The 144,179-nt window shown below is 38.8% G+C and overlaps 4 protein-coding genes and 1 long non-coding RNA gene across 5 annotated transcripts in view; 3 read left to right on the forward strand and 2 right to left on the reverse strand.

Annotated features, from left to right (window-relative positions):
• Positions 1-16,937: 16,937 nt before the first annotated feature.
• LOC128243752 (uncharacterized) lies at positions 16,938-20,176 on the forward strand. Its single transcript, XR_008262892.1, has 4 exons — positions 16,938-16,992; positions 17,345-17,440; positions 18,038-18,186; positions 18,419-20,176. It is a non-coding gene; the product is annotated as an uncharacterized LOC128243752 (long non-coding RNA).
• Positions 20,177-20,381: 205 nt separating this feature from the next.
• On the forward strand, positions 20,382-35,592 carry LOC128244169 (uncharacterized). Its single transcript, XM_052962186.1, has 2 exons — positions 20,382-20,495; positions 34,749-35,592. Exons 1-2 carry the CDS (start codon positions 20,382-20,384, stop codon positions 35,514-35,516), a joined length of 882 nt encoding a protein of 293 aa, XP_052818146.1. The 3' UTR covers positions 35,517-35,592.
• A 12,608-nt stretch (positions 35,593-48,200) lies between these two features.
• LOC128244170 (atrial natriuretic peptide receptor 1-like) lies at positions 48,201-86,144 on the reverse strand. The gene is made up of 22 exons (XM_052962187.1): positions 85,688-86,144; positions 83,826-84,044; positions 82,532-82,678; positions 81,888-82,042; positions 79,443-79,578; positions 79,024-79,118; positions 68,758-68,890; positions 68,007-68,091; positions 67,695-67,821; positions 66,310-66,429; positions 63,822-63,926; positions 63,471-63,542; positions 55,868-56,051; positions 54,350-54,499; positions 53,917-54,088; positions 53,454-53,600; positions 52,915-53,038; positions 52,529-52,597; positions 51,709-51,883; positions 51,396-51,494; positions 50,354-50,445; positions 48,201-48,908 (listed from the first exon to the last, which is right to left on the reverse strand). The coding sequence occupies exons 1-22, from the start codon at positions 86,142-86,144 to the stop codon at positions 48,819-48,821; spliced, it is 3,153 nt and encodes a 1,050-aa protein (XP_052818147.1). The 3' UTR covers positions 48,201-48,818.
• Positions 86,145-132,893: 46,749 nt separating this feature from the next.
• Positions 132,894-134,877, reverse strand: LOC128243130 (CCAAT/enhancer-binding protein delta-like). Its single transcript, XM_052960689.1, has 2 exons — positions 134,429-134,877; positions 132,894-134,018 (listed from the first exon to the last, which is right to left on the reverse strand). The coding sequence occupies exons 1-2, from the start codon at positions 134,702-134,704 to the stop codon at positions 133,470-133,472; spliced, it is 825 nt and encodes a 274-aa protein (XP_052816649.1). The 5' UTR covers positions 134,705-134,877; the 3' UTR covers positions 132,894-133,469.
• A 7,895-nt stretch (positions 134,878-142,772) lies between these two features.
• LOC128243135 (CCAAT/enhancer-binding protein gamma-like) overlaps positions 142,773-144,179 on the forward strand; it is a 1,476-nt gene continuing 69 nt past the window's right edge. The window contains exons 1-2 of the mRNA XM_052960697.1: positions 142,773-142,902; positions 143,365-144,179. The exon at positions 143,365-144,179 is cut by the window's right edge and continues 69 nt beyond it. Coding sequence (XP_052816657.1) covers positions 143,410-143,820 — 411 coding nt within the window. The 5' untranslated portion in view covers positions 142,773-142,902; positions 143,365-143,409 and the 3' untranslated portion in view covers positions 143,821-144,179. The remainder of the gene's footprint in view (positions 142,903-143,364) is intronic.

Below are 144,179 nucleotides of genomic sequence, written 5' to 3' on the forward strand. Positions count from 1 at the left end.
CCTCATTTCCTAGTGGTTCAGGTGTTGAGAAGTCTTTTTTTCTTGATTTTACCGGCATGGTTTCGCACTCCTCTAAAACCATAATATTTTTTATACTATCACCTATTTTTGTTCTGCAATTTCGGTATCATAGAGTAAAATAATGATAAAATAAGTGTTAACGGGAAAAATATTTAAACCAAAAACTTCTTATTTACAAATGCTAATCATAAGTATATTAAACATAAAATTTTAGGTATTGAGAAAGTCATCTGATAAGCAAATTTCGTTATGACGTTGTGAGCTAAATTTAAATTATAAAATTTCAGTTTTGTTGAATTTTGTAATTGGAATAATTGCACTTTTTTTATCATTCTGAGGGTAAAAAAAAAATAATAAAAAAAATGTAAAGTCATTTAGATTTACATAAAAAATATATGTTTACATCACTAAAACATAATGAGACTTTACCCAAGGTGTGATGCTGACGCTTGGGTGAGCAGTAACTGTTCAGCTCTCCTTATTCATTGAATAGTCCTGCTAAAAACCGCCTATACAATTTATACTTACATTCACAGAAACAGTATGATAGTGACAATGACATTACTTCAAGCTCCTGCTTTTATCGGCTAAACAAATCAAACAAAAATCATCAATGCTATAAATATTCTATTTTAATAACATCTCTGAGACATGACAGAGCTATAAACAGACTGTAAACTAGCATGAGACATGCCTAATATAAACTGACAGAACGCCTACTTTCTTGGGTCAAGTTTGGTTATTTCTAGAATTGAACTGTTGTATTTCTCTGTCTGATGATACAGTATTAAATTTATCATGTTTCTGTTTTAAGAGACATACCATTCATTTTTATAAAAAATGCTTACTCAACATTTATTTTGACACCTCTTGAAGTCAACAATGAATATCTCCTAAATATATACAGGAACAAAATCATTTTCATCCAGCAGATAGTTTGTTTACAGTAATTTTTCAGCTGTTTAACCTCAGTTTTGACCTAGATGTTAAGACAAATGTCTTAGATTGTAAACCAATCAAATGTTGTGATTAATGAAAAATGTAGAAGAAATAAAGGACATCAACCATTTTGATTGGTATATAGAAAGTCTGCGATCCTACGAGGGGCACTAATAAGATGTTTTGAAATGAAATTTTCTAGATACTGACTTCTATTTTTTTTTCTACATAGGATGTTTACATTAAAAAGCAACAAAATTTTGTAAACATTTCAATGCTGAAACATTTTACAAAACACACACACACGCACACACACCCACGCAAACGCGGTTTCTTTTTTCATGAAAATTATTTTTTGAATTTATATAAAAAGTTCTTTTTGACTGTTATTGTTGTGGTTAGTCATGTCATTTGTTTTTTAATTAATCATATAAGATATCAAGTACTCTCCATTTTCGTTTGTGGGTTTCAGATTTGTCATGATTAAATGCTATTTGTTCTTCTAATTTTATTCTTAGCTTTAGGTACATCAAGTATGCATATTTATTGTCGTTTATGCAATCATTATTTACACAATTTGTTCCATAATTGTTGTACTTCACTACATTCCAAATATAAATGTTCAATTGACTCTACATTCGAGAAACAGTATGTGCACAGACTTGGACAAGTTTTAATTTATAGAGTAATTTGTTTGTGGATATTATTCTCACAAGAAATTTATAATGAAAACTATGCAAGGTTGTATCTATTGTTGATTTGGATATATTACCGTACATTTTGTTCCAACCTAATTGTTCATTTTCGATTTCCATGTGTTCGGTCCATTTCATTTCTGAGGTTGGATGGAAAGATTTTTTGGTCCGTATTGAGTAAAGAAATTTGTTTGTTTGTACTGATTTTTTAACTTTTTCTTTTAGTGTCATGTTTTCTGTAAGGGTGATGCCGTCTTTGATTAATTGCATCTTTATATGTTGTGGCAGAGTTTGATATTTTATGAAATCATTACCATTAAAAAAAATATATCGTAAAGGTACCTCATATGATTGTAGTCATAAAATGTGTTTGTTCTATAGTCAAATATATGGTAGTTGATATTTAATGCCGGGGCTTTTCAAACCATTCATTATAGAATAAGGTTAGGTTTCTGCTACAAATATTTTTATTGTTCCATAAAACTTGTTTTGCATGTAAATTTGTATTTATATCATACATTTTTTTTAATATTACTCCAAGCTTTAAGGACGTTGTTTAAAAATAAACAATTCTTAGAAATTATATTTATAAGTGTTTGATCTATTTCACAATCAAAGATTAATTCATTTTAAGGCATCAGCTTCTTAATATGAAAGAATATTTTCCATTGACTTTTGTTTCTGTCGTCTAAATATCTTTTCACCCAAACAGCTTTTAATGACTCAAGTAAATTTTCAATATTTGTTAATTTTTGTCCACCATTTTCAAATTTTTGGTATAATATTTCTCTTTTGATCTTGTCTGTTTTCCATCCCAAAGAAAATTGAATATGTCTCTTTTTAAACTATCAACTGTTTTTACTTGGATTTGTTAAGACTTAAAATGAATATATAAGTTTTAGTAATGCATATGTTTTCACCACAGTTACTTTACCCATGAGAGTAAGTTTTCTGCGGTCCCATTGTTATAGTGTTTTATTGAATTCTTCGATTTTTTTATGAATATTCTCGTCTATTGTTTTTTGTTTATTATTATAAAAGGTTATATCTAACCCTGTGGCACATTCTGAAGTCCAAATTAAAGATTTATTTTTGCAAAATTTCAATGTTGCGTTTTTTAAGGTACCCACTCTCATAATAATTGACCTGTTTGTGTTGAGGTTTAGACCAGAACATTTTGAAAAAGAGTCTAATGTGTTTAAAGATTCAAGAGATTTTTTTGAACCATTATTAAAGTACGTTGCGTCATCAGTAAACAGTGATTGTTTGATTTCTGTGTTGCCACCCTTTATCCCTTTTATATCTGAGTTTTTATTTATATGGCCTGATAGTATTTGTAGGCAAATGATAAATAATATCGAAGACAACCCTGTCAGACTCCCTTTTCAATGGCAAATGCATCTAATAAGTGCCCATTGTTTATGATTAAACTTTGCATATCAGTATAAAAGAGTTAAGTCCATTGCGTGATATCCGAGTCGAAGTTAAACGTTTTCAAACCATCTTTTAAAACATGTTATGTTTTCATTTATTTATCCTCAATAGAGACTTATTATCCCCTTGCAAGCCTCTTGTTATCTCCAGTTATGTGACATATGCCTCTAATCGGAAGACTTTAAGAAAATCATTTATAGAAAACGAGAACCCTGTTTATTCTTCCCTAAAGAAGCAACTGGAATTCTCTAAATTCAGGAAAAAAAAATTAATAAGAAGCAATATTATTTTTCTCTCAAATCCGAAACAAAATTGAATAATTTCAAATACACTGTGTAAACAAAGATATATCGACAAGATATATCTAAGAGAGGGGTATATGATTGTCAATAATCCGCACTACCTCGCTGAGTCACTCTGAGATTGACCTATCTAAACTTTAAAAAAAGAAAAACAAGTTCAGGAACTAGCACTAATTGTTTGCTGTTGACAAAATTGTTTAGTAATTATCACTGACCTGTTCATGAGTCCGTGATATTATTAACAATTATTTAAATTATTGACAATTTATCCGTTTTTCTGATTGGAATCAGTTACTTCTGCTGAATCCTAATCTTCTAAAAAATTAAACAGTTAAAAGAACATAAATTAGCTGTTGTTGATCCTTAACATATCATTTCTGACACTCTAGAGACTAAACATCATAGAGTCGATCCCCATTGGCGCAAACTCGCTTGGCTCGAATTCCTCGTTGGCTCGAACTAGATGTAAACGGCCGATTTCCTTTTACTGAAGGTTGTCAATCCCACTTGGTTCGAATTTTCTCGAGACTCGAGGTACTTCCGCTGGTCCCTGGGAGTTCATGCCAATGGGGTTCGACTGTACAGTCAAAATGAGATCGATCAAGGAGCACGAGCTTAACCCTCGAGTGATCCAATGTTTTGAACTACCCAAGTTTCCATTTTAGTCTGTTATGAAATGTCTAACAATGTATTTTCAAAGTTTGATGTCATCATACTGATTGTTTACTTCGGCACCGATTATATTTTGCATTTTGGAAATCGCTCATTTGTTTAAAGGCTGTCGTTAACAAAATGTGAAAATGGTAAAGAAAAATCAATAAATGAATAAATTGCAAAGCACTTTTTCTAAACAAGCAACATTGGAATATGACAGTACATATGAGGGATGATCAATAATTATGTAGACTGCCTCTATATCATTAATAGTATAACACATGCATTAATAAAAAATATATCAACAAAACGTCGTTCTTTCCTCAACTGCGGATGTAAATATCAGAAATGTCTGTCTCTCCTACATCATATCATGGCGACTTGGAGATGTACATTATCGCGCTGTTGGCCGGCGTCGTGATCGAGTCAACGATGTCGCATATCCTGTAGGTGCTCGAGATACGTCTGGTGTGATCTTACTTCTTCTCAAAGTAGGCACCGGGCCATTGCAAACAGCCTTCGTGTCTCTTTGGCCATTTGTTAAAGATGATAGTACTCTGACAAGTACTGGTGTATCAATGCGCTTGCATCCGTCTGTAGCTCCCGTAAACTTTAAAATCAGTGACTTTTGAGGTGGGACTTCAACTCTGGGAAAATAGCAAAGTCGAACGGGGCCAGGTCAGGTGAGTACGGCGGATGCTAATCTCAAGCTGAGTGGTCGCCGCAGTATGAGGTGGGGCATTATCCTGATGGAGGATGAAATGATCAACCGGGATGTCACCCCTCTTCTTTCTAAGCGCTCGGATGAGATCACAGCCAAGTACCTGTTCACAATGTTTAAAACGTTTTATGAATCATACTGTCACATTATAGTTAGAAGCGTGATAATTACTTTGCGTTTATATTCCTGACAGGTGTTTGGCAACTACAAGTAAAAACTTATCCGACTCCTTCATTGCCCCTGTCGTGGCACCCAGCATGCGTGCACCTGCAAATGCATGTACATTGGCTATCAGAATAATAAAGAATAAAGAATGATGAATGTGATTTTAAAAAATGATAAAAATAACTGTTTGCGGTTTCCTAACTTGGAACAATATATAACATTTTAGTGTTTATCACAATAATTTGCAACTATTTGAATATTCCCCAATCGATCCAACCTTAAGGCATTATTATACTACTGTAAACAAGAGCTGTCACAGTATGTGACGAATGCCCCCGAATGTGACATTGACCTATGAACAAGGTCAGTACATGATCTTGCCTTTACATGTCAAATACAAATGGCAAGTTATTTTAAATTGCCTCTGAACATAAAAAATACCACCCATATTTGACAACCTACACTTTTATGACCATATATTCAGCATTCCATTGTGAATAAACACTAAGTGTATACTTCACCTTAGAGGTAGGGACATGGGTCTTGCATGCGACACGTCGTCTTGGTATGTCGAACACATGTGGCAAGTTATTTTAAAATCTGTCCATACAAGAAAAAGTAACAGCCCGGACAAGACAACCTATACTCTATGTCCTTATATGCAGCATTGTGAACAAACACCTTAGTGTGACCTTGACCTTAGAGGTAAGGACACGGGTCTTGCATGCGACACATCGTCTTGGTATGTCGAACACATGTGGCAATCATTTTAAAATCTGTCCATACAAGAGAAAGTATCAGCCTGGACACAACAACTTATACTCTATGTCCTTATATTTTCCATTGTGAATAACACAAAATGTGACCTTAGAGGTAGGGACACGGGTCATGCACGCGACACGTCCTCTTGATATGTCGAACACATGTGGCAAGTTATTTTAAAATATGACAATACAAGAGAAAGTTACAGCCCGGACACGACAACCTATGCTTTATGTCCATATACCCAGCATTTCATTGTGACTAAATAACTAAGTGTGAGCTTGACCTTAGAGGGAGGGACACGGGTCTTGCATGCGACACGTCGTCTTGGTATGTGGAACACATGTGGCAAGTTATTTTAAGATCTGTCCATACAAGGGAAAGTTACAGCCCGGACACGACCACCTATGCTCTATGTCCTTATATATGCAGCACTCCATTGTGAATAAACACTAAGTGTGACCTTGACCTTAGAGGTAGGAACACAGGTATTGCACCCGACACGTCGTCTTGGTATGTGTAACACATGTGGCAAGTTATTTTAAAATCTGTCCATACAAGGGAAAGTTACAGCCCGGACACGACAACCTATGCTCTAAGTCCTTATATGCAGCACTCCATTGTGAATAAACACTAAGTGTGACCTTGACCTTAGAGGTAGGAACACGGGTCTTGCACGCGACACGTCGTCTTGGTATGTGGAACACATGTGGAAAGTTATTTAAAAATCTGTCAATACAAGGGAAAGTTACAGCCCGGACACGAGTTATTGAGCCGGACACACGGACGGACGGGATTTTAATATGCCCACCTTCGGGGCATAATAAAAAATCTTTATACAAGAGAAGTGAATACTGCTAAATACTTTCCGCATGTTTAATTCGGTGGTCAGAATGCTGTGTGCGGTTCCATTGCTGACATTGGCAGCCTCTGACAGCTCCCGTACAGTCATTCTGCAGTCCGCTTTCACTTTCTCTTCAATTGACGTCACAGCTGACGGTACGATTGTTGATTTCCGTCCACGACCTGCATCATCTTCAAGGGACTGTTGGTCATCAGAAAAGCGTCGATGCCACTTGAAAACCAGTGAACGGCAAACGCAGTTGTCTCCCCGTGTCAGCTTTAGTAGCTTAGTAGATTATTTCTTTGCAAAATTTAATGTTTGCCCGAATTTCCAAACGTTCTTGTGACGACATATTGATATTCACAGCATGCGTGAATGTCATAGAGCAAACGTTGTTTATTTCAAAATGCAACGGCCGATTGACATCATATTTTCAGATGACGTCGCACAAACGTTGTCAAACAGAATCGCGGATTTTTTAAGAATTTCTGCAGCTGATATTTATTTTATTAAGTTTTTAATTCAGCATACGTACGACAAAACATCACCTGGCCTGGCCTGGTAGCGCGTTACTCTGGTTGCATTATATCATGTTGTTTTGCACTATGCCAGGTCATGCTATTCTAATCAAGGCAGTAAATAGAAAAAGGTTTACTCTTTCAAATGGTACCAATTTTAATATGTTGCAAGTAGTATGAAAAAAATATGGGACAAGTCTACGTTATTATTGATCATCCCTCGCATTATGGCATTAGTCAGATTTAAATTTCACAAAATCAAAGATGGAAAATATACGCATAATTTGTCTGTCTCGCGGAACTGTTAAGAAGGAATTAAATTCAGAGATAATGATGTTGGACCGTCATGGTAGTTCTTTATTCCTATGTTTATTACTCATTTATATTTCTCACTATTAAAGTCTCGTCACCAACTTGTAACAATTATTTTCTTAAATGCCTTTATCATGTAATAGATGTCATGCTTAAATGTTGATAATAAATTTTTCACACCTTATCAAATTTTTTCAACTGCCATTGCAATTTTTACGATTTCGAGAGTTTTACACTTCGCAATTGTTTGTTTAGGCCTTTTTTATTTGATTCTATGTTTTACGAACACCGCCGCTAAAAAAACTCATTTTTGAAACAAAAATAAAATTGTGATTTCGTTTTTGTTTTATTTCCACCGATAAACTTTATCGCGGCAAATCATTAAAAGCAGAGGACATCGCAATAGCTGTAAAAATATTGGTGTAAACATTTCTGAAAAAGTTTAAGCCAATGAAAAACATTAATCGGATTTGCAGGCTGGTGCTAAAAACCTGGTATCCGGTAGATGGTATCCCCCGGTATCCGGTTTCACTTTCTGATACCGAATTATGTTGATATCAGGGTGTAATATCAGATGATAAATCCAAGTATCCACGGTCCGTTATTAATTGCTTTTTGACAACCAATGCATACTTTAAATAACACGGTATCAACATAAACCGGTATCATAAACTGTGATAACGGCTTTTCTCGATATCGATACCTGGTACCGGGTTTTAGCTCACCCAGATAATCCTTTGCGACAGGATGACTTCCGGTTTATAACGAAGTATAATAACAGCTATAAATATGGACTAATTATCGTTCCAGGTTTGTTATTATTTATTTATTTTTATTAGATTTGTCATTTAAATGAGTTTATATTACATTTTTGTGATATAATTTGAATGTCATGAGCTATAAAGTACAGTTTAGTTCTGGTGGGTGGGGTAGATGGTTCAGAAAAGACTGCGGTTACTATTCTTATTGAGAATATGAGTATTATTAATAACAAAAAAATATTATCTATTCTAAAACATTTGTTTTACAAATTAACACAAATAATACATTAGGCTGTTTTACTATCTGACAGTGATAATCTATAATGAGGAATCTGTATGTACATTACCAGGTACAGTATAACTATGTAATAGTCTTATGAATGAACATAATACAATTATATAAATCATATCTTAGAAAGAGTAATTATGTTATGCTGTCACCTTTGTACTGTTCTCAGCTTCTGAATGATTTGTTACTAGTTAGTTATGTTTAAACGTTATGATGGCCACCGGACTAGTCACATACACCCAGGCCTGGAATTAAATCGGGGTCCGGATTGTCTTTAAACCCATCTATAAATAAGTCTGAGAGTAACTTATTTTTTTATATGAAAAAAATACTTTCAATGTTCCATTCCTTTCTTTACAGATATGATTCAAATATGCTGATGTTATCTCCTAAGACCATCACTTTCAATGAAGTACATCACTACAATCGGTTGGGCTGCTAGATTGGTAGCAACATGATGTAAGCTAGTGCCTGTTGAAACTCTATTGTTGGTTGGGCATCTATTGCTTACTGGACCGCTAAATTGGATGGACCATACGTGTTGGTTGAACAACAGTTACTATTAATGGTTGGACCGGAAGTGTTGGTTGGACCACCAGTGTTGTTTGGACTGCTTGTTGGACAGAATGTGTGATGGACAACTAGTATTATTTGAATCACTGTTGGATAGACAGCTTTTGTTTTATCAGACAGCTATAATCAGTTGATATAAAAGTTCCTGGATCGCTAGTTCCTGGCGGATAAATATTCCCTGTGTAGAAGGAAACAAAAAAGCTCTTTTGCTAACTGTAACAATGACATGGTCGGTGAATTAGTATCAGACAATTTGCAGCCAAGACAACACAGTGAAGTGATAGCTGATTCCTTAAACTCTCAAGGCCAGAGTTTTTTTGTTTTTTTTTACGATAATTTTTTTCAAAAAATAAGCACCAGGAGGAGGGAATAAAAATAAGAAAAAGATGTCGAAAAATGAGCGTCAAGAAAAAAGAATAAAAATAAGATGGATTTTCCATATTTTTTCTTTTTTTTTATAATTTTTTTATACAATGCATGTTTTGAAGTTGTGCACACTTGTTTTGTACTCCATACTGTCTGTTGTATAATAGTGTTGCACCACAGCTGTTAGAGGGCATCATTTTAAAAATTACAACTTCTTCAAATATATTTGTAGTGTCCATACTTTCAAAAAGTCCAAAATTTCTTAAGTTAAATACAATCTAAGTTATGTGTTTCTTAACAAGAATAAATGCCAAAATATTCCAAATTCGTAGAAAATAAAATGACAGCCGCAGCATAAATGTTAATCATTTTTAATCTTTGTAAAATTATCAAACATTTCGCCAAAAATCCAAAGTTATTAAAATAATTATAGAAAACTAAAAATGCGGCTACTCTCAATGAAAACTTAAACAAGAATGCCATCTCCCAGCAATTTCCATGGATTTGGCCATAAAATGGCTGAAAATTGGCCGGGTCATTTTCTGGCCGATGACTAAACAGAGCGGCCCATATTTAGCCAAGAAACGGCCAGAAAACAGCCAACTTTCGACCTAACATTTGGCCGGTGGCCGAGAAATAGCCAACCCAGCGGAAGCAGAAACAGTGACAGCCATATTGGATATATAAGGAAAAAAACGTTTAGTGAAAAAAATCCAGACTTCCTAACGCAGATTTAACATATAAATATAAACAATTCTCACTCAGGACCTAAATATTTGCAAATAACTGGTAATCGATTAAATGATGCAACAATAATGTTAGGTCGAAAACACTTCATGTAACTTAATTACAAGACATTTCATTCAATACAGATAAAACAGTCGTAACAATTCGGCCAGGCGAACTGTTAAAGCAATCTAAGCCGGGCAAACATTTAAAACAAATTGTTTTAAAAGAATTCACACCAAAGAGCATTTGTATCGTGGACACACTGCTTCAATATATTGAAAGAACGGAACCGCTGCGCAATAGTGACTGTTTGATAATAACAACAGTAAAACCACACAATGCAGCAGCACGTGCTACAATCAATCGCTGGATTAAACAAATTTTACAAAGTGCCGGTGTTGACAATATGTTTAAAACACATAGTATCAGGTCAGCTTCCACGTCTAAGATACAATATGAAGGAATCTTTGGAAACGGCCGGCTGGTCTAATGCGAAAACTTTTGCAAAGTTTTATTCTAAGGAGATAAAGGAACATGTTTCGGTTAAGTTCCAATCAGCTGTTCTTAGTCAGTAAAATGAGAACAAATATGGTATTATAAAATAAAATTAAAACTGTTCCAAATTTTTTTTTATTTACTTTTTCTTCATCGCAAAACAATTGTCGAAAAAACTCTAAAAACTCGTGAGGGGCTCTTTTAGGGGATACGCAAGAGATGAAATCGAATAATTAACCGAGACTTACCTTCGTAGATGGGAAGGTGAAGTTTGATTGTAATTTCATCTTCTGCAATCCCCAAAAGAGCTCATCACGCCCAACCCATTTCTATTCCCACACGTTTGAATTATAATTTTCGAAAAAAATTATTGGCACTCCTAAAAACCTGCTATTACCGGCTGCGGTAGCTGCGTTATCCCTCGTGATGAGCTCTTTTGGGGATTGCAGAAGATGAAATTACAATCAACCTTCACCTTCCCATCTATGAAGGTAAGTCTCGGTTAATTATTCAATTATTCAGGACCAGGTTTTTCCCCCTTATATTACAGAAGACAATATTCAGTGTCTCCCCCTCTCCGAGGAGGCATGTTATTCCCTTTTTTTCTTAGAAAAAAATCCCCTTTAAATCAATTTTCCTCCAAAAAACAGAAGGCTCGCACAAGAAATTATGATGTAAACAATTGTTTAAATTTTACAACATAATTATTTATTGCAACACTGGTCACAGCCACTTCGACAGTTCCTGATTCAATGCTACCCCAATAGGGTACAGTAGTACTGGTAATACTATGAAACCTTTTTAATCGTACACATCAGCTCTTCATGATTAGTTCCGCATCTGCAATTTAATCAATCAAGCACTCTTAACGACATCTATCTCAGACCATTTTACTTAATAAACATATCTCACAATTGGAAGTTTTACAAACACAAATGGAAAAAATATCCCAAACAAGCCAACTTAAAAGTATTTTTTTGCAGCCCCAAAAGTACCTCCCCTGACATAAATAGATCTAAAATGTAAGTTTCTCTGAAAAAAATCATTGAGTTAAATCTGATAGTCTGTCGATGTTGATAAAACTGCAGATCAATCTGGCAATTCACTTTTTTAATGTTTAATAGATGGATCATCAAATATGTGGAGATGTTGAATGTTGTACTTTTTGTCATACTATACCTAAGGCCAGATTTTTTTTGATTTTTTGTTTTACGGGAGCGCCGTACCTAAATATTGTAAAACCCAAATAAGAAAAGATTCAAATTCCTAACTTTATTTTTATTTTTTCCGCCGCCCGTTTTTTTCGATCTCCGATAGATAATAAAATTTAGTGTTTTTAAACCTATTGCTAATTTCACAACAACAAAAAACAAGAGCCGTCGTAAGACAGCGCGCTCGACTACGCCGCTTTGACTTAGAATACAATAACGATGTAATAATACCAAGTTTGGTCTCTTTATGTCAAACCTAACTAAAATTATTCGATACATAAGGTGACTTTGATGATGCCCTCCCACAAGCCCGCCCAAACAATGACGCAAGTCATTCAAATAACTTGATTTCCCATTATGAAAATGTGGTTAAGAATATACAAATACGCCTTTCAAAGGAAATTAAAAAAAAAGAAAAAAATCAAGGGCCATAATTTGTATTTAGGCTTAAAACGGAGTTATGTTTCTTGTTGTAAGATGGTCGTAAATAATTTTGAATTTTATTAAGTGCATTTAATGAACAGTATAGAAGTTTTTTTTTATTAAAATCCCAACTTGCCCCTAACTTTTACTTGCCTAAAACTTTAACCTTAGTCAATCAAGGGCCATAACTTGTATTTAGGATAATATGGAGTTGTGTAACCTCATTGTGTGATGGCCCTGAACAACTGTGTGAAGTATTAAGTCAATTGGACGAAGGATATAGAAGTTGTTAAACAATATTCCAACTTGCCCTTAAACTTTTACCTATGTTCCATAGTCAATCAGGGGCCATAATTTGTATAAAAGATAATATGGAGTTATCTAACCTCATTATGTGATGGCTCTGAACAACTGTGTGAAGTATTAAGTCAATTGAATGAATGGTATTGGAGTTTTAAGTGAAAATCCCAACTCGCCCTAAAACTTTAACCTGCTCTTAAACTTTAACCTAAGTCAATCAGGGGCCATTACTTGTATTTAGGGTAATATGGAGTTATGTAACCTCATTGTGTGATGGTCCTGAACAACTGTGTGAAGTATTAAGTCAATTGAACAAAGAATATAGAAGTTATTAATAAATATTCCAACTTGCTCTAAAACTTTAACCTAAGTTCCATAGTCAATCAGGGGCCATAATCTGTGTAAAGAACACTATGGAGTTATCTAACCTCATCATGTGATGGCCCTGAACAACTGCGTGAAATATTAAGTCAACTGAATGTAGGGTATTGGACTTATAAGTGAAAATCCCAACTTGCCCTAAAACTTTAACCGGACGCCGACGCCGACGCTGGGGCGAGTAGTATAGCCCACCTTTTCTTCGAATAGTCGAGCTAAAAATATATATTCAAATCAGGTGAAGATGAACAAAACAATTATAATTGTAAATCAATATTAAAAGTTGATCTTCTAATACTCAGAGCTTGTTTGACAAATAAAGATAATTTTATAAGTTCTTGTTTATTTCTTGTGTTTAACAGTTCAATGATCTTAAAAAAAGACGGACATAAATAATAATATGGTTTTATGTATTTCTTTCTTATAGTTTTCTTCTTCTATATCTCTTGAGTTACAGCATAAACAATATCTTTCTTCACGTTGTATACGATTACGAATATATCTAACCGTTTGGATCCTTAACGGGTGTGCAGAAAGTATAAGTCTACAGAAAAATAGTCGTAAACTTTTAGGTAATAAATCCAAGTAATCTTCATACACAAAAGTAGTCTTAAATTCCTTATACAAAAATAAAACTGGGCTATCAGTGGATCTATACCATTCTTGCTTAAAACAATCAATTATTCTTGTTTTAAATTCAGATAAAAATAACTTTTCATTTATCATATTAGGATTATATAATACGTATGCAAAACCATACTGGCCAAAACCTTTTTAACATTTGATACCCAGTTAATTTTTCTATTATTACAGTCAGATAATGCATACTTATATACACTTCTTATTATAATGTTATCGCTATTTGTAACCTTTAACCACTTTTGTATAATTCTAACATATCTATGTTCATAAAGAGGATATCTACCAAGCTCCCCATACACACTTGCTGTACATGTATTTTTTCTAACGTTTAACAAACGTTTACAAAACTTTAATGTCTTGCATTCTTTCAATTTCCTAAGACTTAGTAAATCCCCAAATTTCGGAAGAATAATTCAAAACGGGGGCAACAAAAGCATCAAATAGTTGACAAAAAATCTTTGGTTTCAGATCGTACTCCTTACATTTACACAATAACACATTTAATGTTAAAGCTTTGCCAGTTCCTGGTTTAAAGAATAATTACCAGTGTAATTAAAAACAGTTACTAAAAAATTAAAATCATTCACGACGTCAATAGGCTGGCCATTGTAGGTCCAATTTTCTGTTGGCAATAGCCCTCCCCTTTTACCTGCCTTTAACAAATAATAAACCAAATCATTTAAATGTGTTTTTATGAACCAAATGACAGAAGCACGTGCCTAAACTTGTGCTGTTCATAAAAATCTCAAGGTTTACAAAATGCAAGTGATGAGTGTCGGTTCTCGATTTTTTTCTTTAATGAAATAATTAATTGATTACATAGGAGGTTACTGAGCATCCAACGTGACGATGTACAGAACAATGCGTTCACTATACTTATTAAACAAAAACGTCTGAATAAATATTGAATTGAAATGAAATGAGATGATATTCAAAATGATTGAATTTGGAAACAAGCTTTCTTTTGGGATTGTTTACTCAAATATCCGGACATTCTCTGTGTTTTCACAGTTAGCAAAAATCTTAATCAGAGTACATCTTTTTTGTGACCTTAATTTCAAATTAAATCAATAATTGACATGGGTATATGCACTAATTTGCATGTCCTACCACTTTAGCGAGTGTTATAAACCGAGTGACGTAGAAGACGGAAATGACAGGCCAACACGTGGAGATAATGCAGACGACCTAGGACGATCGCAGTTTTGAATTCTTTTTTTCAAAAATGAATAACCACAAATATCAAGTATCCACGAAATTGTAATTTTTCGGCAAACCACGAAATTTCATGCCAACGAATATAAATCATTTCACAGTATATATAACTACAATGTCCTGATTACAACTTCATACAACATTAAAAGCTTCTAAGAACCCCTTTATAATATTATATATTTCTTCTTCTCTTTTATTTATGAATAAACAAGGCCATCCAAAATACTTAAGTATAGATAGATAGATTTATTCGTGTATTTATATATATGTATATTAACAAACCAAATATTTCATAAAGTTATCTTAACTTTTACTTGCCTAAAACTTTAACCTAAGTCAGTCAGGGGCCATAACTTGTATTAAGGATATGGAGTTATGTAACCTCATTGGGTGATGGTCCTGAACAATTGTGTGAAGTATTAAGTCAATTGAATGAAGGGTATAGAAGTTATTAATAAATATCCCAACCTGCCCTAAAACTTTAACCTAAGTTCCATAGTCAATTAGGGGCCATAATTTGTATAAAAGATAATATGGAGTTATCTAACCTCATTATGTGATGGCTCTGAACAACTGTGTTAAGTATTTAGTCAATTGAATGAATGGTTTTGGAGTTTTAAGTGAAAATCCCAACCTGCCCAAAACTTTCTATATTAAGCCATCCAATATCACTGAAAGCTGAGGCTTTCAGGGAAGTTCTACAATCATAGCCATAAATGAATCTGACAACTTTGTTCTGAGTGACCTGTAATCTATTCTTGAATTGTTTAGATATACCACTGTACCAAGATGGCGATGCATACCGGTAGTCAAAATGACATTGTATTAAGGAGTTACATAACATTTTTCTTAGATTCATATCTAAAAAACGACTTTGTCTATATAAAAAATTTAACCTAGAATTAACTTTATTGACAATATTATTAACAATAGATGCAGCACTGAGATCATTGTCCATTATAATTCCAAGATATTTAACAGATTTTTTAGGTTTTATGATATGACCATTGCAGTTTACATTGAAGCTATCAACTTTTGTTAGTTTCCTTTTAGACCCAAATAAAATACATTCTGTTTTTCCAAGATGCAAAGACAGTTTGTTGTCAACTACAGTTTTCAAGTTCCTTGCCGAGTACATTACTAATATCAGAAGGATCTTTGTGTGAGAAAAGGATAGCACTATCACCTGCATATAATATTAATTTACATTTTTAATTTATGCTTATACTCATATCATTGACATAGCATAAAAACAGCAACGGTCCAAGTATGCTTCCTTGAGGAACGCCACAAGAGATGTTCATGAATTCAGACGTAGTATTATTTACATTGACAACTTGTTTACATCCAGATAAATATGATTGAAACCACTCAATTGAATCCACACCAATTTCTTTTAACTTCTGACATAGAATTGTATGATCTACAGTATCAAACGCCTCATAATCATCCCTGTATATAGACCTTTGAAATTTTGTTGTTTTATATGGTCAGTCAAATGAATTAGGCAGGAGTCAGTTGAATAGTTACATCTAAAACCACTCTGAAGTTCGTATAATAATCCTTGTTTAACAAGAATAGATTCTAGTTGGTTGTATACAACTCTTTCTAAGATTTTTAAAACTATACCTAGTATGCTTACAGGTCGATAGTTTGAAACATCAGATCTGTTGTTTTTCTTAAACAATGGTTTAACTTTAGCATTTTTGAGTTCAGATCCCAGCAAACATGACCATATCGGACCGATGTCGGCTGAATATCGGCATATCGGCCAGTGTTTGCCGATATCGGCCCGACATCGGCCCGATATGGGCATATTGACTGAAACATTGTATTTGTAATAATACTATATGATTTTAATTCGAATGTTTAAACATTATAACATAAACAATAGCTTTTGTTTTTTTATGAACAAAAAACATTTTATAAATATCGCGATATCGGTCCGATATTGGCCCGATGTATACTCGGTATTGCTTCAAGGGAGAGCAATGCATATGCTGCAACTTTCACTAGCAGTTCATTCCCCTGGCGATTAATAAAAATTTAAATTCATTATCATTAAATAATAAAACCAATTTAAGTTTATATGGTTATTTTTAATTAATTCTGTAATTAATAGATTCAGTTCATGTTTATTTGATTTTTATCTACGAAATTATTTTGTTTTATATTCACTGCGGTATTTGTGCCATTTCAAAAAGATGATGCAAGTCAAATCATACTTTTGGTATTTATCAATGGTAAGTAATCTTTGAATCGTTGTTGAACGTATGAATATAAGGAATTATTATAGTACTATTCTCTTAATCTATTGTTTTATTCTCAAAAGTGATATGAATACTTTTATTTCGAGTAAATATGTTGAAAAGGAATTCGTGTAACATATTTTCGTGACTAGTTCTCTAAAAAATGTTGTTTTATGAGTTTGATTAAAATCTACATTTAGGTAGCATGTGCAAACAAAAGCAAAGTATTACATTGATGATTTGGTTGGGTTTGAACGATTAATTTATCTGCTTCCATTGTAGACAAATTTAAATATAACATTTTGTTATCAATTATGAATCATAAATGAGACATTGTAATTTACAGTATCGTATATTGTGGAAAGATCGATCAAAGTTGCAGAGAGCGGATAACTGCAAATCGAGACACTGAAATAGAGGAATAAAGGCAATCATAGGGGAGGTATGTCTTTACGTCCCAATTGTAATGCACCAGTCAATTGTAACCACGCCCCCCCCACCCCCCAGGTCTAGGGAATAGCTGGGACTTTGACTTTCGGTCCAGCCAACCCCGGGTAAAATCCCCGCCCTGCTGTGACGAACTGATGGTTAAACCCCGGTCAAATGCCCCCACACCCCAGAGACTCTATATAAAGCCCAATCACCGCTAAATTTGGCGCTATGTCAAAACCACCGCAGTCACCCGGCCCTTTTCCCCGGCTATCCTCGGTATACCCCCGGATCTGGGGGGCCGTGGATACGATTGACTAGTGCATTACCATTTATATTGAACGTGTTCATATTCATAATTTGTTAGTTGCAATCAGTGTGTCAGGATGCATATGTATATTTTTTGTGAAGGAAGTTAATTTATGATACATCTGTTAATGAATTAAGATCAAAAGTACTGATAAAAAGCAGGTGATTTAGGGTATTTGACTATTTCACACTTAAGAAAAGCAGGTTGACTATACCAACCTTTAAATGTACCTAATGGGGAGAATGATCAGGATAACCAACTAATGCATTTGTAACTGTAACAAAATGTGATGCATTTCAGAGGAAGCGTGTTTAATCAGATGAGGATGAATAAATGTCAGTGATAACACCACCAAGGCATTCAAAGGTGACAGTGGCGATGGCAGGACTGTTCTGCAGGCATCACAACAGTTACTATAAGATCCCCAAACAGTTGCACCATCTCTACAGGTATATACCCCTATTAACCTTTGTTTCAAGCACAGTTCAATATATAATCCCTCCAGAAATATGCGAAGGGATGTAGGCAAATTTTATACAAACAACACAACAAAAAAACATTCAACAAAAAACCAATTAAAATTAAGAATACCAACTTCCTTGAAAATTAATTATGTAAATACCCATATCCTGGAAAAGACCTATCTCGCCTATTTATTAACAGTACATGCAATTATTCCAGAGGGTGTCGCGAAATTCCGTCGTTTCTCACAACAGAGGTGCAAGCGAAAAATGCCGCGTGGTTGAAGACAGCATCGGACAGAGATGGTGGGAGGGAAATGAGGCAGACGCAAATACACCAGGATGAAAAAACAAAACAATATTATGTTAAAAACCCTTAATGTTTAATGCAGTAGTGTAACCTTAAATATTGTTCAATGAAATAACTTTTATTTCAAGTCTTATTTTGTTTGTTTGTTTATTTATACAGTAACAGCCTGTGTGTATTATGGCATTTTTATGCCCCCCTTCGAAGAAGAGGGGTATATTGCTTTGCACAGGCATGTCGGTCCGTCGGTAGACCAAAGCTTGTCCGAGTGATAACTCAACAATTCCTAGACGTATGGTCATCAAACTTCACATGAAGGTTGGGCCTGACCAGTAGATGACCCCTATTGATTTTGGGGGTCATCGGGTCAAAGGTCAAGGTCACAGTGACCTTTAATGGTAAAATAATTTTAAAGCTTGTCCGAGTGATAACTCAACCAATGCCTGCACCCATGGCCCTCAAACTTGACATGGAGGTTGGGCCTGACCAGGAGATGACCCCTATTGTTTTTGGGGGTCATTGGGCCAAAGGTCAAGGTCACAGTGACCTGGAATGGTAAAAGGTTATCCGAGTGATAACTTGACAATGGCTGCACCCATGGCCCTCAAACTTGATTTGGAGGTTGAGCCCGGCCAGAAGATTGTCCCTATTAATTTTAGGGTTCATTGGGCCAAAGGTCAAGGTCACAGTGACCTTGAATGATAAAAGGTTGTCCAAGTGTTAACTCAACAATGCCTGCACCGATGGCCCTCAAACTTGACATGGATGTTGGGCCTGACCAGTAGATGACCCCTATTGATTTTAGGTGTCAAAGGTCAAGGTCACAGTGACCTTGAAAGCAAACTCGACAATTCTTGGACCTATGGTCATCAAACTTGACATGAAGGTTGGGCCTGCTCAGTAGATGACCCCAATCGACTTTGGGGGTCATCAGGCCAAGGTCAATGTCACAGTAACCTTTAACGCAAAAGAGTTAACAAATCTTCCCCCACTGATATCTCAACAATGCCTGAACCTATGATCATTAAACTTGACATGGATGTTAAGCCTGACCAGTAGATCACCCTTATTGATTTAGGGTTCATAAGAGCCAAAGGTCAAGGTCACAGTGATCTTGAATGGTAAAAGGTTGTCCGAGTGATAACTCAACAATGCCTGAACCCATGGCCTTCAAACTTAACTTGGAGTTGCATCTGACTTGTAGATGAACCCTTATGATTTAAGTGGTCATCGGGTCAAAGGTCAAGGTCACAGTGACCTTGAACGAAAAAAACTTGTCTTGTGATAACTTGACAATGCCTGCACCAATGGCCCTCAAACTTGATATTTAGGTTTCTGGTGACCAGCTGATGACTCTGGATTTTGAGTTCATAGAGTCAAAGGTCATGACGGTCATAACACACTTTATCCTCACACTTTAATGGTCATAATCTTAAAACAGCAACAAATCAGCTGTCATTTCGGTCCATGCATATTTCATTCAATTGTCCATATAATCCTGACAACATGGCGCTCAGGGGGGGCATAATGTTTGACAAACATCTCTTGTTTGTATTTTAACTTGATTTTGATAAACTGTTCAGGGGTATTATCCACATTCTGTGATAATTCAATTGTTTAAATATTTATATAGCAATGATAATAATAATAAAATTTTATAGGTTTACGGTTGATTTTCTCTGCATTATTATTTTTTTCTCTCAGAAGATAAACCAGGACAAAATCTTGTGTTTTAACTATCTTGTTCTGTTGTCATTGAGCATGACAATCCATCTGTATAAGAATAGGGACGAAATAGGAAGGATATGAAATAGGAAGGATATCGGCATCATGCTGGCTAAATGTCGGCTATTAAAAATATGCCGACATCGGGCCGATGTCGAGCCGTGTTGCACATCCGACAACGGCCCGATGTAAATGCCGACGTCGGGCCGATGAAAAGTTCCATATCGGCCCGACGTCGGGCCGATATAAAATGTTTGCTGGGATGGTACAATGTTACTTGTGATAGAGCTGTTTATCAGAAATGTTACTGGTATCTTTAAAAATGGTGCAGCATCTTTTAAAAATCTTGCAGGAATGTTATCTAACCCTGTGCTTTTTGAACAATTTAGTTTACATAGTTCCTTGTAAATGTATTCTTCACTAAGAGTGTGAAAGTTAAATTTAACAGAGTCAGGATTTCTATCTTTATAAAATCGTTTAAAACAGTCAGATCACTCATAGTTAAACAAATGGAAGGGCAAAGGTAGTTTTTGGACTAGGGCACTTGTGGCCTAGTTCATAGCGATACTCACGATATCTGCATTCTCAAGCCTCATCTGGGGGTTCACTGACGTAATGTATTCATACGCTGTATTTTGATTGGATTGCCGTTAGCGAATTTGAATAATCAAAGTAGTACCAGAACTGATTACAATGAAAAAATCCAATAAAAATAGTTCTCCTAACAATTCAAGCTAACCGTATGTTCTTTTAATGAAACACAAGAAATTCATACGTAGCGAGTGAGTTAATCGGGTTAACTACATGAATGTTCTTGCATACGGTCCGATTATATATTCCAATAAGAATATGAACATATTGGAAAAGTACGCATCAAATTTTTCCCGTTCAATGCTCTGTATTGATAGACTGGTACCCTCTTTCTCTTTTATCCGAAAAGAAACCGATATCAGATAACCGCGATGTCCATCTCGCATTCGAAATGTCTTGTGAATTCATACGTAAAGCGACTAAAGTGTGCGGTCTAAGTAGAAAACAACTTGGAAAGTTTGTTTACAAAAAGTATTGTTAATATCCTTTGTATAGAATGTTGGTATTTATTTACAAAAACGATATCCATTGTTAATAAAAAAAAATCCAAAGTCGGTCACTGTTCTTTTTTTCGACATAATTTGCATGTTTCCGTGATATTTTCTTTTCGATACAAAGTTTATTTTTTAACTAATCATTGCATGGCACTAAGCACTTTTTCAAACACAACATGATTTTTGGTATTTATTGTTCAAATACTATTAATGTTAACTAAAACCCATATGCCGGGTACCTGTATAACTTTATATTTTTTAGGAAAAGTTAATCAGGGTACCAGTCTACTGTATTGACCTCATTTACTCTGATCAGAGCGGCCGAATGATTCAGACATGTATGTTACCACTACTTCCGGATGCTGATGATGTGAATTTTATACGTGTTTTATTGAAGAAATTTATCAATAAAGCTGCCTTTGAATGATTACCACCATCAAACGGATTTATTTTCATCTTACCTTTGAGTAGCATTTTTAATTTGACACGTAAATTTTCAAGCAATACAAGTTCGTTTGATAAAATCATGTGATTTCAATTTTGCAAAATGGAGATAAAAAAAATATCAAATATGCGCATACTTATTTATGAAGTTTCATTCTAAATGAAGCCAAATGTATGTATATGTGCACAGCATTCTGGCTTATGAATAAGATGATTGTTAACCTATGTGCATAGAAAAGTCTTGGAGCCACTCTCAGTGCAAGTACATTTTGTTCAATGACATTGTGATAAACCATCGCCGTAGGTAAAACAATCTTGCATGCTCAATTTTGATTTCCTCTCGTATAATGCACCAGTCAATTGTTACCACGGTCCCTTGGGGATATACCGGGGGAAGGGCTGTGTTTTAACCTTTCAGGTGTCCTCGTAGCTAAAGAACTTCAGCGAACACATTATATATTACCTTTTTGGACTTGTTCAATGTGTTGTAAACATAAAAAAATAAATATCAACATTAAAGTTATGGAAGCCAGAACTAATGTCCTCGCAATGCCGGGAGATTGCGGTGGTTTTGTCTTCCTGCAAATTATATCAGGGAATTGCTCTAACCTTAGATCCCCAGGGTACGGGGTTATTCACAGGATTTTACCACCAGTTCGATCCCGCAGGGCAGGGATTTTACCGGGGACTGGCTGGACCGAAAGTCAAAGTACCTGCTGTTCCCTGCGGGGGGGGGGGGCGTGGTTACAATTGACTGGTGCATACTTTACAAGTTCTTTTTCTGAAGACGCTTTGTGCTCACTTTTTGTTTTCTAGCCAAGAATGAAAATCAATAATCAGTCAGAGATGCAGTATGGTGATGCATTGTTGTTGATATATCAATATAAATTTGTGAAATATTTAAGGGAAAGGTATTTGGTTATATAATTTACAAGTGTAACTTTTGAGTTTTATTTAACAATGCAGTGCCGAATATTGTGGAGATAGAATTGAATTAATTTGTATTAATCAGTTGACTTGTGGCGTTTAGGGAACAAAATTAAAATCAAAATATTCAATAAAGTTCCATTATCAACCAATGTTGTGGAATAGTGAAGTAATGAAGATTTAACCTCACAACAGTCTTTCTCAAATACTGTCCAGGCTTTTTTATGCTTAAGAATAACTAACCTGGCAATGTTAGAACAGAAATCGTCTTAGCATGAGATTAAATCACAAGGATCATTATGCACCAGTCAATTGAAACCAATGCTCCCACATCCGGGGGTATACCGGGGATAGCCGTCGAAATGGGCCATGTTTTTACCTTTCAGTAGGCCCCGCAGTGCCGGGTCTTCCCGTAAAATACAGTGTGGATGGGGCTTAACCTAATGTCCCTTGGGTGCGGGTGCATTTGGTGGGGACTTAACCACCAGATTATCTCCGCAGGGCGGGGAATCTAGCTAGGGTTGGCTGGACCGAAAATAAAAGTCCCCGCTATTCCGGGACCGGGGGGGGGGGCATGGTTACAACTGACTGATGCATTAGCTTGTGTATTCAGATTCAGGGTTTTGGTGCGCAGATGAAAAATTAACTAATTGTCTAATTACATATTAAAAGTTAAGAATATATATTTATTTATGTAAGTTATACTTTACAATCCAAATCAAAGATACATTGTACTATCCAACGCAAGAAATGTTTGTTTATTCAAGTAAATAAAGCAATCCCCATACCAAGGAACGGCAGTATTGCTTAACCAGCTTAATTGACATTATGAGTCGGAGTTCAAATTGCTGCAATTAAAGGCACATCTAGTTTTCAGAATTATTGAAACTCTGATTTAGCAACCTTATTATAGTTATATGAACTACTTTTGCAAAATGAAAGCTTTTTTAAATTTACAAGAACGGGTGAAAAGTATTTGCCAAATGTACTGCAACACCTGATACATGTTGCCTACGAATACAACAAATTCTAGCACTCCAGATGTTACAGTACTATTCAATTCGAATTGCCTGAAAAGAAAGCTTCTTGATTCTACATTTAACATCTTCTTTCTGTATGACATATTGGACCAGGGAATCATGAACCTACAACCTTTTGCAACTATTGAGATAGGGAGCTATCAGGACAGTGACAGAGGACAATACAAGAATGGTCAACTGCTGCATTTATTGAGTTATCTAATGCATACAAATTAAGACGGAGAAAATAATTCTCATTTTTCCAAACTACTTCCTTAGCATCTTGTATGTAGTCTGACATGTCTTTTACAATGATTGTTCAAAGTTACAATGGCCCTGTGGGTTAAAGATGCTCTATCCATGGGGTAACAGGTTTTGTACATAAAAGGGTTATAAGTACTGCATACAATGATTGTTCAAAGTTACAATGGCCCTGTGGGTTAAAGATGCTCTGTCCATGGGGTAACAGGTTTTGTACATAATAGGGTTATAAGTACTGCGTTTTGATCCAGGAGGTTGTATTCTACTCAAGTAGATTTTTGGAGATTCGGTTTTCACAAGGCACAAGCCGAGTAAAATCAAAATCTACAAAAAAACTACCAGAATCGAATATGACATTCCGCCATATCCGGATCAAAACGCAGTACTAATAATCCTATTATTATATACATTACTGATTAGATCACTTAGAAGCCACATCTTTGCATAATAAATTACATTTTAAGGATGCTCTCATTGGTTTAATGACATCAATTTAATATTGCGCAACATACATGTACTTGTTATGACGTGACGTCACAAGAGTGGTATATGTCCGTATTGCACTGGAGCGGAATACGGGTTAAAGTATTTTGTGATATGTATTGCATGTGGATTGATGATGGGTATATAATAAAGAATATGATTATGTTTGGTATGCCATTCTCACAAGCAGTGTGATGAACTGCTGACAGACTAAGACTAAGATTCTTAGTCTACTCAACTTGCTTTGTACAAAAGTCTGCAGCAGTAATAAGAATAGCATGAGACAGAAGGCAGTGCCTAATATTTATCAACAGCACTAAGTTATCATGGTAACATTTTATATTAATTGAATACCAAGCACTAATTAAGAGGGAGAAAATAATTCTTCACTTTTCAAATAAAAACTACTTATAATAGCATTGTGCATGCAGTCTGACATACGTGTACAATGTAGATGTCTTTTACAAAGATTGTTCAAAGTATGGCCCTGTGGTTTAAAGCTCCCCTGAAAAAGAGGTGACAGGTTTTCTATATAGTATATAATTACATCATTGAAAATCTTCTCTGAAACTGCAAATAACAGACCTTTGATATAAAAGATTTGATCAAATTAAAGAAGTATGTATACTTTGGTTAACATACGCCAAACACGTAAATTAATTTGTACAAGTCTGATTAAACGACTTTGAGAAATTCAAAAGAACTATGACTTTATCTGATTTAACGCTTTAGCCCCACACCCCGCCCCCCCTCACTCTACACACACTTAACGAGATTTTTCAAACTTCCTTTGCAGCTTGCAAGCAATTTAAGTCAAAAGTTTAAGCTAGCCCATTAAACAGTGACCCCTTGTGATGTGAGCCGATGTTTTCAACATAGAACATGGTTGTCAACATTCCCCTAAATTAAGCCCTAGTCCATCAGTGCTTTCAGCACTTTTGATTTTTACTAAAGTTGAGGCTACGGTAGTAAAAAAAGTATTAAAATGATTTGCAATCTTATATGGTTCAAAACAATTTTCATCATCAATGTTCAAAACAGTATTTGGAGAAGATTTATTTTTTACTACTATATCCAAGATTTTTTAAATCTGACCACAGCTTTTTTTGGATCATTTTTATTTTCTTCCAGCTTGTTTGACATATATACTCTGATTTGACCTTAATGACTTCTTTCTGAACAAGGTTTCTGTAAAAACGATATTTATCTAACATCTCCTTCTGTTTTTATTTTTTGAATTTGAAATAAGAAAGCATCTCTTTGACTGATGAGTTCCAGAATGTTAGAATCTAACAATGGTTCACTTCTTTGTTTCAGTCTGACCTCCTTAACAGGAGCAACAGTGTTCAAAACTGACAGAAATGTTTCTATTAAAAAATAGCCATGAATCTTCTACATTTTTTGCAATAAACATGTTTGACCAATCGCAAAGTTTAAGTTTATGAATAAAATTATCTACACTGTAATGTTTCAAAGATCTTATAACAACATTCTTATGCATAGTATATGTCCCTTTCTGTGTTTTACGCGTACAAAATACAGGCAAATGATCACTGAGACCTATTGGAAGAGTACCAGACTTAACAATCTTGTCTTGATGGCTACATAAAATGTGATCTAACTATAGATGGAAAAGAAAACATAAAATTAATTTGACTTGGCTGTGTATTGAACCCGCAACCTTTCACACCCAAAGCAAACACTCAACCAATAATCTGTAAAACATTACTAAAACAACAACAAGTACCTGTATATGAAACAGACAGGGTATAAAAATGGGGTGAAATTATTACATGCAAAGCTTTCCATTTTAGCAGGTATTACAGGCCCTGGAAACATTCACTCCGCCACCAAAATGAGAAAAAAGCAAAACAGGTGAAAGTGAAATTTTTAGATGTCGCTTCATCATTATATGTAAGAAATCTGTGTTTTCATTCAAAAGTCTAATTTTGATAATAGCCACAAAAGCATTCAGGAATCTTTTTTATCATTTGGCCACTTCTGATTAACTACTTTCACACCTTCTGATAGTGTAAAAAAATATTGGACCAATGGCTAAGCTTAAAATTGCTGCACTGCATTCACCACTGAATTAATGGCAGTGGGTATCAACACACAAGTCTGCAAATACCAAAATTCATAAAAATACTCATGGCAGAAAGCTCATGGGGGTGTCTATTTATAAATAAGGACTAATATAAATGATTACTTTCCCCATCCCATCTGCAGCCCAAGTCATTAAAACCTTCCTAGACTCCAGCAATATTGCTTATATGTGAAAGGAAAAGAGATGTGTGACAGTGTAACACATACTGATCTGCGGATGCACCAGTCAAACAGCCGGTCCGCAGATTACCTAGGTAAGGACCATTCCCCGCTAATTTTGACGCGAAGATAAAATCAGTGCATTAACACGGGGCCACCTGAAAAGGTAAAAACACCGCCCATTTCCCCCGCTTTCCTCTGTATACCCCCGGACAGGGGTGGAGGGGGGATTGGGGGGTTTACAATTGACTGGTGCATTACATCACTAAAGTAAGTAGAGTCTAGGGAGATGTTTACATTGGATATGGATAAAAATGCCAGACATTTTTTGTCTTCCATTTTCTAGAGTACACATAAAATAGAACAACATAAAAACATCCAAATAAATGAAATTTATCAGTTCACATTGTTCATACTATGAATCATAGGCGACGACGAGGTAAGAATTCGATAAAAAAAACCATTGCATGCAAACTAATGTATCTCAGATACATTTTCACAATTTACAGATAAATACTTGTTTTGAATTGGGGATTGGTTATGTTGCATATTGTGTATTTGAAAATTTCTAGCCATGATATAACTACTTAGAATAGACAACATTAGATTCTGATATCTTGGTGCAAACAGCTGATTGTGGTTACCTTCATTAGCAATGCATTCTTTTGATGTGCATGTTTTTACATGGCGAATAGATTAACGTTTAAGAAATCGACTGCAGAACAAGCTGCCCTATTGCTCATCATCATCTTTTTCGGCGATAGCTGTTAAAAGGCGTGAGACCACAGTTATTTTTACTATATGTTTCATATAGACACTAACCTGGCTTTTGAATTTATACACACCCCAATTGAAAAACAAGGACATGGCATCTCTAGAACAATTCAAGACACAAAATATAATCACAAGAAAACACCATGTTAACCATTGACCCGACTGTCAAAATTGAGTTCAAATACATAACCCTTCCGCCAGGGAGTCAATCGGCTACAAACAACTAATTTTCAGACTTCCACAAGCTATGATTTTTCCAATATTTACATTGAAAACTATCAATTTCTGCAATAGAGTGTCAACTTCAGTCAAGTTCTCTGCAAAAAGAACATTTTTTGCTTCTTTTTCATTCAATTTTAATAAAATATTGATACTTGAACACAAGCACTCTTTGTTTCTGTATTCACATCCGGATCTTGGTCAACGGGGGGCAGATAACTGTGGTCTTGAGCCTATTTAAGCAACATTTTTTCAGAAACAGACTTCAAAACTCCTATAGTTCAGCTTCAGGCTATATGCAACACATACTGAAAGTTTGGCAATGATATATCAAACACTAAATGAATGAGACAAGTATTAGCACCTGTGGTATTTTCATAAAAAGCAGAAACAGCCATTTTCCTCAAATGTTAAGCCGCAAACCTTTGAAGAGCCATTATTTCCTTATGCATTGGAATAATTTGACCAAGTAAAGTTTTCCTTGTAGCTTTTAATGGTGTCTATAGAACAGCACCACAAAACTGGCCTGCCTACTCTTTTAAGATTTTTTCTAAGCAAAATAAGGTTTTTCCACTTCATCGGCTTAGTGTTTTATATAAAAAATGACATAGAGCCCAACTGAAATGCCTCAACTTGTCAAAATTTTGCTTTTCTGGTCCACTTATATACAAAGGTAACAGAACTGTTCAGTTTAACACAAGAAATTTAGTGATAATGTGTTAATAGACAGTCTAAACAACACTATATGCCAAATTGTTGGCTTCCGGGACAAATGGCGCAACAAAGGAAATGGCAAAAAACACACCAAAACTTAAAGATTCATGACAACTGCTAGTGTTTTCATGTATGAGGTGGCTACATGATGTAGAAAATGCAGAGATAGCATTATTATGCCCATTTTTAAAAAAAATTTACTTTAAGAATCTGTTTTGAAGGCTAGATTTGGCATTAAATTCAGAGTACAGCACTTCACTATTGTCTATAAGATGCTTATTTACACCTGATTTGCTATAAATCTCACTCATTGGAATCATTTACACACAAACAAACACTACAGAGTTGACTAACATCTTCATTCTTCTGAAATATTGGATTCAGAGCTGCATCTCCTGGATTCAGATTGCAGGACTACCGCCTGGGGAAAAGGCCGCAGCTAACTGGAGCTTATTGGCACATCATGATCTGCAAGCAAGACACAAAAGCAATGTTTTACACAAATAAAACTATCTGCCACTACTGTTAAAGTTTGAAAAAGGCCTGTAAACACTCATTTGAGGCATACACAACCTTTAATATAGTCATAAATGTGATAAATATGCAGAAAAGTTCATGAATTCAAAGATTTTCAGGACAAATTTAATAGAATATATAGTCTTTTGGACATTTTGCAATCAGTTTTTAACAACTCAAAGGTAAACCTCATCTTATTGAGTACCCAGATGCATTTTGCAAGCATTCAAACCAGACATGCTTAGAATTTCTTCTTACTTGGAGATGGTATTCCTTTCTTGAAAATCCTTGCCGAGAGCCGGTATGGAAAACCACAGAGACCACAGTTTTACCAGCACTGGTTCTTGTCCTTGAAAATTCCTCTGTGGCTACAGCAACCAGGCTGGCTATTAAAATAAGCAATAAATTAGGGTTTTTAAAACATTTATACTGTATTAAGGTTGTGTTTTTTAATGCATTAAGGGAAAAGGCTCTATTCTTTATGAAAGCTGCTCACTTTTTATTTATTTTGCCTTGAGAAATGTCAAGTTTTTCAATGAATAAATTGAATAAATGAATGAATTAATGAATATATATGAATGATTGATAGAATGAATTAATGAATTAATGAAAGGTGGCATTATTTCTTTAAAATTGGGATCTCATTGTGTTGCTGTGATTGTTAAAGTATATGTTTTCTTGTCCATAAGCTGAAAATCATATGCACACTAAATAAAACATCATTCTGCATCCTATGTGCAGTAAGTTTTGTTTAATTGCTTATAGAATTTGCAATTATTGTAATGTTTGCTTAAAAGAGCATCTTGTCAAAAGCATGAGGCCTAGACCCTTGATATTTTGTGTGTATCAACATATAGTGGCTCTCTATCAAGTTTTGGCACAGGGGTCAAAACTGGCCCCACCCAGGGGGTTACAATGTTTCTTAAAGTACATAAACATGGATTCAATGCATGTATAATTGAGGAAGACTTAAAATGCTGTGTATGTTGGAGGAAGAGTAACTGAAATATTTTTTTGTAATTCTTAAGTGTCTTGGTTCTTATTTATTTTGAATAGCTGATAAAAGGTTTTTAAATTCTATAAAGATGTTGATTCTTAAGAATTTGACTTTACCGTCTTAAATACAATTATATTAGAACAACTAATTTTTATACTTTAATCAATTTTCAAATTGTTGAGATAGAGTAAACTTTGCAAAATATTGTTGTCTGATCACTGTGCAGGCAACTGTATCTAGTCTGTCAGTGTGCAGGCAACTGTATCAAGTATGTCAGTGTGCAGGCAACTGTATCAAGTCCTGTCAGTGTGCAGGCAACTGTATCAAGTCCTGTCAGTGTGCAGGCAACTGTATCAAGTCCTGTCAGTGTGCAGGCAACTGTATCAAGTCCTGTCAGTGTGCAGGCAACTGTATCAAGTTGGTCAGTGTGCAGGCTACTATATCAAGTATGTCAGTGTGCATGCAACTGTATCAAGTCTGTCGGTGTGCAGGCAACTGTATCAAGTCCTGTCAGTGTGCAGGCAACTGTATCAAGTCTGTCAGTGTGCATGCAACTGTATCAAGTCCTGTCAGTGTGTAGGCAACTGTAGCATATCCTGTCAGTGTGCAGGCAACTGTATCAAGTCTGTCAGTGTGTAGGCAACTGTATCAAGTCCTGTCAGTTTAAAAGGGTTGGTTGATTTTAAGCTCTATTGGTCAAAGGCAAGAAGAGCTTTGAGATGGTGCACTGTTCTTCGTTCGTGTGTCATCTGTATACAATTGCTTGTGAAAGTCAAATTATACCCCTGGGGTCAAAAACTGGCCACCAAGGTTCACTGTAAACTTACTTTTGAAAATTATCTTGTCTGAGACCGCTAGGCCCAGACCTTTAATAATTTATTGTAGCATCATTTAGTGAGCCTTTACTAAGATTGTTCAAAATATGCCCCTGGGGTCAAAGCTGGCCTCACCCCATTTTGACCTTCACTCTCTTTTTGAAGGTACAGCAAGAAATTTGGACCTTATGCACAATTTTGAAAACAAATATCTTTGTTGTGCTTGGATGACCTTGACTGTGACCTTTTCAAATACCAATTATGCTTACAGTTTCTAAAACAAATATCAATGTTTCCCTTGGATGACCTTGACTGTGACCATTTGACCTGTACTTTGTTATTTTTGAAGCTACAGCAATAAAATTTGGACCATGTACAGTTTTGTAAACAGATATCAATGTTGTCCTTGGATGACATTGACTGTGATATTTTGACCTACTTTGTTAATTTTTGAAGCTGCAGCAATGGAATTTGGACCATGAGTACAGTGTAGCAAACAAATATCAATCTTGTCATTGGATGACCTTGACTGTGACATTTGGACCTACATTCTTATTTTAGAAGCTACAGCAATGTCGAATGAAAGAAAAGACCATGTGTACAGTTTTGCAAACAAATATTAATCTTGATATTAGAAGACCTTGAACTACTTTCTTATTTTTGAAGATACAACAATGAAATCTTAATCATATGTACAGTTTTAAAACAAAATATCAATGCTTTTCTTAGATGACCTTGATTGTGACCTTTTGACCTAGACTGACAGTATTTTTTTATTTCAACCATGTGTACTGTATTGCAAACAAATAGCAATATTGACATGAACAGGTGACTATATGAATACTCCCATTCCTCTATACAAAAAAATCTTTATTATTATTGTTTAAAACAGGAATAAGGAATTTCAAAAAAAAAAAAACCCTATAATTTTACATTTATGTATGGGACTAAACTTTGGCCCCAAACTGTATTAATATTTCATCCATGGTGACATTGCAAAATTACATTTCATAATTTTATATCATTCTAAATACGAATTATGGCCCTTGATCAACTTAGAAAGTTTGGTTGAAGTTTTAGGGCAACTTTGGGTTTTAACTCAGATCTCCAATACCATTTATTTAATGGACTTCATACTTCACACAATTGTTCACTGCCTTTCTTAGACAAAGCATCATATAATTGATATATAATTCATATAATGTTATGGAAGTTTCAATTAAACCATGTTTGTAATCACTTTAAATATTTAAAAATGGCTTATCCTGTCATCATAAGTATGAAACATTTGTCAGACATTTATTTGGAAAATATAAATTCATACATAATACAAGTAAGATATTAGAGAATTCATGTCAGGGTTTTAATATCAAGATTTAGAGCTTCCTTGCCATTGAAAGATTTTTTCTGAAATGTGAAAGTTGAGGGTGCTACAACACTTAGAAATTTTCAATTATGTTATTAATTTGCAACTATAACTTGCCAATTTATATTCAAATGAATCATTTTACTTCAATACTAGTTGTAACGTAAACATAGACCTAAAAGTAACATTTCACTAGGTTGTGATGTTTTGAACTTTGACTTTCACCTTGGAAAGTTTCCCCCAAAATCATTAAAGTTTTTATCCCCCGCTAAATTGAAGGTTTCAGGAGGGGGATATTGTTTTGGCGTTGTCCGTCCATCATTCTGTCCATCCGGTACCATATCTTGGTAGGTATTGATCAGAAAATTTTCAAACTTGTCAGAATGTTCCCCTTGATCAGATCTCGACCACTTGTTAAAGAGGGTCACATGGGGTCAAAAGTCACTTGGTCAAATCTTAGAAAAATCTTTGGAACACACTAGAGGCTTTATACATGGACAAATATTCATGAAACTTAATCAGAATGTTTTCCTTGATGAACTCTTGGTCGTCAATAAAACTGGGTCACATATGATCGAAAATTAGGTCACTAGGTCAAATCTTAGAAAAATATTGTCCGGAACCATATCATAATAATGATTGGTCAAGTTATGTTCAAAATTGGTCATGATGTAGCCCTTAATGAAATATTGACCACTTAAAAAAGTGGGTCACATGAGGTTAGTAACTAGGTCACTTGGTCAAATCTTAGAAAAATCTTTGAAACATACTAGAGGCATTATACATGGTCTAATTTTCATAAAACTTATTCAAAAATTTTTCCTTGATGAAATCTTGGTCTTATTTAAAACTGGGTCACATGATCGAAAATTAGGTCATTAGGTCAAATCTTTTTTGTCCGGAATGGAAATGATTGGTCGGATTATTTTCAAACTTGGTCATGATGTACCCCTTGATGAAATATGGACTGCTTGTAAAAGTGGGGCACATGGGGTCATAAACTAGGTCACTCGGTCAAATCTTAGAAAAATCTTTAAAACACATTAGAGGCATTATGTATTGTCTAATATTCATGAAATTTGATCAGAATGTTTTCCTTGATGAACTCTTGAGCATGTTTTAAACTGGGTCACATGTGATAATAAATTAGGTCACTAGGTCAAATCTTTCAAAAATCTTGTCAAAAACTATTTTATGCTGGTGATTGGTTGGATTTTGTTCAAGCATGGTCAGAATTTTCTCTTGGGTTAAATTTCGACTGCGTTTTAAAAGTGGGTCATATGGGTAAAAAACAAGGTCAATAGGTCAAATCTTAGAAAAAATATTGGGAACACACTAAAGGCAATCTAATATTCATGAAACTCAATCAGACTGTTTTCCTTTATTGTTGTTGAATAGTTCGAAACTGGGTTCCATGGGGTCAGAAACCAGGTCAGTAGGTGAAATCTTTGAAAGATTGTGTCCCTAACCAAACATTGGTATTGAATAGTCAGTTATGTTCAAATTTGGTCAGAATTTTTGCCTTAATGAAATCTTTTAAGGGTTTTAAAATTGGTCACATGGGGTCAAAAACTAGGTCAATAGGTCATATCTTACAGAAATCTGAGGGGCAATACATTTGCTCTAATTTCCACGAAACATAATCAGAATGTTTGCCTCGATGAAATCTTGGTTTAGTTTGAAACTAGTAGGTCATGTGGGGTCAAAAATGAGGTCACTGGGTCAAATCTTTAAAAAAAAAAATGTGGACACTCTAGAGGCTATATTTTTGCAATATCTGGACCAATCTTCATGAAACTTGATCAGAATGTTTGCCTTGATAAAATCTTAGATAAGTTTGGAACTGGGTAACATGGAGTTATAAACTAGGTTTATTTCAATTCTAAATGCTACATTATATACATTATTTTTTTTTATTTCAAACAGTTGCAATCAAACTCAAACTCATATATATATTTCACCAACAATTGATTTCCATCCCTTTCAATCCCTTGACTTAGCCCAATCAGGCGGGGGATATCAATTCAACGAATTTGCTTGTTGTTCTTCCAAGGACTCAATTTTTGGAAGTTTTAACCCAATTGTAGGAAATAATATACTTCTAAACTTCCTTTATAGCAGCCCTGTTAATCCCTACAAAATTTACTGTATAGTAATTGTATCATTATTTTTGATTTTACTTTAAAGTGACACTCTTCAAATCCAATACATTATACATACACATGTATAACTAACATCAATTTTGACTGATAAACCTTCAACTACTTACTAAATGATGCATTTATGGAATATATTAATTACTGATAACAAGATTGTAACCGTGTATTTAATAGCAGAAATATCAAAAATATATTTAATGCTTAAATATTTACTGTGTTCTACTACAGTCTCTTAAGTAGAAATACCATGTTTTATGCTCATTTCCTTCAATTTAAACTCGGTATCCTTCACATGAACCATATTGTTATCGACATTTATTCATCTTTTATGGAATATTAAAACAATATTAATTGTGGTAAAATCATATTTGGGAGTAAGAATGCATCTTTAATGTTAGAGTATGATGTTTTCTTGTTTTTTAATTCGATTGTTATCATACATTTAAAAATATATTTATTTTTTATTTATTGCAGTGTTACCAGAGATACCATTGTCTGATAAAGGGAGTGTACTCCGGAAGCAACAGCATTTCTGCTCATACAAAATGTTTAACCACAAGAAAATTATCTTATAAGATCGTCATACCTGCATTGCAAGAAGACAAAGTTCTCAGTGGATTTAAACTAGTGTTTGCAAACAAGAATGCAGACTCTATTGTTGTTCAAGCATTTCTTTGGAACATCTGCCTTGCATCATGTTTGTGCCTGGTTTTCTTTGTGCATACAATCTTTATCAGTTATAAGGAGGCAGCTGAAAAAAAGCTTGGAATTAAAGATGATTTTGCCAAGGACAGAGATGAAGGTGATCTTGCCAAGAACAGAGGTGAAGATGATCTTGCAGAGAATGTCAAAAAAGTTGTTGAATTTGATCCAGTAATAACAGTAACTGTGTTTGCAGGTTTAGGGATTTTGTTTGGATTTCTTCACATACTAATGTTTCAGACTAATTTACTGAGAATGTATTACAATTCTAGAAAAGATGCATTCTGTGCAGTTATATTGAAAGATGGCTTGTATAAAAGGTATATTGAATTTAAACCTGACGAGGTAACTGTGCTGAAAATAACGCAACCTCGTGTAATTGGTAAATCTCCTCTTGAGCATGTGCGTGTGAGAGCTGAAGAATTTGAATTGACTAGAGACGCATTTATGCAGCCGAGATATCACAAAATTTTCTATGGATTTAAAATGAAAATCCCACAACAGCAGAAAATGTCAGACACACCTGAAAATGAAAGATGAAGCTTAGGTTAATTTTTGAATTCATTGTCAAACAGATTTTAAACTTTTGTTACAGAAGATCATATTATTTCAACTTTATATTTGTTGTTTTTTTATCGCCCTGATAGGGGGGGGGGGCTTATAGTTCTTGCACTGTCAATCCGTATGTATGTCCATACATATATGTTACTATTGTGTCTCAACTTAAGCTCAATTTTATTCAAATCTTGAGCAAAGTTCACAAAAATGTACATCAGTATTTTGCACATTGCATTTGTGATCTAACCTAAAAGGTCAAGGTCACACTAATCAATATCACTATGACATGGACAATTCTGTGGCATTTTCCATGTTCCAGTGACAGTTCTTGCCGTTTATGATAAATAATCATTGCCAACTTTGGAGCTTATCAGGGTAACGACGGTCTCTATCGATTTCTTCTCTCAGTGCAATAGTAGCGTTAAGATACGCTAGTTTAGCACTTATTTATCAACTGGACGCAGTGTAAGATTAAGGCAGGTAAGAAATACAGAATTTATGACGCTCATAAAGTTGACCCGTCCTTTTATTATAAGTTGCGATAGAAAATTTCAGTTTCGGAGGATTTTAGATTTAGCCATTATTAGGTGGGGTTGTTCTATAGGGGAAACGTTAGTGATAAAGTACTAAAATATCAAATCATCTCTGATAAACTTACTTCTTTTACATATCATAACCTTGCCGATGGATTATTTCTATCCTGCTGTGAATACGCCGCGGGGTAAAAAGCCATAAAACCATTACCGTACAGTTGAATACACAATTTTTGAGCATCGATTTTCTACAAATGTTACATAAATGTTCACAAAGGACCAAAAGATATTTTAAAATCCATTATTTCGAAAAGTGCATTTAAACGAGAAAAGAATTCTTCATCCTAATCCGTTGGTAGCTAAGCGATCGGTTGTCTATAATAACTTTAAATAACAAAACAATTTTTAGCTCCTTCTTATTTCAATGTAACTTTTAATGACCAACAAAACCCTTAAAAAGGACCGAAATGTAAAAATCATACAATTAATACAAAACCATCATCTTCAAGGGCAAGAATTATCCTAACATATATGTAGGAAGTAAGTTGATCTGTTGAAAGACTAAGTCGTGAGAACTGTTTAACGATATTTTCCCTATATAACTCTATACGCACTTTCGCTTCAGCGGATTTCTCCAAAGTTGGCAATGATTACTGGTATTATTGATTGTTGTATGTTAAAGAGAAATAAACATTGTATAAAACATTTCAGATAAAAATGTGTCTCTTAAGACTGGCAATTCTTTTGAATCTAGTCCCATCGAAATTTTGTCGGAATTAAATGTATAAAACATTTTAAGATAAAAATGTGTCTCTTAAGACTGGCAATTCTTTTGAATCTAGTCCCATCGAAATTTTGTCGGAATTAAATAATTAATTTCCTTGTTAAACCCTATGGCCCTTTAAGAGACTTGGTTATGTTTTATTAGGTCACATGTTTCAAGAAAAAAATGATTATGTGTGAAATATGAATAAATTGCTTGTGTTAATGATAAAACATCATCAAATTAGATCCCAAAAGTGTTAGTAACATGGTTGAGCATTAAAGTAGATTAAGGCATTACTAGAAAAAAATCATATAAGTATCCTACAGTTACTATTTGAGCCGCATCGCGCGATTTTGGGCCTTCGGACATAATTATTACAAATAAAATAATCATAAATAAAAATGCCAAAAATTATGATTTTTTCTATGTATATCAATTTTTCCCAAACTTCTTTTCTTTTAAGGTCTGCCATTGGTGCATCATTTTCTCGACGATTTATGGCCAATGGTTTACTCATGTTTCCATAGCAACCATGGATTTCGTCCAAACATATTTTGACTGCATAAATAGTCTGTGTTTAAAACGGCAACAAGTATTAAAAATACAAAAATGGATTATCATTTTTATATTACTTTATGTTCCTTAAAGAGTGTGTATTAAGAAATTGTTAAAATTATAAGCTAGTTGTAATATTGTAACGTTCATTTTGCACGTCATTTGAATAATGGGTTTTCGTAACGACGTCATGTAAATAACGTCAAATTAAGTATTCAAAATACGCAATACATGGTCTCACTTGTAAAGACCTATCTCACGCAATTTAAGTGATATCATCATGATGAGTTTCCTCCTGAAATAGTATTTAGTTCAAAAACCTTAAAACATCATAATAGCAAATATATGTTCGAAGGCCCAAAATCGTGCGATGTGGCTAATTTAGTGTTTGTTCATAAAATGAAATAAAATATTTTGAAAGTTTTAAAAAATCGTTGCTAACATAAATTTTGTGGGTGAGTCCCTTGGGCCATTTAAGTTACTTCCTTGTGAAACCCTTATGCATAGAAGTTTTGTTTTAAAAAAATATGCAGGTAGAATTAATCCTAAAGAAGTATAAAATGACATGTAGCATGTATCTTTACATGTACAATATAGCTCGACTGTTGGAAGAATTAGAAGTGCAATTCTACTCACCCTGGCGATGGCAACACTCCTTGGTTAGAGTTTTGAGTGCAAGTAACTATGTAGATCATATCTCAGTAAGCACTTGATGTATTGGATTGATACTTTATTCAATATTTCCCAGTCATCACTATAACTCAAATAATTAAATATACAGCGAATTAGGGCATACTTTAATTTCTATACATGAACATGTTGTTTTAGCAGATTTGTAATAACATAGCTGGTAGTTTGAGGGATATTTAATGTCCAGTACACAATACCGTGAGGTCCGTGCAAATCGTTATTTTTGCAAATGGTCATTTGTGAATGTGCTGCAAGTACACATTGTATCAGTACACACCTAAACTCCAGACTGTTAAAACACCAGCAAAACCTTTTTCTATAGTTTACACTCTGGGACATTTGAGTGACTCACAACGTATTGAAGCCATTGGTATGGTAGCCAGTGGTATGTCGTAACACGCTGTTACATGAATGATGAATTGTTTTATCTTGATTATATTGCTATTAATGAGAAGACACGAAGAAACCGGCTTTGTGGCAGATCGGCCGCGCCCAGGACGTCAACGAGTAACGTCTCTCCAACAAGACCGTCATAGTGTCCTTTCCCATCGTCGAGACCGCTTCCGGACATCAGTACAGACTGCCCGGGAGACACGCTGATACAATCAGCAAAGTATCAGTCGATCAACGGTTCGTCGACGTTTACTGGCTGCAGGGATAAGGGCATATGCTGCATACAGGGGCTACGTCTTAATGCCGGAAAGACGTAGGAACCGCCAATTGTGGTCTCGCCAACATCTAAGATGGACGTAAAACCGATGGAAAGAAATTTTATTCACAGACGAGTCAAGATTTTGCACAGATATGCTTGATGGTAGGCGTAAAGTATGGCGTCGAGTCAGACAACACTTTCGCTGGGGAGGAGGCAGTGTCATGGACTGGGCAGGCATTTCCTGGTACAACAAGACACCGCTTATAGTAGTGCAAGGAAATCTGATGGCCCAGCGGTATGTTGACGACATCCTAGAACCATGCGTGATGTATTTCTTGCAAGATCATCGTGATGTCACCATTTTCCAACATGATTAAGCACGGCCCTATTCAGCCAGACTCACTACTGACTTGATGACACGTCAGAACATCAATGTCTTGCCCTGGCCTACCTTATATCCGGACTCGAGTTCAATTGAGCATATTTGGGACCAGCTTGGACGTCAGGTACACAGTGGATGTCACGTCATCAACAACATGGCCGAGCGTGTGCAGGCGCTTTAGGAGCAGTGGAATACCACTCCCAGTCCCGCATATAAAGTCTCATTCTTAGTATGCGATGCAGGTGTCAAACTGTCCTGGATGCTAATGGCGGGGATACTAGATATTGAGTTTGTGAATTTCTATTTTTACCCCCGACGTCTTAAGTGGCACAATAATCATCAACTTTCCCACAATTCATCATTTGGCAAGTGTTATATTTCAGAATAGCCTAAACTTCATTTTACTCTAGGTTTTCTAATGGAACTTCACATCAACGTCAAATTATATTAAGGATGTTCTCTGCTGCATTTTCATTGACCGCGAGTATGTTTATTTTCAATTATTTGCCTTTTTGTCTTTGAAATTCTGGTTTAAGTTTAGGTGCATATCTTAGAAAGCACATGATGTATATTTGATCGATAACTTCCACAAAACTTCAACCATCAACCTATTTAAAGATCGATTCAGACATCTTTACCTTGCAGTTATTGCAAAGTATTACGCTTGTATGCTTTAGAAATTCTGGTTAAAAGTCTGTCTTTCTCACCAATAACTTGTTGTGTAAGATTAAAACCTAAAACAAAGCTTTACAGTCAATGTACCTACTAAATTAACGTAGTTATGTAATTATTCCCACATAAATGGGGGAGACTAGTTTATGCTCGAGTTGTCTATCTGAGATGTCTGTCCGTCCGTATGTTCATCACAAATCGTGTCCGCTGAATTTTTGAACCGCTTCGAGGATTTTGAAATTACTCACCACAAATGTTCACCATATTCAGACGATGTGCAGAGCGCATGTTACAGTCAGCTCGATTCAACGTCAAAGGTCATGCCTACAATTCGTGTCTGCTCCATATCTCTAGAACCTCTTGAAAGATTTTGAAATAACTACCCACAAATGTCCACTTTATTGAGACGATGTGCAGATCGCATGTTGCTACCAGCTCGGTTTATGAACTACATTTCGTCTCCACTCCATATCTCTTGAACAGCTTGAAGAATTTTGAAATAACAACCCACAAATGATCACCATATTGAGATATGCAGAGCGCATGGAACAACCAGCTCTTTACACAAAAAGGTCAACTTTTATATGACTATATTTTAAGAGATCTGCATAGGGCATGTTACAGCCAGCTTGGTTTAAGGTCAAGGTCACATTTTGAGGTCACAGGTCATATGACTATTGTGTGTGTGCTTCATTTTTCTACCACCTCAGATAAGTAGATCCAATAATTTAACCATGCTAGATATTCTTATCTTGCCCACGGGCGAAGATAAAATGCCCGTATGGAACTCCTTTTTAACGGTCACCACATTATAATAACCTCCCTTGTTGAAGACTGTCGTCAGTAGCATCAAGGAAATCTTTTCGTTTGGTAATATTTAGAACGCTAATTAATTATTTCTCGCTTCAAATGTCACCATAAAACAGTTTTCACGCACCATTCAAGAAATAATGCTTCATTTTCCTTAGAACTATTTAAAAAAAAAACGATTTGACTATTAACATTAACTGGATCACTGCGCGCGTATCCATGACAATCACGTGCTATCGCATATCCATACGCAATTATTTTCACTATGCACAAAAGAGTTCCAGCAAAAAATACATTTTTAATTAATTTTGTTTAACTGAGGTGGGAGAAAAAGCATCTACCATAGCCGCTCGTGTAAGATAGTTTCATCCCGACCCTCGCGCAGGGTGTATTGCGGAAACTCGGTTAACCTCGTTTCCGCAAAACACCCTACGCTCGGGTCGGAATGAACCTATCTTACACGCTCGGCCATGGAAGATACTTATACTCTTGAACCTATTGAAGGTGTTTTTTTTAAATAACTTCCCACAAATTCACTAAATATTGAGATGACGTCACACTGAAAGGCCAAAGGTCATATGACAACTGCCTAGTTCGTGAAGGATTTTATGCACATAACGACTCTTGGTCAAATGAAAGAAAACCTTTCAAACGACCTCTTCGGAATCGGTTCGTCCATATTGATGGGATTTTTCTGACATTAAATTTTCCCAAGACTTGATTAGTCAAAAAATAAAGTCAGGTCAAATAATAGAAACAAACTTATAAAAGACATCTTTGAAACCGGTTAGCCAGTATTTATAAAACTTCACAGGCAGATTCATTACATTGGTCTTTACCAAAACTGTTTTAAAGGTACTCGCTCATGTGTTAATTTGGACCAAAAATTAGTTTTCCCGGTAGTGCATCTGAAAGCACTTGCTTTATCTTTTTTTTCTGTATGATACAGAAATTGCAGAAAAAACAGTTACTGGGCGAGTACATAAATCGGAACAGTACATAAATATGGAACACCTGTTATAAAAGCGTTTTTCCGATCACGATCGGTTTATTTACGATTTTAATCAATAAAGACGCCTGCCTTAGATACAAGTTCCAAAGAACACTATACCCGGTAAGTTTTTCAAATGCTGCTATCATTCAAAGTTTTTCGTGCTCAAATGTCAATACATGGCACGCGGGGGAATAATGTTCATGTTTGCCACAATGGGAGCAGGACTTTTCAACCCCTTCTTAAAACGAAGACTTTTCAACCCCTAAATCAAAGACTTTTCAACCCCTAAATCAAAAACTTTTCAACCCCTAGTTGAATTATTTTAATAGCCATATTGAAGACTTTCCAACCCCTTCATCAAAGACTTTTCAACCCCTAGTTGAATTATTTTAATAGCCATATTGAAGACTTTTCAATCCCTAAATCAAAGACTTTTCAACCCCTTCATCCAAGACTTTTCAACCCCTAATTGAATTATTTTAATAGCCATATTGAAGACTTTTCAATCCCTAAATCAAAGACTTTTCAACCCCTAGTTGAATTATTTTAATAGCCATATTGGAGACTTTTCAATCCCTAAATTAAAGACTTTTAAACCCCTAGTTGAATTATTTTAATAGCCATATTGGAGACTTTTTAATCCCTAAATCAATGACTTTTCAACCCCTAGTTGAATTATTTCAATAGCCATATTGAAGACTTCAACCCCTATTATTTGATTTTTTTGTCATTGTTTTTTTGCATAAAACTTAATTTTTTAAAACATTTTTTTGGAAATAAATTTGTTATTTTTACGCTTTTAGAGCACACTTCAATTATAGCAATTAACACATTTTTATTGAAATACAATTAAAGATGTGTTTGACCAAACTTTTGTTGTCTAGATAACAAAATAATTGTATAATTGCAAAAGAAAGTAATTGCATAAAAGGTGCCATTTTAATAATAAATAACGTGACAAAGTAAATTGACTATTCCATTGAGTTCATTGACTAGTGTAGAGTTTTCAGATGTCCCTGAAAGGTTTTGCGAACGTCGCCGCAAGTTTTCTTATTACTTTCACAAATTCATCGGTCACGGTTCATCCAATCTTCAGAATATTGCTCAGCCAGTGTGAATATGCATTGGTTCAAAAACTAGGGTCACTAGGTCATGGATAATTTCAACAGTGTTTATCCAAACTTCATAAAACGCTGTCATATTTAAGACAGATTCAGCAAGAGTTTTGGAAGAGCAGAGGTAAGATAGGTGTCGCCCAATCCAACAGGAAAGGGATCCCCATGGAAGTGGTAATGGATGATGGTAGTACTTCTTCTGATGTCCACACTGTTTTGAATAAATGGAAGCAAGATTTTCATAGTCTTTTAAACAAGAAATATGATGATGTTTGTTTTCAAAATGTTTTTACTCAACATGAAAATGGTATTGGTGACCAATCAAATTGTTATATTACTGTTGAAGAAGTAAAAACAGCCATTTTTAGGGCAAAGTTGGGTAAAGCAAGTGGTTTTGATAATATTCCAATAGATATTTTTAGAAATAATTGCGCGGTTTCCTTCTTGCATATTTTGTTTAATGTTTGTTTTAGCACAGGAATTGTTCCGACAGATTGGGGAAAAGTTGTTATTGCCCCAATACCTAAATCTAATACAGCAGACCCTCGGGATCCTTTATCTTATAGGGGCATAGCTCTTTCATGTGGAATGTATAAAGTTTATTGTTCAATTTTAAATTGTAGATTGTCAAATTGGGCAGAAAGTAATTCTACATTATCTGATGAACAAAATGGCTTCCGGAAACATAGAAATACTATTGACCATGCAGCTACTCTGTGCAATATTATAGATACAAGGAAAAAGCTTAAACAGTCAACCTTTTGTGCTTTTATCGACTACAAGAAAGCGTATGACTTTATAAATCGTGGTCACCTTTGGAAAAAACTTTTTGATACTGACATAAAAGGTAACATGTTTAATGCTGTACGATCCCTGTACCATTCTGTGTCAGTATGCATTAGAGTCAATGGATTATAACAGATTGGTTTGATAGTACTTGCGGCTTGCGACAAGGTTGATCCTTGTCTCCTTTGTTATTTAATTTGTTTCTTAATGATTTAGTAGCAAAAATTAAGGCTATAGGCAAGGGTGTTAACATAGAAAATGAATTGGTTTCTATCCTGCTGTATGCAGATGATATTGTTCTTACAGCTGAAAATGAAAATGATTTACAATATATGTTGGAAGTGTTATCCAACTGGTGTGCTGCTAACACTATGACAGTAAACCCTCAGAAAAGTAATATAGTCCATTTGAGACCACCATCTGTTGACAAAACATGTTATACTTTCACTTGTGGTGACCATACTTTACAAGTCGTCAGCCAATACACCTACTTGGGTCTTCTTTTGGATGAGCTTTTAGATTTTGAAAAAAAACTGCAAAGTCTGTGGCACAAAGTGCTAGAAGAGCACTAGGGCTCTTGATAGCAAAATCGAAAAGCCTTGGTGGCATGCCATATAATGTTTTCACAAAACTATATGAAAGCTCGGTGTGGCCCATTGTTGCTTATGGTGCCTCTATATGGGGTACTAAGTCCTACTCCAGTATAAATGCGGTGCAAAATAGGGCTTTGCGCTTTTATCTAGGTTTGGGATAATATACTCCAACTGCGGCCCTATATGGTGAGCTTGGTTGGCAACCAGCTTTTGTGAAACAGTGGAGATCTGTAGCTAGACAATGGCATATATTTAATAGTATGAAAAGAACTAGATTGAACTATAAAATATATGAATACTGTAATAAAAAAGCAAGTCCTAGATGCAAAAACTGGCAATATATTTTTGTACAACAGTTGGAAAGAACAGATTTGTCTACTGTTTACACATTCTCAGCTCTCATCGAAAAGATTTTGTGATTTTGTTGAAAATAATAGTATGGATTTATATATTAATACGTGGAAAAACTGTATAACCAGTGCAACTGGTCCTAGTGGACGTGGCAGAAATAAGTTGAGAACATATCAGCTATTAAAATCTCAATTTGAAACTGAGTCCTATGTATCAATTCCAATGCCTATAAAAAATAGAACAGCACTTGCTAAGTTTAGGTGCGGGGTAGCACCTCTTCGTCTGGAGACTAGCAGATATGAAAATCTGGCAGTGATCGATAGAATCTGTCCTATATGTAAACAATACGTTGAGTCAGAATTACATGTGTTAACTACATGTAAATGTTCTGCTTACCAACCACTTAGAAATGCTCTATATGATAACGCTAAGGATATCAATGTTGAGTTTGTTAACATGGATGAGGTACATAAGTGTATATTTTTACTCTCCAATACAGATATTGTTAAATTAACCGCCAAAACCTGTTTTAATATACTTGAATTCCGATTCAATGCTTTGTACAAGTAGTTAAGTGAAGTGATAATCCTTTTAGATGTATCATAGTTTCTTAGCTTAAATGAGTCATGTAAATAAGATTAATTTTCTTTTTTAGAATAGACTTAATTGTTTTTTATCCTTTATCAACAATGTCAAGATATGTTGTTGTATTTTTAGTCTCCTGTAATTGAATTGTATGAATGGATGTGCACTGAACTCTTAAATATTTGTATTTTGTGTTTTGTCATGTTGTGTACATATGAGACATGAATAAACTATAAAACTATTTAATGTTTGTTTTAGCACAGGAAATGTTAAAAGTATATTATTCCTTTCATTAATTCAACAGTGTTTATCCAATACTCCGATATCATATTTAAGACCAGTGTGAGTAGGGATCATCTCGGGTCTAAAACTAGGTTACGAGGTCAAATCAAGAAATAACTTGCATTCATAAATTCTACAGTGTTTGTCGTATCTTCATGAAACTCTGTCTAGAATATTTGTCAACATTATTTTAAGGACCAGTATGAACATGTATCTCGTGTAAAAAACCCAGGTCATTTGATCAAATCAGAAAATAATGATGCCTTTACTGCGGTTTCATTAAACATCATTATGGTGTGAACAGGAGAGAACCAAAACAAAGGTATTTTGACCAACATGGCAGCAACTTCAGTATTTGCATTTTTTTTCATGAGCAGCAAATGTGGCTGTTCTGCTGTTAACATCTTAACAACTCGCATATAAATTATTTTATTACTTTTTGAAAAAACAAAACAAAACCTTTTTATATGCACTTTTGATCGGTGATCGATCGAAAATTTGTCACCGACCATTTTCAACCAGTGTCAGAAAATCCATTGACTAGTTACCGATCTGTCTCATGTGCATGCACCGGTCTCAATAGTCGGAAAGTCATCGCAAATTGCGAAGTGGACGCATCGCGGTGGTAAAGTTGATGCGACCAGGGCTTTACAAATGTGATTTGAAGAGTAGAGCTCGCTCTCTTATGGACTGTAACGTGAATCAATAAGCATCCACTTCGCGAAGATATTGGTCATTTATCTTAAATGGGACCTTATCTTTGTATATCCAATCGCAAAGTTCTTTAAATCATGCAGATCTCCCCATTTTTGCATTCCAAATGCAGAGAAATCAAATCCCGAGTTATAACTAAATTACGTCGAGACACTCGCCGTTTTCTCTTTTAATGTAATCTTTATAAAAGGAGCAGATGGAACTCTCACATCAAAGATCTATTGAAAGGAAGGCCAGTCAATTACCTTGATCTCAAGTGGTCCCCTGTCTTCCAGTATATACTCCGGGTATTTCTTTAGTAAGGCCTGAGTACTGCCCGACATGTGAATCTTAAAGGCTAAAATCAGTACAAAATAGATTAAACATTTGACAAAAAGTATTTTAATAGCTTAAGGTAAGTCCTCTGCAACTCTGTGATATATATTGAATAGAAATATACTATGTCTCATCGCCAGCGAAGATCTTCATGTTGAGGAAAAAGTGACATTTTCATTTTTTGTGAGGTTTCTTGCCTCATAAAGTTGGCAATCACTGGCAGTAATACATATTTTCGAAAACATTAAATTTAACATATTGTCAAGAGTTTGTTTTGTAATCCTTTTTCTTGGTTAAAAAATATGTTTTTGTTATAACATAAAAAAACATGTTAAATTAACCGCCAAAACCTGTTTTAATATACTTGAATTCCGATTCAATGCTTTGTACAAGTAGTTAAGTGAAGTGATAATCCTTTTAGATGTATCATAGTTTCTTAGCTTAAATGAGTCATGTAAATAAGATTAATTTTCTTTTTTAGAATAGACTTAATTGTTTTTTATCCTTTATCAACAATGTCAAGATATGTTGTTGTATTTTTAGTCTCCTGTAATTGAATTGTATGAATGGATGTGCACTGAACTCTTAAATATTTGTATTTTGTGTTTTGTCATGTTGTGTACATATGAGACATGAATAAACTATAAAACTATTTAATGTTTGTTTTAGCACAGGAAATGTTAAAAGTATATTATTCCTTTCATTAATTCAACAGTGTTTATCCAATACTCCGATATCATATTTAAGACCAGTGTGAGTAGGGATCATCTCGGGTCTAAAACTAGGTTACGAGGTCAAATCAAGAAATAACTTGCATTCATAAATTCTACAGTGTTTGTCGTATCTTCATGAAACTCTGTCTAGAATATTTGTCAACATTATTTTAAGGACCAGTATGAACATGTATCTCGTGTAAAAAACCCAGGTCATTTGATCAAATCAGAAAATAATGATGCCTTTAATGCGGTTTCATTAAACATCATTATGGTGTGAACAGGAGAGAACCAAAACAAAGGTATTTTGACCAACATGGCAGCAACTTCAGCATTTGCATTTTTTTCATGAGCAGCAAATGTGGCTGTTCTGCTGTTAACATCTTAACAACTCGCATATAAATTATTTTATTACTTTTTGAAAAAACAAAACAAAACCTTTTTATATGCACTTTTGATCGGTGATCGATCGAAAATTTGTCACCGACCATTTTCAACCAGTGTCAGAAAATCCATTGACTAGTTACCGATCTGTCTCATGTGCATGCACCGGTCTCAATAGTCGGAAAGTCATCGCAAATTGCGAAGTGGACGCATCGCGATGGTAAAGTTGATGCGACCAGGGCTTTACAAATGTGATTTGAAGAGTAGAGCTCGCTCTCTTATGGACTGTAACGTGAATCAATAAGCATCCACTTCGCGAAGATATTGGTCATTTATCTTAAATGGGACCTTATCTTTGTATATCCAATCGCAAAGTTCTTTAAATCATGCAGATCTCCCCATTTTTGCATTCCAAATGCAGAGAAATCAAATCCCGAGTTATAACTAAATTACGTCGAGACACTCGCCGTTTTCTCTTTTAATGTAATCTTTATAAAAGGAGCAGGTTAACATTCCAAATATGGCTAAAAAAGGCCTGACACCAATGATCATTTAACATGACACGAAAGGGAGCTTGTCTCCGAATAATCATTTGTTGGAGGTTGTAACTTGCCTATGTCAATCAAGTGCTAGTATTTATTGACGGAATATCAATCTATTTATTGTTCAATTGAATGGCAACCAACGTTTTCTTCATTGCTTGGGTATAAATAATGAAACAACTGAAATATTTGTGATAAAAATCACTTTATTGCAAACAAGAAATGACTAGAATAATGGATATTGAACACAACTATAGCTGAACACATTTAACAAGATGTTAATGGAACAAAAAGCAAAAATATAACCATGTAGTGTACCTGGGTGTCTGCTATAAAGCTGTCGGTTGTATAAAAGGGTTGGGTTTTTTTTGTAAGAAATCAAGCAATATTGTTTAATATCATGAACTACTTAAAATGCAATACATGTACTTAAAATAACAACGACAAATTATTGATGGCGTTGAACGTTGATTCACAAATAATTTATTGGGCTGAACATTTTGTCGTTGATCAAACATAATTTTCAGTTTATAAATTGCGTTTTTAAGGTATCTCAGTGTACTTTTCTCTTTACTTTCAACACTCATTGTTGCACTTCTTATGTTGTATTCCTTATAAGTAGCTGCTTAAAGTATCCAACTAAATTCTTTACGTTCTGCAACACTTAAGCTCAAGGAAATACAACCATATTTGAACATCATTAAATTAGTACAACTCAAAATAAAGTTTATAAAATGGCAAGACACAACTCTAAAACTTCACCTGGCATTACACAGCCAACTTAAACTTCAGCAAATCTTAACCGTTACAGCCACATTGAGTGTACTTGTATCTAGAAGCCGGGTGCCGGTCAGACTTCACATTTCGGCATGCCCGGATACTCGATGCCCGTGCCATCGTCATATTTCTCAAGGAAATATGTGTTCATCGTGCCTTTTCCCTGAAATATATTTTGTTTGAGTATGTCAACAAAATTGAACCAACTGTTCGAAAGAGTGTTTTGCAAAATATTCCATTTAAGGTATTCCTACATCTATGCGTCTGTTAAAACTATTTTAAAGTTACACACGCCGTTTTTTTTTTAATTCAATCTTTATAAAATTGGGCTTGAAACTGTAAAAAGCTAATAGGCATATGCCCGACACAGTTTGACAAAAAAACGTTGGATAGGGTGCATGGGTCATGGTGATACGGGAGGGAATTTGGTGCGTGGTAATACCGGGGAATATGTAGGGCGTGGTTATACGGCGGATCATGTGGGGCATGGTAATACGGGGGATCATGTTGGGCGTGGTAATACAGGGAATATGTAGGGCGTGGTTATCTGGAGGATCACATGGGGCGTGGCAATACGGCGGATCATGTGGGGCATGGTGATACGGGGGGTCATGTTGGGCATGGTTATACGGGAGATCATTTATGGCGTGGTTATACGGGGGATCATGTAGAGCGTGGTAATACGGCGGATCATGGTAATACAGGGGTCATGTGGGGCTTGGTTATACGGGAGATCATGTGGGGCTTGGTAATACGGGGGAAAATGTGGGCCATGGCAATACCGGGGATAATTCTGGGCTTGGTAGTACGGGGGATTATGTGGGACATGGTAATGAGGGGGATTATGTGGGGCTGGGTAATATGGGAAATAATGTGGGTCTTGGTTTATACAGGGAACAATGTGAGGCATGGTAATTCGAGGGATACTGTGGGGCTTGGTTTATACGGGGATCAATGTGAGGCATGGTAATACGGGGGATAATGTGGGGCTTGGTAAAACGGGGGATATTGTGGGGCTTGGTGAAAGGGGGGATACTGTGGGTCTTGGTAATTCGGGGGATAATGTCGGGCATGGTAATACCAGGGATGGTTTGGGGCATGGTAATACGAGGGATACTGTGGGGCCTAGTAACACGGGGGATAATGTGGGGCATGGTATTACGGGGGATAATGTGGGACGTGCTCATATGGGGGATCATGTGGGGCTTGGTAATACAGGGGATAATTTGGGACATGCTCATATTGGGGGTCATGTGGGGCGTGGTGATACGGAGGATAATGTGGGCATGGTTTAATGAGGGATCATGTGGAGTTTGGTAATACGTGGGATAATTTTGGGCGTGGTTTTTATTGGGGGTCATGTGGGCCGTCTTCTCGGTGTAGGGGATGTGTCATGTTGGGCATGGTAATACGGTGGATAATGTGGGACGTCTTTATGGGGTAGGGGGGTGTCATGTGTGGCATGGTAATACGGGGGATAATGTTTGGCATGGCTTATGGGGGCTCATGTGTTGCGGGCTTATTCGGGGGATCATGTGGGGCACCAGTGGTTTTTGCAAATGGAACTCTCACATCAAAGATCTATTGAAAGGAAGGCCAGTCAATTACCTTGATCTCAAGTGGTCCCCTGTCTTCCAGTATATACTCCGGGTATTTCTTTAGTAAGGCCTGAGTACTGCCCGACATGTGAATCTTAAAGGCTAAAATCAGTACAAAATAGATTAAACATTTGACAAAATGTATTTTAATAGCTTAAGGTAAGTCCTCTGCAACTCTGCGATATATATTGAATAGAAATATACTATGTCTCATCGCCAGCGAAGATCTTCATGTTGAGGAAAAAGTGACATTTTCATCTTTTGAGAGGTTTCTTGCCTCATAAAGTTGGCAATCACTGGCAGTAATACATATTTTCGAAAACATTAAATTTAACATATTGTCAAGAGTTTGTTTTGTAATCCTTTTTCTTGGTTAAAAAATATGTTTTTGTTGTAACATGAATACATCAACAGGACTCATTTTTGCAGACATTGAAACACGCACGCACGCACGCACATACTCTCAAACACACGTTTTGTGTGTGTGCATGGCTTATAAATGTTGTTGCATAAAGTGGCCTGAGAGATTTAACGGAAGTACTTGACTTGATTGACTGGATTGACATAACAGCAACCTTGAAAGTGCGTGCATCTCACAGCATTTAGTCAGACAATGATATAAAAAATCATTGTAATTTGTCATGATTTCAGAATGCACAAATGGGAGAGAAGTGCGGTGAAATTGACACAATCTGCAAATTGTGTTGCCTAAATCCCACCCCTGAAACGTGTCTGAATATCTCTTTGGTCGGAGGTGTTCCAGGCATCAACAGTTTTTTCAAATATTTTTCGCCAATGTTTAATTCCAAAGTCTAACCGGGCCAATATAAAGTTGTCTGCATGTTGGAAATCAACCGCTTTCTGAAAAGCCCCCCCCCCCCCCCACACACACACAACCCCGCCGCACCCCTACCCCGTTGTAGAAAAACTCGTCAGAACAAAATTAAAAAATAAATGTTATATAATGATAACTGAATTTCGTCACTTCTGTTTCTACACGCAAATGATTCATCATTAGTTAATCTCGAATGAATGTTCACAAAATCTCGTACGTTTTGAGTTGGATTCCATCCTGGAAGCAGTGTTGACGGTGTCGCCAAATAGACAATAGCGGGGCATCGTCAGCCCAACCACCCCCGCGACCACAGGACCTTCAAAAAATGTAACAAACATGCAAATGTGCGTACATGCTGAATAAACCGTACCACCAAAAGGTGGGTCATCAGACCTCTACCCACTGTGCTTAAAATTAATATTTTCGAACAGAGGCTCTGTCGGGTCTGTATGAACCATATTGTCAAATTTAGTTAAAAAACACTGTTTTGAAATAGTCTGAATTTCTCCATGTTTACAATACATGTATACCTGAGTGAAGCCCGATCCTGATCTTAAGGACCTCTTCCGGCATGTGACTAATCGTGAAGTCGCGAACGCGGTGGCGGATGGCCAAGGACATATTACAGATCTCTAGCGCGTGTCGGTCACCAATCCGTTCCGGAAGCCCCGACACGCACATGTACGCGTCCCCGATAGTCTCAACCTGAGGGAGAATATGTTGTCAAGGCAACACAATCGAGGGATCAGAGTAAGACAGAACTACATCCTTATAAACGAGAAAATAGAAGAAGATTTGTCTGTTTTTCTCTGAACTCTCGAAAAGATGCGAATAACAAAAAAGTATTTTAATTCAACAATGATCAATTCAACAACAATCTCAGACAAATGAAGTGTGTGATAAACAGAACCAATCGTGCTCAAGACAAGGGAATTAACCCATGCTATTTCCTTTCAAGTCAAAAGACCTGTAATATTAAGTGACATTAGTCCTTATATTATGCAATGTTTGTTTTTTAAGATTTACACAAAAGGTCACGCCTATCAACAATCTACCATAAAATAACTGAATTAAAGCATTTTAAAAATGTCCAAAAATGCAAACTTTTAAGTCACATGTCACTTAATGTTGCTAGTCATATGACACAAATGAAATAGCAAGAGTTCCCTTCAGTCGACTGTAGAGACAGCTAGCTACCCCTTGTGGTGAGAAGCAGAACTGTTTACCATTTGTGACCATTCCCATACGCGACATTTCTTGAAACGGTAGGTCCCCGTCTGTTACTTTCAATGATTTTCAATTCTATATATTTATAACAATACGGTTTGTATTCATTTATAAACATTGTACCTTGTAGACTTTGAATAGTTCGATGGTGCTGTCAAAAGCTGTGTAGAGGTCATTAAGGAGGTCCACCACCTGCAAGTGAACAATTCGAATAGCCCATCAGATATATCGGACTTTAAAATGGCTCGAACTTGGCAAGGAGATATATTATCGCTTTATTCCCGATCCGTTATGTCTTATACATAAAGATTACAAGTGTATGTAAATATCGTGAACTAATTGTGAGATATTTGTTTGTCCAATGTTGGGTCTCGCGTTAGAAGTTTTAAGGACTAATGAGTTATGCCTTGCATGTTCATGAACGACACTCGCACAATTACGACGTCGATGGCAATGACAACACGAAACAGACGAACACATAAACAATTTTGCAGCTCTAAGATTGTTACCTGAATCGGCGTGCTGGCTCCACATATGACGGTAAAACCGACGATATCAGAAAAGTAGATGGAGACGCAGTCGAAGGATTCCGGAGCAACCCTCTGGCCCGTCTGCAGCTGATTAGCTATCGACCTGCATGGAAGGGGTGAAGTAGATAGACATTGCATCATATCTTACAAAGGACTTCAATTAACATCCTCTATATACATTTTGTCAAAATGACACGTGGTACTCACGGCGGTATCAGACGGTGAAGCAGCTCTTCCACCATCCCTTTCTTGACGAGTTACGCCTTGATGCCGTACGCTGCCAGCTGCTCCAAGTTATCCGCGTTCTTGTTACCTTTACCATAAGCATTACCCATGTCAGAAGCAGTATATACATTCACAGTGGCAGGAGACTGTGCTGGTTCTCCTACACACTTTATCTTGGCCAGGTACGCCTTGATGCGAACCGCCGCCAGTTGCTGCAGGTTTCAAATGGCCCTTACATATGGTAGCATCGTGAATTATCTATGCTAGTAGCATTATACGGAGAAAATACTAACGGCGGGAGGAGCCTGTGAAGGAGCTCCTCGACCTTATCCTTCTCGGCCAGGTACGCCTGCGTGCGGTCCGCCGCTAGCTGCTCCAGATTGTCCGCGTAGTCCGACATCCGCTGTAGCAGGTTGTCCATTATGTTCGTCTTCTTGCCGCTGAAATCACAACAGTTGCGGGTATACACATGCAGGCAACTATAATGCTTATAGTTGTTGTTAGCTGTGATTTGCCTTAGCCAGACATGATAACAATTCGGAAGCTCGCGAGGGTATTTCCGTCAAACTACAATCACGTTAGTGTGACTGTGAAATAGCCTGCATTACAAATTGCGGGACAGGTACTTGTGACATCATGTTTTTTGCGGAAGTAATTTTCACATTTAAAGATAGTTTCCTGTCCTTTATGGAAAAATCGCTTGATAGGCAAAATTAATTCGAAAATGACGACCACGTCTTTTTGAGAAAACAATACCGTCTGATTTTCTTGTATATTTCCTCGATGTCGTTGAAGGAGGGCCTATCCTCCGGTGTGTCGTTCCAGCAGTTGGTCGCCAGGTTCCGCAGTTCCGGTGCACACTGCTCGTCGTCCCCAAGTGACGGCCGTAGCACCGCCGGCACCCGCGTCCGCAATTGTCTGAGGATATCTGGACGCACGAGTGAAAAGAGAGGAAGCTACTTATACGTAAGTATATCATGACTTTTGCTACGGACTCATATAAAACTATGCTAGTCCAAATATGAACTTACAAAAATACCCTAAAAATACACTCATTCTTTTCCTATTATTTTCCTTTGAATTTACTACACAAGTAACTGAACCGTACCTATCATAATGCTAATGATGCATGTATAAATAACATTGAAACTAACTAACAATCATTTCAAAACCTAAATTATGCCCATACCTTCGACCTCCATGCCAGTCTCGTCGAACGGCTCGCATCGCATGATGAGCTCGTGCAAAATAATGGCGAATGAATAGACGTCACCGGCCTGGGAGCTGGAGGCTTGCAGAAGCTGGGCGTCTATGTGCTCCGGCGCCACCCACAACATCTCTATAACATAACACATAAATTATTACAATTTTACAATTGAATATTATTCTTGCAGAAGCCGGGCCCCAACTTCTTGAATAATCAGAAGCGTTTCTTATTGCATTTAGCCACCTGATTCTTTAAACTTTATTTCATCTACTAAAACATACATTTTGTAGTTATTTTCTACCGACTTCTGGGCAGGCAGGGATCTGAATTATCTATAATGTAACTATTTGACAAAATTGATTCTGTAGTGAGTTTTTTTAATAATACTAGTATGCAATATTCAATAGTTAAACAAAAACAAGAGGGCCATGACGGCCCTAAAACGCTCACCTAAGCAAAGGGCCACAACTCTGTGATAAAGCATTAATAAAAATGTTGCAATTCAAACATATCTTTACTGATGACGATGTCTTGTTTTATATTTGCAAAGGGTCATGTTATGAAGCTACCTGTACAGTTTCATTGAACATGGCTTGGTAGTTTTAAATCAGAGATTTTTTTAAAGTAAAAAAGTAAGTCGGCCATTTTGTTGTTGTTGTTGTTGATCAATCTCAATGCCTTGTTGTATTTTGTAGACGGTCATGCAATGAAGATTCCTGTGAAGTTTCAGTGAATTTGGCCTGGTAGTTTCAGAGATGTTTTTAAAAGCAAAACAGGAATTTGGCCATTTTGTTGTTGTTGTTGATCAATCGTGACCCCATGTTGTAATTTTGTAGAGGGTCACCCAGGGAAGCTTCCTGTAAAGTGTCATTAAATTTGGACCAGTAGTTTTAGAGGAAATGTATTTTTAAAGCAATACATGAAGTTTGCCATTTTGTTGATGTTGTTGTTGATCAATCGTGACCCCTTGTTGTATTTTTGTAGAGGGTCACCCAAGGAAGCTTCCTGTAAAGTTTCAGTGAATCTGGAGTGGTAGTTTCAGAGGAGATGTTTTTTTTAAAGCAAAACATGAAGTCAGCCATTTTGTTGTTATTGCTGTTGTTAATCAATCGTGACCCTTTCTTGTATTTTCGTAGAGGGATAGCCAAAAAAGCTTCCTGTGAAGTTTCATTGAATATGGCCAGGTAGTTTTAGAGGAGATGTTTTTTAAGCAATTGTTGACGGACGGACGGACTGACGGACGACGGACAAAGACCGATCACAATAGCTCACCTAGAGCACTTTGTGCTCTGTTGAGCTATAAAATAAACAACTGAAAATCATTTGAGGGTTGGTGAGCTTTTCCGTACCTCGCAAGAAAACGCTCACCAGTGCATTACATAAATCAATTATTTTGTTTAGTTTGATAACATCCGTACTAAAGTTAATGTACCTAATTTTGGCATTAAGAATCGGTTTCCAGCTATTTCCAGGAAAAAAACAACATTGAGCGCGCCTTACTTCTGAGATTGATCGTCTCTCCTCCTTCCTTCGCCAGTTCATAACCCTTGAGCCGGTCCACATCCAGCAGCTCGTGTGGACCGTAGTCTGTGATCTTCAGGGAGAATTTGCTGTCTACCACACAGTTGGCGCTAGTCAAGTGCCCATGTACCAACAGCGGACTGTTATGTAGGAACGTCATGCCCTGAAGTATTTAAGTGTTCTTTAATTTCGTAAGTGCGCTGTGTATGCGCTGTGGATGCAACGCTGGGGCCTATGGATGGCGTGGAGGTGGGGGGAAGGGTCTGTTGTACGGCACCTAATGCCCTGGCGCAACGCTAATGCCAATGAAACGCAAGGGGAAACAGTTGGTGATACGCTGGTGCCTGTGGACCGCCGGTGAGAGACTGCTGTGCGGACTATCATGCCGTAAACATTGATACAATCATGCAGTTGGTGATACGCTGGTGCCCGTGGACCGCCGTTGAGAGACTGCTGTGCTAAACATCATGCCGTAAACATTGATACAATCATGCAGTTGGTGCTACGCTGGTGCCCATGGACCGCCGGTGAGAATGCTGCGCGGAACATCATGCCCTAAACATTGATACAATCATGCAGTTGGTGATACGCTGGTGCCCGTGTACCGCAAGTGAGAGACTGCTGTGCGGAATATCATGCCCTAAAAATTGATACAATTATGCAGTTGGTGCTACGCTTGTGCCCGTGGACCGCCGGTGAGAGACTGCTGCGCGAAACATCATGCCCTACACATTGATACAATCATGCAGTTTGTGCTACGCTGGTGCCCATGTACCGCCGGTTAGAGACTGTTTTGCGGAACATCATTACCTAAACATTGATACAATCATGCAGTTGCTGCTACGCTGGTGCCCATGAACCGCCTGTGAGAGACTGCTGTGCGGAACATCATGCCCTAAAAATTGATACAATAATGCAGTTGGTGCTACGCTTGTTCCCGTGGACCGCCAGTGAGAGACTGCTGCGCGGAACATCATGCCCTACACATTGATACAATCATGCAGTTTGTGCTACGCTGGTGCCCATGTACCGCCGGTTAGAGACTGTTTGGGAAACATCATAACCTAAACATTAATACAATCATGCAGTTGGTGCTACGCTGGTGCCCATGGACCGCCAGTGAGAGACTGCTGCGCGGAACATCATGCCCTACACATTGATACAATCATGCAGTTTGTGCTACGCTGGTGCCCATGTACCGCCGGTTAGAGACTGTTTGGGGAACATCATAACCTTAACATTAATACAATCATGCATGTGGTGCTACGCTGGTGCCCATGGACCGCCGGTGAGAGACTGCTGTGCGGAACATCATGCCCTAAACATTGATACAATCAACAGTTGGTGCTACGCTGGTGCCTGTGTACCGCCAGTAAGAGACTGTACCGCCAGTGAGAGACTGCTGTGCGGAACATCATGCCCTGAACATTGATACAATCAACAGTTGCTGCTACGCTGGTGCCCGTGTACCGCCGGTGAGAGACTGCTGTGCAGAACATCATGCCCTAAACATTGATACAATCAACAGTTGGTGCTACGCTGGTGCCCATGGACCGCCGGTGAGAGACTGCTGTGCGGAACATCATGCCCTAAACATTGATACAATCAACAGTTGGTGCTACGCTGGTGCCCGTGTACCGCCAGTGAGAGACTGCTGTGCGGAACATCATGCCCTAAACATTAATACAATCAACAGTTGGTGCTACGCTGGTGCCCGTGTACCGCCAGTGAGAGACTGCTGTGCGGAACATCATGCCCTAAACATTGATACAATCAACAGTTGGTGCTACGCTGGTGCCCGTGTACCGCCAGTGAGAGACTGCTGTGCGGAACATCATGCCCTAAACATTGATACAATCAACAGTTGGTGCTACGCTGGTGCCCGTGTACCGCCAGTGAGAGACTGCTGTGCGGAACATCATGCCCTAAACATTGATACAATCAACAGTTGGTGCTACGCTGGTGCCCGTGTACCGCCAGTGAGAGACTGCTGTGCGGAACATCATGCCCTAAACATTGATACAATCAACAGTTGGTGCTACGCTGGTGCCCGTGTACCGCCAGTGAGAGACTGTTGTGCGGAACATCATGCCCTAAACACTGATACAATCAACAGTTGGTGCTACGCTGGTGCCCGTGTACCGCCAGTGAGAGACTGCTGTGCAGAACATCATGCCCTAAACATTGATACAATCAACAGTTGGTGCTACACTGGTGCCCGTGTACCGCCAGTGAGAGACTGTTGTGCGGAACATCATGCCCTAAACATTGATACAATCAACAGTTGGTGCTACGCTGGTGCCTGTGTACCGCCGGTGAGAGACTGCTGTGCGGAACATCATGCCCTGAACATTGATACAATCAACAGTTGGTGCTACGCTGGTGCCCGTGTACCGCCAGTGAGAGACTGCTGTGCGGAACATTATGCCCAAAACATTGATACAATCAACAGTTGGTGCTACGCTGGTGCCCATGGACCGCCGGTGAGAGACTGCTGTGCAGAACATCATGCCCTGAACATTGATACAATCAACAGTTGGTGCTACGCTGGTGCCTGTGTACCGCCAGTGAGAGACTGCTGTGCGGAACATCATGCCCTGAACATTGATACAATAATGCAGTTGCTGCTACGCTGGTGCCCCTGTACCGCCAGTGAGAGACTGCTGTGCAGAACATCATGCCCTGAACATTGATACAATCATGCAGTTGCTGCTACGCTGGTGCCCCTGTACCGCCAGTGAGAGACTGCTGTGCGGAACATCATGCCCTGAACATTGATACAATCATGCAGTTGCTGCTACGCTGGTGCCCCTGTACCGCCAGTGAGAGACTGCTGTGCCGAACATCATGCCCTGAACATTGATACACTCATGCAGTTGGTGCTACGCTGGTGCCCGTGGACCGCCGTTGAGAGACTGCTGTGCGGAACATCATGCCCTGAACATTGATACAATCATGCAGTTGGTGATACGCTGGTGCCCGTGGACCGCCGTTGAGAGACTGCTGTGCGGAACATCATGCCCTGAACATTGATACAATCATGCAGATGCTGCTACGCTGGTGCCCGTGGACCGCCGTTGAGAGACTGCTGCGCGGAACATCATGCCCTGAACATTGATACAATCATGCAGTTGGTGCTACGCTGGTGCCCGTGGACCGCCGTTGAGAGACTGCTGCGCGAAACATCATGCTCTGAACATTGATACAATCAACAGTTGGGGCTACGCTGGTGCCCGTGGACCGCCGTTGAGAGACTGCTGCGCGGAACATCATGCCCTAAACATTGATACAATCATGCAGTTGCTGCTACGCTGGTGCCCCTGTTCCGCCAGTGAGAGACTGCTGTGCGGAACATCATGCCCTAAACATTGATACAATCATCAGTTGGTGCTACGCTGTTTTATCTATGTTAACAGTAAGGTTCCATTTGTGATACTAGTATGAGTGTAAACTATTTAGGAAATTAAGCAATCCTGCCTTAGTCTCTGATACAATTACCGCATCGTCGGCAAAAAGCAGCAAATAAATTGAAATATGGTCAATGTTAATTCCGACGTCCAGGTTTTGTTGTAAATGCATTTCAATATCATTAAGGAAAAGAGGAAAAAAATATCGGCGAGGTTATCTCTGCGTGTACATGCATAAAATACTTTAGGTTGTGACTTCTTCACATGTGTACCTTATATTAATTAAACAAGACAAAATCTAAGTCCCCAACAACCAACTGGTATTCGCTAATAACCAGGGCTTCTTAAAACCAGCAATTTGCCGGTCTGGACAGATTTTGACCAAGCCAGACCGATTTCAGTTTCAAAAAGTGTAAAAAAAATCGGTCCAAAAGTCAGTAAAAGATGTAGAAATTGTAATACACAAACATTCATGGGTCATTCACACATTCAAAACTACATCCAATAGTTCATAAAAGTGTCTTGGTTACCATGAGACCGATGCGACCAGCTGCTTTTCCCGCTACGCTGATCACTCTATAGCCTATCTGTTAATTAGCAGACGATTGCAATCGGTCTAATCACGTTTTTTGGTATAAGCGATTATAAATCTATATATATACTATTATTCAAGACTATCAGTTGAATGTTGACCCACTAAAGAAGCATTAAGTAAATAATTCCTAATACTGTTTCACTTTTTGTCGTCTGACCGCCTTCCGACAGTCACAGTTAATTACGATCGCAGTCTTTCTTGTTAGAAACGCCGCAGAACTCGATGAGAATCTCATTTGAATTGAACTTGTTTCAATGACTATCCGAATTGGCTATGCTGGCTTTAGAGCCCTCTTACGAATTGCCACATTGCAAAAAATATTGACAGAAAAGACGTTGCGAAAATGTATGACATTTTTATAAAATCGGACTATTGAACAGGTCTTTCTTTTTTTGAAGGGGGGGATTTTTTTTTGTGGGGGGGGGGGGGTCGTCGCCGGGTCCGGACCGATTGAGGTTCCAAAGTTTTAGAAGCCCTGCTAATAACCAACCGGAGATATACGAAAAACCAACTGGCTAATGTACGAAAAAATAAATAAATAAATAAATAAATAAAACAGTGTGCGTAACAAAGGCCCGATTGTTCAGAAAGTCGCTAAATAGTTAACGACGAAAATCGTTGTTAAATTTAGCGATAAACAGATAGCGATCGTTAGGATATTCGCTAATTTGTTTCTGATTGTTCAGAATTTTTTAGCAATAGCGATCGTCAACATTTTCGTTAAACTAACAACAAATTTAAATCACCTCTTACCCTGATATCAAAAATTTAGCGACGGTTAACGACGACAAACAAAATGGCCGCATTAATTGGTGCTCAGAATGTAAACATCAGGAAAAAACGTGTTTATCGGCCAAATTTTGTATATAAAACTCTCACAGACAAGGAACTGCGTGCAAAGTACAGATTTGGTAAGGAAGGGTTGCAATTTTTAAATGACCAGCATGAAGAAAGGCTCCGTAGACCTACCGGTAAAGGTTGTGCCATGGATCCCGCAGAGCAGGTAAATATTTACCTTTTTTGTCATTTTGGGTAAAAATTTCATTTAATCAGAGGAATTATAATCGGACTTATGGGTATAGACATACCTTTCAATCATTAATACTAACATGGACCTTTAATCAGTTAATAGACCCGTGATATTAATTGTTAATTTTATACTTATGCCAGAATGACAAAGCAAAATTTACCTTCCACTGTTGAAATTGAATATCGGATAGTAGGTTTGTGTCATCTACAGGTAGATACAAGTTATCTACGATAAGATTCAAACAATGATTAATTAATGCATTGAATCAAATCGTAAAGTACCTTATGTGTCTTGCAATTTGAGTGTAATCCACAAATGTATACACGGTTTTCTTGGTGTTTTTATTTCTGTATCCAATTTTATGATAGCATTGATTAATTTTTTTATTGCTAAACCGGTTTCGTAGTGTTTAACAGAGGCCCGTCTTCAAATATTCTCAATACAAATATCGGTGGAAAACAGAATCTCAAGAAATGAACAAAAAGTAAAGCTAAGGAGCTTTATAATTATTTAAATGATAGTACAGTTAGTAATATTGAGAACTGTATAATAATTCGTAGAAAACATAAATGTATTACTGTATCAATGAAACAAAAACTTACGTGAAAACATACGTATGTTTTCTTACCCTCAAATATGTTATATAGACAAAACAAGACGCCAATGCGGCGTTGCCGCATTAAAGCCGTTTTTTAATGTGACGATGCAATTTTGCAAACCTAGGATTTATGCTAGTGACCTAGTTTTTTAACCAAAAAGACCCATTTTATATTTATCGGAGATATAGTTTACACACATAACCTGATCAACAGAAACTATTCCATTTGTGTGAGGAAAATGAACATTTTATAAATACATCAGCTTTTCCAATAATATCTGTCCCAGAGACCTAGTTTTTGACCCTAGATAACACACTTTATATTCTAAGATTTTATGTACACAAATATTTTTAAAGTTAATTAAATTTAATTAAGATTTAAATCTTTGAAAAATATGGGTAGATATAAAATTCATGATTGGGATGTCTGTTTATAAAATCGCAATGGAATTTAGTTGTTGACTGATATTGATAGGTTTGACATCGGGAAAAAGTTTCCTAAAATTTGACCTAGTGACCTAGTTTTTGATCTGAGGTGACCCATATTCACAAATGTTTCAGACAACATGTAGACAAATATTCTGACCAAGTTTCATAAAGATTTGACAGGAATTAATGAATTTTTATGACCGTGGAATTCTTTCTCCTAAAATTTGACCTTGTGACCTAGATTTTGACCGGGGATGACCCATATTAAAGAACTTTCAAGATATTATGCAGACAAATATTCTGACCATGTTTCATCAAAATTTGATAAAAATTGTTGAATTTATTAGCGTGAAATATTTTCCTAAGATTTGACCTAGTGACCTTGTTTTTGACCCAAAATGACACATATTCACATATATTCAAGATAACATGCCAACAAATAGTCTGACCAAGTTTGATAACCATTTGATAAAAACTCTTGATTTTATTACATAAAATGAAAACTTTAATGCAGAATTGTTAACGCCCGTATGACCGCCCGACCGCCCATTTTTCGCCATTCTATAACCCGTAATTTTTCATTGAAAAATTCGGCTAAAAGACAAAATACGTGGTTGTGTTTTACATTAACAATTTTTGACTAGACAACAAGGTATCATCTGAATATTCAACTACCAACTGGTATTTGGATTTTCGCGAAAAACCATCTGGTGAGTGTACAAATAATTACAGTAATAAAAAGTTTTTATTACTATAATTATTTGTTTTTTTATTAAAAACTATGTTTGTTTACAAGGGTCTTTATTTGAACATGGATAACAATACAATGACTGTTCGATTTCTTTACATGTGCACCTTTTAACCATAAAATAAGGCAAACTTTGAATAACCAACTTGCAATGTTTGAATAAAATAATGGATAATGGACGAAAACAGTGATTTAAAACAGTGTTTGTCACAAAGATACACATGTTTACAGTCGCAATAAATACCATTAGCGTATTTTTTTTTCACGTGTATACCGTAAGACCACTAAAACAGTCAAAATCTGAATCTCCAACTACTAACTGGTTGGATATTCGCAAATAACCAACTGGCTAATGTACGAAAAGAAACTGTGAACTAAAACAGTGTCTAAAACGATACGGCTAAAAAGAGAAAATACGTGATATTTATTTCATTTACAACTTACGAATATAGAGAACAAGGTATACTCTGAATCCAAAACAACCAACTGGTAGTTGGAACTTCGCAAAAAAAAACTGAAAATGTGATAACTAAAGTAGCTGAATATGAACATCACCATCTAACTACTATGTAGTGGATTATTTGAATCCCCAACTAGCAACTAGCAAGGAGGTTGACTATTCGAATAACTAACTACCAACTACCTTCCAACTTTACCGATATTGAATGTTGATCCAATTTTAGGAACAACAATTTATTTCCAATAAAAGGTTGTTTAATTAATAGAAGCATAATATTCACGTTTAATTCTGAGCTCATGAAAACTCGTTTCTCACCTTAATGACGTCTTGAATGAGAGAGTAGCGAAAATCCCAGTCGAGCTCAATGACATCATTCTGTATCATATCCTGAAATCATGTCAACATAATTAAAATCTTGAATAAAAAACGACAAACACACAGAAAATATAAAAAAATGCGATTGTAAGCAAGAGGGTTAAGCAAGTTATTCACAATTGTGTTTTTAAGTTGCACGGTTAGCGCACTCGCTACTCACCAAGGCTTGCCGGGTTCGATTCCCGGCCTGAACACACTCTCGCATAACATCGCTCCTATGAGAGTGATAAATATATTATTTCACAATCGTTGTGAACTTAATAATTTTAAACTGCAAACATGAACATGAACCTGTAGACTTCCCCGTTGGCAGTACTCCATTAGGATCGAGTTGTTCAACGGGGTTATTACCGCGCCAACAAACTTCGCCAATAGGTTGTGCGTCGACGTTTGCATCTGGAGTAAAGGTGCATGATTTTACTGTCATTATTATTATTATTAGTAGTAGTATTGTTATTAATATTAATATTATTATTACATTATTATTATTCGTATTCTATTCTCATTTGTATAATGCTGACAATCAAGGCAGCAGCGCAGCCCGCGAGACGACCATTGCACCAGTGCAGCCCGCGAGACGACCATCACAGCCATCGAGACGAACAAAGCGCCATAGCAGCCCGCGAGACAATCAATGCACCAGTGCAGCATGCAATACGAACAATGCGCCATCGCAGCCCGCGAGACGAACAACGCACCAGTGCAGCCCGCGAGACGACCATTGCACCCCGCGAGACGACCATCGCAGCCCGCTAGACGAACAATGCGCCATCGCAGCCCGCGAGACGAACAACGCACCAGTGCAGCCCGCGAGACGAACAATGCACCATCGCAGCCTGCGAGACGATCAACGCACCATCGCAGTCCGCGAGACGATCAACGCACCAGTGCATCCCGCAAGACGAACAATGCACAATAGCAGCCCGCGATACAATCAATGCACCATTGCAACCAGCGAGGCGATCAATGCACCATCACGGCCCCGAGCAGATCTACGCAGCCCGCGAGACAATCAACGCACCATTGCAGCCCGCGAGACGATCATTGCCCAAGTGCAGCCCGCGAGACGATCAATGCGCAAGTGCAGCCCGCGAGACGATCAATGCGCAAGTGCAGCCCGCGAGACGATCAATGCGCAAGTGCAGCCCGCGAGACGACCAATGCCCCAGTGCAGCCCGCGAGATGACCAATGCACCAGTGCAGCCCGCGAGACGACCAATGCACCAGTGCAGCACGCGAGACGATCAATGCAACAGTGCAGCACGCGAGACGATCAATGCACCAGTGCAGCCCGCGAGACTATCAATGCAACAGTGCAGCACGCGAGAAATCAATGCACCAGTGCAGTCCGCGAGACGATCATCGCAACAGTGCAGTCCGCGAGACGATCAATGCAACAGTGCAGTCCGCGAGACGATCAATGCAACAGTGCAGTCCGCGAGACGATCAATGCAACAGTGCAGTCCGCGAGACGATCAATGCAACAGTGCAGCACGCGAGACGATCAATGCACCAGTGCAGTCCGCGAGACGATCAATGCAACAGTGCAGTCCGCGAGACGATCAATGCAACAGTGCAGTCCGCGAGACGATCAATGCAACAGTGCAGCACGCGAGACGATCAATGCAACAGTGCAGCACGCGTGACGATCAATGCACCAGTGCAGCACGCGAGACGATCAATGCACCTGTGCAGTCCGCGAGACGATCAATGCACCAGTGCAGCACGCGTGACGATCAATGCACCAGTGCAGCACGCGAGACGATCAATGCAACAGTGCAGTCCGCGAGACGATCAATGCACCAGTGCAGCACGCGAGACGATCAATGCAACAGTGCAGCATGCGTGACGATCAATGCAACAGTGCAGTCCGCGAGACGATCAATACAACAGTGCAGCACGCGAGACGATCAATGCAACAGTGCAGTCCGCGAGACGATCAATGCACCAGTGCAGCACGCGTGACGATCAATGCACCAGTGCAGCACGCGAGACGATCAATGCACCAGTGCAGTCCGCGAGACGATCAATGCAACAGTGCAGCACGCGAGACGATCAATGCACCTGTGCAGTCCGCGAGACGATCAATGCACCTGTGCAGTCCGCGAGACGATCAATGCACCAGTGCAGTCCGCGAGACGATCAATGCAACAGTGCAGTCCGCGAGACGATCAATGCACCAGTGCAGCACGCGAGACGATCAATGCAACAGTGCAGTCCGCGAGACGATCAATGCAACAGTGCAGTCCGCGAGACGATCAATGCAACAGTGCAGTCCGCGAGACGATCAATGCAACAGTGCAGTCCGCGAGACGATCAATGCAACAGTGCAGTCCGCGAGACGATCAATGCAACAGTGCAGTCCGCGAGACGATCAATGCACCAGTGCAGTCCGCGAGACGATCAATGCAACAGTGCAGTCCGCGAGACGATCAATGCACCAGTGCAGTCCGCGAGACGATCAATGTCCAGGTATAAATAATAAAGTAAACTGACTTTAGTGTTTGGAACCCACAGACCTGCGCTAACTCATCACACCATTTCCATGCCATCTCCACTTCTGGGATGTTGAGTGCACGGACGGCCGCGACTTTGTGCCGGCAGAGTCTACAGAAAACATTATGTATGCGGACACGACTCATTTCACTGCCAGAACTCCACACAGTTTTCTGGTGAGCTCTACTTTTGGGAGGTTGAGAGCCTTGACGGCAGTGATCTGGTACCGGCAGAACTATTATAAAATTAAAACATACTCATAATCTGGAAATGGCTCACATACCTGACGGAAATCCACGCAGAGTTTCCTGGTGAGCTCTACTTCCGTGAGGTTGAGAGCGCGGACTGCCACAATTTGGTCCCGACAGAACATCGTCTTGCAGAACATCTGCTGCTGCTCTTGCTGCGAGTGGGGAATAATAAACGTGTAAAGTTGCTCCATACTTTAAATTGTTGGCATGTTTAAGTTCTACTGACTTGATATATTTCATTTTTTATTTTATCAAAGCGCTTCGGACGTCACTGCAAAATGGTGCGAATCAAACTTAATTCCGTAACCAGTCTCCGTCACGTCACGTTTAGTTACCTCTCGTTCGTGCTGCCTTAAACGGCATGGGGGTGTGTGAATTTGTGATCACCTGGAAGAGTGTTGATGGCTATTTTCAACAAGTGGTCATGACCCGCTTTTTTGTTTAAAATAGTAGGTTGTGATAAGGGGAGGTAACGAACTTCTATTATGTATAAAAGCAAACAACTATTTTTAGACTATTGTAAATGAAAGCTGTACGAGTCATGTCAATTTTAAGTATAGCCCTGAGGTTGTTATCTCTTTGTAAGTCGAGGTCCCTTAGGCCAATTTTTATAGAAAAGCGACCAACCTGATTTTGACCTCTAACAAGTCTGGCCCATTTTCAATTAACAGTCTATTATATTTGGTGTCCATCATATGTAGTGGTCGGTGATAGTCACGTAGAGATTGGTGTCCGTCACGTCAATTTCAGTGTCTGTCACGTCACATTCAGTGTCTGTCTCGTCACGTTCAGTGTACGTCACGTCAAGTTCAGTGTCTGTCACGTCACTTTCAGTGTCTGTCACGTCACGTTCAGTGTCTGTCACGTCACTTTCAGTGTCTGTCACGTCACGTTCAGTGTCCGTCACGTCACCTTCAGTGCCTGTCACGTCAATTTTTGTGTCTGTAACGTCACTTTCAGTGTCTTGTCACGTCACTTTCATTGTCTGTCACGTCACTTTCAGTGTTTGTGACGTAAAATTAAGTGTATGTCACGCAACGTGCCGTGTCCGTCGCGGCACGATAAGAGTCGGTCACATTTAGAGTCTGTCACGACATGTAAGTATATGCCACATAAATTTCAGTGCATGTCAAATAATGTTCGATTTCTGTCACGATAAGTGTCTGTCGTGTTCAGTGTCCGCCAGTCATCCTTAAGCAGTGCTCTTCTAGGAGACCTTTCTTGTGTGAATATAAAATAATATCATAACTATGTATATACACATGAAATTCAATAGTGTGTGATTGCGGCACTAACTTATTCCAAGGTATGTTCAGGGAAAACATTTTCCTTGTATATTATTTCTGATCAAAACGCCGAAGAAATCTTAAAACATCTATGCTATTCTTCTGTGTGTTTGTAAGAAATCGATGCATACGTCTCTGTCGATGTTCAGCACGCTCTTTGACATAAAGGAGTCGTTGTTTTTCCCCTTCCGGCTTTTCAGCTCGTCCGGCCCTATGAGCCATGACATCCGGCCAATTTCCTGTTCCGCGCGGTAACGCCTGGCGGAAGCAAATGCGTATAGTCAAATTATTATTTAAAGATTTTAATCTGCTTTATTTCAAGAAGAAAAAAATGCTTAACAATGCTGCGATTTGTCCTCTATTTAAAATCCACAACCAATAAGCTAAACGTCACGGAACTCTTAATGACGTCATGACATCTGGTAATATATTTAAACGTTTACCTGTACAAAATGAAGAGGACTGAAAAGATCAATGTGAGGAACCCAAACACGCTGACAAGCACGGCAATCAGCACAGTGTAGTCCGCTAAAAGGTTAAAAAAAATAGATTATGTATGATAATAACAACAACAATAATAATAATTATAATAATAATATTATAATAATAATAATAATAATAATAATAATAATAATAATAATAATAATAATAATAATATTTATTATAATAATTATATGTTATATTATAGGTATACAAATCAATTTTAATTATTACTATAAAAATCTAAAGATAGTATATGCTCGCTCATAATTTCCTTCGCAAAAACTTATTAAGTTTTATGTTGATTCTCAATTAGATCATGTAGTATAAGTCGTCATGGAAATGGCCTCCGAATGCAGACCCATGAGTTTGAATCCTAATATCGACATAAAAAATTAAAATTGTTTTTTAATTAATCATAATGTTTAAATTTATGCTTCAGACAAATCCCCTGTAACAATCCAGAAAAACAAGTCCTTGAGAATAGGACAGCCAAGATTGCACAGGTCGTCTAGGATTCACTATAAAATGGCCGCTAGACATGCGCTGTCGAAGAAGTCATAGGGACATCTTTACTAATATGGTAAATATGGTAATTAAACAACAATCCAGCTAAATACAATGTTATGTTAAATGGAGCTGGTAGACAAAAACTTTATCTGATGAACATGCACAATAGCTCATGAGTTAAGACGTTGAGCAAAACGTTCTGACCTGCTTCCGGTACACAGAGTTCTCCCTGGAAGCCGCATGTAGGAACGTCAAGTGGTTTCCCTCTAGGCCAGACCACTTCCACACCATTAAGCGGAACATACGCCTGGCTAGCCCCACGGAAACGACCCACCATCTGTAACATAGACACTGAATACTGCATAGAGAGACCTGACCGCAGAAAGCCAAGGACAACTCGCGTCTGGCCCCAATTTCTCGAAACTTCTTAAGCTTAACTGGCTTAAGTCGCTTATTTCAATTAGCCAAAATACATACTAAAAATGGATTTTGATAAATGAACAAGAGTGACACTCACAAAATACGCCCATCAATAATTTCTTGGATTCTAAGACAACTTACTGTCACATTGGCCCTTTGAGAAGCAAGCTTTTCAAGAAGCAAATGATTTGGCACAATATGGCATTAACAGTAGAATTTTTTTATTTTAATTCGAGGGTTTCGAGTCAAAAGGTGCTAAAATGTCTATAATTTTCATAGGCACTTAGAACCTTTGGGGACCAAGCCCTTGATATTTACTGAGGGTTTCATGCAAAATTGTATTTACCAAGTACTTCTGTATTTCAGGGAACTATGGCATCCAAATTCCGAAATTCCGTGATGCGAAATTCAGTACCTTAATCTGTCAAAGTCAGAAAAGGCTCCTGAAAATCGTGTCTATAGATATAGACGATTAATCCCAAATCATGCCCAAAGACGATCAACGTGTTCGGGATTTGAAAAACAACATTCATGTAAAAATCGTCTCCAAGAGATGATTCATCCTTAATCGTACCCAAGAGACAATCAGTGTGTACTTGACAAAGCATTTATACCGGCAAACATTCTTGGTAAAGATTTTATAGCTACAAACATTTTCAGCAAGTTTGGTGAAGGTCAGATGAGAATTGTTCAAGTTAGAGAGTAGACAAAGCTTAAATGGCAAGGGCAGTAATCCTGAAGTGCTTCGGGGCATTTGGCTGATTATCATACTTGACCGATTTATTTTACCAACAAATATTTTCAGCAAGTTTGGTGAAGATCAGATGATAACTGTTCAAATTAGACAGTGGACAAAGCAAAAATGGACAATTTTGACCAATTCAAGGGTCATAATCCTGATGAGCCTGGCTGGTTATAGAACTTTGCCAAGAATATATACCAACAAACATTTATAGTAGCAAGTTTGGTGAAATTCGGATAAAAACTGTTCAAGTTTGAGAGTAGACAAAGCTAAAATGGCCAATTTTGATAAATTCAGGGGGCCATAACTCTGGAGTGCCTAAAGCGATTAGGCTGGTTATCGAACTTGACCTAGATATTTCACCAACAAACACTTTCATGAAGTTTGGTGGAAATTGGATGAGAAATGTTCAAGTTAGAGAGCGGACAAAGCAAAATGGACAATTTTGACAAATTCAGGGGGCCATAACTCTGGAGTGCCTAAAGCGATTTGGCTGGTTATTGAACTTGACCGAGATATTTCACCAACAAACACTTTCATGACGTTTGGTGGAAATTGGATGAGAAATGATCAAGTTAGAGAGCGGACAAAGCTAAAATGGCCAATTTTGACAAATTCAGGGGGCCATAACTCTGGAGTGCCTACAGCGATTTGGCTGGTTATCGAACTTGATCTAGATATTTCACCAACAAACACTTTCATGAAGTTTGGTGGAAATTGGATGAGAAATGTTCAAGTTAGAGAGCGGACAACATTGTGGAGCCGCCCGCCCGCCGCCCGCCCGCCATGGGTGTTCCCATAATACGGCCATCGTAAGATGGGCGTATAAAAATGGTTTATTCTGATAATCATACAGATTATTCCGACATAATTTCTAAAAATTCTTGAAGAAGTAAATATAACACATTTTACAGAACAACAAAAATAGCTTAATCCTTTTTTAGGGGACTTAAGAAGTTTCGAGAAATAGGGGCCAGATATGTTTTTCCGTCATAAAAGGTTCATAAAGTCATAGAGATGTTTGCCTTTTAAAGCATGCGAGTATTGTTGTCTTTGTCAAAATGAGTAGCAAATTCTCTTGAAATACATGAACGATTTTTTTAGTTATGGCCAAGGTTAACGCTATTACACGACGACGACGACGACGACATCACCAACAACACTAAGGCTATGACTATTGCTCTTATTATGTTCGTACAAAAGGCAGGTAAATAAAACAAGAGCATTGCTAGCGGATACCAACGCTCGTTCATTCTTCTCGTCGACCATTGTTCTATTTTGTTTTTATTAAAAACATGCATTCTTATATAGAGCAACATATATAGAAATATAAAAAAATACATTTGCTTTTGTGCCACATCAATTACTCGTCATTCATTTCCATTCATATTCAATTGAAATGATGCAACCATGTTGTGTAATAATAGTTAAGAGGAAACATGTTACTGCTGCTGAGCTTTAAGAGAACTTTATTATTGATATTGCTGTGGCAGGCTAATTGATGAATAATCCTTACACAGAACAATGGAATTATTGCCTATTAAATTAGATCTAATGGAAAAAATAAAAGCATTTACATAAAAATACGTCAGAACCAAACAAATGATTTGCCATAAAATAATAAAATGATAAATCCGCAAACATTTGCATATTTATTTGTTCATGGTTTTTCTCATAATTAGTACAACTGCATAATCAATAAAACACTATTAAATGATTTCAGGCGATTAAAAGAAAATGAGCAGTTAATAATTAATTGATATATGATCAGTGAAATAACCCTTTCAAATCTGGGAGCCTGGTTTGGAAGTTTAGCCATTTTCGCTATTTTAACAAAATGTCAGCGTGTAAAGTGCTGCACAGTGAAAGCTGGCACAAAACACCTATGTCGTAAATGACTCTAATCCCGAAATGACGTGACCTTAGAAAGAATTTAGCTTGCTTTTGAAGTCTAATACCAATTTAAGTCATTTTAAATTTGTTTTAAGCATTAACTTTAACTGTTTGTTTCAAAAGGATATCAATTTATTTTTTTTATGATTGGATATTTAAAATAAGAGTGTCGTGCTAACACGTCACTGGAAATTATGCTTTAAAAAGGAATATGAATGTCATGTTAGCACAATATTGGACATTCAAAATATGAACGTCGGGCTGGCACGACAATGGACATTCCACAATATTGGCGCCCTGTTGAAACGACGCGTCCTTATGAAACCCTGTCGGGAATTGCATATGGGAGGCCGGGCTATCAATACAAACCGTTTAAACAATCGTTAGTCGTTTAATGATGAAATGTTTTGAACTGCACCATGAACATTGTGAAGAAAGTTAAGATGTTTTTGTAGTTCCTTACCCACGCTGAAAGATAACACACAGCTTGTCAAACTGTTTTGTGAATGCAGGGTTCCCACATTTTTCTTTAAGTAAAATTCCAGACTTTTTCCAGGTTTTTTTGCAAATTCAAGACTTTCTCTCAACCTTTTCCACAGTTATTACAACGAAACATTTCAGCGAAATAACTTATTTGCCATTTTTGACATTTATTAAACAACTTGTTAAATAACATCAAATGTCATTTTCAAAGGGTTTTATTCTCAAAAACAAAACCTTTCACTTTCTAAACTTCTTAGACATTTATTGAACAACATAATTAACCTAATTAGCATGCTGAATACTGTTGGCCTCTGTGAACAGTGTAGACACGGATCAACTGGCATGATCAGGGTCTAGGCTATTTGTATTTGCTACTTGGAAACTTAAAGGCTTACCTACTATAGTGCATAGAACAGTGTGGACCCTGATTAGCAAGCATGGTTTGGTGCCGGTTGATCTCCTAACAATACCAATTTTCGTAATTGGTGGATAAATGCATGCTTAAGGTAAATATAATCAAATATCACATTAAAAAAAGTTTTACTCTCTGAACAAAAACTTACTTTCTGAACATTTTTTAAAGCTGCACTCTCATAGATACTTTTTTAACAACTTATTTCATTTTTTGTCTAAGATAGATCAGCTTTTGACGTAAATATTTGCAAACCAACGGTAAAAGATTGCCAACAAAAGATCAGATCGCTAATTTTCATATATTTGTTCGAAAATTTATGTTTTATGGTTTATTAACGGTTAAATAAATATGCATAAAACATCAATTTTTGATCTTAAATATAAATATCTGTGATCTATCTTTTTGCCAGCAGTCTTAAATAATTGGTTTTCATGGATTTTTGCCAAAATTGGCTCGTTCCAAGACAAAAGTAAGAAAGTTGTCAAATTGTCGTAAGAGGGAAGCTTTAAACAAATATTGAACTCATAACATCCAGTGTCATTTTAAAAGAGTTGAACTCTCTTTGAAAAAATCTACTTGCATCAATGAGCATGCAATTTAGCTATATCTGTCCATCAATCCTCATCAATCCATGGGTGAAAATGCAAAATAAGTGACTTTTTTGCACAAGTTTAAAACTATTCTGATGTCTACTGGCCAAAGAACTGTGGTCTTCTCAATGTCTATAAATACGAGCAAGGTCAGTCTAGAGGCATGATCATTCATAGATTCACACATGAATAGCAAATATTTGCCAGCCTGTGTAGCACTTCGCAGACTAGTAATATCATTGCAATTAACATTCATGTATGTTATTGACAGCGTATCTCAAGTTTATTTTAATGAACTAGGGCCAATTTCACGTATTAAAATATATTTTGATGAATGCATGGATCGCTAATTATCCATGATCATTAATTAGCATACTGAACTGGTTGAGAAGCAGTTTCCGACAGTTTTTAAACGTTTTTATTGAATTATTTATACGTGTTTAAATATCTACTAAAATTGTTCACATTTTATATAACTACAGCTCAAGCTGCTATTGTCGATATATTTCTTACATGTGTGACGTCACATATAGTGTATCTAATAGGGGCGCAAAGAGGGTACTTACATTGTTCTGATTAGCTTGTGATGAAAAGCAGTTTCCGACAATTTGAATGCGGGGCATATTTAAGGTGCCTGTTGTGTGTTTTTATTTTCCGTTTATTTAATAAACTAAATATAAGACTGTAATAAGAGAAATGGTATTTAATTTTTCAGCATTTACGAAAAATATAAACCTTAAAATTTACGACATTCAATTCATACTCGAAATCAGGCAGAGACTGAATATCAATGATTTTTTTTATTCATTTCTGATGGAAAGTTGTGTTTGTATACATTTAAGTGAATGTGGATGCGAAACAAGCATGACACCAGTGTTCCCAAATATGTACACAATGATCATCGTTTGAATAAGTCAATTAAGGAAAACCTTGTAGCTATTAATAGATATGCAAATTAGGTTCACACGCATGCGCAATACGCTGCGCGTGCAGATCCCCCACGTGCAAGTTTGTGTACAAAATGAAAAATAAACATTAAATAATAATAAAAGTTTCTTACGTGTCTCGGTAAGAATTTCAACTTTTGATTGCCAAGTTACCATATAGTTGAATTGCAGTACCTTCTTTATGAAGATCTAAGGAAGGTACGCGAAAAAGCGATTTGTCGGAAACTGCTTTCCGTCGGAAACTGCTTCTCAACCAGTAGATTAAAAATATCGTTGTATATAGCACCCACGATCCTTACTGACAGCGTATATAAAGCGAATCCCGACAAACTGCGGCCAATTTCTTGTTTAAAATAACTTTTAAATGCAGACGGCAGTGACAAATAAACGCTTGCATGTGGTAACGGAAACCTTCTTAGTCTCGATCATTCAGCCGCTCTGATCAGAGTCAATTCAACAGAACAGTGTCAGATGCAAGCGTCTAGATGATCGAGAGTACTTACTTTTACTAGTTTCGTACCCAAAACAGTTCGAACTTTAAATATTACTTTTCCCGGCTTTTCCCCGATTTTAACCTATAATCGCAAAATTCAAGGCATTTTCACGACCGGGAACAGACTTTTCGATATTCCCGACTTTTTCCCGTTTTCCCGGTAGCGTGGGAACCCTGTGAATGTATCCGTCATTATTTATTTATAATTAGAAAAGCGTTGCAGACAACATATACCGGGTGTCTGGTGTTACTCTTTGACGTATCGACATGGCAGCTACTCCCCCTTGAAAATGGCTAGGGTTATTCAATCAGAGATTCTTATAAAACTGTTCCTATGTTTGATCGACCGTAGCTGTTTTCACATATATTGAAGTTCAAAATCATCTGATGAAAACAAGAAATATTTGAAGGATGGGACTATTATCAGTATTGACCATCAGATATAATCTAAATCAATTGTCATTCAGAATAAATGTGTTATATCTCATTGCCTGCACCTTTCAGTCTTCCTGCTAATCAAATCCCATAATTTATTATATATTTGGTTAAACTGTTCTAAATTGTAATTTCCAAAACTAGGTCAAATGAGTTACAAATGACAACAAGCCTCGGCAATTGTCTTCCCACTGGGGCTATTATCAACCAAAAGCCAAAGTCAACTATGTGTTAATTTGATATCCCCCGCCAGATTAGCTAAGTAGGTAGCATAGAAATCTTTGTTGCGAAATATTCCAATCAAAACATGCAATACGGCTGCAGAGTGATGGCCTTTTAAGACCATTGGATATGAGAAATGAGTTTATTTGCAACTTTTTGAAAAGAATAGACATTTGTAGCATTTAGACTTAACCTAATAACCTAAATTTTGAACATACGTTACCCAGTTTTAAACTAATAAAATATTTCATCAAGGCCAGATTGGATTAAAAATATTGCTAGAATATAGCCTCTTAAGTGTTTCCAAAGTTGCGACCTAGTGACATTGTTTTTGACCCCATGTGACCTAGTTTTAACTTAGCCTAGATTTCATTGAGGCAAATTCTGATTCAGTTGATATGTTGCCTCTGTTTGTTCACAAATTTTCTTTTGAATTTGACCTATAAAAATGGCCTAGTTTTTTTACACCATGTGACCCACTTTTAAAGTGTACCTGCTACCAAGATTACATTAAGGGAAACATTCTGACCACAGTTGAGCGAACCTTGACAAATCAATACCAATATTTGGATTCGGACATGATTTTTGATAGATTTGACCTTGTGACCTAATTTCTGACCTCATGTGACCAAGTTTCAAACTAATCAATGATTTTATCAAGGAAAACATTCTGATAAAGTTTCATGAATATTGAACGCTGTTAGAACTGCGGTGGTAAATGACCTAATTTATATTTCAATCTAAATTACCTAGTCAACATTCTGCCCTAATTGCTACGGAGCTGCGTTCTGCATTTTAAGTAGCTTGCTAAAAGTAGCGCTGTACAGAGTAATAACAATATGTTATGCCGTTAATATAGTGCGAAAAAGCAGCTTTTTGGGGATAATTACCCAGTCTAAATCGTAGAAAACGCAATTATTCTTATGTCAACAAGTTACAAAACGCAATAAAAAAGTATAATACGCAAACAGTTTCAAAATATTTTTTTAATAAGATTGTTGTACTTACACAAATTCACTGGTGTTGTGAATGTGTGGCATCAAACCATTTACATATGGAAGTACATACAAACAACCTTTAACAATTACTGAATGCATATTATACAATTTTACAATTAAAATCACGCTTAAAGCGCTTAATGCGTTGACAGGCTTTCGACCTGCTACAATGTGTGAGTGTAGTCATGTTATACCAAATGTAACAAAATGTGAAAAAAAACAGTGCGAAGATTTCTCAGTTAGCTCAGCCCAGAATCTTGCTTGAATATGTTGCATATAGATATATTTATAAACCATTGATATACATCTGATCATTTTGTACGCGAGTGACATAAGTTGAGGGCATTATTAAGAAACATCAATACATACAGGGAATAAATAATATGTGGGTGAATCAATCCTTAGGAATTTGCGCCAGGATCCTGTCATTGTTGAAAGAAACATTGAACATACGAGGTATGTTCAGAAAGTTCCCGGACTGAACGCATTCCTTTTGAAAGTCTCATTGTAGTATAATGAAACTAAGTACGGATTTACTGCATCTATTATCCATATCACTCTAAAATTTCGATTACATACATATAACAGTGAAAAAGTTACAATAAATTTAAAACATGTACCAACGATATGGCGGAGCAACCCGACGTTAAAATTTATAACGTCAACGTCAATTCAGTTTACTCTTTCTCTAAATAGCGGCCATGTGCTTGTACACAACGTTTATGTCTCCTGACCCATGATGTGTAAACAGTTTGAAACCATTGTTTATCAAATGAAGACATTATTGTCTGCACGTGACGACGTAGGCTCTCGAGATCGTCGAATCGGATTCCGCGTAGCTGGGCTTCGACGACCGGGAAAAGCGCAAAATCAAGTGGCACAAGGTCTGGGCTGTAGGGGGGCGTGCTCCAACCTGCCGATCCCGAGAATATCTAACTCCAACTCTGTGTACTGTGCCCTGTGCGCTGGGGCATTGTCCTGGTGTAAGAGAACATTTTCTATGTCCTCTTCCATGCCGGGCCTCTTCTTGCGCAGTGCTTGGACCATATCCCGCCTCACGACCTGTTCAATAAATAACACAAAATTAAATACCAAGTTGACTTTTTGAAAAATAATGCATTGTGAGATTACACCGTTTCACTGCTGTTATGATTTAATTTATGCATCAGTTCTCTATATGTGATTCATAGCATGATTATATAAATGTGTAATTTCGTGTATAAATATGTTTATAAAAATGTTTACCTTTGAATAATACGCTGCATTTACGCATGTGCCAAGATTACACCGTTGGCGTCCATAAATACGATGAACATGAACTTTCCTTTCGGTTTCGTCACCCGGGCCTTCTTTGGTGGTGGTGAAGACGATGTTTTCCAGACCATACTTTGCTGTTTAGTCTCTGGGTCGAACAGATGAAACCACGTTTCATCCGTTGTGATTGTTCTTTGAAGAAATCTGTCCCCTTCACGTCGATAGGACCTCAAAAAGTTCAGTGATTTATTCACCCTGTCCTTCATCTGATTGTCATCAAACAGCCTTGGTATCCAACGTGCGCACACCTTTGTCATCTTAAACTCTTCAGTAATTAACTTATAAGCTGTTGCTACCCCAATGTCACGTTCCTCGGCCACATCCCGTGTAGACACTCGTCGGTCTCTATCAAGCATCGACTTTACCATTTCGCGATTTTTCGCCACAAGTGCCGGCCTCCCACATCTCTCGTCGTCGGATGTTGACTCGCGCCCCTCCTTAAAGCGTCTGTGCCACTCAAAAACAGCTGTGCGACCCAAAGTTTGGTCTCCAAACGATTTCTTCAACTTTATCAATGTTTTCGACGGTGAAACATCTAAACTCTGGAGAAACTGTATCACGACACGCTGTTTTTCAATAATTTCGCGTTGCATGTTTGCTTTGAGCACCTGTTTTTGATTTTGTTTTGCGAGGCGGTGTCTGCTCAAATGACGTCATGCGTATTTTACTAATGACGTTTTTAACGTTACAAAATGCGTTTAATGTGAACATTATAGGAATATATAAGGCTTGCTCCACAACAGCAAATATTATGTTGTTATGGATACAATATTTTTAGAATGTATTGACTTAGGCGAATGTCCGCTTATTATCAAAATGAATATATATGTGTGTCAACTTGACCGAAGTTTCAAAGCTCTACATTGAAAAATAACAAAGTTATTAGTACAGTCCGGGAACTTTCCGAACATACCTCGTACACTGAATTAACATGTCCAAAACATTTTTGGAACCATTTGGTTTAGCGGTCATACTATACCCTGGTAGTAAATTAAATACGACTAAGTCTTTGAAGTGTAGAGTATATATAACTTTAAAACGCCTATATGCTTTATCCGTTGCAGTGCATTGTTAATGGAACTAAAGTTCCAGATAAGGTTTCATAAGCAACTGAGTATTACTCAGTAGAGTATTTCAATTGACTTGTACCTGACGTACAAGGTTTTGATTAAATTGAGCATCAGCATAAACAAACTAAAAGTATTTGCTATGGAATTCATGAGCATGCATATTCTGTCTTTAGATGTATATTTTCATTTGTTTTACAATTACATGTAAACGTAGCCGAATTCTTTCAACGCTTTAAGTGCTTTGATTTGGTTATCGTTTAACCCTTACTGTACACATTGACTAAATGAGACGCCATTAGATGTCTAATTGAGGCCGATAAAATAATATAAAAAAATGAGTTATTAAATTCCGTTTGTTATTTACTTCCATACTTTTGGGTGTGTTAATTTTGCAAACTAATTCATTAGCCCTTTGATCCTTCGAATCAACTGTCTTCCTTGTTGATACCTGAAATGCCCGTGTGTCTGGTGACATCATGTCGTACAGGTCAAAGTCGGCTTGCCGGTCCCCGATCTCACTCACACCAACCGGACCAGTGATGCCTAAAAACGCCACATTATTGATATGAGAATCGTGGTCTTCGTTTTTACAACGTCTCATTCTACAATTTATATAACGAATGAAATGAAGAGTATCACTATGTTTTTAACTTCTGCTTTAACATAGATAACAAGTGCATCTCTATTTTATAAAGTACAGATGTGTACCGCATCTATAGTAAAATGTGCACCTCTGTACTTTGACTTAAAATAATTAAGGTTCATATCTATGTCCATAGCTAAAATGAAGGTGCATTCCAATTTCTGTAATACAACCCACTATATATTGAGAGGTAGGGGTGTGTTCGGCACTAACAGTTGATATACCCTGGAATGAGCTATTCCAATACATTTGAGCGATTGCCATGCCGTCAGTGATGTCCCCGCCGGCGTTGACGGTGTCATTGAATGCGTTTGCCAGGTACATCACCGAGTCGTAAAACGCCGTCACATAATAGTTAGGCTGCAAAGAGAGCGGACACAGCTGGATATTGGCACTACTGGCTGAATACAATACTTTCGAAATATTTTAGTTATTTGTAGTCTTAGATATGCAGTCTACACCATTCTAAGATAGAATGACACCTTACGGGCTTTGTAACTTGTTCAAAAATGAAATATGTAATACTTGTCATCATTTGGAACATACTATCCAAATGTGTTTGTAATGAAAACAACAACGTTTCATTTATGATTTCCGATGGTTAATAAACATTTATTATTTATCCAACTTAAATAACAAGTAACTCTTGGCGCTAAATTAATCAAAGCGCGAATGCGCTGAAAGACTATCTGCGGGCAAATATGTGAGAGTTGCAAATTTTATTTGAACAATGGGAATGGGTGAAGGGCACATAGATAAAAGTGAAAACTGTGCCGAGGGTCAAGAGCGCTTGTGCCCAGATTGGGCGAGGAAACAAACATATCTATATCTATTTTATGGCGTCTTGTGTCATTTTGTTTATGTAAAAGTCACTTCAAACGTCGTAATCCCCCATCCCCATGTGTTTAATGTTACAATGCATGCCCCTTTAAATCGTTTCTAAAGGGTTTCGTTGCTTTGATTAGATATCATACGATAGGAAAGTATAATATTTCATATATATCATTTCCTTTTATGAACCTACACGTTTTGTTTAAGGAAAATCATTTATTTACAAACAACTTCAGCAATAATTCCATTTAAAATGCACAGCTTATCACTTCAGTCGACGTATCATCTATCCCCATGTAATAAAAGTTATAACGCATGCCCCTTTCAATCGCCTCTAAAGGGTTTTCGGTGCTTTGATTAGATATCATACGTTAGGCAAGTTTTATGAACATACACGTTTTAATTGTTTAAGGAAAATGATTTTATTTTACGAACAACTTTAGCAATAATTCCTTTGAAAATGCAGATCTTATCAGATGGTCGTTTTCCCGCGGTGAGGACAAACATGTGGTCAGTGAATGTATGTGGAAACTATTTTTAGAATATCGGTCAGTTAATGTTGTTGAAACTATTTTAAGATTATCGGAAATATTGTATGTTCTAAGAATGGGAATATGATTGTTCATTTTCAAGTTTTATGATAAATAAATGTTATTTATGTTTTATGTAAGTATCTGTGTAGAAATAGTACTAATGCTCTTATGAATGTTTCTCACTCTTTGGATGTTTTACAGGTTAAATCCGAACTACTTTGCTTCACCAAACGTATGCATAACTCACTGTCGTATCAGGGCATGTGTGCTAAAATAAATTGAAAGCCTAATGTCTAAAACTATGCCAAAGATATACCGGAACGAAGCTTTTACGCAAAAAATGAAAACATCTTATTAGAAAAGTATACGCCCAAAAATCATAAAATGAATAGTATTTTGTTATTGCATAGCAGGCAAATCATAGTATTTGAATCATTAGCAACGCGAAACCTGAGATACAACTATTTTGACTTTCAGACAATTATTTTTGTTTCTTATCTCATAAAAGAAATATCAAAAATACATCTTTACAAATAAGGGTGTTTCAGGGTCACGCCAGGCTTTAATAACAAACCCTGCAGGCGATGGGACACTTGCGGTCGGTAATAATTTCTGGAACATCTTGGGCTAAACTCAGAGTGAATATCATTATGTTACCTCCCTACCAGAGCCTCCATTATTTTGACCCACATTAATCTGATAAATATAGCGATCTAAAAATAATTATATTCTACTAAAAATAAAACGCCGGGATACAGAAATACAGCGCGGAAATAGCCGAACAAGCAAGAACTCATACTCGGACCGCAATACAACTAATCTATTTTTATGGTTTCGACGTCATTCTGCTAAACATGGAGCGCATTTAGACAAAAAAATGGGTTAAAACGACATGAAAAGAAGTAGTTCTTTGGATTTTGCGGTCTTAAGACTACCTGCGCGCATGTTATTCAGGCCCCAATTTCTCGAAACTTCTTAAGCTTAACAGGCTTAAGTCGGTTATTTAAATTAGCCAAAATACATACTGAAAATGGATTTTGATAAATGAAAAATGATTTATTCTGATAATCATACAGATTATTTCTACATAATTTCTAAAATTCTTGAAGAAGTTAATATAACACATTTTATAGAACAACAAAAATAGTGAGATTAGCTTAATCCTGTTATAAGAGACTTAAGAAGTTTCGAGAAATTGGAGCCTGCTCTCACAATTCACTGAGTCCAGACACACTTCCCTTAAATTCATTGACGAGGTTGCAAAACACTACTTGCAAATGTAAGCTATACAAAACTACAAAATACATTTTCTCCAGCCGGATACACGAATCCGTGGTCAGCAAGCGCCCTGGCCTTCACTTTGTCGGCGAAGGTAAAGTACTCGGTGTTATCCAGTTTCCGAAGAGACAAGATCAGCGCGGTCTCGTACGCCTTCGTCACGCCCGCGTCCTTGTAATCGCCTGTAAATAGAACCATGTATCAATCAGCAAAATAGTGCATGGTTATGGCTGTTTGCAACTGAAGTCAATCTAATGATCACACATCATTGACTTCATTCACTGAATATGGTGGTTATTTGAACGATAAATCCGATTAGCTAAATCAATCTTAGATCCATTATTGAATACAATCCATATATATATATATAATATATATAACAGACAAAATGACCAGAGAAATTAATAACAAAATCATTAGTCAAACAGATATGGATCATTTTGGTACATATATTACAATATACATGACGCCGATAGGTTACTTATCGAAGGTTGTTTGCCAGAGATGGTCAAAGTCATCCATTGGACTATACAACCATGTGCCATTATTTATTGACGAAATAAAATCCCTTTATTAGTCAGTTGAATGGTTGAATGGAGACCAGTTTCGAGTTTGTTTAGTTTGTTTCCGAAAACATAAATCTTCTCTATTTTCTCTCGCCGGTAACCTACTTCTGGTAAAAAGTTGATAATGGCCGAGCCAGTCGCTCGGGAAGAGCTCGAGCGTGATAAACACGTAGTCGCCGCCCGCCATCCCGTTGAGGTACGCCTGGTACATGATGTCCCGGAATATATCCGCGTTGCAGAATATGATTATTACTGAAAAATAAAGCCTAAGCATAAGATTGTATAAAATGTCATTTATTTACTGAATAAATCATTGTTCTTCGTTTTTAAAATTCACAGCAGGTTTTTGCTGGGGACATTACTAAATGCCTATCATGTTGTGTAAACAAAGTTAGACAACTTTCCAGAATTGTTAACAACTCTAAATCTGGGTCGATGCTTTTTGCATCATTGAACGTTGTTTACCTAATACTAATACATGAAGCGTTCTGAAAACATATGACTCAGATTTAATGCTTGTTAAACAGAATGGACATGTTCTTTGAAAATTGCTTATACCGAAAAAAAAATGTTCTTAAAGGCCTAGTCTAGCCCTTTTTATACGTGACCCCCCCCCCCTCCCAAATCCGTGTATAGTACACAACCTCGGTGTATTGATCTTAATCTAATACTGCCTTGTGCTGTCTTATCTGATCTCTAAGTATCCTGCTGTGCAGTTTCGGGGGTTTTATTATATAATTGGACAATACATCTTGTATTTAAGTGTTGTTGTTTTTTTCAAATAATAATTATATCATTATTGTTATTACATACCATATAATAAGAATAAGATTTATGTAATATATAATAGCCCATAAACATGATTTAACCAGGATGCTTCACAATCTGAATATAACAGTGGTGACCATGCATTTAAAATGGATTTAAATGTATATATATATATATATATATATATATATATATATATATATATATATATATATATATATATATATATATATATGTTCTATAACTATAGAAAAACTGATCACCCTTGTTTGTTTGTTTGTTTGTTATTTTTTTCAATCCGTTTAATTAAAAAATACATTGGTTATGCATATTGTTCATATATATATATATATATATAAGTGAGACAATGGCCACTACTGTGACACCAGTGCAATTAACAGGAGATGCACAACAGGAGGTTATCATGCCAAACATTCCTTAAACTAGACCTTTAAAGGAGCAACGCCACGTGTAAACTTTGCCTAAGCTGATCTCTTCGAGGATTGTAGAACTATATTACAAGGTGTAAGCCTGGATTCGAGACCCACCACGGGTAAGTTCTCATGGTCTCGCAAAATGGACGAAAGTTCTTCCTTCAAAGTAGTAGTATAAACTAAGAAAGTTTACAAACCCCTGGCGCGAGTGGCCGCCTCTCTGAGAAAGCTGCCATAGTCCGCGTCCTTGGTCTTGTAGCCGTCAAAGGTGATTTCAAGCGGGTGCTCCATATCACTGCTCGACCGGAAGTCCTTTACGAGGTTGGCACCCGCAAGATTGAAGATGGTCTGTGGGAAGTCGTACATGACGGCCGTGTGACGCCATCCGTACTCCTGCATGATTGCCGTCAACGAGTCTGTGAAACGAGACAGAACATTCGTGACACGGGGCTACAACAATATACCCAAAACCTTACAATATATAGTTATTTGATAAGGCAAGATAAATTTCTTTATGTTCCCTCATATTTTATAACTTATATACAGTTTTAGTGGTCAACATAATAGTTTGTCAAATGAGAAGGCAGTATTTCTCAGGTGTCAATACACTTATTTCAGTAAACAAGCATTCAACCGTTATTGATTTTGATAAGGAGAAGTGGTATATAAATAGTGGCTGACATAGTAAGTGGGTATTTTACAAACTAGTATGTGTACACAACTAAAAAGTTAAAAATTGTTAGTACGTACGTAAAAAAAATGATATGACGTTCAGTCATGGGAATAAAACATATATGTTGGCTTTTGTTTCATTAACCATTTTTGTTTTGATTTCGAAATGGAATTTTCACAGGTTTCCAAACAGCCCAGGGCAGGGTCATTTCTTAACGTTGAAAATTGATCAATAATCCCATGGGTTCACTTTACAATGGTGTCAAAATTTAATGTTACACCGGCACAGAAATGTGACATATTGGTAAGTCAGAAGAGATATATCAAGGGTCTTATTTGATGAAAATTGACAAAAAAACAACGATTTCTGACAAAAACCTGGTCAATAGTGCTATCAATAACACGTGCCTTCAGTTCAGTTAATCAAGGCCGACTACAATAGGAACTCCTCGGCCATTTTCCATCGAAAACAACGTTGGGTGTACATACACACTGGGTGTATGTTGGGGATAGTCTACTATGTCAGAATTCTTTAAATTTTACTACGATGCAAGTAGATCGCGTAGTAATTTCAATTTAGCAGTTTCACCTTATTAAAGCTACACTCTCACAGATTGACCATTTATACAACTTTTTATTTTTTGTCTTGGAAAGGGCAGATTTTTGCGTAAATATCTGCAAACCAATGATATAAGATTGCTGACAAAAACTCAGATCGTAGATTTTCATATTTCCGTTCGAAAAGTAATGTTTTATGGTTTACGAAAAATGCATAAAACAAGATTTTTTTAACTAAAATAAAAAATCTGCAATCTAATTTTTTGTCAGCAGTCTTATATAACTGGTTTCCATGGAGTTTAAAGTTGTCAAAACGTTCAATCTGTGAGAGTGCAGCTTTAAAACAGATATTCCGTTTTGACAACTTTTTTATTTTTTGTCTTGGAACGTGCCAATTTTTGCGAAAATGCATGGAAAACTGAGTTATATAAGACTGCTGACAAAAACAAGTTTGAAACCCTATTTAACAAGGGGGAAACAATTTCAAGAGGTTAGGGAATACGGACCCAGTGTATGAGATTGACGTCTCTTCCTTCATATCAATAATTGTCTTTATAATCTGATGAAGGCGTTATGCCGAAACGTGATTAACGACATCGTTGTTAATATTTAAACGTGAACTATTTGATGAGGTGCTCACATATCTAATAAACTGAAGTACAGCTGAAACAGTAGTCTTGTTAGAAATACTGCAGATTCCAAGTGTATCCATTACACTTACAGAGCAGTAACGATTGTTAACAACGACGCCATTGCCAACAATGATAATTTTAAGTTTTGAACAATGGGCTCATTATGTGTTATATTATTTATAATAAATTGAACTTACGCGACAGTTTCGTGACGCTGTATGAGAGCACTGTGAGCGTCTTGTACATGTCCCCATTAGCCGGGTTGCGCACCACGAGGTCGCCGACGCCCGTCAGCATCGGTATCTTAACGTACTCCGCGAGCCGCGCCGCTCCCATGATCGACTCGGAGCACGCGGGGCCCACGATGGCGTGTAGCGTGTTATTGTTAAGCAGCTCCATCAGGTAGCCGAGAGTGGCGGACAGCGGGCAGTTTCCGGGGTACGTGTGGTAAACTAGCTCCATATTCACTCCGTATACGTCTCTAGCCACTATGGCACCTTCCTCTATTGCCGGTCCCATCATTTTAAGGTCAAAAGGCCACCAGGAGTCCGTCATTAACAGGACGCCGATTTTAACGTCGACCCCTCTGCTGACGTTGATGACGCTACATGCTACGAGTACCACGATAAACACATGTATTCCGAGTAAATCCATCCCGTTCAAATTTCTGTAAAAAACACACAAGCCTCAATCCTTTTAAATAATCGTTCAATGGTATTTATTTATTTTTAATGTTTATTATGACACATTCTACAATAAACATATATAATAATAACAAACGCCATCATTACTCATACTTCGACCACCAACGAAACAATTTAATAACAGTTCTGTTTACTTAGTAGTACACACTGCCAAACTGGCAATAACACACAACAACAACAACAAATGTTATGAAATATTTTATAAAAGAGCGTGCCTTTTAATTGTCGCTGATATCAATTGACACCAATTGATACACACATTCATATTCAAATGGCAAATCAACGCCAACTTGTAAGGGTTCTAGAATCCACAAAACGATATTCGAGCCTCAATGAACAAGGCTTGTGCTGGGAATCAGTTTACAAATCAGATGGGAATCCGTTATTTTTCATTAGATGATGTAGATGAAGTTCAACTGTAACAGTATGAGTAGAGAGGCTGCCAAACACCCAGTGTACTGTCCGAGTAGCTACATTGAAATTCAAAAGTTAAAGTTGAATTTGTTGAAGTTGTTTGTCGTTTCTTTAAACTTGTCATTGTAAGCTCATCCGGGACAACATGCATAAAAATTATAATACTTAAAGTCGTGAGTTTGTACACGCCATTCAAAAAGTAGTATACGTGTACACGTAGCGTTTAGTAACTGCTCCATTCTAGCATTGATTTCGAGGACATGTTGAATTCAATGGAAATACACTTGGATTCTATACTATTATTTCTGTATAGTGGCTTATTTTTTACCATTCGTGTTTTCGCCGCGAAAGGGCGAAAATGCGCTAAGTGGCGGACGAAAATGCGCTGTATTATTATTTCCATTGTTGCCGGGAAATTGAGAAAACACGAAATGGTAGTATTAAGCCAATATAAATTACATCAATATACGGTTATCGTTGAAAAGATATATATTCTACCATAGAGTTATATCAATTGTATAAATAATTCTTTTTTGAACGTTTATTATAAATACTAGTAAGCGAAACGTAAGGTAAATATGCCAATATTTATGAAACTGCGTGATTTTTGTGTTTTGCTTTATTTTATGCCTGTCAAATTTCCGTGATGGGCGATTAATTCCAAGGAAGTTTTCCGCGTAAAACATACCTCGTATTCATTTTTTAATTATAAACGTACAGTTGTTTATAATCATGTCTTCTGATACCACGCCTTGCACAATGAAGTTCGATAATTGTGTCACAGTGTGTACATGGCGTTGCCATAGTTCCGTGATGTTACAATAATAGATCCGTGATGTTACCATAGATCCGTGATGTTACCATAAGTCCGTGATGTTACCATACATCCGTGATGTCGTAATGTTACAATAGGTCTGTGATGTCGTGATGTTACCATAGATCCGCGATGTCGTGATATTACCATATGTCCGTGATGTTATCCATAGAACTGTGATGTCGTGATTTTACCATAGGTCCGTGATGTCGTGATGTTACCATAGGTCCATGATGTCGTGATGTAACCATTGGTCCGTGATGTTACCATTGGTCTGTGGTGTTACAATTGATACGCGATGTTACCATACGCCCATGATGTTACCATGGGCATATGTCCGTGATGTTAAATAGGTTCGTGATGTTACATTAGATCCGTAATGATACAATAGGTATGTGATGATACCATAGGTCCGTGATGATAAATAGGTTCGGGTTGTTAAATAGGTTCGTGATGTTAAAATAGGTTCGTTATGTTACAATTTGTCCCTGATGTTACAATAGGTCCATAATGTTACAATATGTCTGTGATGTTACAATAGGTCTGTGATGTTACAATAGGTCTGTGATGTTACAATATGTCTGTGATGTTACAATAGGTCCGTATTGTTACAATAGGTCTGTGATGTTACAATAGGTCTGTGATGTGACAGTAGGTCTGTGATGTTACAATAGGTCTGTGATGTTACAATAGGTCTGTGATGTTACAATTGGTCCCTGGTGTTACAATAGGTCTGTGATGTGACAGTAGGTCTGTGATGTTACAGTAGGTCTGTGATGTTACAATAGGTCCGTAATGTTACAATTGGTCCCTGGTGTTACAATAGGTCTGTGATGTTACAATAGGTCCGTAATGTTACAATAGGTCTGTGATGTTACAATAGGTCTGTGATGTTACAATACTTCTGTGATGTTACAATAGGTCTGTGATGTTACAATTGGTCCCTGGTGTTACAATAGGTCTGTGATGTTACAGTAGGTCTGTGATGTTACAATAGGTCCGTAATGTTACAATTGGTCCCTGGTGTTACAATAGGTCTGTGATGTTACAATAGGTCCGTAATGTTACAATAGGTCTGTGATGTTACAATAGGTCTGTGATGTTATGTTACAATAGGTATGTGATGTTACAATAGGTCTGTGATGTTACAATAGGTCTGTGATGTTACAATTGGTCCCTGGTGTTACAATAGGTCTGTGATGTGACAGTAGGTCTGTGATGTTACAGTAGGTCTGTGATGTTACAATAGGTCCGTAATGTTACAATAGGTCTGTGATGTTACAATAGGTCTGTGATGTTACAATAGGTCTGTGATGTTATGTTACAATAGGTATGTGATGTTACAATAGGTCTGTGATGTTACAATAGGTCTGTGATGTTACAATAGGTCTGTGATGTTACAATTGGTCCCTGGTGTTACAATAGGTCTATGATGTTACAGTAGGTCTGTGATGTTACAATAGGTCCGTAATGTTACAATAGGTCCGTGATGTTACATTAGGTTCGTGATGTTACCAAAGGTCCGTGATGTTACCAAAGCTCCGTGATGTTACCAAAGCTCCATGATGCTATTATAACATTCTTGAAAAATAACTTGTGTTTATATAAAACTATACTGGTTAGCGACCTCTTTTCGGCCAGAAATGGAGGTTTTTCCTATGTTACTTTTGACACAAGTTAGCTATAACAATAAAACTTTACACTCAGACAGGTTGGCTCTTCTGACAATAAACTGTGTAATTTGTTTTTAAAAATAGCAAGGGATTCCGAATATTCCCACGTGCAAAGTACCCCTATAATTTAGCTAAAATAAGCACCCTACTGTACCAATTATCGCCCACCCCATAAATTCACTGTTTTTACGATGTTTTTCATATATTTCTCTCTAAACTATATCTTAAAACATTTTTATTTTATTTGACGAGTCTAGCGACCGATTAAAACGACAATTGATCAATGTTAACTATTACATACTGTTTATGTTTGTTTAAAATGATACAACACCTATTTGGTAAGCCTTCTCTTTGCAAAAAATTTTTTAAAAAGCCACTGGGATTCCTTCTTGAAACATGACCTACATTATGTATGCATATTTATTGACTTTCGAAGAGGGACAACGCATGTCCGTACAAGAATGTAATGATTAATTCTAATTTGAGTTGCTTTCCTTCGACGTAAAATTCGGCGATTACTTAACTGTTTTCAGGTTTTACCATTTGCATTCTCGAAAATTGAACTCTAAATGCAGCAATTTATGGTATTTGTATAATTTATCACCGGTTTTATACTTTATAATGACAAATCAATAATGTCGTCTGATAGTGCAATGTATAAGGAAAATTAAAAAATCCTTACAGGGCCTCATGCAAATGGGCGCGCGCGTGATGACGTCATCCCCGTGCAACTTACAAGGTCAAAAGTGTAAACAATGTTTATTTGGGTCGAATTCCACATACTACTTACATTTGAACGCAGTTAACAGCTGATATATGTCAAAAAGATGCCGCAATGAAACGCCAGACTGATTTGTGTAAAATATTTCGTTTTGACTGGTTTTAACTGGGTGGGCGAAAAAGTGGTACGGGCGAATAATAGGTCGCTAACCAGTACAAATATTTAAAGATTCTTTTGTAATTTGGCTTATTTATTCATCTTTGATTGTGTTAATTTGCTTTACTTTCAATTGAAAAACAGTATTATATTTAAAAACGTAAGAATTCATCACTACTAGGTCAAGAGTTCTGTTACATTTAATCCTTTTGTTTACACCATGCCACGGACGGATCCAGGATTTGACGTTAGAGGGCGCGTAACTTAGGGGCGTACCCTTTTGACTGGGGCGTAACTTAGGGGCGTACCCTTTTGACTGGCGCCCCTCCATCAGAACCGAGTTTTATTTGGTTTAAACTGTTAACGGGGGTTGGGGGTTCTGTTCTTAATTGAAATTAACAATTTTAGCCCGAAATGGTGCATTCTGGGCTTAATTTAAAACTTTTTATCTCCTATATTGAAACTCGGACGATAATGGGGGGCGGGGGGCTTGGTGTCCATCCACTGGATCCGCTAGTGCATGTGCACTTGCTTTTGTGCTCAGTTAATATTTTATCGTTTTTGTTAACTTCTATGCTCCATCATGGGCCTTGAGCATAATAAAACTTGCCTGAGCCTACGTATTAACTATTTATCACTCTCTCCAATTTCTCAAAACAGCTTATAACAGGTCACCACACTATCTTAGATAATTAATTTTGTATTAATTGTGTAAATTAATATTTTCTTTTAAAAGAGATTCGATACCTTTAAGGTTATGAAAGGAAATAATATTTGAGAAAAATAAGATAAACTACTTTATGATTAATAAACTCATATAATGATATTTAAGTAAGTTATTTTGCTAAATTAAATAAGATACTAAAATGATTATTGTATCAGAAAGGGGAGTAACCACTGCTAAAGAGTGTGGTAATTGTACTTCATTGTTGTTTTTATAAATAATACTAATAAGAAAATTGTCAGGACATAATAATAATTTATAATTTAAGGAAACATGCTGCATGAGTGCAAGCTTTGTTGTGATTAACTTGAAAAAAATATATTTGAAAAAATAAAGTATCACAATAAAATAATGACGTCATTTCCGGAAATGAAATTCCAGGAAATGTTGAGAAATCTTAGAATAGCTAAATTTTGAAAATTATTAATTCTTTTCTTCACTTTAAAAAAATCGATGTTATTCAAATACTCGATCTACCATTCACAATCAAGACTACTCAGTTCAGTATTACACGTGCGTAGGTTTATAAAAACATGTAGTTAATTAAGGTCAGCTGAGCCAAACTTCCTTTCACGAATAACAAATAAACACAGACTCACCATAGATATACAGGAAATGACGTATGCGGTTGATGACGTCATCTTAGTAGAGGGGAGATAATAATCCAACTGACTTTTAAAGTAGTTTTATCTCCCTTACACTCATTTGTTATTATATTGGTGAAGAATTTGGAGAAATAAACACGGAATGCACGTGTTAAATGGCAATTTAATAATACTAATTTATACCTTTGTTTACTATTGTATAGTTTAAATGCAGAAAGGCCATAGGCCTGCCCATGAACATACATCAGTGGAATTCATAATAATTATAAGTATATACAAATATTTCAATCTAGCGTTGGTCACAATATATACAGTAGATCTAAGTTTCTAAATACAAAGGCCATGTGGATAAACATGGCTAATTTCCTTTGAAAAGTTTTATTTGTATAAGATTTGTAATTGAAATTCATCTTCTTTTTATATAGAAAATCTATCAATGGAAAGACACTATGTACAGTAAGTATCCTACTACCATTTCTAGTATTCTTGATATTGATATGACAATGTGACCTCTCTTCTATTCAATTACAGAGGTCTCCTAATAATCAATTAAAGACCTCTATATTCAAGAGATAATCTCCAATTCAAAGTTCGTAATATTTGGTTTGATGTAATTATTTCTCCCGCTAAATTACACAGTCAAAAGAAAGCAAATACATTCGATGTTTTACGTTATATAGCGATCCGTGTTGTCGACCTTCTATCAGCTATGGTTGTTTTAAATCGTGTGAATTCAGCTTTGAATGTTATATCTCTTGAATTTAAATTAATCAATGAATTTCAAGTTTTGGCAATTATATTCTATTTTGAAATGCATAAATTAAACTTCCATTCACTATATGGCAGTATAATTTCACATGCTTATTTACTTGCACGACGTGTACATAAATTACTCTTAGATAGAAAGTCAATATTTATAACATTACTTGCGACAAGCCAAAATAAACATATTAAAACAAGACAGACAGAACACACATGGGTAATAAAATGCGCGTAGGGAAGGTCATCGAAACATAACTTAAGTATTGAGGGGTTTGAATTTGTAAGTTCACTTTAATCAAAGTGCTGTAAGTACTACTGTACAGGGGACTGTTGGTAAGATGTTGCCCGTAGAGGCAAGTATGTCCATGGTATGAAAAATATGTTCAGAGATAATGAAGTGTTGCATTCTATATTCTGATGAATAATATGTGAACATGGTAAGAAATGTCCAAAACATATTGATATGTTTGGTACGAAACGTCCACAATATCTCTGGGTAATACAGTTTCATGGTACGAAACGTCCGCAATATCTCTGGGTAATACAGTTTCATGGTACGAAACGTCCACAATATCTCTGGCTAATACAGTTTCATGGTACGAAACGTCCGCAATATCTCTGGGTAATACAGTTTTATGGTACGAAACGTCCACAATATCTCTGAATAATACAGTTTCATGTTACAAAACGTCCACAACATCTCTGGGGCCGTATTCAATAAGCATCTTAGTAAAATTTTCAACTTAGCGAAAAATTGCCTTTTTTTCTAATTTTTAATTAAAGAAAACGAACAAGGTTTGTACACCAAAAATATGAAAATAATATGAATGAATCTGATAAAAAGTAGCGGGTATTTAAAATAATCGTTGTTAAAAATTACGAAATTTGTTGAAAAGTTTTCTCAGATGCTTATTGAATACGGGCCCTGGGTATTTAAGTTTCATGGTACAAAACGTCCACGTTCCACATCTTGTTTCGTTCCGAGTGGTTACGAACCATTAAATCGAACATACGTAAAGGATACGTATTCTCAAAATAAAACTCGAGATGTATTTAGAAACATTTGAAAAGATGTACGGAAATCGTCGGGAAATCAATTGTGGAGAAGGGAAATCACTAAGAAATCCGTTATGTTTTCAATTTAAAAGTGCGAACAAAAATAAAAAGAGTGAGGTGGGGTGCGCACGCCGGCAGCAGCCTGACACCTAGATCCGATTCTGTTTACATATTTAATCATCATCTAAAATGAGCTACACGGAATGTGTTTTTTTCTTTCTGAACGATCATTTTCTATTCTCATGAATGCGTGTGAAATTTGAAACGCAAAAACGAACAATCTTCTTTATTCATGCTGACAGCTGATATAGTGCTGGTCGAGTAGTTAGTAGCGCGAGGGGTACCAGGTGTCCGATGAACATACTTGACAATGTGGATAACATCGTAAATTACGAAAATGATAACTAGCCACTGACAGATACTCATGTGAACACAAATCCAAAAATATCATCCTTAAATATTTTATACGCCTCATCGTTACTAAAGCTTTTCGGAAAAATAAAGCTATCACATTTCACGGTGTCCAAAATACTAATAAGCTTCTTTTAATAAGGTAAGATGCCTTCTGGTCCCATCATATTTTGGTTTCGTGTGAAAGGGTATATGCTGATTACTTAATGTAAACAAATTGATCTCAAAAATATATCTATGTTAAGTTAATCAGTTTGTAACTGTTCTCTATTTCAACTGATTTCGGTGAACAATGTCCAATATAGCAATCTTTCATAGCAGTATTGTTTTCTATGTCTTTTTTAGTCTTTGAACTACCACTGTTCAAATTATTTTAGATACTATGGGGTCAATATTCCAAAATTCGCATGATTGCACATTGGATACCTTCATGTTACTTCAACGTGAAAATGACGTTGTACTATTGTTCGCATCATCATCATCATCATCATCATCATCATCATCATCATCATCCTTGTCGGCGTCATCGCCCTATTTTTTGGAGTCTCTCTATGTAAAAAATGCGTCATTAGATTGATTCATTTCTGTGTCTTATTTTCGTACATTTTGAACAAACTAAAACATGAAATCCGTTTAGGATGATATTGATATACATGGTTTAGGTGCCCACCAGTGACCCAAGCACCCTTTCATGGTCTCTCAAAAAGTCGGTCAATACATTCGAGCTAAACTTCTTCTGTTCAGATTATAACCTAATTTTCAAGCCAATGAAATCGCCTATCAGGCCTCAAAAACACACGCTGAACAATAAGCGTTCTTAACGATAAGTTAATAATTGAGGAATTATAAACATGACGTCATGATTTAGTTCCCCCGCTTGATGAAAATTTGTTATAATGTAGGTCATTTGGAACATATTCTGTAAAATCATGAAGGCGAAGAAGGGCTCATTTGATCCACTCGCCCCGCCTTTCTATTGTATAAAGATTTTACATAACATGTTCTAACATAAAAAAACACACACAGTTATATCAAAACCTACATTTCCAGTGGTCGGGACGCTAAATCATTAAAACCTTAAGTTTTACAGTTTAACAGACATAACGTCATAATTTGCTTCCCCGATTGCTGAAAAAGTGGCTGATGCCAAGTGTGAAAAAATACACGAAAAGGCGACGCAATATCCGAAAATACGCCACCATGTGGCGGAACGAAAATACGAAAGATTATTATATGATATTTTCGCTCCGCCACATGGGGTATTTAAGTATTGTCAGAAATACGAAAATTCAAAATGGCAGAAATCAGCCATTATATAAGTCAGTTGGAACATATTGTGTAAAATTTTAATCACTAAGACGAACTCGGTCACTCTACCCTTCCTCATCATTAAGAGTTTTCACAATATGTTCTAGATATAACTCAGATTTAACTAAAAAAAATAGTAAGGTTGCCACTCCCTTGGAATAAATTTGTTAAACTTAAATACATGAACTATAACCAAACAAAAATCAAAGTCAGAGGGTGCTTGTTATTTTCCGTCTGAACTGCTGATCCATTTACTCCGTCAATTCAATGACTGTTTATAATTGTACAAACTCAAATCATGGAGATTCAAATGTATTGCAGAGATAAAACACTACACTCCATTCAAATATTTACATTCTTCACGGCATGCAATTGACAACAGGGGAATGCAATTTGAAGATCAATACATTGTTTACTGTTTATCGTTAATTGAAGTTCACGAAAATAAAAAGTTAAATAATTGTAAATAAACATTATTAAGTAGTTTGCACGTATGCAGTTCAGCATTTTATTGATTGCCAATATTAAAATTGCGTTTATAACTGGTAATAAAAACATATACACGCAATCCCGTGATATTTTCTTTCTTCGTCTGCTTTGACTTTTTTGAAACGAGATGCACGCGTTCTCTGGACCTGACTGCACCTTAGTCAACTATCTTAAAGCGCCTTCCTATTAAAATAACATGTTCGACCTGACTTGGGATTGCATCCAGAAGTTATCATCGTCTGCAAGCCCATCGATATGACAACCATGTGGTACGCGGTAATCAAAGCTATTTACGGAGTACTCGGGACGGAAGGATGGTGCGCGGTAATCAGAGCTATTTACGGAGTACTCGGGACGGAAGGATGGTGCGCGGTAATTAGAGCTATTTACGGAGTACTCGGAACGGAAGGATGGTGCGCGGTAATCAGGGCTATTTACGGAGTACTCGGGACGGAAGGATGGTGCGCGGTAATCAGAGCTATTAACGGAAGGACGGTGCGCGGTAATCAGAGCTATTTACGGAGTACTCAGAACGGAAGGATGGTGCGCGGTAATCAGAGCTATTTACGGAGTACTCGGGACGGAAGGATGGTGCGCGGTAATCAGAGCTATTTACGGAGTACTCGGGACGGAAGGACGGTGCGCGGTAATCAGAGCTATTTACGGAGTACTCAGAACGGAAGGATGGTGCGCGGTAATCAGAGCTATTTATGGAGTACTCAGAACGGAAGGATGGTGCGCGGTAATCAGAGCTATTTACGGAGTACTCGGGACGGAAGGATGGTGCGCGGTAATCAGAGCTATTTACGGCGTACTCAGAACAGAAGGATGGTGCGCGGTAATCAGATCTATTTACGGAGTACTCGGGACGGAAGGATGGTGCGCGGTAATCAGATCTATTTACGGAGTACTCGGGACGGCAAGATGGTGCGCGGTAATCAAATCAATTTATGGAGTACTCAGAACGGAATGATGGTGCGCGGTAATCAGATCTATTTACGGAGTACTCGGGACGGAAGGATGGTGCGCGGTACGCAGAATATCAAAACTTGCCGTTTTTTCGGTCAGCAGTCTATCAAAATCATAACGTATTATTGTTAACGCATTATTCGGGCTTATTATGAATGTGTATTATGATTCGGTACTTTAGGCGGTTGGGGAGTACCACCCTCTAAAGGGCTAGCCATAATGATTACCAAATGCGTTCAACAAAATGCATTGGACATGCTAATTAGGTTTATGTTTAAGCTTTCTTTCTACAATGACAGGATCCTGGCGCAAAATTTCACTGGATCGAATCATCCACATACTATTTATTCCCTGTATGTATTTATGCATCTAAATATTGCCCTCAACCTTTGTCACTCGTAGATAAAAATAAACAGATTTATATCAGTGGTTTATAAATATGCATATGTAACATGCTCAAGACTCTGGGCTGAAATTACTGAGACAAACTGAGAAATCACCACACACTTTCCGTTCCATTCGGTATTACATGACTTTACTAATATATTTTTGCAGGTCGAAAGCCTTTTTAAGTGCATTGATTTTAATAGTAAAAGTGTATAATATGCATTTAGAAATGGTAAGTGGTTGTGAGTATGCACTTACACAAGTAAATGGTTTGATGTGACACAGTCGCATATCCATTTATGTTGTGTAAGTACATACTAACAATCTTAATAAAAAAAATATTCAAGTCAGAGGCGATTCAGGCTATTTTAAACATAGAAAACATACTACTGAATTACTACAATCACAAAAAAATGAGTATGGGATAAAATGAATTATTATAATTTCATTTAAAACATTTTGGTTTGATATCTAACAACAGATGAGCATTTTATTGCATCTTCAATATGATCCGTCTTTTTCTGAGTTTTAACGAGTTTTTTATGTTAATTTTCGATGTCGAGGAATGAGGTTTTAAAACACGCACATACATATTTATAAAAATTGTAAATATTTATACGTCAGAGGACGGTTAATGATTTTGCTTTCTTTTTCCGGATGGCACTCCCGCTTCGAGATATTGTGGAAGAGTTTCCGGCCGCTAAGCGGGTAAGGAGGACCCCTCCAGTACAGACAGACCAGACGCCCAAATCCAACACAATCGCAACAGTCCCCGCATCAGCCCCGACGGTGAATTCCGGTCTAGCCGCGGCTACAGCTGATGCATCTGTGGCGCTGACTACCGGCACTGCGGCTCCTGCAGATGATGGTCCTATAGCGCCCATAGACCTTGCTAACACGGGGAGGGTACCCACATCTCAGGTCGCGTCACCATTCCTCGCTGGCAACGGATTACAAACCGAAACAGCATTAAATGATAGGCCAGGACGGTCGGCTAATTATTGACAACAAGAACGCACAACAAAAAGTAAACGATATCAGTTCGTGGACAGATGCTTTCTTAGTCTACATGTCCATTTTTTTGGTTGCTCATCCGGACAGGACTCAGGAATTGTTAAAATATGGCCGTGACAGTCGGCTAGCTGCCAAAAAAGCACGCCGGCCTAGGCTGATTATGACCGCCAACCCAACTGGCCTGTCTTTCGCAAAAATAGATTACGAATTGTGGCTCCTTTGCATGGGTCCGTTCTTGGCAGTTGTAAGCAATATTGGCAAACTCGCCGAGAAGAAATGCTTTGATTTCAATTATCGACAATTCCATCGAATAGTTTGTGCTTACCGACATAGTTGTATGTTCTGCAATATTGATCATCCTTGTAGGTCTTGAGTTAGCCAAAGACGTTCTGTCCCATACCCCGGGCCCCGACCTGTCCGTGACGCAGCTCATCTCGCGCGGACAAGGTTCCTACTCGTCCGGGGTCATACGCGCCCTTACCTCGGGTCCAAGTTCTCCCCCCGTTACTAACAACGATTCGTGCCCCGTCCGTCGTCTTAAGTACCCCGGCTACAGTCCAATAAACACATCAAATTTAGACGCATTTTTACAGCGATACCCCGATAAGGTTCATGCAACATTGTTAAAGAATTGTTTCCGATTTGCGTTTTGTAACAGAATAAATGCGTTTTCTATGGTTTTAAATGCGTAATTAGTACTAATTACGCAAAAAGGCAGCTATATCAACCGCATGCCATATTATAAATAACTAATTTCTGCGCTACTCTTAGCAAGTTAATAAAAATGCATAATGCAGCTCCGTATCTATTAATTAAAGCAGATTGGTAGGTTATTTAGTCCGTTGACCAGCGCAGTTCTAACAGCGGTGGGGTTGATACGCCGTGCGCGCATTAATTCTACAAGTGTTTAAAATGCTATGCTGACCTGCCGATGTTAGATTCTGATTCACGGTTATGAAAGTCTGCAGGCCTAGCGACCTCGAGCCTAATGACTGCACTATGGCATTTACTTAAATGTTATCGTTGTATTTCTGTTAGTTGTAACTATCTATTTCACCACGATTGTACATACCGGAGAAAGCCCACTTGTCCGACCTGGTCGGTTGTACTTACCGAAGAAAACCCACTTATCCGGCCTGGTTGTACATACCGGAGAAAGCCCACTTGTCCGGCATGGTTGTTCACACTTGTCCGGCCTACTTGTACATACCGGAGAAAACCCACTTGTCCAGCCTGGTTGTTCATACCGGAGAAAACCCACTTGTCCGACCTGGTTGTACATAGCGGAGAAAGCCCACTTGTCCGACCTGGTTGTACATACCGGAGAAAGCCCACTTGTCCGACCTGGTTGTACATAGCGGAGAAAGCCCACTTGTCCGACCTGCTTGTACATACCGGAGAAAACCCACTTGTTCGGCCTGGTTGTTCATACCGGAGAAAACCCACTTGTCCGGTCTGGTTGCTCATACCGGAGAAAACCCACTTGTCCGGTCTGGATGTTCATACCGGAGAAACCCTAATTGTCCGGCCTGGTTGCTCACACCGGAGAAAACTCACTTGTTCGGCCTGGTTGTTCACACCGGAGAAAACTCACTTGTCCGGCCTGGTTGTTCATTCCAATTATTACGTCATTCTACTGGTACTGGTATAAAGGGTACAATAACCGTTTTTAAAGTTAATAAACAGATAGTGTTGATCAAGTTATGTTGTAAATAATGTTTTCACATTTCTTTTAACACATTTAAAAAGATGTTACAGATCGAATATACATTGAATAAACAGATGAAAGAAACAAACCAATAACTATAGTTTTCAAGAGGTCTCTGTTCAAACCAATAATTTTATTTTACAATTTAATATGTATATATAAAAGGTGTACAATAGTTTTATATTATGTTGATTGTAATGCACGGTAAAGTCAACAAGATAAAATTTCAGTCAAATTTGTCAATTTACATAAATCATGGGTTTATGATAAATATGCATAATTATGTTTCATAATTAACAAAAAATTGAAAAAAAACCTACCTTCTCAGTTTAACATTGTGCCTGAGAAACTTACTATTTGTTCTTTGCCTAACACGGGTAATGGTAGTAATGATAGACAAATATTCGAGCAATAGACAATATTTACCCTCCACTTTAACATATTGACAAACCATTTTTGCTCTTCAATTCTCGGCTTAAATTGTAAAAAGAGATGTTGACAGTCTCATTCAATATAAATATGAATATATAGATTTAAAGTTAGGGCTTTGGAAGATATACGACAAGTAAAAACTTAGTAGGAGTTGTTTATAGTCTTATCTGCAAGACGTGACAAGTAAAAAGTAGAGTAAATATTTCATATTTTCAAACTTTGTACCTTTGGTTTGTCGCTGAAGACCTATCGGTTTTTATGCGTATTGACAGATATGTTGGACTAAAACAAGTAGACCTTGAGCTGCCAATTGACCCTGTCCCCCCCCCCCCCCGGGGGAATTTTGAAGGTTATGATTTTCTTAAATCTTAAGCAAAACGCCACAAAATGAGATATGTTTACGCCCTGAGGGAGTGGGCATAAGTGAGAGTAACGAACTTTTAAACAACGTTACCCAAAGTAGTAACTTTTAAGTTTTATCTGTACCAATTATTCCACGTACAATGATCGTTTATGAGATAAAAGTTGGTAAATCATCGTTCTTAAGTTCTAAAGGTTTTCTAATTATTCATACCGCGCGAATTGGTGTAAATTACGCTACTGTTAAAACGTAACAAGCAAAGTTTTTATAGAAATAATATGTTACACAGAGTGCTTATACAAATAAAGTCATGTTATTTTGCTTGTTGAAAGAGCTGTGCCATATCTTAAATACGTATTAGACGATTTCATTAATAAATCCCTAAACTTTTTGTATGATTTTGCAGATAACGAGTGTGTAATTTACGTTACTTTTAGTTATATTTTGCATAATAACGATTGATGCTGGTAAATTGTGAATACCCTTTACACATTTAATCGCCTTAGTTATACACACATTATATTCTGGTTTTATTTCTAATTTGAACCAGTGATAAAACCTACGTTACCATGATTACGTTACTTAGACAGAAAATTTGAATGTTACTGTTAAGTTTCATGTGGAAAATGGATAATATCAAATAGAGCTGCAATCAATTAAATGTTAAAACACCATGATATAAAAAATAGATATTTGTTCAACAGAACTTGTACATAGGCATAAAATATAGATATTTATAATTACTTACTCAATACAGCTCGAAATTCATTAAATTGCAGTTTACAAACATAAATGGATAAATAAGAGAAAAACTAAACTTTGTAAGATAAATAAGATTTGAAAAATTGTGCTCATAGAATGGGCTAGGCAAATATGGAATAGGTCGTTAAAATCCAATTGTGAACAAAACTGTCCTTTTCCTATAGTCAAGTTTCATGGTCCTTAGAAACTGCTGATAGAATGGCTTTTAAAACCATGTGAGGATGTTGCACACACATATGTCGGCAATGCAACACTTCAAAGCCTGCTATGAGTGACTGATACATTTGGAAAGCTGGTTAATTTATTTAAGTATGTTAAATGAAAAAAAAAGAACTTCGCCAACATTCTATATATTTGGTCCCGAAATAAGAACTCCTACGGGTGTATGGCTTTTATGGGCAACAATGACTTACAAGTAACTTAAATGTCATGTTTACTTTCCACCATAGGAAAATTGACAACTTTGCAGAAAAGTTTAGGGACCCTGTTATTCTAAGAGAAATATGTTAAAATCTTATAAGGCTCGAAGGTGCCAATGTTGAAATATTTCACAAAAAGGCATTGTAATCATCCTTACAAGAGGCAGGCATTAAAACGTTCATTGTTGGATCTCCAGATGTCCTAGTGGTTTGAGCGAGGTATTTCACTTTTTCCTACTGGTGTAGGTAACAAGCGGCGATTTTTCTTTGGAAATGAAATTGGTCAAAACAAAGGAGAAGATATTTGTTCAGTAATATTAGCCATTCATAGCTTCACAAGGTGTGATACAACAATGGTGCCCCTTTAAATCCCTGAAAGGGACTTTTACCAATTCCATATGGGTTCACTGTCTGAACTTGGTCACATTCTTAAAATAATCGAATGCTCTGTCTGCTGAATGGTGAACCAAAATATGCACAGGTGAACAAATTGGGATATGACACACTCTGCAAAAAAAGAACATATTTAAAGAACGATTTGATTATTTACATAATCTGAAGTGCATATCCGTGACCACCACAAACACCACATATCTTAACGCAAATTATTTTCATTACTGGAAAAGAGTTACAGCGAAAAACAAACATTTTAACTCTATTTTGTTTAACTGAGGTCTGAGAAAAAGCATCTACCATAGTCGCTCGTGTAAGATATGTTCATCCCAATCCTCGCGCAGGGTGTTATGCGGAAACTCGGTCGAAACATCCTACACTCGGGTTGGGATAGACCTTTCTTGCACTCTCGACCAAGGAAGACACTTATAATATTACACAAGCGGCAATGGTAGATGCTTTTTCTCTAATCCTCTCAGCGCCATCTTCATTGACTGCAATGCCAATGGTATAGTTACAACCCTCTAAGCGGCATCTTCATTGACTACATACCAATGGTATAGTTGCAACCCTCTCAACGCCATCTTCATTGACTACAATGCCAATGGTATAGTTGCAACCCTCTCAGCGCCATCTTCATTGACTACAATGCCAATGGTATAGTTGCAACCCTCTCAGCGCCATCTTCATTGACTACAATGCCAATGGTAAAGTTGCGACCTTCTCAGCGCCATCTTCATTGACTACAATGCCAATAAAATGCCAATGGTATAGTTGCAACCCCTCAGCGCCATCTTCATTGACTTCAATGCCCATGGTATAGTTGCAACCCTCTCAACGCCATCTTTATGGACTACACTACGGATTTTATAGTTACAACCTTCCCAGCGCCATCTGCATTGACTGCAATGCCAATGGTATAGTTACAACCCTCTCAACGCCATCTTTATTGTCTACAATGCCGATGGTATAGTAACAACCCTCTCAGTGCCATCTTATCTTCATAAACTGAAATGCCAATGGTATAGTTGCAACCCTCTCAGCGCCGTCTTTATTGACTACAATGACAATGGTATAGTTACAACCCTCTCAACGCAATCTTCATTGACTGCAATGCCAATTGTATAGTTACAACCCTCTCAACGCCATCTTCATTGACTGCAATGCCAATTGTATAGTTGCAACCCTCTCAACGCCATCTTCACTGACTACATACCAATGGTATAGTTACAACCCTCTCAACGCCATCTTCATTGACTACAAAGCCAATGGTATAGTTACAACCCTCTCAGCGCCATCTTCATTGACTACAATGCCAATGGTATAGTTGCAACCCTCTCAGTGCCATCTTCATTGACTACAATGCCGATGTTATAGTTGCAACCCTCTCAGTGCCATCTTCATTGACTACAAAGCCGATGGTATAGTTACAACCCTCTCACCGCCATCTTCATTGACTACAATGCCAATGGTATAGTTGCAACCCTCTCAGCGCCGTCTTTATTGACTACAATGACAATGGTATAGTTACAACCCTCTCAACGCAATCTTCATTGACTGCAATGCCAATTGTATAGTTACAACCCTCTCAACGCCATCTTCATTGACTGCAATGCCAATTGTATAGTTGCAACCCTCTCAACGCCATCTTCACTGACTACATACCAATGGTATAGTTACAACCCTCTCAACGCCATCTTCATTGACTACAAAGCCAATGGTATAGTTACAACCCTCTCAGCGCCATCTTCATTGACTACAATGCCAATGGTATAGTTGCAACCCTCTCAGTGCCATCTTCATTGACTACAATGCCGATGTTATAGTTGCAACCCTCTCAGTGCCATCTTCATTGACTACAAAGCCGATGGTATAGTTACAACCCTCTCACCGCCATCTTCATTGACTACAATGCCGATGGTATAGTTGCAACCCTCTCAGCGCCATCTTCATTGACTACAATGACAATGGTATAGTAACAACCCTCTCAACGCAATCTTCATTGACTGCAATGCCAATTGTATAGTTACAACCCTCTCAACGCCATCTTCATTGACTGCAATGCCAATTGTATAGTTGCAACCCTCTCAACGCCATCTTCACTGACTACATACCAATGGTATAGTTACAACCCTCTCAACGCCATCTTCATTGACTACAAAGCCAATGGTATAGTTACAACCCTCTCAGCGCCATCTTCATTGACTACAATGCCAATGGTATAGTTGCAACCCTCTCAGTGCCATCTTCATTGACTACAATGCCGATGTTATAGTTGCAACCCTCTCAGTGCCATCTTCATTGACTACAAAGCCGATGGTATAGTTACAACCCTCTCACCGCCATCTTCATTGACTACAATGCCGATGGTATAGTTGCAACCCTCTCACCGCCATCTTCATTGACTACATTGCCAATGGTATAGTTGCAACCCTCTCACCGCCATCTTCATTGCGACATACCTTCAGTGACAAGCTTATCATTCTACGTGAACCGAAAAGGGTCAACTTCCAAGCAGAAGTGGTAAACTCCTAGATTAATGTCAGCAACTACTGAACTAGTACTAGTCTAAAATAATAGAAATGTTATACGGGAATCTTCCAATCCCTAACGTCTAAACGGGTTTGTGCAAAAACGGGGGTGTTTTAAAAATATTGAAATTGTATTAAGTGTTGTATTTTAAAGTTGAAATGGATAATGAAGGTTTATATTCATATTTTACCATGTAAGTGAAAAGTTATTTTGCACAAAACAAGCAGTTAATGCATTATTTACCTTTCCAATAAAACGAAAGTTGACTGACACAGACAACAATTATGCCAAGCGGAACAACTCGACCCAATCGTAATAACTCGGCCACCTTCGACAAGCTTCGAGACAGACCGCGTAAATACAATCGTAACAACTCGGCCATGGCCGAAATGTTCCGACTGTTTTAAAATTGTGCCCTGAAGGCTTGCAGGTGCCCTTCATGTATATATCGTTATGTTTTGACAGAATGAAATGAAGAAAACCCTTCAAACTCATAATTATTCATTGGATATTTATTTTTTTGTGTGCGGAACTAATGTAAAATAACATTGTCTGGTATTATTTCTTGTTTTTATGATATTTTATAGACGTTATTTGCTTTAACCCGGAATCCCGATCGGAATAACTACCCACTTTTGATACTAAGCCTAATTAAACAATTTGTACGTGAAGGATTTGCCATATCAAAAATCGTAAAAAAATCCGTAAACGTACAATTATTTGGACTACAACTAGTACAAGACAAGATAAAGCCAGACTTAAAATATTCTTTACCCACTCCCCCCCCCTCACCACCACCTTCACAAACACAACCCCTCGATCAAAGTAGGTTGAGTTGGGGTCGGTCGGTCATAAATTGATAGGTTTATGCTATTTTAGAGTATAAATAAAGCTGAATATGTCCACATTTTTTATGGATTTAATTGCAATTTCAGACGCATATAGAGAAAAACATACAGCTTAAATTAAAAATAAACGGCTAGAATACTGTTTAATCAAAAAGGTTTTGGTCCAAACTAGGTTATATGAAGTTTTAACTATAATAACATATTTAGCAATAACACTATTTGAGTTTGGCCAGGTTTTTTCGAGTCGGTCGTGATTTGGTAATCATATATATTTTACTTTTGGCTTAAGTGTGTTTAGAGATTTTATTTAAATATCACAATGTTGTCAGGTTATTTCCTAGACATGCTTTTTCTGTAGACGTTCCCAACTTCTGGGAGAGGCTGAGAGGGTTTTATGTATCAGATATAACACAAATTAAAAATTGTCAACATTTGACTGTTAATTGTTATTGTTCTGAAAAATACTGTTAGTTTTTTAATAAAACTTTAAAAACAAAAAAGAAAAAAGAAAAGAAAAGTGTTGTAGTCATGTTTTGCTTTTTGTTTTGTTATTGTTGTTGTTGTTGTTGTTGTTGTTGATGATTTTGGGGGAAGGGGGCGGGGCGCAATCAGGACTTACTATATAGTACCTCTATTTTGATCAAGCTACGTCTCTGGCCGATCTTAAATGAAAACAAGGTTTCGGTCTGTTTGATCGCCTTGACATGCCTTCAAAAGTCTTAACAAGACCTGAGGTAATGTAGTCCGCTCGTATTTCATATTTGAAATTCGAATTCGCCTTCGAGGGTTAAGATACGCTGAAATGCCGCACGGTTTTGATGTCTACCTTAATCATATCAGTTGAAAGCAATTTCGGAACAAAGATCATTTAAGGTCGCAAACAAATTCTTTAAAGTTCGCTGAAATGAGGTAAAATTATTAGACTGGCTAATTCTTTAGCTGAAGTACTTGGCGTCAGTAAATGATTTTGCATTAACCTGGCATGCGTTTTCAGTACTATAAACACAAACATATGAAAAAGTGTCCGAAGCGTGATGAAAAGGCAGGGCAAATATATCGGCAGACCAACCGCACCCTAATATATATATCCAATACATGCCTGGGATTCGCTTTAAATGTGGAGTGAAGTTGTCCAGGAATGAGGACATCCGGCGCACCCTCCTAGATGTGGAGAATACTTGTCCAGGAATGAGGACACCCGCAGAAGATTTAATGGTACCATTTTTGGTTATATAAGAATATTAAGTATTATTATTTTTTAATATTTGAAGAGACATATACATCCCCATTTTACAGTTCCGTAATAGTATACAAAGTCATGCAGTCATTTCAAATTATTGGAGTTTATGTCAAAGCAGTACCAGTCTAGTAATATCGAATGCTAAGAGTGTGGTGTTGAATTACACTAATCATAAGTAGGCACTAACACTAATATGTACATGTATCTATTTACAATGACGACATCTCGCCTTGTCTCTAACTTCCGTATTCTTACCACGGTATCGTCATACACGAGCGTACGTATCATACATTAATATAATAAATGTAATTTTTACTCTATACGAATAAGTATTGGTACTTTGGATCATTAGCGGCAATCGTCTTTTTAACACTTAAGACTACTTAAATATATCGTCTTTTTAACACTTAAGACTACTTAAATATATATTTAAGTAGTCTTAAGTGTTAAAAGACGATTGCCGCTTATGATCCAAAGTACCAATACTTATTCGTATAGAGTAAAAATTACAATTATTTGTCAGCCAAACAGGAAACTAGCAGTTGAAAATTGGCTATACATGTATTCCTCAAACACAGACCGCCAAAATGAAGCATGTGAACAAAAAAATACGTAAACGTTGCAGAAAACGCGACAGCCGATGGAAAGCGGGGTAGTCGTCTTTGGCGAATACCCGACCATTTCCCTCTTTGGTGGTGTTACTCCACATTTTCCCTACTCGGCATCGCCAATCAACTTTAAAGGGGTTATACACCGTATGATGAAATAGCTAAAAAAAATTGTCGAAAACTGACATAAACTTGATATCGATGTGTACAATGCATTGGAACTAACTATCACTTTATTAAATAATTGCCCTGAGATTCGTTACAGAACAAATTTTTTTTGGTGCCAATCAAGTGTATAGTCCCTTTAAGTGACACGGACAAACCACGATGCAGCTATATAGGCGTGGGCAGCAATGGGGGCCGCTATGCAGCTATAAAGGCGTGGGCAGCAGTGGGGCCCGCTATGCATCTATATAGGCGTGGGCAGCAGTGGGGCCCACTATGCAGCTCTAAAGGTGTGGGCAGCAGTGTGGCCCACTTTGCAGCTATAAAGGCGTGGGCAGCAGTGGGGACCACTATGCAGCTATAAAGGCGTGGGCAGCAGTGGGGCCGCTATGCAGCTATATAGGCGTGGGCAGCAGTGGGGCCCACTATGCAGCTATAAAGGCTAGGGCAGCAGTGAGGCCCGCTATGCAGTTATATAGGCGTGGGCAGCAGTGGGGCCCGCTATGCAGTTATATAGGCGTGGGCAGCAGTGGGGCCCGCTATGCAGTTATATAGGCTTGGGCAGCAGTGGGGTCCACTATGCAGCTATATAGGCGTGGGCAGCAGTGGCGCCCGCTATGCAGCTATAAAGGCGTGGGCAGCAGTGGGACCCACTATGCAGCTATAAAGGCTAGGGCAGCAGTGGGGCCCGCTATGCAGCTATATAGGCGTGGGCAGCAGTGGGGCCCACTATGCAGCTATAAAGGTGTGGGCAGCAGTGAGGCCCACTATGCAGCTATAAAGACGTGGGCAGCAGTGGGGCCCACTATGCAGCTATAAAGGTGTGGGCAGCAGTGGGGCCCACTATGCAGCTATAAAGACGTGGGCAGCAGTTGGGCCCACTATGCAGCTATAAAGGCGTGGGCAGCAGTGAGGCCCACTATGCAGCTATATAGGCGTGGGCAGCAGTGAAGCCCACTATGCATCTATAAAGGCTAGGGCAGCAGTGAGGCCCACTATGCAGCTATAAAGGCGTGGGCAGCAGTGAGGCCCACTATGCAGCTATATAGGCGTGGGCAGCAGTGGGGCCCACTATGCAGCTATAAAGGCTAGGGCAGCAGTGGGGCCCACTATGCAGTTATATAGGCAAGGGCAGCAGTGGGGCCCACTATGCAGCTATAAAGGCTAGGGCAGCAGTGGGGACCACTATGCAGTTATATAGGCTAGGGCGGCAGTGGGGCCCACTATGCAGCTATAAAGGCGTGGGCAGCAGGGGGCCCACTTTGCAGCTATAAAGGCGTGGGCAGCAGTGAGGCCCACTATGCAGCTAAAAAGGCTAGGGCAGCAGTGGGGCCCACTATGCAGTTATATAGGCGTGGGCAGCAGTGGGGCCCGCTATGCAGCTATAAAGGCGTGGGCAGCAGTGGGGCCCACTTTGCAGCTATAAAGGCTAGGGCAGTAGTGGGGCCCACTATGCAGTGATATAGGCGTGGGCGGCAGTGGGGCCCACTATGCATCTATAAAGGCTAGGGCAGTAGTGGGGCCCACTATGCAGTTATATAGGCGTGGGCGGCAGTGGGGCCCACTATGCATCTATAAAGGCTAGGGCAGTAGTGGGGCCCACTATGCAGTTATATAGGCGTGGGCGGCAGTGGGGCCCACTATGCATCTATAAAGGCTAGGGCAGTAGTGGGGCCCACTATGCAGCTATATAGGCGTGGGCAGCAGTGGGGCCCACTATGCAGCTATAAAGGCTAGGGCAGCAGTGAGGCCCACTATGCAGCTATATAGGCGTGGGCAGCAGTGGGGCCCACTATGCAGTTATATAGGCGTGGGCAGTAGTGGGGCCCACTATGCATCTATAAAGGCTAGGGCAGTAGTGGGGCCCACTATGCATCTATAAAGGCTAGGGCAGCAGTGGGGCCCACTATGCAGCTATAAAGGCTAGGGCAGCAGTGGGGCCCACTATGCATCTATAAAGGCTAGGGCAGTAGTGGGGCCCTCTATGCAGCTATAAAGGCTAAGGCAGCAGTGGGGCCCACTATGCAGCTATATAGGCTAGGGCAGCAGTGGGGCCCACTATGCAGCTATTCAGGCTAGGGCGGCAGTGGGGCCCACTATGCAGTTATATAGGCTAGGGCGGCAGTGGGGCCCACTATGCAGTTATATAGGCTAGGGCGGCAGTGGGGCCCACTATGCAGCTATAAAGGCTAGGGCAGCAGTGGGGCCCACTATGCAGCTATAAAGACTAGGGCAGCAGTGGGGCCCACTATGCATCTATAAAGGCTAGGGCAGCAGTGGGGCCCACTATGCAGCTATATAGGCTAGGGCAGCAGTGGGGCCCACTATGCATCTATAAAGGCTAGGGCAGCAGTGGGGCCCACTATGCAGCTATATAGGCTAGGGCAGTAGTGGGGCCCACTATGCATCTATAAAGGCTAGGGCAGTAGTGGGGCCCACTATGCATCTATAAAGGCTAGGGCAGCAGTGGGGCCCACTATGCATCTATAAAGGCTAGGGCAGCAGTGGGGCCCACTATGCAGCTATAAAGGCTAGGGCAGCAGTGGGGCCCACTATGCATCTATAAAGGCTAGGGCAGCAGTGGGGCCCACTATGCAGCTATATAGGCTAGGGCAGTAGTGGGGCCCACTATGCATCTATAAAGGCTAGGGCAGTAGTGGGGCCCACTATGCAGCTATAAAGGCTAGGGCAGTATTGGGGCCCACTATGCATCTATAAAGGCTAGGGCAGTAGTGGGGCCCACTATGCAGCTATATAGGCGTGGGCAGCAGTGGGGCCCACTATGCAGCTATAAAGGCTAGGGCAGCAGTGGGGCCCACTATGCAGCTATATAGGCTAGGGCAGCAGTGGGGCCCACTATGCATCTATAAAGGCTAGGGCAGCAGTGGGGCCCACTATGCAGTTATATAGGCTAGGGCAGCAGTGGGGCCCACTATGCAGTTATATAGGCTAGGGCAGCAGTGGGGCCCACTATGCAGCTATATAGGCTAGGGCAGCAGTGGGGCCCACTATGCAGCTATATAGGCTAGGGCAGCAGTGGGGCCCACTATGCATCTATAAAGGCTAGGGCAGCAGTGGGGCCCACTATGCAGTTATAAAGGCTAGGGCAGCAGTGGGGCCCACTATGCATCTATAAAGGCTAGGGCAGCAGTGGGGCCCACTATGCATCTATAAAGGCTAGGGCAGTAGTGGGGCCCACTATGCATCTATAAAGGCTAGGGCAGTAGTGGGGCCCACTATGCAGCTATAAAGGCTAGGGCAGCAGTGGGGCCCACTATGCAGCTATAAAGGCTAGGGCAGCAGTGGGGCCCACTATGCAGCTATATAGGCTAGGGCAGCAGTGGGGCCCACTATGCATCTATAAAGGCTAGGGCAGCAGTGGGGCCCACTATGCATCTATAAAGGCTAGGGCAGCAGTGGGGCCCACTATGCATCTATAAAGGCTAGGGCAGTAGTGGGGCCCACTATGCAGCTATATAGGCTAGGGCAGCAGTGGGGCCCACTATGCAGCTATAAAGGCTAGGGCAGCAGTGGGGCCCACTATGCAACTATAAAGGCTAGGGCAGGAGTGGGGCCCACTATGCAGCTATATAGGCTAGGGCAGCAGTGGGGCCCACTATGCATCTATATAGGCTAGGGCGGCAGTGGGGCCCACTATGCAGCTATAAAGGCTAGGGCAGCAGTGGGGCCCACTATGCAGCTATAAAGGCTAGGGCAGCAGTGGGGCCCACTATGCAGCTATACAGGCTAGGGCAGTAGTGAGGCCCACTATGCAGCTATAAAGGCGTGGGCAGCAGTGAGGCCCACTATGCAGCTATAAAGGCTAGGGCAGTAGTGGGGCCCGCTATGCAGCTATAAAGGCTAGGGCAGCAGTGGGGCCCACTATCAAGTTATATAGGCTAGGGCAGCAGTGGGGCCCGCTATGCAGCTTTATAGGCTAGGGCAGCAGTGAGGCCCACTATGCAGCTATATAGGCGTGGGCAGCAGTGGGGCCCACTATGCAGCTATAAAGGCTAGGGCAGCAGTGAGGCCCACTATGCAGCTATATAGGCGTGGGCAGCAGTGGGGCCCACTATGCAGTTTTATAGGCGTGGGCAGCAGTGGGGCCCACTATGCAGTTATATAGGCGTGGGCAGCAGTGGGGCCCACTATGCAGCTATAAAGGCTAGGGCGGCAGTGGGGCCCACTATGCAGCTTTATAGGCTAGGGCAGTAGTGGGGCCCACTATGCAACTATTAAGGCGTGGGCAGCAGTGGGGCCCACTATGCAGTTATATAGGCTAGGGCGGCAATGGGGCCCACTATGCAGCTATAAAGGCTAGGGCGGCAGTGGGGCCCACTATGCAGCTATAAAGGCTAAGGCAGCAGTGGGGCCCACTATGCAGCTTTATAGGCTAGGGCAGTAGTGGGGCCCACTATGCAACTATTAAGGCGTGGGCAGCAGTGGGGCCCACTATGCAGTTATTTAGGCTAGGGCGGCAGTGGGGCCCGCTATGCAGCTATATAGGCGTGGCTAGACATGGCCCCTTGCACTATGACCCACCCGATACCAACCAACAGTACCAGCAGCCTGGGCCAAAATGTATTGCCAGTTATATTGGTTCGAACAACATTCGTGAACAATAGAGTTTCATATTGACCTAGTCATACATGGAAATAGACATCAGGATGTTGGCTTTTATTTGTATTTGTTTTCAGCGGAATGTAGCGTCGCAATAAAATATTAAAACATGCCGGCGTAATAATGGTGCCAGCAGCAACAGTGAAGAATTATATAGTATTTTGAATGTCAAGGAGGCACAGCGACCTATTCTATAGTTTGTGGTATGCTCAAGTTCTACTTCGATTTTATAATCATCATGGCTTTCACAATGTACTTGTATTTGCTTTATAACTACTTCAGAATAAATGAATTTATAAATGTTATATAATCGTTTAGATATATATGCAAACATTTAACTTGAAGTTATATGTACACTTAACAAATCCATCAGTCAAGTTATTCATGAAGTATAGGTCAAGTGGTCAGTGGGTGTTAATGTACGGGCCGCACTTTACCCGCAACGTCGTAATCATTGTAATGTTTTCAGATCGCTGCGTTTGACAGTGATATAGAAATAAATACCCGTCCTTGAGTTCAGTACCGGGGAGAGGCCGATTTCGGGGACCCTTGACAACACTAGACATTGGGCACCTTAATATAGTAACCCGGTGACTCGGTCGTAGTTCTAGCACTGTTCGCAAAGCTTGGGTGAAGGTAAAATATCCGATTTCAGTATTTCTTCGCTTTTATGACAATGTTGAAACGTTCTCAGGGTCACTTTTCAATATAAGTGTCCGTCTACAAGGCACATAAGTGTCCGTCTACAAGGCACATAAGTAAAATTACTGTTACACCGTCTCTCCGGTGTGTAGTTTGCTCGATTCTGTACGTCACTGTCAATAGTACTGCCCGTCTGTCCTTCATGTAACGTTTTCGTGTCCGCTCTGTCCGCGTCAAAAGTGGTCGACCACATTTGACAGAAATGATCATCGCAGTATGACTATGTTTTGCACACGACACTCTAGCCTGTAAGGTCCACGGTTAACGTTAGTTATATTTATTAAATTAATATGGCATATTTTACTTATTTCATGTTCGTTCTGCAGCTAACTTAATAGTAATTATCATAGATGTTAATGTTAATGGCATATAATTTTCTATTACTTGGCAACAATGTTTACCACAGAAATACGGGGAAATCCATATGACACTTTGGGCCAATAAAACAAAGATTGATTTGATATTGCCTTAAACCACATTGTAGATCCAACGTCCGATGTACCTTTAAGTGCTTTGAACAAGTTTAATGGTGTTATCATGACCTTCTTCGAGATTATTGACATTGAACATGATTAATGTTAGTTTAAATCAAACAAAGCTATGTGAACGATAAAGCTATCTGACCTGTTTTGACGGAAGATTACTTTATCAGATTCAGAATATGAACGTGATGAAGGTTTTTTTGTCGCTTTTAAGGTCAGTGTTCTATATAGCTGTGACTCAGGTTTCTTTGACAAAACAAATATCACAAGCAAGTAAGAACAACGCCATTGTTAATCAATACTTAAACAAATCTGCAACCAATTGTTTAAAACTGGTAAGGTCTTTAATTAAATATTTATTAATTGGTCAATATGTATCCAAAATTATTTGATTGTGCAACTGAAATTAGCCTAAAGATAGCCTATGGACAACTCTTTCGAGTTTAATACAATCGGCTGGTGGAGATGAAAATAGGTCGAAATATTTGTCTTAGACAAAGCAGATTTTCTGCCATTTTCGAAAATACGGCAATATCCTTATATCGTAGTTACGCCCCGCCATATGGCGTATTGTCGCTCCACCATTTGTCGTATTTTAATATGCAGAAATCAGCCATCATGTAAAGCGATTTTAACATCAACAATGTATTTACATTCCCGTGATCATCTTACCATACCATGGACGTGGATCCCAGTGTGGGTATGACAAAGTGTACATAATGAAACCCTGGCTAGAGATACACTGACCAACGTAAAACACTGCCACACAGGGTGACAGAACCGCCGTTTAATGTCCCTCCCGGAAAGCGGTTAATAATTATTATAGTGATGAGGCGGGGGTTCGAGCCTGGGACCGGCCCTAAGTTGACAGTGTTAGGTGCTTTTTTCTCCATTAGACGACGGCGTCATCTAATTAAATGTGGTCTTATTAAATTCTTTCAAACGTTGACAACATAATACCGGGGTCACCAGGAATCCAAAATTCATAGTGTACCTTTATATGTATAGTTTAGGATACCATAAAATGGTATCTTAATCACGCCTTATTTACAAGGGTTTCCAACGATTAAGTTAATATAGCAAAAGGTCCCAGGTTAGGGAAAATGTCCGTAAAGTTGGTAGCCTGGCAGCGCTAAGATAGTAGCCAGGCAGACAGAAACCTGGCAGCTTAAAATTAGCAACAGGTCAGTCTGGCAGCCTGACAGCATGATGCTAGCACTTATACAGTCTGGCAGCCTCAGGGCATGAAGCAAGCAGCCATAAAGTATGGCAGCCTGGGAGCATGAAGTTAGCAATCAGACAGTCTGGCAGCCTGACAGCATGAAGCTAGCACTTATACAGTATGGCAGCCTCAGGGCATGAAGCAAGCAGCCAGACAGTATGGCAGCCTGGGAGCATGAAGTTAGCAAGCTCACAGTTTGGCAGCCTGAGAGCATGAGGCAAGCAGCCGGACAGTCTGGCAGCATCAGGGCATGAAGCAAGCAGCCAGACAGTATGGCAGCCTGGGAGCATGAAGTTAGCTCTTATACAGTCTGGCAGCCTCAGGGCATGAAGCAAGCAGCCAGACAGTATGGCAGCCTGGTCACATGAAGTTAGCAACCAGACAGTCTGGCAGCCTGAGGGCATGAGGCAAGCAGCCTTAAAACATAGAGTAAGCAGCAAGACAGTCTGGCAGCCTGAGAGCATGGAGTAAACAGCCTGAAGGTCTGGCATCATGAGAGCATGAAGTTAGCAGCCAGACAGTCTGGCAGCATGAGAGCATGAAGTTAGCAGCCAGACAGTCTGGCAGCATGAGAGCATGAAGTTAGCAGCCAGACAGTCTTGCAGCATGAGGGCATGGAGTAAGCGGCCTGACGGTCTAGCAGCGTGAGAGCATGAAGTTAGCAGCCAGACAGTCTGGCAGCCTGAGAGCATGGAGCAAGCAGCCTGACGGTCTGGCAGCCTGAGAGCATAAAGTAAGCAGTCAGACGGTCTGGCAGCATGAGAGCATGAAGTTAGCAGTCAGACGGTCTGGAAGCCTGAGAGCATGAAGTTAGCAGCCTGGCGGTTTGGCAGCCTTAGAGCATGAAGTTAGCAGTCAGACAGTCTGGCAGCCTGAGAGCATGAAGTAAGCAGCCAGACGGTCTGGCAGCCTGAGAGCATGGAGTAAACAGCCAGACGGTCTGACAGCCGGCGAGAATGAAGTTAGCAGCCTGACAGTCTGGCAGCCTGATGGCATGAAGTTAGCAGCCAGACAGTCTAGCAGCCTGAGGGGTTGAAGTTAGCAGCCAGACAGTCTGACAGCCTGCGAGAATGAAGTTAGCAGCCTGACAGTCTGGCAGCCTGAGAGCATGATGTAAGCAGCCAGACAGTCTGGCAGCCTGAGAGCATGAAGTTAGCAGTCAGACAGTCTGACAGCCTGACAGTCTGGCAGCATGAGAGCATGAAGTAAGCAGCCAGACGGTCTGGCAGCCTGAGAGCATGGAGTAAACAGCCAGACGGTCTGACAGCCTGCGAGAATGAAGTTAGTAGCCTGACAGTCTGGCAGCCTAATGGCATGAAGTAGCATCCAGACAGTCTAGCAGACTGAGGGGTTGAAGTTAGCAGCCAGACAGTCTGACAGCCTGCGAGAATGAAGTTAGCAGCCTGACAGTCTGGCAGCCTAAAAGCATGATGTAAGCAGCCAGACAGTCTGGCAGCCTGAGAGCATGAAGCTAGCAGTCAGACAGTCTGACAGCCTGACAGTCTGGCAGCCTGAGGGCATGAAGTAAGCAGCCAGAAAGTCTGGCAGCCTGAGAGCATGAAGTTAGCAGCCAGACGGTCTGGCAGCATGAGAGCATGAAGTTAGCAGCCAGACAGTCTGTCAGCATGAGGACATGGAGTAAGCAGCCTGACGGTCTGGCAGCATGAGAGCATGAAGTTAGCAGCCAGACGGTCTGGCAGCATGAGAGCATGAAGTTAGCAGCCAGACAGTCTGTCAGCATGAGGACATGGAGTAAGCAGCCTGACGGTCTGGCAGCATGAGAGCATGAAGTTAGCAGCCAGACGGTCTGGCAGCATGAGAGCATGAAGTTAGCAGCCAGACAGTCTGTCAGCATGAGGACATGGAGTAAGCAGCCTGACGGTCTGGCAGCATGAGAGCATGAAGTTAGCAGCCAGACAGTCTGGCAGCCTGAGAGCATGGAGTAAGCAGCCTGACGGTCTGGCAGCCTGAAAGCATAAAGTAAGCAGTCAGACGGTCTGGCAGCATGAGAGCATGAAGTAAGCAGTCAGACGGTCTGGAAGCCTGAGAGCATGAAGTTAACAGTCTGGCGGTTTGGCAGCCTAAGAGCATGAAGTTAGCAGCATGACGGTCTGGCAGCATGAGAGCATAAAGTAAGCAGTCAGACAGTCTGGCAGCCTGAGAGCATGAAATAAGCAGCCAGACGGACTGGCAGCCTGAGAGCATGGAGTAAACAGCCAGACGGTCTGATAGCCTGTGAGAATGAAGTGAGCAGCCTGACAGTCTGGCAGCCTGATGGCATGAAGTAGCAGCCAGACAGTCTAGCAGCCTGATGGGTTGAAGTTAGCAGCCAGACAGTCTGACAGCCTGCGAGAATGAAGTTAGCAGCCTGACAGTCTGGCAGCCTGAGACATGAAGTAAGCAGCCAGACAGTCTGCCAGCCTGAGAACATGAAGTTAGCAGTCAGACAGTCTGACAGCCTGACAGTCTGGCAGCCTGAGGGCATGAAGTTAGCAGCCAGAAAGTCTGGCAGCCAGAGAGCATGAAGTTAGCAGGCAGACAGTCTGGAAGCCTGAGAGCATGATGTAAGCAGCCAGACAGTCTGGCAGCCTGAGAGCATGAAGTAAGCAGTCAGACAGTCTGACAGCCTGACAGTCTGGCAGCCTGAGAGCATAAAGTAAGCAGCCAGACGGTCTGGCAGCCTGAGAGCATGGAGTAAACAGCCAGACGGTCTGACAGCCTGCGAGAATGAAGTTAGTAGCCTGACAGTCTGGCAGCCTGATGGCATGAAGTAGCATCCAGACAGTCTAGCAGCCTGAGGGGTTGAAGTTAGCAGCCAGACAGTCTGACAGCCTGCGAGAATGAAGTTAGCAGCCTGACAGTCTGGCAGCCTGAAAGCATGATGTAAGCAGCCAGACAGTCTGGCAGCCTGAGAGCATGAAGTTAGCAGTCAGACAGTCTGACAGCCTGACAGTCTGGCAGCCTGAGGGCATGAAGTAAGCAGCCAGAAAGTCTGGCAGCCTGAGAGCATGAAGTTAGCAGCCAGACAGTCTGGCAGCATGAGAGCATGAAGTTAGCAGCCAGACAGTCTTGCAGCATGAGGACATGGAGTAAGCAGCCTGACGGTCTGGCAGCATGAGAGCATGAAGTTAGCAGCCAGACAGTCTGGCAGCCTGAGAGCATGGAGTAAGCAGCCTGACGGTCTGGCAGCCTGAGAGCATAAAGTAAGCAGTCAGACGGTCTGGAAGCATGAGAGCATGAAGTAAGCAGTCAGACGGTCTGGAAGCCTGAGAGCATGAAGTTAGCAGTCTGGCGGTTTGGCAGCCTAAGAGCATGAAGTTAGCAGCCAGACGGTCTGGCAGCATGAGAGCATAAAGTAAGCAGTCAGACAGTCTGGCAGCCTGAGAGCATGAAATAAGCAGCCAGACGGTCTGGCAGCCTGAGAGCATGGAGTTAACAGCCAGACGGTCTGACAGCCTGCGAGAATGAAGTTAGCAGCCTGACAGTCTGGCAGCCTGATGGCATGAAGTAGCAGCCAGACAGTCTAGCAGCCTGAGGGGTTGAAGTTAGCAGCCAGACAGTCTGACAGCCTGCGAGAATGAAGTTAGCAGCCTGACAGTCTGGCAGCCTGAGAGCATGAAGTAAGCAGGAAGACAGTCTGCCAGCCTGAGAGCATGAAGTTAGCAGTCAGACAGTCTGACAGCCTGACAGTCTGGCAGCCTGAGGGCATAAAGTTAGCAGCCAGAAAGTCTGGCAGCCAGAGAGCATGAAGTTAGCAGGCAGACAGTCTGGCAGCATGAAAACATGAAGTTAGCAGCCAGACAGTCTGTCAGCATGAGGACATGGAGTAAGCAGCCTGACGGTCTGGCAGCATGAGAGCATGAAGTTAGCAGTCTGGCGGTTTGGCAGCCTAAGAGCATGAAGTTAGCAGCCTGACGGTCTGGCAGCCTGATAGCATAAAGTAAGCAGTCAGACGGTCTGGCAGCATGAGAGCATGAAGTTAGCAGCCAGACGGTCTGGAAGCCTGAGCGCATGAAGTTAGCAGCCTGGCGGTTTGGCAGCGTAAGAGCATGAAGTTAGCAGCCAGACAGTCTGGCAGCATGAGAGCATAAAGTAAGCAGTCAGACAGTCTGGCAGCCTGAGAGCATGAAGTAAGCAACCAGACGGTCTGACAGCCGGCGAGAATGAAGTTAGCAGCCTGACAGTCTGGCAGCCTGATGGCATGAAGTTAGCAGCCAGACAGTCTAGCAGCCTGAGGGGTTGAAGTTAGCAGCCAGACAGTCTGACAGCCTGCGAGAATGAAGTTAGCAGCCTGACAGTCTGGCAGCCTGAGAGCATGATGTAAGCAGCCAGACAGTCTGGCAGCCTGAGAGCATGAAGTTAGCAGTCAGACAGTCTGACAGCCTGACAGTCTGGCAGCATGAGAGCATGAAGTAAGCAGCCAGACGGTCTGGCAGCCTGAGAGCATGGAGTAAACAGCCAGACGGTCAGACAGCCTGCGAGAATGAAGTTAGTAGCCTGACAGTCTGGCAGCCTAATGGCATGAAGTAGCATCCAGACAGTCTAGCAGACTGAGGGGTTGAAGTTAGCAGCCAGACAGTCTGACAGCCTGCGAGAATGAAGTTAGCAGCCTGACAGTCTGGCAGCCTAAAAGCATGATGTAAGCAGCCAGACAGTCTGGCAGCCTGAGAGCATGAAGCTAGCAGTCAGACAGTCTGACAGCCTGACAGTCTGGCAGCCTGAGGGCATGAAGTAAGCAGCCAGAAAGTCTGGCAGCCTGAGAGCATGAAGTTAGCAGCCAGACGGTCTGGCAGCATGAGAGCATGAAGTTAGCAGCCAGACAGTCTGTCAGCATGAGGACATGGAGTAAGCAGCCTGACGGTCTGGCAGCATGAGAGCATGAAGTTAGCAGCCAGACGGTCTGGCAGCATGAGAGCATGAAGTTAGCAGCCAGACAGTCTGTCAGCATGAGGACATGGAGTAAGCAGCCTGACGGTCTGGCAGCATGAGAGCATGAAGTTAGCAGCCAGACGGTCTGGCAGCATGAGAGCATGAAGTTAGCAGCCAGACAGTCTGTCAGCATGAGGACATGGAGTAAGCAGCCTGACGGTCTGGCAGCATGAGAGCATGAAGTTAGCAGCCAGACAGTCTGGCAGCCTGAGAGCATGGAGTAAGCAGCCTGACGGTCTGGCAGCCTGAAAGCATAAAGTAAGCAGTCAGACGGTCTGGCAGCATGAGAGCATGAAGTAAGCAGTCAGACGGTCTGGAAGCCTGAGAGCATGAAGTTAGCAGTCTGGCGGTTTGGCAGCCTAAGAGCATGAAGTTAGCAGCCAGACGGTCTGGCAGCATGAGAGCATAAAGTAAGCAGTCAGACAGTCTGGCAGCCTGAGAGCATGAAATAAGCAGCCAGACGGACTGGCAGCCTGAGAGCATGGAGTAAACAGCCAGACGGTCTGATAGCCTGTGAGAATGAAGTGAGCAGCCTGACAGTCTGGCAGCCTGATGGCATGAAGTAGCAGCCAGACAGTCTAGCAGCCTGATGGGTTGAAGTTAGCAGCCAGACAGTCTGACAGCCTGCGAGAATGAAGTTAGCAGCCTGACAGTCTGGCAGCCTGAGACATGAAGTAAGCAGCCAGACAGTCTGCCAGCCTGAGAACATGAAGTTAGCAGTCAGACAGTCTGACAGCCTGACAGTCTGGCAGCCTGAGGGCATGAAGTTAGCAGCCAGAAAGTCTGGCAGCCAGAGAGCATGAAGTTAGCAGGCAGACAGTCTGGAAGCCTGAGAGCATGATGTAAGCAGCCAGACAGTCTGGCAGCCTGAGAGCATGAAGTTAGCAGTCAGACAGTCTGACAGCCTGACAGTCTGGCAGCCTGAGAGCATAAAGTAAGCAGCCAGACGGTCTGGCAGCCTGAGAGCATGGAGTAAACAGCCAGACGGTCTGACAGCCTGCGAGAATGAAATTAGTAGCCTGACAGTCTGGCAGCCTGATGGCATGAAGTAGCATCCAGACAGTCTAGCAGCCTGAGGGGTTGAAGTTAGCAGCCAGACAGTCTGACAGCCTGCGAGAATGAAGTTAGCAGCCTGACAGTCTGGCAGCCTGAAAGCATGATGTAAGCAGCCAGACAGTCTGGCAGCCTGAGAGCATGAAGTTAGCAGTCAGACAGTCTGACAGCCTGACAGTCTGGCAGCCTGAGGGCATGAAGTAAGCAGCCAGAAAGTCTGGCAGCCTGAGAGCATGAAGTTAGCAGCCAGACAGTCTGGCAGCATGAGAGCATGAAGTTAGCAGCCAGACAGTCTTGCAGCATGAGGACATGGAGTAAGCAGCCTGACGGTCTGGCAGCATGAGAGCATGAAGTTAGCAGCCAGACAGTCTGGCAGCCTGAGAGCATGGAGTAAGCAGCCTGACGGTCTGGCAGCCTGAGAGCATAAAGTAAGCAGTCAGACGGTCTGGAAGCATGAGAGCATGAAGTAAGCAGTCAGACGGTCTGGAAGCCTGAGAGCATGAAGTTAACAGTCTGGCGGTTTGGCAGCCTAAGAGCATGAAGTTAGCAGCCTGACGGTCTGGCAGCCTGATAGCATAAAGTAAGCAGTCAGACGGTCTGGCAGCATGAGAGCATGAAGTTAGCAGCCAGACGGTCTGGAAGCCTGAGCGCATGAAGTTAGCAGCCTGGCGGTTTGGCAGCGTAAGAGCATGAAGTTAGCAGCCAGACAGTCTGGCAGCATGAGAGCATAAAGTAAGCAGTCAGACAGTCTGGCAGCCTGAGAGCATGAAGTAAGCAACCAGACGGTCTGACAGCCGGCGAGAATGAAGTTAGCAGCCTGACAGTCTGGCAGCCTGATGGCATGAAGTTAGCAGCCAGACAGTCTAGCAGCCTGAGGGGTTGAAGTTAGCAGCCAGACAGTCTGACAGCCTGCGAGAATGAAGTTAGCAGCCTGACAGTCTGGCAGCCTGAGAGCATGATGTAAGCAGCCAGACAGTCTGGCAGCCTGAGAGCATGAAGTTAGCAGTCAGACAGTCTGACAGCCTGACAGTCTGGCAGCATGAGAGCATGAAGTAAGCAGCCAGACGGTCTGGCAGCCTGAGAGCATGGAGTAAACAGCCAGACGGTCAGACAGCCTGCGAGAATGAAGTTAGTAGCCTGACAGTCTGGCAGCCTAATGGCATGAAGTAGCATCCAGACAGTCTAGCAGACTGAGGGGTTGAAGTTAGCAGCCAGACAGTCTGACAGCCTGCGAGAATGAAGTTAGCAGCCTGACAGTCTGGCAGCCTAAAAGCATGATGTAAGCAGCCAGACAGTCTGGCAGCCTGAGAGCATGAAGCTAGCAGTCAGACAGTCTGACAGCCTGACAGTCTGGCAGCCTGAGGGCATGAAGTAAGCAGCCAGAAAGTCTGGCAGCCTGAGAGCATGAAGTTAGCAGCCAGACGGTCTGGCAGCATGAGAGCATGAAGTTAGCAGCCAGACAGTCTGTCAGCATGAGGACATGGAGTAAGCAGCCTGACGGTCTGGCAGCATGAGAGCATGAAGTTAGCAGCCAGACGGTCTGGCAGCATGAGAGCATGAAGTTAGCAGCCAGACAGTCTGTCAGCATGAGGACATGGAGTAAGCAGCCTGACGGTCTGGCAGCATGAGAGCATGAAGTTAGCAGCCAGACGGTCTGGCAGCATGAGAGCATGAAGTTAGCAGCCAGACAGTCTGTCAGCATGAGGACATGGAGTAAGCAGCCTGACGGTCTGGCAGCATGAGAGCATGAAGTTAGCAGCCAGACAGTCTGGCAGCCTGAGAGCATGGAGTAAGCAGCCTGACGGTCTGGCAGCCTGAAAGCATAAAGTAAGCAGTCAGACGGTCTGGCAGCATGAGAGCATGAAGTAAGCAGTCAGACGGTCTGGAAGCCTGAGAGCATGAAGTTAGCAGTCTGGCGGTTTGGCAGCCTAAGAGCATGAAGTTAGCAGCCAGACGGTCTGGCAGCATGAGAGCATAAAGTAAGCAGTCAGACAGTCTGGCAGCCTGAGAGCATGAAATAAGCAGCCAGACGGACTGGCAGCCTGAGAGCATGGAGTAAACAGCCAGACGGTCTGATAGCCTGTGAGAATGAAGTGAGCAGCCTGACAGTCTGGCAGCCTGATGGCATGAAGTAGCAGCCAGACAGTCTAGCAGCCTGATGGGTTGAAGTTAGCAGCCAGACAGTCTGACAGCCTGCGAGAATGAAGTTAGCAGCCTGACAGTCTGGCAGCCTGAGACATGAAGTAAGCAGCCAGACAGTCTGCCAGCCTGAGAACATGAAGTTAGCAGTCAGACAGTCTGACAGCCTGACAGTCTGGCAGCCTGAGGGCATGAAGTTAGCAGCCAGAAAGTCTGGCAGCCAGAGAGCATGAAGTTAGCAGGCAGACAGTCTGGAAGCCTGAGAGCATGATGTAAGCAGCCAGACAGTCTGGCAGCCTGAGAGCATGAAGTTAGCAGTCAGACAGTCTGACAGCCTGACAGTCTGGCAGCCTGAGAGCATAAAGTAAGCAGCCAGACGGTCTGGCAGCCTGAGAGCATGGAGTAAACAGCCAGACGGTCTGACAGCCTGCGAGAATGAAATTAGTAGCCTGACAGTCTGGCAGCCTGATTGCATGAAGTAGCATCCAGACAGTCTAGCAGCCTGAGGGGTTGAAGTTAGCAGCCAGACAGTCTGACAGCCTGCGAGAATGAAGTTAGCAGCCTGACAGTCTGGCAGCCTGAAAGCATGATGTAAGCAGCCAGACAGTCTGGCAGCCTGAGAGCATGAAGTTAGCAGTCAGACAGTCTGACAGCCTGACAGTCTGGCAGCCTGAGGGCATGAAGTAAGCAGCCAGAAAGTCTGGCAGCCTGAGAGCATGAAGTTAGCAGCCAGACAGTCTGGCAGCATGAGAGCATGAAGTTAGCAGCCAGACAGTCTTGCAGCATGAGGACATGGAGTAAGCAGCCTGACGGTCTGGCAGCATGAGAGCATGAAGTTAGCAGCCAGACAGTCTGGCAGCCTGAGAGCATGGAGTAAGCAGCCTGACGGTCTGGCAGCCTGAGAGCATAAAGTAAGCAGTCAGACGGTCTGGAAGCATGAGAGCATGAAGTAAGCAGTCAGACGGTCTGGAAGCCTGAGAGCATGAAGTTAACAGTCTGGCGGTTTGGCAGCCTAAGAGCATGAAGTTAGCAGCCAGACGGTCTGGCAGCATGAGAGCATAAAGTAAGCAGTCAGACAGTCTGGCAGCCTGAGAGCATGAAATAAGCAGCCAGACGGTCTGGCAGCCTGAGAGCATGGAGTAAACAGCCAGACGGTCTGACAGCCGGCGAGAATGAAGTTAGCAGCCTGACAGTCTGGCAGCCTGATGGCATGAAGTTAGCAGCCAGACAGTCTAGCAGCCTGAGGGGTTGAAGTTAGCAGCCAGACAGTCTGACAGCCTGCGAGAACGAAGTTAGCAGCCTGACAGTCTGGCAGCCTGAGAGCATGAAGTAAGCAGAAAGACAGTCTGCCAGCCTGAGAGCATGAAGTTAGCAGTCAGACAGTCTGACAGCCTGACAGTCTGGCAGCCTGAGGGCATAAAGTTAGCAGCCAGAAAGTCTGGCAGCCAGAGAGCATGAAGTTAGCAGGCAGACAGTCTGGCAGCATGAAAACATGAAGTTAGAAGCCAGACAGTCTGTCAGCATGAGGACATGGAGTAAGCAGCCTGACGGTCTGGCAGCATGAGAGCATGAAGTTAGCAGTCTGGCGGTTTGGCAGCCTAAGAGCATGAAGTTAGCAGCCTGACGGTCTGGCAGCCTGATAGCATAAAGTAAGCAGTCAGACGGTCTGGCAGCATGAGAGCATGAAGTTAGCAGCCAGACGGTCTGGAAGCCTGAGCGCATGAAGTTAGCAGCCTGGCGGTTTGGCAGCGTAAGAGCATGAAGTTAGCAGCCAGACAGTCTGGCAGCATGAGAGCATAAAGTAAGCAGTCAGACAGTCTGGCAGCCTGAGAGCATGAAGTAAGCAACCAGACGGTCTGACAGCCTGCGAGAATTAAGTTAGCAGCCTGACAGTCTGGCAGCCTGATGGCATGAAGTAAGCAGCCAGACAGTCTGGCAGCCTGAGGGGTTGATGTTAGCACTAAACAGACTGACAGCCTGCGAGAATGAAGTTAGCAGTCTGACAGTCTGGCAGCCTGAGAGCATGATGTAAGCAGCCAGACAGTCTGGAAGCCTGAGAGCATGAAGTTAGCAGTCAGACAGTCTGGCAGCCTGACAGTCTGGTAGCCTGAGGGCATGAAGTAAGCAGCCAGAAAGTCTGTCAGCCTGAGGGCATTAAGTAAGCAGGCAGACAGTCTGGCAGCCTGAAAGCATAGAGTAAGCAGACTGACGGTCTTACAGCCTGAGAGCATGAAGTAAGCAGCCTGGCGGTTTGGCAGCCTGAAAGCATGGAGTAAGCAGCCTGTCGGTCTGGCAGCCTGAGAGCATGAAGTTAGCAGCCAGACAGTCTGGCAGCCTGAGAGCATGAAGTTAGCAGCCAGACAGTCTGTCAGCATGAGGACATGGAGTAAGCAGCCTGACGGTCTGGCAGTATGAGAGCATGAAATTAGCAGCCAGACGGTCTGGCAGCCTGAGAGCATGAAGTTGGTAGCCTGACAGTCTGGAAGCCTGAGACCATGAAGTAAGAAGCCAGACGGTCTGGCAGCCTGAGAGCATGAAGTTAGCAGCCAGACGTTCTGGCAGCCTGAGAGCATGAAGTAAGCAGCCTGATAGCATGAAGTTAGCAGCCAGACAGTCTGGCAGCCTGAGAGCATGAAGTAAGCAGCCTGAGAGCATAGCGTAAGCAGCCAGACGGTCTGGCAGCCTGAGAGCATGAAGTTAGCAGTCAGACGGTCTGGAAGCTTGAGAGCATGAAGTTAGCAGTCAGACGGTCTGGAAGCCTGAGAGCATGAAGTTAGCAGCCATACGGTCTGAAAGCATGAAGTAAGCAATCAGACGGTCTGGCAGCCTGAGAGCATGAAGTTAGCAGCCAGACGGTCTGGCAGCCTGAGAGCATGAAGTAAGCAGCCTGATAGCATGAAGTTAGCAGCCAGACAGTCTGGCAGCCTGAGAGCATGAAGTAAGCAGCCTGAGAGCATAGAGTAAGCAGCCAGACGGTCTGGCAGCCTGAGAGCATGAAGTTAGCAGTCAGACGGTCTGGAAGCTTGAGAGCATGAAGTTAGCAGTCAGAAGGTCTGGAAGTCTGAAAGCATGAATTTAGAAGCCATACGGTCTGAGAGCATGAAGTAAGCAGTCAGACGGTCTGGAAGCTTGAGAACATGACGTTAACAGCCTGTCCTTTTTGGCAGCCTAAGAGCATGAAGTTAGCGGCCAGACGGTCTGGCAGCATGAGAGCCTGAAGTTAGTAGTAAGACGGTCTGGAAGCCTGAGAGCATGAAGTTAACAGACAGACAGTCTGGCAGCCTGAGAGCATGATGTAAGCAGCCAAGCAGTCTGGCAGCCTGAGATCATGAAGTTAGCAGCCAGACAATCTGGCAGCCTGACAGTCTGGCAGCCTGAGGTATGAAGTAAGCAGCCAGAAAGTTTGGTAGCCTGAGGGCATGAGGTAAGCAACCAGACCGTCTTGCAGCCTGAGAGGATGGAGTAAGCAGCCTGACGGTCTGGCAGCCTGAGAGCATAAAGTAAGCAGCCAGACGGCCTGGCAGCCTGAGAGCATGAAGTAAGCAGTCGGACAGTCTGGCAGCATGAGAGCATGAAGTGAGCAGCCAGGCGGTCTTGAAGCCTGAGAGCATGAAGTTAACAGCCAGACAGTCTGGCAGCCTGAGAGCATGATGTAAGCAGCCAGACAGTCTGGCAGCCTGAGAGCATGAAGTTAGCAGCCAGACAATCTGGCAGCCTGAGGGCAGGAAGTAAGCAGCCAGAAAGTCTGGCAGCATGAGGGCATGAAGTAAGCAGCCAGACCGTCTTGCAACCTAAGAGCATGGAGTAAGCAGCCTGACGGTCTGGCAGCCTGAGAGCATAAAGTAATCAGCCAGACGGTCTGGCAGTCTGAGAGCATGAAGTTAGCAGCCTGACGGTCTGGCAGCATGAGAACATGAAGTAAGTAGCCTGACGGTCTGGCAGCATGAGAACATGAAGTATGCAGCCAGACAGTCTGGCAGCCTGAGAACATAGACTAAGCAGCCTGACGGTCTGGCTGCCTGAGAGCATGAAGTTAGCAGCGTTACAGTCTGGCAGCCTGAGAGCATGAAGTTAGCAGCCTGACAGCCTGGCAGCCTGAGAGCATGAAGTTAGCAGCGTGACAGTCTGGCAGCCTGAGAGCATGAAGTTAGCAGCTTGACAGCCTGGCAGCCTGAGAGCATGAAGTTAGCAGCCTGACAGTCTGGCAGTCTGAGAGCATGAAGTTAGCAGCATGACAGCCTGGCAGCCTGAGAGCATGGAGTAAGTAGCCAGACGGTCTGGCAGCATGAGAGCATAAAGTAATCAGCCAGACGGTCTGGCAGTCTGAGAGCATGAAGTTAGCAGCCAGACGGTCTGGCAGTCTGAGAGCATGAAGTTAGCAGCCTGACGGTCTAGCAGCATGAGAGCATGAAGTTAGCAGCGTGACAATCTGGCAGCCTGAGAGCATGACGTTAGCAGCCTGACAGCCTGGCAGCCTGAGAGCATGAAGTAAGTCGCCAGACGGTTTGGCAGCCTAAGATCATGAAGTTAGCAGCCAGATTTTTATGGGGGAAAAAGATTTAATGCATATTACGCGTTATTGAGTTTGGCTTTGTATTTTGATAAAGAACGGTTTTAATTTAGTCTAGGCGATGGTTAGTTATCACCTTTTTTCGTTCAAATTTGTAAATAATTAACACTATTTAAGTAAAATTAATGTACGCATGTAAAAATAATGTATATGTCATTTATATAGCACAGCTCTCTGACATACAGTTAAATAGCGCAGAATTCTGACATGCATTTATATAGCACATATTTCAGACATATATTTATATAGCCAATGTTTCTGACATGCATTTATACAGCATATATTTCAGACATACATTTATATAAAACAGATTTCTGACATACATTAATAGTGCGAAGTTTACGACAGAGTGTGACAAAAAAGAAGTCCACCATTTTGAACTTTGAAGAAAAACACTAGACGTATATATTGTCCTATTCACACGACATACGCACATAGTGGGCGGTAACCAGAGCAGAACTTGTAAACAGACGTGCATTCGAAACATTTAAAGGGGCAGTCTAGATAATGGTATAGGAAATTCATTTATTGTCGTTTTTTATTTTTTTATTTCATTATATATTTATTTATTATTATAATTATAATTATTATTATTATTATTATTATTATTATTATTATTATTATTATTATTATTATTATTATTGTTTTTTGTTTTTTTCTGGGGGTGAGGGGAGGGGGTATATTTTACCAATTAATGTCGTTATTCGTTATCTTCTAAAATCAGAGATATCATCATCAACATCAGCAACATCATCATCATCATCATCATCATCATCATGGGATTGGTCGGCGGTCGGTGGTCTTGCGGACGGACAGACGGACCAACGTACTTATATGTATACGTAAACATATAAGCTTTTTATACAGATAAACTATACAAAAAAACCTCTAACACCAATATCAATAAAACCCATACATCCTAGAATGTGGTGCGGACAAACAAACAGACCCACGGGAGGCCACATATGTTTATGAACTAAAAAGGGAGGGGGTTACAATCTCGTATAAGAAGTTTCTGGTCATCATTTTTACATGTTCATTTAACATTTTGTTTACGTATTGTCATTTAAGTGTTATCACTGAACCAGGATATGCAAACCGTCTATCATGAGGTAAATATATTCCCCTTCTCAAACTAAGAAAGTGATTAACTCCAAATTAATTTGTACTTCTTGATTATGATAAACAATTCCTGGTATAGAAGTACTGACGCTTGAACACTCATGAAAAATAAATAATTGATTCGTTATATTAAAGGCGGTAGATTTGCATTTAATGAACTTGGGGGTTTTAGTGGAAAAAATCAACCAACTGTGACCAAAAAGCTTTAACAAAATAAATGATAAACTTTTTTCTAGTGCAAATCGTGTTTATATTGTAAGACGCCGTAAACAGAACAAATAAACTGCATAGTTTGAATATTTCTCCTTATGTTAACTTGCTTTTGAACGCAAAACTTGCAATTATGAGAGATAAGAAACTAGAAATTTCAAAATTCTGTTTGCTGTAATGTAGCATGGTGCTATGTCCTTCACTGTTAGTGTAGAGTCTGTAAAATATGGGACTAGATTTAAGAAGAAGCCAATGATTGGGTGCAGTTGGGGATGGGTACCACTTCCGCCATATGGTATCTTGTTTACAAACGTCGATAGTGTAAAAACTGATATTATCATTGTAGATTTTATGGGATTTAATCCCATTTAACTATTATATTAACAAATAACTAGACATAGATGTGAAAAGTATTATGATTTATGAAATAGTTATTATTTGTTATTGAAAACCTTTTAGCTATTGGAAATGTAATCAATGTTTTCAACGTTTTCAAATTTCGATCCATTTAAAGGTCATTCAATTTGTATTTGCATAAGTCTTCTTTTTTGAAAGTATGCCAATATAAATATGAAGACCACACCGCTTTGAAAGAGGTTCAATTTCTAGTTCAAACGACTGCGATTGATTATTCCTGTAGAATGTATAATAATGTTAAAATGCAGCAAAGATTAGCCTTGAAAATTAATGAATTCATACAAATTACATTTTAAGGCCAAACATGATTTTTGGTTACACTTATTTGGCCGTGGGAAAAAAAGAAATAAAAAACACAAAATTTGAAAACACATAAGTAAATCTTAGAATATAATGAAAACGTTCATGCGCAGGAAAGTGTGTATGTTTTGGGCGTTTAGTATTGGTGAGTATTTAGTGTAGATGAGTATTTGTTGTTAACTATTTACCAATTTTTAAGAGTTTAGGCACGACCCAACTTGGCGACCGCTTTTATAAGATAACCATCTTCTGGCTTAGTGTTTGAAATAATATATCGTCTACTAGCAGAGCCCCTTTTTATATTAACCGAAGTCCAAAGTTAAAAGAAATAGAGGCTTACAGCTGATCAACAAGTAAATGCACGTGGCGATTTTGAAAATAGAATAATGTCATCCCAATAGACAAAATATAATTTCGAACTAGTATATCAAAACATGCGTTCATTCGAACTGATTTGTTTTCGAACTTAATGATGAAAAAAGCGGTTGGTTAAAAAAGAATGCAGTTTTCGAAGAATAGGTGGGGTATATCTGTCGAACGAAACATGAATTGGGCGTGGCCTTAATGGCTTTAGTGTAGTAGAATGTACAGTATAAATGTAGTCATAATGAACAGCGCAATAAAATATCTAAATACGTGACTAGTAGCATTTACAATTAAAATACATTCAAGGTGGTGCACACACGTTTCTTTTAAACATTAGCTTATTTACTGTATGGAAAATTTCGATATTCTCATTCATAAAATACAACGCTGAGTAAATTAGGTGATGATGTAGGGAATTCCCAGGCTAGAGAGATTTTTAAAATACTGTAGTAAATATAACACCGAGATGGCGTAAAATGTATATTCCAAGGTCATAACTATTCACTCATGTGCGTAAAAAGTAAAGTACACACGTTCTATAACGTACACATGAACATGAAATATCATATCAGGAACGGGGTATATTACAAATACTAAAATGGGGATGACTTTACTACTGATGGTGTAGTAGTATTTAGAGATGCGCCTGAACATATGGATGGAAATAACAGATGTACTAATTTTCCCACTTTTTGTACTTGACGCATTATGTTTGTTGCATTTCAGTTTTATTTAAGGCATTTCTTAAACGTTTTAAAGTGCAAGGAATAATTTCAAAAAAAGAAGAAAATATCAGGAGTCAAACCTTGAATTAAGCTGTTATGTTCTGTCTTTTTTTTATAATTTTATGATTTATATTTAAATATCGAATACTTTCGTCGTATGCTAGTAGCTAGAATTAGCTTCATCGAATATTTAGAAAATTCGTGAATATCAATACTTTAACAAAAGCGGAATACGTATAATACTAGTATTTAACATTGATTAATATGTAGTTGTTTGTTTCTCAGAACAAATTGTTAATGTACATACGTCACGTTAATAATTGAACGAGTCCATATGTTCATGTACTTGATTTCTACGTATTATTTGATTTGAACGTATTATCAAAAATCAATGCAGGGATTTGTCATTAGTGCTGAAAGAGTGGCCTCTGCAATTTTGCCAATAAAAGGAATTATAAATGTTCATGAAAACTGAAAACCAAGTGAATTCCAAACCGTGTCACATGTATTACGAAAACCCCCGGCTGAAACAAACATGTTACTGATACTTAAAATATCAAATGGCAAAGTTGTTTATGACAACGAGAACCACATTAATATTCACCGATATAATTAACAATGAGAATACAAGGAGATACGCGATTATAATTTATTTATTTTTAAATATAACATACTTTTCCAGCCAATCCAATCGCTTGTCGGTATTCAATAAGTACCACCCTTAATCGTTAACAACTTAACAGAATGACATCATGCTTTGCTTCTCCGCCTGATTGAAATATGTTATACGTTATGTCAGTTGGAACATACCTGTACTAAGACTGTGCTCGATCCCTCCGTCCTCCTTAATGCACCAGTCAATTGTAACCACGCCCCCCCCCCCAGGTCCGAGGAATAGCGGGGACTTTGACTTTCGGTCCAGCCAATCCCGGGTAAAATATCCGCCTTGCGGGGACGAACTGATGGTAAAATCCCCACCAAATGCCCCCGAACCCAAGGGACCCTAGGTAAGGCCCATTCCCCGCTATATTTGCGCGAAGACAAAACCACCGCATTCACCCGGCTCTGCGGGGCCACCTGAAAGGTAAAAATACGGCCCATTTCCCCGGCTACCCCCGGTATACCCCCGGACCTGAGGGGGGATGCGTGGTTACAATTGACTGGTGCATAAGCATTACGATGTTACTAAGTATATTCCAACTATTACCTCGTAATGAATCTGTATCGTGTTTGTTGTCATGTGTAAATGTATGTCATTTACTTACACAGTATTTCATTTCAACATAAAGCTGTAAAGCGCACTATTTTCGCATTTCTCATTCAGTAACGTTACATAGACAGCGTACATCATAAGGAAACTTTAACAAGTATGTCTATTATATAGGTATTCTATTTTTCTTCTGGTCATAGCTTTTTAGCTTTTGGTCTTGTGACGGTTTTATCCATTGTAGTATCCATAGAGTTGTAAAACTTACGTATAGTAAGAAGATACGCTTAAAACATATAAAATGAAATAAAACTTGGTCACTACTATTTCAGTTCCCCGTCGTCTATGTACACACATACAGGATAATATTCAAAATAATAACGAATATATACATAGGTCACACCGACCAAATGAATTGTTCTACGAATTTGGGCCGAGAAGAAATGGAACGAGCCGGCGAAATAAACAAAATATTTTGGGGGTGCGGGTGAAACTTTTTTGTTTTGTCTTTCGTATTTAATTCAAATTCAGAATCATAATCCTGAGTAATATGAATTAAAAAGCTTAACTTTGACTTAGCAGGGAGAGTAAAGTTAGGTATGCATATAGTTTCCAGCGATGTATAACAATAAGTGTTTTCGTTGCTGGATACCAAAAAAAATGCTTTTTTTGGCATTTTTATTTCTGATAATTTTTGTTTTACACTTTCTGAAAATAAGTTGCGGTACATCCGACATACGACAAGAAATTTCAGTTTGGTGTAGCCTCAATAGTTTTTTTAGAAATAAGTGGTCAGCTTCGAGTCGTTTAATTATGTAAGTATTGTACACGCATGCTACATGAGTGAACGGCTGAGCCTTGCAGGTACATATATATAATTATCATAAATGAAGGTGCCCTCAAAATTTCTGATGAAATGTTGCATGTGAGTATGTGTCACTGGTAAAAAAAGAAAATCCTTTTATCTATAAATAAATGCGAATTATTATATCTTGTTTATGTTATATGGTGTAAACTAATAAGCACATGTCTACTTGAGTCATTCACGATATTTTTGTTTACATGTCTCTTCGTTCATGACATTTATTTATAACTACACGAGTTGAAATATTAAATGTCCTTCTTATAAGCAGAATTTAGCATACGAATGTTCCATTAAAGCTGCACTCTCACAAATATACCATTTTTACAGCTTACAGATCGCAGTGTCATATTTCCCTTCGAAAATTAATGTTTTATGGCTTAACCCGTTACTAACGGTTTAAGAAAAATGCATAAAACATCAAATTTTGAACTTAAATATAAAAACCTGCGATCTATTTTTTGTCAGCAGTCTTATATAAATTGTTGTCGGGATTTTCGCAAAAATTGGCCAAGACAAAAAAAAATAAAAATGTCAAAACGTTCAATCTGTGAGAGTGCAGCTTTAAGACAATGTCACCTATTTCAAAGATAAAACGATAGCATGGAATAAACCAGTTTTAACTGATTTTTCATGTTTATAGGATATTTTCATCTTTAGAAATATGATTGTGTGTCGTACAATATATATATAACGTACAATATATATATATATAACGGGTCCGAAGTTTGCCATTATCCCCCTTTTCAGCAAATGCATGCCTTATTAAAAAGTCTGATTTAGAAGAAAACAAACAACTATATCGTTTTGTGTTCTTTTATTTTTGCAGAACGCACGACTTAAATACAAGCCGACGCCTACAGTATAGAGAACATCGGTAACATTATAAGAATAAAATTTACATCCAAGCTTAACAGGGTCTTCCTTGTAACATGTACAATGGATTTCTTCTAAATCTGTGTCGATAAAACATGCAAATCCGTTATTCTTTGGTTTCCAATAATGTATAACATTAACACAATCATGCAAAATAAAAACAGACCAGTTTTCAAAGCCAGAACAGCTTGATATGTAAACTAGGTAGAATTTAACTGCCAGCAGAATGCATGAAACGAAACATGCATTGTAACTTGTAAAACGATTAATAAGTGTATACACATATAAAAAGTTACTCTGTTCGTAAATGAAAAGCGGTAATGATTTATTGTAAATGTAGACTACAGTCAATGTAAGAGTTGTATAACAAATATCACAACATCTAGCATAAGTACAGGGACATACATTAACATGCATACAAAAATATATAAATGAAGTTAAACTAACAAAGGTGCCTTTTATACAGATTATGTCTAAACTACATTCCATGCTAGAACTGCCGTCATCTTGACAAAAGCTCCTCAAAGTTTTCTGGTAACGCCGAGCCGACATTAATGAACAGGCTCTTAAGGACATTAAGCTCCTTAGAGAGCAAGTCGACTTTCTTTTGCAAGCGTTCGTTTTCGTTTGTGAGCTGGTTGACTCTTGTTTCAGTCTCCCCCTGTCGAAGTTTTGCCTTTTCACGACTTTTACGCACAGCAACATTGTTTCGTGCACGTTTATCGAAGTACTCCGTTGTATTTTTCGGTGGCTCACGTTTCCTGGGCCGTATCGGACCGTTTGCTGACGGTTTTCGTCCTGGTTTTCGGCACTCGTAAACCAGCGGTTCCTTCGATGAGCGACTAGAACGGCTAGATGTTGTCGAAGCCGGAGACCAGCAGCTTCGACTGTCCACTTCCGAGTGGACTGGCGATAGTGGCAGTGAGGCGGCATGGCAATCGGCGAAACCCAGATCCTCGGATTTAATCGTAAGGATCGGGCGGCCGTTGGTAGTGCTGGTCACCTCGTCTGGGTTAGTCATGCAGACTTTTTGCACGGTTTCTGGTACAAACTGAAAATGGAAAAATAGGAAACATTAAAATAATGTCTTTATCGCAGTTATGTAATGGTTTATGTTTTAGAGATGTGAAGGAGAGAAGCAAATGTATATTATCACCGTATGATATCTTACAGGTTTAGCACTTCAGGTATTCAAGCAAATGCCAATGCTGCTTCTCTTGTAAATAACCAAATAAAGTAGTGTTGTAAATTGTCAACTCGGGTCTATCAATGCATTGGCGAAAGAATGTGATAGGAGTGTACCTTTTGTTGTTATAATAATGTCCTATAATATAACCCTGGCCACAAGTGGATTATTTATAGTTGTTTTGACGACACATTAGCCCATTTACACATCGCTTTGTTTAAAAGTTTATAATTACGATATATAATAGCGATTTACAAATTAAAATTGATATTTACCTTCGATATATCGAGGAAATCCGAGTTTGTGCTAGCGGGGATGTGGCCCTCAACAATGTCAAGGTCGCTAGACGACAGATAATTGTCCAAAATTAGCGGCCCCTCGCCGGATTCCAGGGCGATTAATTCGTGAAGATCCACAACGTTTTCCAGTGTTGGATCTAACGTATCACTCTGCTGAATCTCGTCTCTGAAGATGAACACGGGATGGTTCAGTTTTTGCACAAAGTCGCTATCAGGAAGCCCCTCTTCATACATTCGTGGAGATTCCATCATTGGTGAATTTCCTGGGGTGCTGCTTGATTGGCATGATGATTCAATCAAAGAGTCCGCAAAATTGAAATTCTCCAGACCTGCGGTTATAGGGATACCACTTATAGAAAACAGCGTGACTTTTAGTTTTTTTCCTTTTACTTTAAGTTAAGTTGTCAGTTTAGCTTGATATTTCGCAATGCGGGTGAAAGAGAGGTTTGCCGTATTTATACACATTTGTCTGTTGATTTTACGTCACATATTACTACGCACACGGATATTAATAGAATTTCAGTGATAGATCGAAAAATATTCCTAGACAGCAATAAATAAATCATAATAGTTATAAGTATTTCATAATTTTAAGTTACCATAAGTGTTACCATGGCAGGAAACGTTTCAATGCAGGCTTTTCCATGAACTATTTGAAAGAAAATAGTTCATTACGTCAATTGTTACTAAAATTATCTTATGAGGTAATGGAAAATTGTTCGTTTGTACTAAAAATAGTATTTAGTAATCTACAAGTGCTCCCCTACAACGATTCGCATTGACGTCACAGTGATATTCCTAGAAGTGGGTCATTACCACCACATGACTGTGCTACGCGGTAACAGTGTTTGGGTTAGTTTGCGGCCGGCCACTGGGGGAATTTTAATATCAAGCCTTTGAGCGAATTTCTCCGCAAAAACATAATGAGCAAAATTCATATAGAGAAACAATCGACTGATTTTAAATTGCCTACAAATTATTGATGACACGTCATAGTTATTGTCTCAGGCAATCACATACCATGTACAAGTATCAATCGATTTTTCGCGTAGCGCTTTATGCCTCGTGCTTTTATGAATGAAACACTAGCCAACCAATATTGACATAGTTTCTCACCCTTGTTAAATTCATGTGACTGAATCAATAATAGTACAAAAATAGTCGTACTAGATGCTGAAAATAGATTATTGTAGCTATACAACCAAATATTTGGGTACATGTACATACATACAACAATAAAAGCTGATTAAATTAAGGTCAAATATGTTTCGATATGACGTACTGTTGTAACTTTTCATATTCACATGATCGACGGATTTCCATTCCAGCCCAAAATGAATCGAGCCCGAAAATTTCATCAACGCGCATTGCCCATTTGTGTGTGTGTTTGTGTGGGGGGGGGGGGGGGGGCGATTTCACAATCTCTTGGGTGAGAGTCGGACAACTACACCACTATACCACTCTCAAGTTAGTTATAGAGTTTCTAGCTGTGGTAGAGAAGATGAAGTGGATCTCATTTTTCACTATTTTTTATTGAATTTTGTGAAAGTATCTACCGTGCTGTCAATTGTGCTGTCAATTGTTCTGTCAACAAGCAGATTTTCCCAGATATGTTGTGAAACTTGTACTCGAAAGCATACTCCAACATACATTAAAAAACGTGATTTGTGGATTGTATGGTCCAACAATGCTCTCCCTATGAATCCGGAATAGCTTTATCGTAATTTTGGGATTTTCGTGGACACCTTGGCTGTGCCTTGTGTATTTGGCAAGTATAGGTGAAGGGAGCCAACTCTAATATTAAAAACGTGTTTAAAACAGCCAAGAGTTTCTCCGCCAATTATAACACAAACACCGCGCAAGAGTCAACACCAAAAACATGAATTATAATAATAATGGTTGCTGATTTCTGCCAGTTCGTGCATTAATTCGCCTTTTCGCGGCGAAAATGCGCCAAGTTACAGGAAGAAAATTCGAAAATGTACCAAGAGGTGGGGCGAAAATGCGCCAGCTCAAGCGAAAAGGCATCGTTTTTATTATTTCGCATTTTCGCCCCATTAATTATTTTCCCCGCGAAAAGGCAAAAACACGTTATGGTCAGATTTACATACGGGACAGCACTATTTCAACGAACAGAACCCCATACCCTCGTATTTTTATTTTAAACAATCACTGCAGTGCTAGAAGGTTCCGGGTAAAATCCCCAACCCTTTTCATACCGGTAAACACTAACAATTGGTACCACTTGCTCCCTTTCCTCATGACCGGCCTTACAGGGAAGTACTTGGACGTTTGGAATGATCAGAACATGTTAAAACCGTGGAAATTTGTATCCCATGTATCCATGCATGTACACCGTGCATGTTAGAAACAATAAGTCTATCCGAAAAGAACAAGTTAAGGGTATCGCACCAGATCTCCTTGTATCTCATATATAGTTAAGTTAATTTTAAGCGTATCGCGGCATTCCTTTTTGACTTTAAGAAACATAAACTTCACTGGTTCATTTTGTTGAGCATCCGAGTCCTACTCATTTCTTTCTGCCTGAAGACCCATTATTCTTAAACATATGCATCAGCAAGGGCATTGTTTTAAACAGGTGCATAAAACTAGGGACTCTTAGGCCTTTGCAAAGGACCACTGATTTAATGTGGGATGCATTAAAGCAGATTAACCTACTGATCACTTGCGACCAGTTCATATCGGGACAATGTGAGTGGAATATATGAACGGACAAGGAACAACACTACGTTTGGATTTTATATTAAAGGTTCTTTAACAAGATCACTATATCATGAACAACACCGGGGATGAACAAAAAAGTCACGTGACCACAAATGCAAACGCAAGTAGTATTTTTGCTCGATTGATCGTCAATCCAGGTAAGTTTCTTATCGATATTTTTGTTATACGCGAGAGTTCGTTAAAGTTACAAAGTGCAAAAATGAATGCATGGTTTTGTCTTTCGATCGGTGTATTGGTCACCATTCATGTTTGCATAGTTTCTGAGAACACTTCGATACAAATAGTGTCCAGGAATGCAAACGCACGTAGCTAGTGTTAAGATGTCATAGCTTTAGACAAAAAAAAGCCACATTGTTTTCAAATGTATTCCTTTTAATTGCTCAATAATGGTTTTTATTTGTTTTATGACTATTTTGTGCGATGCAATTTGAACAAAAATGCATTTTCTGAAGTATTTCAAATTTGGCAAACGCACGTTGGCATTTTCATGAGGCAAACTTACGTAGTCCACCTAAAATGGCAAACGCACGTAGTCATCATTTAAAGATTTAAATAAGCGTGTGTTTGCATGAGACATATTTGTGATGAAAATGGCTTTACAGATGATATTCTTTTAACACACTACAAATTGTGTAATACATTTTGCGAAGTAAATCAAGTGGCGCTTAATTAACGAATGTCATTGTCTGTTTCAGTGATGTCATTTGTTTACCGCGTTTGTGGGAAAGCGTTGAAAACGGCATCGGGGCTGAAATTGCATGAGCAACGACATGACGGTGTAGGAACATTTATAATAATAATAATAATAATAATAATAATAATAATAATAATAATAACAACAACTTTATCTAACGAAGGTTACATACTAAGTGTACAATCATTACAGACATACTACTTATTTCCAGCATGGCCTTCACACAAAAAGTATTACAAAAACACATGTACTAAGTTGCATATTAAGCAACATACAAAACATACAATCACACTATCACTATCATACATTTCTTCGACAAACACAACTCAGTTTAACATGATGATTATAAATTACAATAATTTCATACTGTAAATAATGTAGATATATTCAGTAAAAACACATTCAATCAATATATTTACATATTTGGTAGTATCCATTACAAGTTGTTGCAAGAATGTCATATACGTACAATAACACAATTCATGTAAACAATGAACTATTTATTATAATGTGAAGTAAATAAAGTGTCAAGATTTTTTGTTCATGTGATAAAATTATTCTGCCAATAAGTAGCCTTTTAATGCATGTTTAAAGGCTGGTAGCTTATCTTGACATTTAATGTATGTAGGAAGATAATTCCAAATTTTCATTGCTTTATAGGCAAATGTATTTTTGACATAGTTTGTTCTAGGTTTTACAACAAAAAGATCCTTGTTTTCTGAAGAACGCAAGTTATAGTGCTCATTTTTGGCAAATGTTAACAATTCGGTGAAGTACGAAGGAGTCAAACATTTCATGCTTTTGAAAACAAGTAATGAAAGATGATAATAGCACCTGTCTTCAAAAGATAGCAACCCTGACTGTTTGAACATGTTTCCACAGTGGCTAGTTCCCGACTTCATTATTAGCTTAATCGCTCTTTTATGAATATTAGTGATTTTTGTGGTATCTGAGGAATGTTTAAGTCACCAGACACTACAACAGTACTCCATGTTTGACATGATATATGCATTATAATACAATGATTTCATCTCGTCTGTTAAATAATATGCTATTCTTCTTAGAAGTGCCAATTTTGAATTAAGCTTATTCACTACAGTCTTAACATGTGTATGCCATGACAATGTCTGATCAACATGCACCCCAAGGACCTTTTGACATTCCACGTTTTCTACTGACAATCCATCTATTGATAGTTCAAGTTGCAATGCATGTTTTGCCTTATAATTAGTACATAGAATCATACATTTGGTTTTTGATGGATGGATTGACATATTATTTGTCTTACATGCTATCAGAAACATTTTACACCACGGAAAGCATGACGCAGCATATGTAAGTGTATTCTATAATAACATTTTTTGTTTAATGTTATTATAGTATTATTCTATAATTAAGCAATTATCTACCAGTCAAAAGCTTAGGCGTTTTCATGAAAGGTTAACAAAATATTGCAATTACAAGTATTTTATATTCAAATACAAATAGATATACTTTTTAATGGCATATATGTGTTTATACAGGTGCACCACACATCCGATAAACAGTTTCTGCACCCGAAATGCATGCAGGAGTTCACCACACCTGAACAGGTATAAGCGAGAAGAAGATTGCACGACACCTTACATGTGTGGAATTTCAATGAATGAGAAAATAAACCTGAAGGCTGATATGGACGGACACACAGGCGAGAAATCATACCAGTGCGCTGAATTAAGGCATAAAACACACCAAATAAAACATCACAATTAAGATTATAAGTATCTTCCATGGTCGAGAGTGCAAGGTTCATCCCAACCCGAGCTTATGTGTTTTGCGGAAACGAGGTTTACCGAGTTTCCGCAGAACACCCTGCGGGAGGGTTGGGATGAATCTATCTTACACGAGCGGCTATGGTAGATGATTTTTCTCCCACCTCAATTGAGTTACAAAAAAGTCGCTGGAACTCCTTTGCGCGTAGTGAAAAAATGTGTGTATGGATATGTAATAATTCTTGGTAGTCATAGAAATGCGCGCAGTGATTCAGATTAGGTATTAAAATAATCAAATAGTTTTTTAAATAGTTCTTAAAAGAGGACAGCATTTTTTTCTTGAATGGAGCGCAAACACTTTTCTATAGTGCCATTTGAAGCGAGAAATAATTAATTTTGATATTTAAAATTGCCACGAGACAAGGTTTTTATGATGCTACAGACGACAATCGTCAACAAGCGAGGTAATTGTGTGATCAAAATAAAAAAATAAGTTCCATACGGGTACTTGTTTTATCTTTGCTCGTGGGCAAGAGACGAATTTTCAGCACGGCCAAATTTTAAGGTCTACTTATCTGAGGTGGGAGAAAGTAGAATCTCAGGCAGATCATTACAAAAGTATTGTTTATTAATACCACAAAAATCACTAATATTCAGAAAAGAGCGATTAAGCTAATAATGAAGACGGGAACTGTAGAACCTAGAACAAACTATATCAAAAATACATTTGCCTATAAAGCAATGAATATTTGGAATTATCTTCCTACATACATTAAAAGTCAAGATACGCTACCAGCCTTTAAACATGCATTAAAAGGCTACTCTTTGGCAGAATAATATTATCACTTATGAAAAAAATTCTTGACACCTTATTTAATTCACATTATAATAAATAGTTCAGTTTACGTGAATTGTGTTAATGTACGTATAATTATGGCATTCTTGCAACAACTTATATTCATAATTATGTTGAATTACATGAGAAAAGTATGATAGTGATAGTGTAATTGTATGTTTTGTATGTTGCTTAATATGTAAGTTAAAATATGTGTTTTTGTAAAACCTTATGTGTGAAGGCCATGCTGGAAATAAGTAGTATGTCTGTAATGATTGTACACTTAGTATGTAACTTTCGTTAAATAAAGTAGTTGTTATTATAAATTTTCGTTATGTTATTTGATTACTTATCTGTGATTTTATCTGATTATCTGTGATTGCTTTTATTGACAATCATTTTATTCAATGTATAGCTACAACAAGCCGAAATATGCCTCCTAGTTATTATGATGTCACGACATAGTTGTATATTTCCTGTGATTTGATGTTTCGTGAAACTTATTTGTATGTATGTACATGACCTTTTGTGTACTTGCCTTTTTGTGTAAAACTAATCTAAGATATACAGTTATTGAATAAATGAAGAACATTTCCATCATGATTTTGTCTTTATTTCTGTAAAATAGCACTTGCACATACAGTTGACAGAATATTTTCACTTATAAAAACGTTGTTTCGAGTAGAGCAATACATTGCCAGTGTACCATCACAATATCATTTTACGGTTATCATTATCACAATATCTGTCATTAACAATTATCATGACAGTATTATCATCACATAACTTGAATGATGGTAAAATAAAACGTTCATTAAACATGTTTAAATTATGCTCTAATTAAACGTTTATCCTCATGCGACCTGTTACGAGCATCTTAGAATCGTTGCGTCTGGCCCGCTCCCAGCGCACACCAAGGTATGGAAAGCCATAAGTCCCGCAGGCCGCAGGCCGCATTTCCGCACTTCCGAAAATGCATTTTTGTTCAAATTGCATCGCACAAAATAGTCACAAAACAAATAAAAACCATTCTTAAGCAATTAAAAGGGATACATTTGAAAACAATGTGGCTTTTTGTCTAACGCTATGACATTTAAACATTTTAGCTACGTGCGTTTGCATTCCTGGACACTATTTGTATCCGGAAGTGTTCTCGAAAGCTACAATGTATGCAAACATGAATGGTAACCAATACACCGATCGAAAGACAAAACCGTGCGTTCTTTTCTGCGCTATGTCACCTGGATTGACGATCAATCGAGCCAAAATACTACTTGCGTTTGCATTTCTGGTCACGTGACTTTTTTTGTTCACCCCCGGTGACATTCGGGGCTCCTCGGTCATTTTATCGAAAACAACCTCGGATGTATTTGGACGGTTTACATACTCAAAAAGTGGTACGTTTAAGTCCGCTGCAAGTAGATCGCGTAGTAATTTTATTTAGCAGTTAAACTTTGTGACTTAACTTTTGGAATTCTTAATTATGTTTGCAATAATTCAATTCAATGGCAATCAACTTAAACTTAGATCAATAAATACAACTCTAAAACACTACATTTAATTAATGATATAATTCAAAATTTTACGCACTACTTCAACTGATGTACCTGCATACATCCGAGGTTGTTTTTGAAAAAAATGGCAGAGGAGTTCCGAATGCCCCGGTGAACTATACAACAATATAACAGGCATATGTGGTAGTCTATACAGTTTTATAGAATTCGTGGTTTCAAAAAATTCAAACGTTCTGATCACGATTAAATTGGGCTTTTCCGGTCTGTACAATGTCAAATCGACCACAATTTGGGTGAATAGAAAGTAACAAAAAACTTGTCTTTGAAATCAGCTAGATTATTGGGTATTCTCCTTAAGATTCGCGAACTTGGTAATTGGGTGATAAAGTTGATACATTTAGCCGTTTGCTTTAATATTTGCCATTATTTCGGACATATATAGATGATTTGTAGCTTATTACCATAAGTACGCTTTCAAGTGTACAATATGATACTTTCTTGCTATAAAAGTATGTGTTTCTGTGTCTTATCTTGTACCAGAAAATTGTTATACAGTGTAGGGGAGATCACTATGCATTACAAGAGTTCTAATAGGGAATTAATTTGGTGGTCTGTAACCTACGTCGAGTTAAAAAAAAAGTCAATAACTTTGAAAGTTTGCCTTGCTTAGCGATACAAAACATTTCATTAGATCGTATTTGTATTTATTTATTTTTGTTGTCAAAAATTAAAAAATACACCGTAAGAAATAAATGTTGTTAAGCCATTCATTGGTTCGCTGATTTGGTTCCCATTATCGAGCCGACCCACGATTGATCGTAAGGGCAGGAAAACAGTCAGTAATTGCGTCAGGAAAAATAATTTAATGAGAAAACAACTGAGATAGCAACTTGATTTTAGCTTTTTTACAGGTATGTTAACTGTATTTCATTGTTGTATTTTAGACACTTGGTAGATATATATGCTGTTTTAACTGGCTGAGTAAATACAAATCTTACGTATTGTATGCATGTTATTTTCATGGACAACGATCACAACAAAACGGGAAGTTAAAGGAATTTGCCGGTTGTCGACAAAAACGAAATGTTCGCCAAAATTAGTGTTTTTGTCAGAAAAATCGTACGGATATTGACGTCTTTTTCCAAATCTTATTGTGTTTGTGTATAAATATTACTTTATGGTTTAAATGTTTGACAATTTAGGAGCTTAACGCTTGCATTTTCTGCTTTTCTATGTCAAGAGTATTGCGCAATAAGTTCAGCGATTGTTTTACCATGTTTGCGTCAGCAAAAAATATCATAAATAGAAGGTATGTGATGAGGGAAAAGAAAAACATGTCCAACATAATCTGAATAGATCGTTTACTCTTTCAGTTAACTTAAATGACCAGATAGCAGAGCTGAAACATAGAATAATAAATGAAAATGCCGATGAAGAAATCTTTCCCAATCACTGAAAGTTCAGATGATTCTGATGACTTTGGTCCGAAAGAAAAAAGACAGAAGATGGAAAAAGATTCTCACGAATATGTGGCTCGAAGAGAAAGAAACAACATTGCTGTACGCAAGAGTCGTGAAAAGAGCAGAGCTAAAGCAAAGGAAACAATGGAGCAGGTGAATAAATTGCGGAAGGAAAATGAAAATTTGGAGCAAAAGGTTTCAATCCTTTCCAAAGAACTGAGTGTGTTGAAGGATCTGTTTCTTGCCCATGCAGGTGATGTCAACAATTCTATTGGTACTTGTCCATCTCCACCGCCTACAACGGTTACAGTGCAGGTCACTGCGTCACCAAATGATCATCAGTACTCTGCAAAGACCGCCAGCAATTGACTCGTGGCGTGCTGTGGTTTATCACATACATGTATAAGCCACAGCATCATCTCAGAATTATTAACTGTCGGGAAATCACCTGGACTTATGGATGTTGATATAGTGTATTTTATTATTTCACATACAAATCATGGGATCACACATTGCTTTGCTGTTAAATGTTACTGCCATAGCTTGACATACTTAATAATTGTTTATTTTGAAAAATGCATAAAGATCAATATGGTTTATTTGTCTCTTACAGCATATAGATAACAGGAAGCTGAATTAAACATTTGTTGATGTTGGTTTATTTTAAGCTGTGTTATTACATATTTATTTTAAATATTTTACATGTGGAAATGACATAACTTTCCAAG

Source organism: Mya arenaria, chromosome 8 (assembly GCF_026914265.1).
Source record: "Mya arenaria isolate MELC-2E11 chromosome 8, ASM2691426v1".
Lineage (NCBI taxonomy): Eukaryota > Metazoa > Mollusca > Bivalvia > Myida > Myidae > Mya > Mya arenaria.

Excerpts from the sequence above, each read along its gene's own strand:
- LOC128244169 (XM_052962186.1), top strand. The coding sequence starts at position 20,382 with ATGTCGAGCCGTGTTGCACATCCGACAACGGCCCGATGTAAATGCCGA. Across the intron at positions 20,496-34,748 it reads ATAAAATGTTTGCTGGGATG|TGTTACCAGAGATACCATTG; the intron begins GTACAATGTTAC and ends TATTTATTGCAG.
- LOC128243130 (XM_052960689.1), bottom strand. The coding sequence starts at position 134,704 with ATGATGGAATCTCCACGAATGTATGAAGAGGGGCTTCCTGATAGCGAC. Across the intron at positions 134,019-134,428 it reads ATTTCCTCGATATATCGAAG|TTTGTACCAGAAACCGTGCA; the intron begins GTAAATATCAAT and ends TTCCATTTTCAG.
- LOC128244170 (XM_052962187.1), bottom strand. The coding sequence starts at position 86,144 with ATGGATTTACTCGGAATACATGTGTTTATCGTGGTACTCGTAGCATGT. Across the intron at positions 68,891-79,023 it reads CAGACACACGGGCATTTCAG|ATGGTGGGTCGTTTCCGTGG; the intron begins GTATCAACAAGG and ends TCTATGTTACAG. Across the intron at positions 68,092-68,757 it reads ACTCTGTGTACCGGAAGCAG|CGGACTACACTGTGCTGATT; the intron begins GTCAGAACGTTT and ends TTAACCTTTTAG.